At 47.7% G+C, this 116,992-nt stretch overlaps 4 protein-coding genes across 12 annotated transcripts; 3 read left to right on the top strand and 1 right to left on the bottom strand.

Annotated features, from left to right (window-relative positions):
• Positions 1-3,558: 3,558 nt before the first annotated feature.
• CUNH20orf202 (chromosome unknown C20orf202 homolog) lies at positions 3,559-8,951 on the top strand. Its single transcript, XM_013053159.2, has 2 exons — positions 3,559-3,720; positions 7,097-8,951. Exons 1-2 carry the CDS (start codon positions 3,658-3,660, stop codon positions 7,328-7,330), a joined length of 297 nt encoding a protein of 98 aa, XP_012908613.2. The 5' UTR covers positions 3,559-3,657; the 3' UTR covers positions 7,331-8,951.
• Positions 8,952-23,090: 14,139 nt separating this feature from the next.
• RAD21L1 (RAD21 cohesin complex component like 1) lies at positions 23,091-47,665 on the top strand. The gene is made up of 13 exons (XM_004746742.2): positions 23,091-23,260; positions 24,398-24,527; positions 25,958-26,051; positions 28,230-28,336; positions 32,043-32,213; positions 33,119-33,214; positions 33,649-33,756; positions 35,342-35,568; positions 35,805-35,904; positions 36,992-37,116; positions 39,485-39,580; positions 42,064-42,141; positions 46,831-47,665. Exons 1-13 carry the CDS (start codon positions 23,117-23,119, stop codon positions 47,017-47,019), a joined length of 1,665 nt encoding a protein of 554 aa, XP_004746799.1. The 5' UTR covers positions 23,091-23,116; the 3' UTR covers positions 47,020-47,665.
• An 8,187-nt stretch (positions 47,666-55,852) lies between these two features.
• On the top strand, positions 55,853-90,673 carry SNPH (syntaphilin). Of its 5 annotated transcripts, none has more exons than XM_013053442.2 (7): positions 55,853-55,989; positions 56,252-56,357; positions 78,676-78,703; positions 79,427-80,074; positions 80,774-80,881; positions 84,354-84,503; positions 87,549-90,673. In XM_013053442.2, the coding sequence occupies exons 4-7, from the start codon at positions 79,893-79,895 to the stop codon at positions 88,720-88,722; spliced, it is 1,614 nt and encodes a 537-aa protein (XP_012908896.1). In that variant the 5' UTR covers positions 55,853-55,989; positions 56,252-56,357; positions 78,676-78,703; positions 79,427-79,892; the 3' UTR covers positions 88,723-90,673. The 5 variants fall into 5 exon arrangements, with proteins under 5 accessions (XP_012908896.1, XP_044939935.1, XP_044939938.1 ...); XM_045084000.1 differs by having other exon boundaries at positions 80,675-80,881; XM_045084003.1 differs by lacking the exon at positions 78,676-78,703 and having other exon boundaries at positions 79,978-80,074.
• A 1,102-nt stretch (positions 90,674-91,775) lies between these two features.
• Positions 91,776-109,719, bottom strand: SDCBP2 (syndecan binding protein 2). Of its 5 annotated transcripts, XM_004746745.3 has the most exons (10): positions 109,379-109,719; positions 105,841-105,983; positions 101,880-101,951; positions 101,166-101,220; positions 100,345-100,445; positions 95,824-95,982; positions 95,106-95,281; positions 94,858-95,029; positions 93,126-93,217; positions 91,994-92,900 (listed from the first exon to the last, which is right to left on the bottom strand). In XM_004746745.3, exons 2-10 carry the CDS (start codon positions 105,907-105,909, stop codon positions 92,846-92,848), a joined length of 951 nt encoding a protein of 316 aa, XP_004746802.2. In that variant the 5' UTR covers positions 105,910-105,983; positions 109,379-109,719; the 3' UTR covers positions 91,994-92,845. The 5 variants fall into 5 exon arrangements, with proteins under 5 accessions (XP_044939940.1, XP_004746802.2, XP_004746803.2 ...); XM_045084005.1 differs by lacking the exons at positions 91,994-92,900; positions 105,841-105,983; positions 109,379-109,719 and adding exons at positions 91,776-91,857; positions 105,045-105,601; XM_004746746.3 differs by lacking the exon at positions 105,841-105,983 and having other exon boundaries at positions 109,379-109,718.
• Between the last annotated feature and the right edge of the window lie 7,273 nt (positions 109,720-116,992).

Below are 116,992 nucleotides of genomic sequence, written 5' to 3'. Positions count from 1 at the left end.
TAAGTTTTTCCCTTTATAGGCCTCCTGGATCCAGCACCCTTTGTCCCTGTGTGTCAACCCTTGCTGAGCCTGCGAAGTAAACTGTGCTGTGAGCCAGGATCTTGAAAGTGGGATTAAAAATAAATGAAAGTGCATCAAAACAAGTTAACCACAAGAAATGGCTTTCCAGGGTAATTGGGCATCAGTGCTAGAGGCGAAGGACAGAGTGTCAGACTCTAACTGCCAAATGGTCTTATCAACACCACTACTGTGTCAGGCAGAGAACCCACTGGGCCCAGCTTGAGACCTTCCATGACCCTCCACTCCTGGGAGACATGGAGCAAGACTGTCCCCGTCAGGGACAGGTCAGGGAGAACAGGTTCGAGTTCCAGCCCTGCTGCTCACCTGCTGGGTGGATCCTAGGAAAATCCACAATGTTTTGAGCCTCAGTCCCCTCAAAGGTTAATAGTAGAAGCTACCTATTATCAACTATCAAGCATGGAAAACAAGGTTACCTACCTCACAGCACCCTTAGCATCTCCATAATTTTTTCACAGCGTGCCAAGCTCAAAGAAATACCAGAGGCTTGTTTATTAAGCAGCTAGGTTCAAACAACTTAATTAATAGTAGTTCGGCCAGTAACTGGCAGATGTCATTGTATCTCCCTCAGAACTGTAAAATATCTTGCGGTGTCTCTGTGAGTTTTCTGCAGTGTCTCAGGGTGCTGGGGCACATGGTTTGGGAACTGCAGCCATACGGTTTTGAGGACAAAACAGAGTTATGCATATCAGGGGCTTAGCCTGATGCCTGGTCTAGAGTAGATCAAAGAATGCTGGTGGTCCTAAATCATCCTTCAACTGTCATTCTGAAATGACCATCTCTCTTGTTCTTTCTCTGTCTCCCAGCAATGCCATAGCAATTTTTTTCTGCCTCAGGCTCCTGCCATCTCCTCATTTCTGCTTGCCGCCTTCCCCCGGGCCCCTCCATACCCAGGGCCCCTCCTCACCTACCTTCCTTCCTGGTCTAGAATTGGGGTTCCCACTTCTCCACTCCTCCCTGACTCCACATGCTTGGCAGGATCTCTTTGCAGGTGGAGTGTGGGTCCCTGCCCTTTCACTTTGGGCTGCGCCATGTGATTCTCTGTCCAGTGGTGCACACCAAAGCGACAGTGTGGCATCTTGAGTCTAGGCCTTAAGTGTTGCATGATTCCACCTGCTCTCTTATCCTTTGTCACTGCCAAGAGAAAAGCATGGTCAGTGATTCCAGGGGGAGCAGAGGCCCACAGAGAAGGCTCAGAGCTGCTGATCTGCAGACCATCTCAGTCAAGCGCAAAAAGAAGTACTTGCTGTTTGAAGGTATGGAGTTTTGGAGAGCTTTGTCACACAGTGTTCTGTGACAGTCTGACCTCCTCATCTGTTGGCAAATTCCCCTTCTCTGAGAGGAGATCTGATTGAGTCATTTGGTCACCACCCAGGACACAGGTCCTTTCACACTGTTTCATACCCATAAACTGTCCTGTCAGATGGTTGCCTCAGACTGGGACACCACCTCTGACCCAGACAATTGTCCTATAATTATAGGGTCATGTGACACACAGCCTGGTGACTTGACTGCAAGGAATGGTTTCTGGCCCCTCTGGTTAGGAGGCATATGCAGGTGGCAGATGAGAGTTTCTCGGACCCTCTCTGATTCTAAAGAGTGACCTCGGAACCAGGAGAAATTGCACACAAAATTTTCTCTGCATGTGGCAGAATCCGTCCCTGGCTGTAAACCTCCCAGGGGCTCAAGAAATGTGACATTTCTTACAACTCAGTTTGGTAACTATTTTGAGTCTCATCCTACCTAAGACGGAAAGGATGAGGCCCAAGTTCACATAGAAAGGTTGGTAGAGCTGGAGTTAGATCCCAGGTGTCCTGGCTTCCTGTAGGGACCCCTTATCCTGCTTGGTGGATCACAGACTTGCCAAGAGCCCCAGCTCCCGTCTCCAAGCTGGTGGCTGTGCCTCCTCATTCCACTGAGTGCTTGCTGGGGAGAATTCTGTACAGCACTTTCCTCCCACCGAGTACTAGTCTGCCTCCCTAGGTCCTGTACCCACTGCCCTAGCTCTGGGACTACTCTAAAGGTACGCTCTTTTTTTCTTTAATTTATAGACATTTGTTTTCATTTTTACTTCTGTGAATTCGGTTTAGTTCTTTTTTGAATCTGCCTTTTTAGTAAACTTTTCTCTTCTATTTTTTAATTCTTTCTTTTATGAACTAAATTCTTTCCAAAACACTTTGTTGTTATCTTCATCTGAAGTTGTGGGGAAAAGAGGGGCCTAACCCTGCTGTTGATGGTGTCTGCTGACTCTCACTTATTGTGCATGATTCCCTTGTAATTCTGAATTCTGAATGCCTCTGTAGACGAGCTTTGTCTCTGGACCACTTGTGCAGCCTAGGTTGAGGGCAGGTCCCTCCAAAATGGGTTGAGTTGGTTTTACTGGTCCCCTCAGCTCTCTGTCTGGGATTACCGTGTTAATTCTTAGTTTGGGGTTCCTAGCTCATGTAGATAGAATAAATTATCTTAAAGCCTATGTGGGAATAGATCCTATTTATTTCCATCATAATATTAATTTGATTATTGTTTGTTTGTTTCCATCCACTCCAATGTCCTCCAGGAAAAAGGGACATGTGTCTCTCCGATTTGGGGCCATATCCGTGCCTAGAGCAGAACTTGGCACCTAATAGATACTCTATAACGGTTTATTGAAAGAGACAACTAAAATAATACCCGCTTCATAGTATGTTGTGAAGAATAAATGGTGTGTCTGTCGGCCTGTGTTTGCCCAATTAAAAATGAGGTTTTATTGTCTCACAAAACAGGCAGATGCTCTTGATTCTGTGACTCAGTTGTTCTAATGTCTCTGCAGGTTTTTTTGGCCCTTGTCTTAGGGTTGCAAGATGATTACTGTAGCTCCAGGCATCATGTTCACATTCCAGGCTGAGGGAAGGAGAAGGAAGTTAGAGTTTAGGAAGAGCTTCATTGACGTTTTTCCTTTTCTCAGGAAGGTGGGTTTCCCTGAAGTCTAACAACTAATTTCTGCTTTGATCTCCTTGTCTAGAAATGGGTCACAAGGACACCCCAGAAATTAGGGGACCTGGAAAGTGACTCTATGGTGAGGTGAGGAGGAGGGAGGGGATTAGGGACACAGATGCGGTATCTGCCCCAAATGGGGTCCCGTATAGGTAAAGCACTGGAAGAAAACTAAGCCTTCAGAAAGGGACACCTATTCTTGGAATTGTTAATTCACCATTAATATTTATATTATTGCTATATTAATTTTATTATTAATATACTAATTTTATTATTAATATTAACACTGAAAGCTTTGCAATCACTATGATCCTGTTGGCAGCAGACTTTGGATTCTGGAGCCGCTGGGCACTGAGATGCCCATACCCCAATGGTCTCCCTCCCTCTCTCCTTATTCTGTTCAAAGCACTGAAGCCCTTTTAAAAAAAAAAAAAAAACAAACCCACATTTTTCCACCGTAAGCCACATCCTGCTCTCATTAACTCCATCCTCAGTGACTTAGCCAGACCCCGCTCCCTCCCGGAAGCAGGTAGGAGACTGTATAAATCAAAGGTCCCTCGGGCCCATCAGCAGGTCAACGTCAACAGTTCCTCCAAGGACACTGAGATGAAAACAGAAGAGCCAACCGCAAGTCTTGGGCAGACCCTGGAGTGGCTGAGAAAGGAGCTGGTAAGGCTTTGCATTTCTTTTTACCTGATTGCTCCACCCCGTATCTTCCCAGGTTCCTTGGGACCCTCCCTTTTCGGACCCCCCGGCTGGGGCAGAGGCTGCAGCGAGGGTGTAGGTCCTGCGGCCCCCACCCTGCCACCCCGGGGATACCAGCCATAAGGCGCACAATGGCTGTCTTGGGGGCTGGGATAAGTAGGTCGTGGCCTACATAGGAGGCGGCTCTGGGTGCAGTGGCAGCCAGACTGGCCTTGGAATCACACCACGTCCTGGGAGTGCGCCCAGCTCTGCTGCTGTGTGGCCTCTGCCAGTGACCTTACCTCTGTGAGCCTCAGTTTCCTTACCATACAATGGGGATGACAACAGGACCAACACTGCAGACTAGTATGGGAAGGAGGCAGGTGTGATTCACTTCGTGTCCGCTTGGGGTATCACCACCATTGCCCAGGACGACATGGAGCACACCCACTGTCCTAGCCCAGACCCTCTAGAAAGCAGATGCCCACACAAGGATTGGGGTACTAATGATTTATTTGGAGGGGCAGCCCAGATGGTGAGAGGGGAGGAAACAGGGAGTGACAGCAAAAGGTGGTGCCATGTGAGGCCACGTACCATGCCACTAAGCAGGCCACCACTTTGCAAGGGGCCTCGAGAGACCCGGCGCTCTTTCAGCAGCTGGTTTTCCTGGCCACAGGCTTCTCTGCAGGGATGGAAGGGGAGCTGCACCCTGGGGAGAGGGAAGAAGAGGAACTCTGCCTGCCCAGATCACTCCTGTCTTCTGTTCCCTGTGGTAGAGACCCACCCCATAGGCCTTAACTTTCCTGAATTTCTGGGTTATGCTACTTGGTCCCTTGGGGACTGCTCAAGAAGCCTAGCCTTAAGCCCCTCTTTGTACCATTTTCTCCAAGTCCAAAAATAGAGGGATGCCCCCCAAAGTGCATGGGGATAGCAGCCAAAAGAGAGAAAGAAGTGGTTCAGGGAACCTCAAAAAACACCCAGGGTTTGGATCCCAATAGGCCAGCCTCTCAGTCAGGGGAGAGACCCATGGGATTATCCAAAGACAACCTTTCTCGGTTGCCAGGTGACCCAGCTGGGACCCAGTCCTATCCTCAACCTAGTGGGTAGGGCTGACCCAGTAGGGCTTCTCATGGGACCAGGGGACTCCCTCAGCAGGAGGGACAGCTTCTCACAGTCCACAGGGATTCAGAGGCTGGACAGGGGTGTCCCTCATGCTCCCCTAAACAATGGGCTCCCACGCTGAGTCTGCTTGGTGCCTGAACCCAAAGGGCCAATATCCACCTGATAAGTCTCTCTCTCTTTCACCACGTGAAGAGGGAAAACAAGGCAGTGCTGGGGGAAGCCCACATAGGGCATAGGCTCCCAGGCTCAAGCACCTCCCTCCACATGATGCCAAGAGATGGGAGTCTTGAGTTTCCACTTACGGATGCCAGCTTGTACACTGCCCAGAAGAGCCTGTTTTATCCTCGATCACATGGGATTTACTTGACTCCATAAGGGCACCTAAGCCCAGCCAAGAGGCTCCATTTGAATAACAGGGAAGGATCAATATTGGGCAGTGACTTTATGCAGGAGAAGGGACAAATCGGTAACACTGAACTACCATGGACCAAAATCCGATGTTCTCCCCTCCCTTATAAGATGGGGAACATAGAAGCCCAAAGACCTGGTGGGATCTAAAAGAGGGGAGAGAACTGCCACCATCTTGTGACAAGACAAACCAGTCTGATGGACTCAGTGGCACTCATTCAGAGGCAGGAAAGAACTTTCAGTACAGAACTTGAGCAAACTGAGCCAGAGCTCTCTCGCCCCGTGAGATGGGACACCGTGCCTCCTGGGGAAGCCAGTTTGCTCAGGGTTCACGGCCTTCAACTCCAAGGGCATGGAGTCTCCCACGTCCCTTACCACTGCTTCCCTGCTGGGTGCATTCTCACGAGCCTGGACCCAGAGCTGGCATTAAAGGTTGAAAGATAAAAATGTGTGGGAGGAAAACCCTAGAAGTGAGAAAACACAGACTTAATGTTTTCCCAAGAATTTGGGAAGGGGTGGCCCTGCTACCACACTCATTGCAGCCTGGGGAGCCCCCAGCATTCTCGGGAGGGGGGTTCTCCCTCCTTCCATCTACTCTGTTGGATGGCCAGCTTCTGCTGGCGTGTAGGAAATGGCCTTTATCTTCACACCTGTGAAGTAATTAGTTTGTCATGAAAATAAAACGCTATTCTAGTGGGAAAATAATGTTAATAATTACCTCTGGAAAGACGGGCAGACAGAAGGGACACTGTTCCCAGAGGAGCCCCTGAGAAGCAGACTGAGTTGCTGGAGGGAGTGGGGGAAACTTCCTCACAGGCCCTTTTGTAGCTTCTCAATATTGGATCATGTGTGAGAATTACTTAGTTGGAAAAAAAAAAAGATTTAACATCATATGATGTGAGTTATATCAACCAATGTGGACAGAAGGACACATTTTTAGTGTTTACTTAATGCACTTAAAAAGAACAACGGTAAACTCTTTATGATAGAAAACTGCTGGATTCTCCTACCTGCTTCTGCATGCCATCAGATACCACATTACACATCATGTAGCTTCTGGAAAATTCCACTGAGGGCTCGTAAAAGTATAAAGGGGCAGAGAATATCTTAGTATTGTCATGAAAGTCGTTTTGACCTCCCTGGACCCCTAAATCTTTCTGGGATCCAAGGGTTCCCTGGGCCTTATGTTGAGGCTCACATAACATATTAACATACGTTAATAATTTACAAAGGGCTCCTGCCTGCCAGTAGGGTGCACTCCACTTTATTTAAATATGAAGTCACTTTCACCTTATTCCTATAAAGCGATTTGTTTGTTGCAGTGAGAATTAAAGCATACAGTGAGGGTGTAAATAAGAATAACATTTGATGATGCTGATGATGCTGAAAATGATCACAGGGCTTGTAGTTGAGCATCTCATATTTTAAAGATTTATTTATTTGAGAGAGAGTGTGTGAGTATGGGGGCAGAGGGAGAGGGAAGGAGAGAGAGAATCTCAAGCAGACTGCATGCTGAGCATAGAGCAGGATACAGGGCTCAATCCCATGACCCTGAGATCATGACCTGAACCCAAATCAAGAGTCTGAGTCCCAGCGTACTGAGCCACCCAGGCGCCTGGAGCATCTCATATTTTAAAACATAGACTGGCTCATTCAGTCCTCCTAAGAGCCTTGAAAGGTAAGTAGTTTGCTTTCCACTTTGCAGATAAAGAAACTGAGGCTTGGGTGGACACGCCTTCTGTGAGGCTGTGGGTCTGTCTCCAATGAGACAGTGATGGGAATAAGCTTTCTGGGAAACGCCCAGCCCCCTCACGCTGATTCTCTCTCCTAGGCCGAGATGCAAGTTCAAGACCAGAGACTCCTGCTCACACTGAGGCATCTTCACAGTGTCCTGGAGGAGCTGCGCACTGAGAGTGCCCACTGGGAGGACTCCAGGTCCAGTGGAGGGACGTCCCCCGTCAGAGCTCGAGCAGGCTCTGAAGCCAGGGGTCATCCTCCCATCCCCACCAAGAGGCTCGCCCAGCTCCTCCAAGGGGTGGAAAGCAGACGAAGCTCCCTCCCTTAACTGGCCGGGCCTGACCCCCCCGGCTTGAACCTTCCCACCACTTGTCCAAACTTCGTGATGTTGCTGGGGGAGAGCACTGCAGTGGGAGTCAGGGAGCCAGGGCTCTGGGTTCTTCTCTGCGGTAATCCACGGTGTATTCCTAAACCTGTCACTCAACTCTTCTGTTGCTCCTCCGGGTTTTTGGTGAGGCACAAATAAGGTATCAGATGTTGACTTGCTTCTCAAACACTGGCCTCTGGCCAGCACCGGGACAGCGATCCCCTCAAGGTGATCATTAGAACAAAGAAAGAACTCAGTGTGTGCCCAGGATGTTTCCTGTTACTATGGTGAAAAACAGACCCCCGCCTCATTAGAGTGACTCCGCAATTGCTTTCTGTCTTCCCAGGAGGCCTCCCCTTTCCTCTGTCTGAAAGCCACAGACCCCATTACCAATCTGGCCCTACAGATGGGCATGTGACCAGGCCTGGCCAATAATAACTCGCGATCACCCTAACAACATGATTGGCCTAACCGGGAACCATGCGACTCAACAGAGCCAATCACAGCCCTTCTCTGGGATCCTTCTCTGGGATCCCGCTCTGTATGTTCTTGCCACTGGAGTTGCAAGGGCCACACGCACTTGCCGGGTGAAGAAGACCTGAGCGCAGTAGCAAGGAAAGAGAGGTGGAGGGAGGGCCATGGAGAGCTGGGCAGAGAGGAAGGTGCTGGTTTCAGGCCCTAGTTCTGTGAGTTACTTCTGTATTCTTTCCAGTGACAGAAACCAGTAAGTCCCATGACCGCCGTCCTCCGCCACACACACATTAGGTTTTGCTTAAGCTGACTTAGAGGGGTTTCCCTCCTGTGCAACCGAAAGAATCGGGAGGAACACAATCCGGATGTTCAAAGATGCAAAGAGAAATGCTGAAGAAAAGGGCATTTTGCTCACTCAGGATTGACAGCAACAGCTCTGCGACCGCAGACCCAGTCTGTTCTCAGTTGTGTGAGATGCTGGCCTCATCACTTTGACAGACTCTATCTGCCTAAGAGAGACTTTAAGTAAGACAGCCGAAAATTTAAAAAGCCTCATGTTAAGATGGTCCAGTTATTGGTAGGACTTTTGTTTTTGGAAAATCCACTTGCACGTTGTTAGAATATCATTTTTATGGCTTTGAAAAAGTAAACCCATTGTATACAGGGGCAAAGAGGGGGGAGGAGTGTTATATGTACAATGTTTATAGTCAGATTAACCTGGGATTTTAATACAATATTTGATAATATAAAAAATATTTGTCCATCAATAGCTGAGTGGATAGACAGAATATGGTATATACATGAAATGGAATGTCGGTTGTTGAAAAGGAAGGAAATTCTGACATGTGCTACAACATGGGTGACCCTTGAAGACATGATGCTAAGTGCCAGGAGCCAGTCACGGAAGGACATTGTACGATTCCATTTATATGAGGCACCTGGAGTAGTCAGATCCATAGAAACAGAGAGTAGAAGCATGGTGGCCAGGAGCTCAGGGAGGGGACAATGGGGGAGTTGGTGTCTAAAGGTAACATTGACCTTATGCTACGTTTTACCACAGCTAAAAATAAATACTTAAAAAAAAATACCTGTTCTGTGATGCTGGGACTGGGACCCCAAACACCACATTTCTGTGTTAACCAGCTGCTCTGGATTAGACTTTGTGAGTCTTTGCCAACAAGTAGGGTGAGGCTAGAGGGACACCGCAGGGCTAGAGCAGAGAGAAAGAACTTGCTTTTTCATCTCAGTTCTTGGCTGCTGCTGTGGGCCCCAGGTCCTGGGAGCACCAGCCAGGAGGGCTTCTTCTCACAGCAGCTCTTCCCTTCTCAAGGTTCTAGATCCCAGCCCCAAAGGGCCCTTCTTCCAAAGCCAGAGACACCAGCTCCAGATGGTCTGAGCCTCCATCCTTAAAGCCTGGTTTTTGCCACATCTGGACCTTCTCGGGCGGGCGAGACATGAGCCCCAATTGAGGAGAGTGCCCTTCTCAGATATCTGAAGTTTACTTCCCAGGGCTCCTCCACTGTTTCTAAGTGTTAATAATTTCAGTTGCTTTTCTTTTTATCCTCAGCCCTGGCGCTACCTTCATTCTATCTTCGAGTTCTTTTTATAACCCTTCAGTCACCTAGTTAACAACTTTATACCTAGTTAGCAATTTTTTTAAATTTTTATTTTATTTTATTTTATTTTATTGAGAGTGAGCGCACATATGAGCAAGAGCGGAGCTGTGTGTGGTGGGGTTGGGGGGAATGCAGACAATCTCAAGCAGACCCCTCTGAGTGTGGAGCTTGACACAGGGCTCAATCTCATCACCTTGAGATGGTGACCTGAGCCAAAACCAAGAGTTGGATGCTTAACTGACTGAGCCACCTAGGCACCCCAACAATTCTTTACGTTAAATTTTCTCCCTTAAATAACTGAAGTGGCTTCTGTCTCCTGCCTGTTTCTGACTGACACAGCTCTGGCTAGTCCTACCAGTGTTGTTGGAATCACTAATGTCTATGTCCCTTGGTGCACAGGAACATGAGTTTCTCTAGGGCGTGTAAAGGAGGGTTGAACTGGAGGTAGTTGAATGCTCAAGTTTACAAGAAACCTGTTGTCCAGAGTGGGACACTCCCACTCTCAAAAGCAGTGTCTCAGAGTCCCTGTTGCTCCACATTCTCACCAACACTTGGCGTTATCAATCTTCATTGTTGCCAAGAGAGTGGGTGTAAAATGGTATCACAGTGTGATCTTAACGTGCATGCTTCTTATTATAAACGTGGTTGTCACCCTGAATTCTCATTCCAGCTCCACCATTTATTTACCTTATTTTTGTTAAGATTTTATTGATTTATTTTTGAGAGAGCAACAGAGAGTGAGCACAAGCAGGGGGAGTGGCAGGCAGAGGAAGAGGCTCCCCATTGAGCAAGGAGTCCCATTAAAGACTTGATCCCAGAACCCCAAGATCATGACCTGAGCAAAAGGCAGACGCTTCACTGATTGAGCCACCAAGGCATCCCAATTTATTTTTTTCAATTAGTCCCTCAAACTCTCTGAGCCTCAGTTATCTCATTTGGGGGGGGGGAAGCTAATATCTGCCTCCTGAGATGATTGTACAAATTAAATGAAAAATGCATAGAAATCACTTGACCCAGCACTTGGCATTGGAAAGGCTAATAAATGGTAACTTGTCCTTACTGTTGTGTGATTATGTACTGATTTGCAAAACTGTGACTATTACAGACAGACAAGCTTGTTAGCAGCCATCGTGGAGTGAGATATCTGCCCGGCCATGTAAAGCAAAGGATACTGGTCTGCCATGCCCAAGCCCAATGTCAGCTACCAGCACCCACCACCCCTCCCAGCTTCCCACAGCTGGGCCCCCAGACCAAAAGCCCCTGCCAAGTGTCCCTCTACCAATCTAGGAAGATAGACCTGGGACCCCTGAGCCTGTCTCCTCTGCTAGGGTATTTGTTGTTCTCCAAGAACTCATATCTGGAACCAAGGTTCAGCTCCTGATGCTCAGTCAGAGCAAACTCAGCCCAAGCTTAGTGGGGCATGGAGGCTTGGAGTGGAAGTGGCACCTTCAGCATGGGTTCTTAGAGGGCTGGGCTGGAAATCACGTATGTTCAGAACAGACAGTAAGCACCAGAGGGAGCTTGGGGCCATGGTTTCGGAAAGGGAAATCCAGTATTTTCTCTGCTAAAGCAGCAGAACAAGACTATACACCCAAGCCTCACATCCAAGAGTGAGGAGAGGATGGGACAGAGATGTGGAAAAAAAAAAAAAAAGACGAAGTTGGAAGCTAAAAAATGAGGAGCAAAAGGAAGAACCATTCAGGATGTGATAGCCAGGGCAGGTTAGGACAGACGGCTCAGGACTTACGCCATGACTGATGAGAAATGATCAGAGGCTCACTTTTGTGTAGTGCCAGCTTCCAGACCTGGGATTGGTGTGACACCATGCAGGGCCCTGTGTTCTCGTGGGCCACAGACTGTCCCCAAGCTTAAAACAATGACAATCATTTTACTATTGCAAAAACCCATCCTTATTATAGTAGATCATATTGCCCACATTTCTGGGGATTGGCGGGGCTTGGCTGGTGGCCCTTGCCGCAGGTCCCCCAGGTGGATACAGTCAGATGGTGACTGTCCCTTATTCGTGTGCCTGGCAGTGGCTACTGGCTGTTGCCGGGGACCTCACATGCGGCTGTCAGCTGGAACATCTACATGGGCCGCCTCCACGTGGCCTCACAGAGTGGTGGCTGGTGCCAGGAGCAAGCATCCAAGCAGTCAGGAGGTAGCTCTATGGCCTTTATGACACAGCTTCAGAAGTCACACCGTGTGTCACCACTCTGCATTCCTTGCAGAAGTCAGGCACTAAGACTAGCTCATATTCAAGAGGAAGAGAATTCAACTCCGCCTCTTGAGCAGAGGGCATAAAGAGTTGGCAGTCATGATTTAAAACCAGCACACCAGAAGGGCCAGAGATCTTTCTAGAGGAGCATGGACTGCAAGGACCAGGCACTAACTGAGGCGGGGCTTGCAGTAAAGACAGGCAGCATGATAGGAGAGGGAGAATGTCCTTACCGTCCAGGAGCAAAAACTCTTGGCAGTGGAGGATATACCTGGGTCTACAAGAGTTCACTCTGTTGTCCCCAGCTTTCCAGTGCCATAACGTGGTACTGACAGGTGGGCTCAGCTCTGCTGCTATGATAGACCCTGGCATCTCAGTGTCCACTTCTTGCTCACACCACGTGTGCAGGCAGGTTGGGGAATGTGCTCTGGCTCAGGGACCCAGCCACCATCCAGGATGTCAAGGGATGTCACAGCAGGTGAGATACACCTGGAGAGTCAGTCACTGGCTCTTTGACGCATCAGCCAAGAAGGGATAGATGTCCCTTCTGCCCACAGCCCAGTGGCTAGACTTGGTCATGTGGTCTGTCCCAGCAAAAGGCTGGGACTGGTAGGGAGTATATGGGGATCGCCCCCTCGCCCCTCCACCCCAGACGCACGTCCATTCTCTCTCCACAGATCAGCTGTCCACCCTGTCAGAGCCAGTCCTCATTGGTCTCTCATCAGAAGCTCCTTGGGCACGGGTTCGAAATGCTGACACCTGGGTGCCCTCCTGGCCTGCTGAGTCTGAGCTGCTGAGTGGGGGCCTGGGGACGGAGTCTGCATGCCCCTACCTGCTGCTCCACCACCCAGCGCAAGTCTGAGAACCAAGGCTATATCCTGGTTCTACCTTGTGCCTTCCGCTTCCCGTGACTATGCCTCCTGGGGTTTACTTTCTGGTCTTCCTTCTGCATCATTTCAGTCTCCACTGTGACAGCGAAAAGATTTGCCCTCCTGCTACATCTCTACATCAAAGTCCTTACAGAGGGAATCTGATGGATCTGCTCAAATTTTGACACCTGGACATATTGTAGTTTGTTAGTGTAGGGTAGGTTTATTCTTCCCTACCCACCTTTCTCATTTATCATCTGTACACAGTGATATGATGTAGGGATTAAGAGCGAGGGCTTTGATACCAGGCTGCCTGGCTTTGAATCCCAGGTCTGCTACTTACTAGGTCTGTGACTTTAAGCAAATCACTTTTCTTGCCTCAGTTTACTCCTCGATCAAGTGGGGATAATAACATTTACCTGATGGGCTACTGAGCAAATGAAATGCATTAACATGACCTTGGCACATAAATTTCAGCTATTATAATTAATAACAGCTACCATTTGGAGCAGCCGGGTGGCTCCATCAGTTAAGCGTTCAACTCTTCATTTCAGCTCAGGTCATGATCTCTGGGTCGTGAGATTAAGCCCCACCTCAAGCTCTGTGCTGGGCATGAAGCCTGCTTGAGATTTCTCTCTCTCCCTAGGCCTCTCTCCCTGCCCCATGTACACACACACTCTCTTTCATAATTAAATAAACCTTAAAAAAAATAACAGCTACCATTTTTAAATGAGTCTGGAGCCTGGAGCCTCACTGCTTCTGTTCAAATCCCAGTCACTAATTATGTGCCCTTGGGCAAGTTGTTAGACTCTCTGTACCTCAGTTTCACCATCTGTAGAATGGGAATAATAGTATTTCCTACTTCCTGAGGTTGTAGTGAGGAACAAATGAGTTGGTAAAATCGAACTTTTACCATGGTGCCTGCTATCTAATAAGGGCTGTGTACATGCCACGTAAGCTACTCATTTTCATTGGTATTCACTCCCCCTAATACTGAAATACTATAAAGATCTTATTGCACTCAACCCACTCGATGGCTTGGCAAGAGTGATATTACATCTCCATTTTATGGATGAAGGAACTGAGGTTTAGTGGAGCGAAGTTGACCAGGACAACACAATGAGTCAAGGTCAGCATGTCTAGGTGGATGTATCTCTTGCCCGAGCAGAGCTTTTATGCATGGGGTGACGGGCTCTTCTGATCAACAGTTGAGGGAGGGCTGCCCTAGGAGAGAGGAGACAGAAACATCAGGCTCAGGTACTCCATCTTCCTGCCCTTGGACAAGAGGGACTGTGTGTGGGAGGGGAACTCAGACACCTAGGACAACCCCTGTGGAATCACCATGGTTAGGAAGCTGACCCAGAATCTGGTGTCCTCAGCCAGGTACCTGCTCTGTGTCCCCAGCATCTCTTGAGCCCCAGATCTTAGGTGGAGTCCTGCCCTTCCCCTGCCTGTCCTGCCTCAGACCCGCAGGCCCCAGTGCTGCTCCTGTGTCACTGAGCCCTTCAGTGTCAGTGGGCCAGAATCAAGGTGTCAACCAGACCTCTATTCCCTCCAGACACCCTAGAAAAGAGTGTGTTCCTGGCCTCTCTTAGCTTCTGGTGGCCACCAGCCCTCCTGGTGACCTGCTTGAAGCCACATCACTCCCATCTCTGCTCTGTCTTCCCGTGGTCCTCTCCTCTGTGTGAGAACTCTCCCTCTGCCTTCCTCTGACAGGAGGATATATGAGTGCCTCTAGAGCCCACCAGAATAATCCAGGATAATCTTATCTCAAGATCCTTAACTCTATCACATCTCTGAAGACATATGTCTCCCAACCCCCGCTTCTTTTACCCATGTAAAGTAACATTCACAAATGCCAGGGACGAAGGTGTGAGGGTCACTTTTCAGCTACCACTGTAGGTGATCAACGAAAGTGAATTTCCCTCCTATCCCTTCTGGAAATCATGTTCTGGCCAATATGTAGGGCTAAGAAGAACTCTGTATGGCTGGGGAGTGCCTTGGGCCCTGTCAGAAGGAGGACACATGCTTACTATCTACTATGCACAGACACCAAAACATATCACCTGGCTAGGGACCACATATTAATATTCCCATTTGACAGAGGAGAAAACGGAGGCTCTGTGAGATAATGGAAAATATGTATTGATCTGTGCCCCTGGTTCCTGGTAGAGAGCTTCTCAGTCCCTTGTAATCTCTTAAGGGATAAGAGCTCTAGGAGTATCTCTTATTCCAATATTTGTCTTTGACCCCATCCCTGACACAGAGCATCTAAAATCCCTTGTAAATTCCAATGTGATAAGAGCACTAGAGGCATCTTTGGCTCTAATGAGGCGACTCTGGTCGGCTCCTGGGTGACTGGCTCCTGGATGGGGGCCAGTCACCAAAAAGACAAAGCCATGAATACAAAGCTTGGAATTTTCAGTGCCCCACTCCCATCCTCCAGAGGGGACGGGGACTGGAAATGGAGCTTATAATTGATAGTGCCTATGTAAGGAAGCCTCCATGAAATCCCAATATTAGGGGGTTGAGGGAACTTCGAGATTGGTGAACACATCCATGCACCAGAGTGTGACATACTCCGGTGCCACAGGAACAGAAGCTTCTGTGCTGGGGACCCTCCCAGACCTCATCCTATGTATCTCTTCCTCTGGCTCATCATCTGCATCCTTTAATTAGCTGGTAAAGGTAAGTGAGCATTTCCTGACTTCTGTGAGCCATTCTTTGAAATTAACTGAACCAGGGAGGGGATCATGAGATTCTCCAATCTGTAGCCAAACCAGACAGAAGTTCTAAGGATATCTGAAATGGGGAGGAGAAGTCTGTGGGTCTGAGCCCTTCAGCGGTGGGATCTCCAGGTAGATAGTGTCAAAACTGAGTTAAATTCTAGGGCATCCAACTGGTATCACAGAGAATCGCTGGGAGCTGGAGGGAGAGGGGTGGGCAGAGAACCACAGCTTTCGTGACCATAAATGCCAGAAGTGTTCTATGTATAAATAAAGGAGAAACATATAGGAGGTGTGGAGAACTGAGGTTTCCCCCACTCAGGAGGAAAATATCAGGTTTTTCTACCAAGGACCAAAGAGCAATAACCAAGGAAGCAAATGCAGGACAGTCGAGAGCAAATTAAACCAGCGGTTCAAAGTTTGATTTTTGACACGTTTTGCACTCCTTCCCAGACTGGCAGACTGGGGTAACTACTCTGTGCACGGGCGCCACCTGGTGTTCATACAGAGTAATTCCTCCAGAACCTGCCTGTTCTGGGGTGTAGGACTGGTTTCTTCAATACTTGCTTTCCTGGTGTGGGACATCTTACTGGTAGCACCACGGAGGATAAAGTTTTCTGGTCCTCGAGCTCTGGGTTTGAATTTCAGCTCTGCCACGGACTGAGTGACCATGGGCAAGTAATCTCTCCTCTGATCCCCCATTTAACCTTAACTCTAAAATGAAAATGACACCTCTCCAAGCTGTGGAGAGGATCTTGAGAAAGTGCTTTGTAAACTGGGAATAATTGGAGGCAATGGAAATAAGCGTTATCTGCAGTTGAATAGGACTGGATTCAGTTTTTTAAATTTGAATTGTGCACTTGCTGTAAGCCAGGCAATATTCTGGATGTGGGAATGTAGTAATGAATCAAACAGACAAAATGTACATTTTCACATACTTAACATTCTAGCATTCCAGTTTCTGAGTCATTCATTCATCTACAGATATTTTTCTGATATTACTATGTGTCAGGCACTTTTCTAAGCGGTGGGCGCAGAGGGAATCCAATATGGCCAAGGACAGGAAGCAAGGGGAAGCATGTTGAACAGGGACAGGACCAGGTTTTATGGAGGCCTGAAGCTTTTAAAATCTAGGGTATTCTTTTCTTAAAGAAACAGAATACAAGTCCTAAATACAGAACTAGGCTAGAAAGGGAATATTTAAAAGAAGAAATAACAAATTACAGCTTATAAAATTGACCACTATCACAAACATCATACATTTTAGAGACATTGAATATTATTTTTAATAATCAGCTCCATCGTATAGTTCTATAATAATTTTTCTCTGCATTTTTTGCTGTGTATTCTTTGATTATTTAGTCATAAAACAATGATTTTGTTGTCTTTCTAGAAAAGGAAGATAATTAGGCCTTTACGAGATTAAATTTTTTGTGGCTAGTTTAAGCAATTTTCTTTAAGTTGTAAAGCTTAATGCCATGTAAAGTTTTCAGAATATTGTCAAATTTGGGAAAACTTCTAAATTTCTTTTATGTCTGAGCTGTGAGTCTTATGCACAGTAGGGACCAATGGTAAGTACTCTTTCTTGAGTTGACACCACCTTGACCAGATGGTCAGAATCAACCCCCAAAAGATGAACTTTTTATCCTGTCAGTATTTCATGTCAAATAAGGGAGAAATTTTATTTTATTTTTTTAAAGATTTTATTTATTTCACAGAGAGAGAAAGCACAAGTAGGCAGAGCAGCAGGCGGAGAGAAAGGGGGGAAGTAGTCTCCCCACAGAGCAGAGAGCCCCGATGAGGGACTCTATCCCAGGACCCTGAGATCATGACCCAAGCCAAAGGCAGAGGCTTAACCCACTGAGCCACCCAGGTGCCCCACGAGGGAGAAATTTTAATCTTTTCCCAATGAATTTTCTAATTCACTCCTTTAAATTAACTAGACTATTAATAATCCAGGTCTATGTTTTACTTTGATTTGAAATGTACCCATTCATCTTAACGAATCATTACTTTTGCTATGATCTGCAGGCCATTTTATCAGTAAGCACCAGACATTGCTAGGGCAGAAGCGCTAAGAAAGACATGACACAGTGCGATGAGGTCACGAAACATCCGACTTCCCACACAGATGTACTAACTGTTTGTAATCCTGCCACAAGTTTGCCGCATGGCCTATAAACCCAGGAGTCCTATATTTCTAGTTTGTGCAATTCCTATTAGAAAGGAGGAAAAAACATATAGTGCATTTTTAATTGCCTATACTGCCTGCCCAGTATATTTCTGACGGGCAAGGACGTTTGCTTTAACTAGGCTTTGCTCAGAACCAAATCCTCTGCTTATAGTTTAATATGTCTGATGACTGTGAGCATTATTCATAGAATAGCTTCTGGCTCTGTATGTTTCAAATCTTATTTTCCACCCACGATGTACTTACTCTTGATGCTGGGCCCCAAATATGACGTATGGCTTGCACCTTTGTGTCACAGTACGGGATGAGTCAACAGTGGCCAGTAGGAGTACTCCTGGAAGATTTCCCACACTGAGATGGATGGCAGTGACCTTACTATAGAGGAAAACAACTGTGAACAGTATAAATGGATCCCTCTTATCTTGGTCTTTTGGGGCTGCTGCTATAAGACTACCACTGACACTTCTAGAGGCTGGGAAGTCCAAGATTCAGGTGCTAACACATTCCACGACTGGTGAGACCCTGCTTCCTGGTTCCCAGACACCTCTTCTCTTTGTGTCCCCACTTAGTGGAAGGGGTGAGAGAGCTTGGCAGGGTCTCTTTTATAAGGACACTAATCTCATTCATGAGGACTCCACCCTCATGGCTTCATCACCTCCCAAAGCCCCACCACCTAATACCATCACATCCGGGGTTAGGAATTCAGCATATGAATTTTGGGGGGATGCAACCATTCAGTCCAAAACATCTATGAGCCAAAATTAAATGTATGCCTAACTCAACTCTGCCTTAGCTGTGTGAAAATTAATAACAGGGAACCTCACTAAAATGGAGTGGGGAAGTTTTGGCAGGGGAAGTTCTCACACCCCACTACTCAAGTCAGTTACAGTTCCAGCAGGAAGAGCCAGACTTGACCTTGGACATGGATACTACTCTACTCTTCCAGGTGGAGGAAGAGACATATTCCTTATCCCTCCAGCGACAGCTCAGCCAATAAAAAGCCACCATATCTCAAACTCCCAGTTTAGGTCATAACAGCCTTTCCAACTTACCCCCTTTCTCCTTAAAAAAGCATGCCCCTCAGTTGTTCCCAGGACATGCCTACAGTTCTTCCGCTGCTTATTCATTCTTTGGCGGGTAAAATAACTGGCTGTTTATATTTTTAAGGTTAACAGCTACATCCATCAGGTACCCTACTGCTACCAAGGTGCTGGGATGGGTGGAAAGCTGGTGGTGGAAGGAGACATCAACCTTAAAAAGATTGCAGTTAAATATCTTACTTCTGCAATGTTTACAAAAACATACACCCAGATGAACACATTGCTATGTTTTATCCAGGGCCCTGGAGGGACCCATGCAAGCACAAGGGCCCTAAACTTGAAAATTGACTATTGTCAAGATAAAACCACCTGCATGAAATGGAGAGAGAATAATAAGGGGAAAACTATGCAGGACCCTGCAGTTTTTAGGAGGGAGTTTGGATTTTATTCTAAGAGCAGCAGGAAAACATAGAGGGCTTTAAGGGAGGAAGACAGGGTATAATGTGATGTGATTTATATTGTTCAAAGCCTGCTCTGGCTTCAGTGTGGACAGTGGGCTTAAGGGAGGCAAGTAACATGAGGGACACTGCTGAGGAGGCTGGGGGACCTTCTCCAGGAGGGAGTGGCTTAGATGAGGGTGGGCTGGGTAGAGGTGGTGAGAAGTGGTAGTGTGAAGGTGAGGGGTGGGCTTGCTGATGGACTGACATTAAGTAGAGGTGAGGTGGGCACCAAGGTTGTCTCCCAGATATTCTTTTGAATGGTTGCTGTGACACCACCCTGAGGTAGGAAAATGGGAGCTAGACTTGAGTTAGAATCCTGTCTCTACCATTCCCAGCTCCGTGATCCAGGACAGGTCACATCTCATCTTTGGGTCATCTCCTTATTGCAGAATGGGGAAAACTAGCAGCTACCTTGTGAGGTTGAAGAGTACTGAAAACCACAGGGGCGCCTGGGTGGCTCAGTTGGGTGGGGGGTCTGCCTTCGGCTCAGGTCATGATCCCAGGACACTGGAATCGAGCCCTGCAACAGGCTCCCTGTTCCTAATGAAGAGTCTGCTTCTCCTTCTGACACTCCCCCTGTTTCTGCTCTCTCTTTCTCTCTGTCAAATAAATAAATCAAATTTAAAAAAAAATAGGGGCACCTTGGTGGCTCAGGTTATGATCTACAGGTCCTGGGATCAATCCCTGCATTGGGCTCCCTGCTCAGTAGGGATCCTGCTTCCTTGTCTCCCTCTGCCTTTCTTTCTGCTTGTACTCGCTCTGTCTCTCTCTCAAATAAATAAATAAATAAATAAATAAATAATAAAATAAAAAGGAAAACCCAGGCCCCAAATTATATCACTTAGGCTGAGTGCCTAAATTGGGACTAAATGAGCCAAGTGCAGTTTCAACCTCTCCAGGAAATGTAGTCTTAACTGGTCAGTCAGGAATTTTCTGATGGGTACACTTGAGGCGCCTCAGGAACCCTCTCCATCCCACCAGAAAAGATGAGTTAATCTGCACAGTAAGATCCCTTGCCCTTGCCCCTAAGTGAAAGCAATCTTGCCTGAAACAAACCTTGTCTTTTACTGACTCTCATGCCGCACTGCTCTTCCATAAAAACCTACTTTGTACTTTTCCTACTTCCTAGATGGGGTGCTGCCTGATTCATGAATCGTTTAATAAAGCCAATTAGACTTTTTTTTTTTTTTAGTGTACTTGGTTGCATAGGTGTTATTTAACATGAGTAAATGAGACAATCTATCAGGAGGAGCCTGGGACGTTATCAATAACCTATATATTGGATGCCCTTGTTTTTCCAGGGTTTATTAGTACTTACTATGAATCTCAAGGGAGGAAACCAGCCTTGGATCCTTATTCTGTGGAATGATTTTTTATTAGGTTCTAGGAATTGTCTTTGGCTATTGAAAGCTGTGATGTTCCCAGGCAGGAAAATAAATGCTGTCCCTAAAGGGTGGGTCAATGTGATTGATCTTTTTAATAATGACAGTAATAATAGCTGATGTTTCTTGAGCATTTATTATTGCCGGGTTCTTGACATGCTTCGTCTCATTTATCTCTGACAATACCTACGGCGCATGTACTTTTATTAGCATCACTTCCACTTCACAGATGAGAAAACCTGAGTTTTAAGTGATTAAATAATTTCTCCAGGGACCTCTCAGGGGAAGAGAGCAGGGTCCATCCTAGGGATCCAGAGCCCAGGCGTGGTCACACCACCTTTCACAATTGTTCTGTAGGGCCCGCCCCCTCGAGCTCGCATCATCCCTTCTTTAGCGCCCCGCCCCGCCCCCGCCGCCCCGCTTAAGGGGATCCCAGGTTAGAGCTCTGTCAGCTCAAACACCACGAAGGAGGCTCCCAGCCAGGACTGGAGCTCCCCGCCCCTGCCCTACTGCCCCGCCCCTCTCTCCGCCCCATATCTGCCACCCCGCCCCGCCCCTCGCCCTCTCATCCCTGGTCAAGTGCCCCGCCCCGTCCCTTGCAGCCCCGCCCCGTCCCTTGCAGCCCCGCCCATCGCACAGCCGCGCAGCCCTGACGCCTGGCAGCACTGGGAGCGAGGCGCTTCTGACTCGACGCCGGGACCCCGGCGACTCGTCCTCCAGCCCCTGCTCGGGCACGCCTCTCCTCACACCCGGCGCCGAAAGTAGGGCGCAGCCTGAGGGACTGGGCGGGAGCCGGGGACTGAAGGCGAGCTAAGTGATGGGGGCGGCGGCCACCCACATCCCCACACGCGCCCCGCCAGCTCCTCAGAGGCGCGAGACCGGCGGACCGCGCCTGAGGGAGGATCGCAGCCGCCCTCAGCTGGAGGCTCAGAGCTCAGCCTCTCAGGCTGGAGGCGCGACCCGCCGCTCCTAGCCCTTGCAGAGAGGAACGGGCGCCTGTGGGCACCTCTCTGGCCTCAGTTTCCCTCTCTGAACAGGCGGCCTTGAAGTCTGAGGAGTCGTTTGTGGAGGAAGCCCTTGGCGTCCTTGCCCTTGGCGCTCGCTGTCTTTCCCTCACAGCCGCGGACCCCCCCCCCCACCCCGCCTCCTGCACCTTGCCTCTTCGTCGCCCCTCACCCGGTTTTACCCCCCTGAAGGAACCCTCCGGCTCTCCCCACGCCTCTGCCCCAGAGCGGCCCGCCCGCTTGGCTGCGCGCCCCTCGTTCCCCCTCGCCGGCGGCCTCCCTCTTCCTCCTCCTCCTTCCCCCAAACCCCCTCCTTGCCCGGGACCCTCTCCCAGCAGCGGCCCCTCCTGGGCTCCCGGTTCCCGATTCTCGTCAGCTCCGCTTTGCTCGAAGCCGGTCCAATCTAGAAACACCCCGAGGGCTGTGCGGGGTGACGGGTGTTGGGGGCGGGGCGGGGAGGGTGGACATTCTCGGGACATTCTGTGTCTCCGGAAAATTAAATCATAGGGTTGTTTTTCCTTAAAATACATCAATAACCGTATACCTGGGAGTAATTTTGTGAGATAAATTGGAATTTATTCTAAGATACCAAACACAGAACGGAAAAGAAGAAAGTGGAACCAGGGCAGGCGCAGGCCATAATCATTAAAATCGCCTTCTCGCTCTCTGGGGAATGTGGTTTGGTAGATTGTCCAAGTTTTAATTTCAGGCACAGTGATTTGATTTTTGAGGTGGAAATGGGTATTGATCTAAGTTCACCTAAATTTTGAATTCTCTGACTGATTTTGTTTTTGTGTTCATTTGGCTTTTCTCTTTTGATCAGAACTTTAAGTAGAAAAGAAGCAAAAAAGCTTTTATGGTGGCAGCTTAAAATTGCTTATCTGTGAGCAATAACCTGATTCTTCTCTAGAAGTCAAAGTATTATAATATCCCTTTGCTTAAAGTGGGGCCTTATGATATACTTGAGGATAGTACAGTGGGTAGAAATGCGCATAAATTGTTTTTGTTCTGACTTAAGGTTGTTGGGTTTTTTTTTCACCATTCTTGTTTGGGAACATTTAAATTTGATTCTTGTTTCCTTTCTTGCTTTGTGATTCTCTTCCTGTAGTTTCTTGTTTTCTTCATTTTTTCCAGTTTATAATCCTCTACAGTTCCATTATTTTAACTTCAAAGGTTAATACATTATTGAATAAACCAGAGCATCTTGCAGAAAACAAAGAAATTCAAACCTGGTTATAAGTCAAGGATCCAACATTTCTCAAATTCCTGTTTTAGAAAAGAGGTGATATGTGTTCACTTTTCTTAGTTTTGTCCACCTTTTCCTGTTGCTTTTTTCCCTATTTCCATCGATTTTTCCCAAGCGTTCTCCTCTTTTTATTTGACTATATTAAAAAGAAAACTCAAATCCTTTGCAGGATAAATCGCAGTAGGATGTAAAAAACAAAGTAGGATGTAAGAAGCCATAAAAGATCAGAATACATTTAAACCGGGTGTGGTTCACAATCCAACAGAGCTCTTGTTAGTTTCTAATTTCACATTTTAAATAACAGTTTCTTCTTAAAAAAATATGAATTTGAATTATGCCTTGAATTGCAAGATAATCTGTTATTTTATAGAATTAATAAGTGTTTTTGCTATAAAGTAGCACTGAGATGTTTTTGTAATCAACATTTAAATATCTTTTAATGTTCCTCCTAGTTTGTTAAATACAGCTAAGGAATAGAGGCAACATGTTCTACACACATGTGCTTATGAGTAAGCGAGGGCCTTTGGCCAAAATCTGGCTTGCTGCTCACTGGGAGAAGAAACTCACAAAGGCTCATGTATTTGAATGTAATCTAGAGATAACCATTGAAAAAATTCTTTCACCTAAGGTATGTTATTGGTTAAAATTATAGATTAAAATTATAAACAAAATTTATTTATAAATAAAATTAAAATTATAAACTTCCAAGGAAATTTACTTCTGAAATGGTCTTCATTCTTTTAATTCGTATAACATTTTATTACCTGAGCTTAAACATACGTCAGTTTCTGTTGGTAAATACTATTTCATATGTTTATCATGAACAGATTGGACCCTGAAGTAGAGAGGTCATGTTTTATACATGTTTTGCAATCCTTCCTTATATCCTTAACAAAATACCATGTAAGTCATAGGAACCAAATAAGTACTACTTAGAAAAATAGTGAACAGATGAATACACAGAATAGAAAAAAAATTGAGTATAACTCAAAATATATATGAAAATACTTCATTATTAAGACACTATAATAAGATATTACAATTTGCATTAAAGTATTGTTTTTGTATGTTTTTAGGTTAAGTTTTTCTGCTTCAAAGATGGATGAATGATAATTAGAAAACCTTCCATGTATCAGGCACTGGGCTAGGCTTTATGTTCATTAGATTATTTAATCTTCACAGTAACTCTATGAAACGGGCTTCGTTTAGCCTCAGTGAAGTGTGGTAGTTAAGGGGATGAACTTTTGAGTTAGTCAAATTTAAGTTTAATTCCTACTCCATTAGTAGTTGTGTTGCTTTGGACATGCTACTTAACATTTCTGAGTCTGTTTTTTTTTTCTTTGGTAAAAAGAGGGTGTTGTTAAAAATTAAATAATATATGAAGAGCTCTTAAGAAAATGCCTGGCACAAAATAAATGTATAATAAGTTGTGGCCATTATTAATAAACTGAAGTTCAAGAAGTTTGAATGACAACCTCAGTAACTGAGCTAAGACTTGAACTCGAGTCTGCCTGACTGCAGAGTTTATATTATTCCCATGAAACCAATAATAACGCATTTCACTTAAATGGTACCTGAGATTATCTTCATTGGGTAAGAACAAAAGTTCACCATTTTACAAGATGAAGTAAAAGTAATTCACTTTAAATAAGAATAAGTAAAATTTCTCCTTTTTAAAGAGAAGAAATTCTATGATTTTGTAATTTTCAAATAGGGTTTATGGGTCTAGTTCTTAACATTCTAATACTTTAAAAATTATTGAAAGGTGAAAATTGCACTTCGAACTTCAGGACACCTTCTTTTGGGAGTTGTGCGAATCTATAATAGGAAGGCAAAATATCTTTTGGCAGATTGCAGTGAAGCATTGCTTAAAATGAAGATGACATTTCGCCCAGGTATACTTGCAATGTTGATTTGTCTCACTTTCTTGGTTCCCCTTGGCATTTTTATTTGGGGTGGGCTATTTTAATTGGTGGTGCTCTATAATTCCAGGGTGTATAATGAATATAAACTTTCTTTTCAATGATTCTAAGTTTCCATGGTTAAGGACAAATTATATTCTTTCCCTTGCTCTTTTCCTGTATTTTCAGGTAAAGGTTATACTTTCAAAAACTTGTAATTTTCCTGCATATTTACATAAAAAATATATGTAAAGCTACCACAATTATGTAAGAAATTCTGAGATCAGTTTTAACGGGTTGCTTAGTTTGCTGTATCTGTTTCTGCCTCTGTGAGATGAAGTGTAATTGACAAAAGCCAGATATTATAATTGTCATTATTTTCAGAATTCTTAGAACTCTAAGCAGCATGCTATTATGAAATATTATAGAAAATCTCTAGACATTCAAAAGTCTTAGAGGTTTACATGCATCATAAATATAATGCCTTTAAACTTAAAGACATTCATCATTTCTATCTCATATTATGGTTATTTAGGTACAGGCCTTGCCTCTTACACTAGTTTGCAAGCTCCTTGAAGGTCACATCTCTGTCATGTTAATTTTTCTGAATCTCTTATAGTACTTGTTTCAGTGCCTTGAACATACTATTCCCTCAATTAATATTTGTTGAATTGGGGCTGACAGGGTTTTTTTTTTTCTTTATTTAAAATATTTGTAGAATCTCTACATAAGTTTATACTCAATCAAATATGGTTCATTTGTTTATTATTTCATTTATATAATCCACAGGTATTTATTGATCCCATATTTTGTGCCAAACACTATTTTAGGTTCTGGGATGCAAGGGCAAACAAGGCAAACAAGGTGCCTTTCAGTTTGGTGAGGAAATCAAATAATGAAAAAGTTTTTTAAAATTATCACAATAATTTTAGATTGCAATTGCACTATGCAGGAATGTAAGCAGAGTATTACAACAAAAAATAACAGAAAACTTTACTTGAGTTAGGCTGATTGGGGAAAGCCTTTCAGAGAAGATTGAATTTAAGGTCAAACTTCAAGAATGAGAAGAAGTACCCAGCCATGTTAAAAAGTCCCTGAGGGAATAGCATTCTCGGCAGAGGGAACTGGGAGAGCAAAGGTCTGGAGGAACAAAAAGGCCAGTATGGTTGGAGTCTAGTGAATGAGGAAAAGATGATGCTGGTAGATTTGTAGGGATTAGATTAGAAATTTGGATTTTATTTAAATGCACTGGGGAAGTCACTAAATCATTTTAAGCACAAGAGTGAACTGATCTGATTGCTTTTTAAATATTTTTAATATCACTCTGGCTGTTCATAGAGAATGGACTAAAGAAGGTCAGGAGTTGGGATTTTCTACTTATATAACATTATTGCTCATTGAATGTGGTTTTTGATTCTTTTCAGGACTGGTTGACCTTCCAAAAGAGAATTTTGAAGCTGCTTACAATGCTATTACACTGCCGGAAGAATTTCATGATTTTGACACCCAGAATCTGAAGTAAATTTTTAAAATTTATTTTCCTTCAATTTGATTTTCTTGATATTTTGTTGTTTTCACCTACATATTTCATGAACACAAGTGAAATCTAGGTAACAACTGAAACACATGCAGTTGACATAACTTAAATTCGGTGTGAAATTTTGAAACACAGTGCCAAAAATATATCATTATATTTGCTGAAAGTAGTTCACACTATTGACAATATGTTCATCCACTCATTCAGTAAATATTTATTGGGTGCCTTCCATATGCCAGGCACTGATCTAAGCACAAAGGAGATAGCAGTAAACAATAGTTCCTGTCTGCAAGAATCTTACATTTTAGGCAAACAATAAACAAATAAGTACACAATATGCCAGGAAATGATCAGCAATATGAGAAGAAATAGAAAATAAAGTAAATAAATGAGGATGGTCAGGAAAGGCTTTTTTTTCTTTTTTTCTTTTCTTTTTTTTTTAAGGTTTAGAACTGAAACCTGAAGGAGGTGTAAGAACAAATCATTCAGTAACTTGGGGAAGAAGGTTCCAGGTAGAGCAAGTGGGAAGGCCCTAAGGCAGAACACATTGGACATTTTCAGGGAACAGCAGGGAAACAAGTGAGACCGGAGTGCTATAAATGAGCATTTGAGTGGTAGGAGATGAGGTCAGAGAGGTAGCAGAGGGTGCAAATGATGTAGGGTGTTGTAAGCTGCATTAAAGACTTTTATTTTACTCTGATAGGAAAAATAGGAGGGTTTTGAATAGGGGAGTGACTGGATCTGACTTGATTTCAACATGCTTCCTCAGGCTACTTACTATAAGGGGGAAAGGGAGGAAGCAAAGAGCCTATGAGAAGATTATTTCAGTAAGAAGTCCAGATGATCCCTCCAACCCAACACCTAGCCTGGGTCCCCTCCCCTTAGGGGCTGCAAGGGGAACTCCACCCCAGTTCTTACCAGGAACTGCTGGGGGAGAGCCCAGAGCTGAGAAGGTCTCCCTGCCCACGCCAGACCATATCCCCACCCTCCACTGATCTGAAAGTGAAAGCCCAGGGGACATGGGGGAAGGAGGGCATTGGTGGTTGAAAAGAGTTAGTGCCTTGGGTGGGGGATCCCAGGACTCATGACTGGGATGGACAGGAAGGGGACATGACAGCCCTGCCCTGTTTGTGGGAGCCTGAGGGCCTAATTGAGGACATGTGTCCCCACCAGCAGCCCACAGATGTGGGATCAGGATGCCTGGCCTCTGTGTCCTTGAAGAAAACTTCCTGTGGCCTTTGTCTTGTTCTTCCTTAATAAATGGTACTACCCCAGCCAAAAAAAAAAAAAACCACAACGAAAAACCAAGTCCAAGGGAGAAATGACAGTGTCCATGATCACTTCACTCTCAGTCTTCATGTTATCAAGGTGGTGACAGTCAAATTATGAATATATTTTGAAGACAAAGCCAACAGGATTTCCTGAAAATTTGGATATGGCTTTAAGGGAAAGAGAGATCATATGATTTGGGCACGAGAATGAAGTTAACCACCTAATGAAATGAGGATAACTAGGGAATGGCAGGTTTAAGAGGGGCAGGGTAAAGGCTAACTTAGGCTTTAGACATAAATTTTGAGATGATTGTTGCACACCCAAGGACAGTAGGCAGGTAGTTAAATATCTGGGTCTGAAATTCAGGAAAGAGGTCTGGATTGGTATATATAAATTTGGAAATTGTGAACATATTGTTGGAACTTCATCCATGAGTCATAAAAGACCCACAGGGAATGTGTGTAATTTTTTAAAAAGAGAGAGATCTGAGAACAGAGCGTTGGGTCAGTCCTAGTAGCTAATAGTCTGATGAGGAAGAACTATTAAAGGAGATGGAAAAAGAGCAGCCAGTGAGATACAGAAAAAATCAGAAGTAAGTAGGTCGAGAGAGACTGTTCCATGAGGAAGTGAACATCTGTTTCAAATGCGGTTGGTTAGGATAAGTAAGATAAGGACTGAGAATCGACTCCTGGATTTGGCAACCTGGAGATCATTTGTATATATGCATGTATAATAAACTAGTGTTTGTAAATAATACTATTGAGAAAATAAAAGTGGTTTTATGATAAAACCTGTTTTTTGTTTTAGGGGTTTGGGGTTTTTTCAGGATATTGCAAAATCCTTGGGTTCTATTCCCATGTTTTTGTCAATCTTCTGTTTCTCCATAGTGCTATTGATGTTTCAGAACACTTTGCTCAGAACCAAAGCAGACCAGAGGAAATCACACTTAGAGAAGATTATGGTAATGACCTACTTTTCCAAGCTGGAAGCTTTGGTGAGAATATTTGAGAAATTAAAATTATAAGCTTTAACCAATTGTACTTGCAGTTTTGTACTGAAACAATGTCAATAGAAAGAGCTATCCTTACACCATTAGGAATATCTTTAGAATGAATCTCTTGTTACGTAAACGCAACTCTCAGTAAGTTTGCCTTTACCTTTGTCAATGCCAAGACTCAGTCTTAGGCTGTAAACTTCCCTTCTTACTGTACAATCATTTTTGAATACTAAATACATGTAGGCGCTAATATAGGCACAGGCACTGCAAAGTTTGCAGAGGCATTTCCTGAAGGAGCTCCCGGGTGGGTTAGAGACATGCAAATAAACATTTGCTGTGGTAACATATACATAAGGTTTTACATGTGTGCTGCATATAGCATGACTTCAAAATATAATTCCTCCAGTATATGATGATATCAATTCTTAAAAAACAAAAACAAAAACAGATTTTAACATGGCTTGGGACTAAAGAGGAAATACCAGATGCCAAATACATACTCATGATTGTGAAACAGAAGATGTTGAGTGTATTCTAGAATTGAGGCCATATAGTATTTGTTCTTTTTATGGCACTTACCTCTGTCTTATACCATGATATTATGTATATCCTGTGTTAATCTGAAAACCCCAAGATGATAAGATCTGTGTCATATTCATCTTTGACTCACTTATAGTACCTGAAGCTCTGAGCATAGATAGATAGTCTAAATCTGTGTTTGGTGGGGATGGGTGGTCAAGGCAGTAATGCTTGAGCTACATCTCTAACCTCTTCTTCTTATCCTAACTCTCCCTCCATAACTCTTGCGATCCATAGCTGTGTTCTTAAATGAAGGACAAGTTTTATAATTTTTGTTAATTTTTGGTCTATCATGGAATGATATTTTTATAAAATATTTAAAAATTGATTACTAGAAAAATTAAAAGTTTAAAAATAAAATTATATGCTTCAATTTTGTTATTAAATTCAACATATATAAAACTACTCTGTAAAATTGCTCTAAGATGTTCTAAACTTTACCTTTAATTTGTGTATTTACTCTGTCATGGACAAGGACCAACCCACAAACCATACTTTGAGGTGCATGGATCTTTTACTGTCTGTAACCCTAAGACTTAGAATGTAATACATTGGCAAAAAGTTAATCATATTTCCTACTGCCCAAGACACTCTTTACACATTTCCCTGTAAATGCTACTACTCTTCTTTAGGACTGAAACTTTAGGATCACCTTTTTTCTTCAAGATTTTATTTATTTGAGAGAGAGAGATAGAGAGCTGGGGGATAGAGAGCTGGATAGAGAGAGTGGGAGGGAGAGGGAGGAGGAAAGAATCTCAGACAGACATGTCTGAGAAGAATGTCAGACAGACATGAAGACAACCCTGAGATCATGACCAAAACCAAAAGTCAGATGTTTAACTGAAGGAGCCACCCAGATACCCCACTAGGATCACTTTTAACTACACTTTCTGTAAGCTTCATACCAGTGTTGATTTACAACAATAAAAAATTGGAAATGCCTCTTAGGTCTTCTTTCTATTTCCCTAGTCACCCTAGTTTACCAGTAATGGGATACTTGCATGGCTCAGATGATGAAGTATCCAACTCTTGATCTCAGCTCAGGTTGATCTCAGGTTGTGAGTTCAAGTCCCACATTGAGTTCCATGCTAGGTGTGGAGTCTACTTTAAAAAAAATGTATATATACACATATATATACGTGTGTGTGTGTATATATATTACTTAGAATGTATTACATTACATACACACACGTGTATGTGTGTTTATATATATATATACATATATATATATTTCATAAGTACTAAAGGCCTGGAGTGCTATAATACCCTCCTACATATCTCCCAGTGTCTTCCCACATTTTATATATCTCTGCAAAAACAATTGTCCTTAAATTCATTTTTTTTTAAAATATCACATTCCTCTACTTAAGTATCTTGGATTCCTATGACTTACTTTAGACACCCCTGCCTATCCTCAAGGCCCTCCACAAGTATATCATCTTCTTTGTTTTATCAACTTTGTTTTACTCTCACTACAGTTTTTGCTCTAAATGTCTTACCAGTCAACAAATACAATTTAACTGTTCTCATTCTGTGTCTCCCACAATTCAAAAAAGGGGAAGAACATGTTCTTAGTATACCAATAGATCCAAGTTTGAATCAGCTTTGTCTCTTGCCCTGCTGTGTGATATTAGGCAAATCATCTAGCTTCTTTGAGCCTGACTACCCTTTTTGTAAACTGAGATACTACTAACAACATCAGAGAGTTACTTCCCTTATTCTCTCCTTCAGCTCTTTTCACCAATAAATGATTTTTCTCTCTTCCAAAAACTAGCTCAAACCTAATGTTTTCTGAGAAATGTTTAATATTAATCCATACTATTCTGAACTACAATATAAGATTGAAAGCAATGATTATTTTTAAAAAAATTTTTTTAGTAATCTTAGTATTGTGATGCTCAATGCTCAGAATACAATGTCTGTTGATAAATTTTATTATCTTATTGATCAAAGCTGGCTTTTCTTTTGGGAACTTTCAAGCTGCTTCTGGAAGATGTGAACATATTTTAGGTTTTTTGGGTGGGGGAGGGTTGTTTGTTTTTTTAAGTCAGTCTTCTATTGAACAAATCTTTAATCCAGTGCAATGAAGGCTCCCTTTTTCAAGTTTTCCTTTCCAGGAGATGTGGGCCTATAGAGAAATCTTAATATAAATGATTCTTCATTGTTTTCTTTACCAATACTAACATGGTTGTTAAAGAGAGGGAAGAGAAGACCAGCTCTGTCTGACCACTGGTTTCAGACTCCTGGACCTAGAGATTCAAACCCAAGAAAGGGAAAGAATATACATGTGCTGACAGCCGATCTGGAAGCAAGTCAGGGAGTTCACTTTAACTGCTGCTGTCAGTGTCTTAGGAGTTGCTCTCATAAGTTGCCATTTTGCAATATATTTTACCAGTGAAATTCTAACACTGATACTGTCACTGTCTCTGCTAGGTTCAGATCCTGGCTTTGTCATTTATTGGGGTATGACTGTGTGCAAATTATAAAACCTTTCTATGGACGTGTTTCCTTGTCTGTACAATAAGGATTATAATAGTATTTTCTGTTACATAATATAATGCACATAATAAGCACTCAGTTAATGTTAGCTGACTGTGTTTTTTCTTTTTAAGTGCTGTATGTCCAACACCTAGCAGATTGCTTAATACCCAGTCATTCAATAGGTATTTATTGAATGAATGTTAGAAGCCCATTCTTTAATATTTTATCTACTTTTCCATTCCTGAGAAGACAGACATGCCTCTTATTTTCCAAACTTCCATTATGGATAAACAACACAAGAAACTGAAATAATATGATATAATGCTTGATCAAGCAGACATGACCTTTCTAATGCAGAAGACATTATTCCACTACCAATAATAACCCTCTGGGAAATTATTAAATTGAATTACAACTAAAAACCCTATCCTAATGTTTTTTCGGAAAAAATGCTAGACTAAAAATCCAGTCTCCACTGATTAACTGAGTGACATTAGTTGAACAATTCAAATACGTTTTTAAGCTTATTGTTCTTATCTGTAAAATGGGAGGGGCTATACAAGAAGATATCTGAATTTCCATCTAACCCTAAAACTTTATGTTTCTATGGCCAACTCAGTATTAATGATATATATTCATTTAGGGGAAGAATCTGAAATTCTCAGAAGACATAGCTTCTTTGATGACAACATATTGCTGAATTCCAGTGGTCCTCTAGTTGAACATAGTTCTGGAAGCCTTGCTGGAGAAAAGTCTCTATTCTATGACAGTGGAGATGGATTTGGAGATGAAGGGGCTGCAGGAGAGATGATTGGTATGCTGTCTGATTATATAGAAATCAAATATTTATTTCAATAATACTAGAATGTATTAATCTGTTTATTAGATCAAACTAAAATTTCAGGTATGTCCCTGTGTCATATAAATCAATATATTTTTTACACAAGTTTTTAAAAATCTATGGTGTATTTAAACATTTAGGCTAGGTCTAAGTGAATAGCCATCTATTTAAACACATTTTTCATTTAGGTTATAAAATACTATTTGTTTTTATTTTTACAAATTCTTAATTTTTAAAGGGGAAGGAGTAGATTTAATATAGTCCTCACAAAATATATTAGATCATATATTAGAAAACAATATTTTCCTTAACAGAAATTGTGAAACAGCTAAAGGATCTGTCTGACATTTTATATTATAATTGTATATTTATATCATGGTGTTTTTATAAAATAATCATAGAAATAGGGTAGACAAAAACTGGGAAATCTAAATACACATGTTCTAAAGATATTGATGGTTAAGTAACAAATCTTTTTAAAATTCTCTAGTTTGCTTTAAAAGGCTGGTTATAGCAAACTTTCTGAAATTTTAAAATTATGAAAATACATGGTTTTACCTTAAATCTCTACTAAAGAATTTTGAAAGCTTTTACTTCTTGATTTGAAATCTAAAGATGGTCATGTAATAAGGTTACTATCTTGGTATTAGTTTAGTAAATATCTCCTGAAATTAAACATCTACTTAATAAAGGAAAGGAAATGATAAATATATAATTTAACATTATCCTGTTTGAAATACAAGAGTCTGTGTAACCATTCAAATCTACTTAAGTAGGGTTGTACCTTATCATTCTTGTATACAATAGTGTCAGTAAATGTTTAGTGAACAAATGACAGATTCAACTCTGTATGACAAAAGTATTTATTGTTTTTCAAGACAATCTACTGCAAGATGATCAGAATATCCTGTTAGAAGACATGCATTTGAGCAGAGAAATTTCTCTGCCTCCTGAGCCTTCTGATACTATAGTGGGTATGATGAAATTATCCTTTCTGTAGAAAGTGAACAGATACTAATATTCAGATTAAGCCCTATAACTGCACAGTTTAAGTAGCAATATAGTATAATGAAACATAGTAAAGAATGTTATCCCTCAAACTCTCCTCAGAGTCTGACCCTGGACAATATGAAATAGGAAACTAGGTTCCGAGAAAGTTACAGTGAACGTATTTAGCCAGAATTGGGTTTATTTGGTATGAGAGCACATTTAAACACTGCCCCAGACCACGTAATCTCTGTGTCTCTTCAACTCCATTAAGTACATGATTCTAAAAACCAGATTTGGTTCCAGTTAACAATATAAGTATTCAATTATCATTATCTTTTGCTTTTATTCTCATATAAGCATCTAAGTTATAACATAACCATTATTTTTTTAACAATTCCTTTTATGGTGGAATTATTAGTGGAACCAGATAATCCAGAGTATATATGTCTACCTGAAAATGGAAAAATGGATGACACATTATCAAATGAAGAACAAGGATTTACCCTTGACCCAATTGATGCTTCAGGTCAGACTAAATCATGTTTTTGTTTTTTGTTTTTAAAATTTTTTTTAAAGATTTATTTATCTGAGGGGGAGGGGCAGAAGGAGAGGGAGAGGAGAATCCACAACTAGACTCCCCACTGAGTGTGGAGCCCAACACAGGGCTCGATTTCATGACCCTGAGATCATGACCTGAGCAAAAATCAAGAGAGTTGGCTGTTTAACTGACTAAGCCACCCAGGCTTAGTTTTTATTTTTGATACACTATTATATTATTTACTGTGAGATAATCTGTGAAATATTATTGGAAGGAGTGAAACCAGTAATAACATTTGCAATATGATAGGGAAAGGGTATGGAGGAAATTTGAGGTGATCCTTTCATTATGGTCAATTGTGGTCAAGCCATATAACCAGTGTGGAAAACAGGAAAATCTAAAACTGAGTTCAATGCCAGTAGTTACTGAACCATTACTTTCTGTTGGGCACAGAAATGAAGAAGACATAGTACTGCTTTTAAGAAGCTTACAATCTGATTGAGAAGATAGATAAACATGCAAATGAATGGAAAATAAGACAAAATAAAAGGATCAAAAGAGAAGCCTATGAGCTCTAAAATTTAACCTCATGCATGTTTTAAGGAATAAAAGATAAATATGAATTGAATATAACTTGACCTTATAAGGACATCATAGTTTCAAGTAGTATAATTGATATGAATTTCAGTTATAAATTCAGGCATGCAAGGGATAAAGGATTCAAGCTTTTTTCTCTACTTTATACAACTCTGAGTTTTTATCTCCCTGGGTTGGTAAAAATTTCAATCTGTACATTTCCCCTATGTGGCCTAAGCTATGTAGTATCAAAATGTGGGAGAGGGGTGTGACAGGTAGAAAGGAAACTTTGGTCATCAGTCAAAACAGTTTGTGGTACCCACTGTCCCAGCCTATGTAACCTCTGGGGTCATCACACAGCAGCCCTTCTGGGATCTCGCCACATTCCCAGGATTTTACTAAGGCACATTAGCAGGCAGGTTACTGTTCCATTTGGCTCCATCTGATCTCAGATCTTCTTCCTTTCTGGGAAATCTCATCTTCCCTTTTTGCATCTTTACTAAGGAAAAGCTTGACTCCTGCTTTCTACCTGGTAAAATTATCTAAAAGGAGTGCAATCCCATGGACCTAGCTACTGACTTGGAATTTATGTATGAATTTCAAAGGAGGAGGGAAAAATATACTGGACAGATACAAATTAATGTTTCAAAATATCCTCTTATATAGATATTTTAGGGAACTTCAAGATTGAGTTACTTCCCTGATTATATCCTCTGCTCTGCATTTCCTCATTTGTCTGCCTGCTAGGTCAACAGAGTCCCTCCTAAGCACTTTGAACAAACACTTTACAAAATGCATCCACTGTTGGCTGCTCACATATTCTAGCTGTGCAAAAACCTTGTGAAGCATAATTTATTAGAAGAGAGAAAGGGATTTTCTTCCCATGGCAACTCTGTAGGTTCCATTGTGGTAGACGTTTCTTAGATATGCAGCGCCTAGAATATCACTTTACAAAGCTGTACAACCAATCACATTTGTGCCTTTTTCTTATATTTAGACATTGCTGAGAAGAGAAAAGGCAAAAAGAGAAAATTGCTCATAGATCCAATCAAGGAGATCAGTAGCAAAATTATGCATAAACAGCTTACTTCCTTTACGGACACACTCATGGTTTTGGAACTTGCACCTCCTACCCAAAGACTGATGATGTGGAAGAAGAAGGGAGGAGTGGACACACTTCTGTCAACTGCTGCCCAGGATTTGACTCATGCTGCACTGAAAATGGTAACAGTTTGCATCTTTTTAAGTAGGTACAGTGTTTGGTTATAAATAAGTAAATCCGTATTTACATTCATGTATACAACAGAATATAGACTTACAAAAAATACCTCCTTTTGAGTTCATTTGCTTGATGTGTGTGTGCATGAATTGTAGTTTTCACTTTTTGGCACATGTGCTTGTATTTTATTGAATCGTTTTACTTGTAGAAAAACAAGAAATAAAAATGTATATTTTTACAGTTGTTTACAAAATGCTTTCTGTCCTCTGGCTTTAAACTTGGAAGAAAATTGATACAGAAGGAATCAGTAAGGGAAGAAGTGGAAAGCAAAAACATAATAGGTGAGACATCCTAACTGTTGAGGGGAATGTTGTAGAAACAAAAATGTCATTTTTGCATTTCAAGTGAAAATGGGATCCAGTTCCATATTCCCAAGAATAAATGCTGTCTCTAGAAGAGTATTTCAGCTTAAAGAAATTGTTACATCAGCATTGCCTACAGGTTAATTTTCATTCAACAAACTACATTAAAAAAATGAGGTATATATATTATGCGGATTCTTCGTAATCTCTCTCCTCCTCCCTACCTCCTTAATCTCACTTCTCCCTATCTCCCTATTCCTAATCTCACTCCTCCCGATCTCCCCCATCCCTACTCCTAAACCTTCAACAGATAAAACTATTTTATCTAGGAGGATAATGTTTCACTTTAAGACAAGGAACATGATAAGTCACCTAGTGATAAGAATAGCATTTAAAGAATACAATTAACCTGAGACATAGACACTTCCATCTACTTAGAGGATACATGGAGTATTACAAATTACTGATTGTTATTGTGACAATTGTAAAGGAATAATAAAACCAGTTTTGGCAGTGAGCGAATCTCTGCTTCCTGATCACTTGTCCTGAAGACATTAAAATCTACTGAACCAGGCACCTGGGTGGCTCAGTGGGTTAAGTAAGCCTCTGCCTTCAGTCATGATCTGAGGGTCCAGGGATCGAACCCCCGCATCGGGCTCTCTGCTCAGCAGGGAGCCTGCTTCCCCCTCTTTCTCTTCCTGCCTCTCTGCTTACTTGTGATCTCTGTCTGTCAAATAAATACATAAAATCTTTTTTAAAAAATCTACTGAACCATACACCAAGATGGACTTGAACTCTCCATGTTATCTTGTGAATGCATGTGTTGAAGTGAGTGTGGAGGAGACAGTTGGTGGAGGATGGGGAGTGGAGGTGATGAGAACCAGACAAGGGGGAAGAGAAGATAAATACATGATACTTGGGAAACTATAAGAAAGTTTGTACATCCTTTGCTTAAATTCTCAGATTCCAAGTTTTCTGTCAGAAGATTTCTTTTGTAACAACCATACTCCAATTTAAGTTTGAAAGATATTTTGGTGAAATCTTCTTTACTTCCTTAATAATTCAGAGACCTCTGTGATGAAAGAACTAAATTCCCACCAAGACTTAAATCAATCCAAAATGTGGAAGGATGTGATTGATGGATCTAACTGTAGCTCTCATGAGGATATCAATAAAAATACTAGTTCTGAGGTAAGTTAATCAAAGAAAATTATAAAAATATTATTTTTCTGACACGGAGTGAAGGAACCTTGAAACTTTGATAAGTCTTCTTGCATTATAGTTTATATTCTGTATTATCTTATTCTGTAATTTGTTTAGTAAGTGGCAGTACTATGTAAAGCATGATTTTCATCTACAGAACAGTCTTTTCTAGAAGTTTCGGATAGTAAATTACAAGATAAGTAGTTTCATACTGAAACATTTTGCATGATACATCAAATAAGTGAGTGTACTTGAATCCAGTTATATCCCAAGAATCCTACTGGACCCCACATTCAATATATCATGGAATTTTTTAGGACTCTGGAAAGTACACCTGTGTTTTTTTCCTGATCATAAATTCACTCTTCTCATGTCTAAGACATAATCTTAGACCTATATTTATCTTGGTCTTGAATCCAAAAGACTATCTAAAAATCCATGACCAAACAAAATTTTTAAAAAAAATTTTTTTGAAGAAATAATTTCTATTCAAAAAACATAGTCCTTTATTTTTTTTTAAGATTTTATTTATTTATTTGACAGACAGAGATCACAAGTAGGCAGAGAGGCAGACAGAGAGAGAGAGAAGGAAGCAGGCTCCCCGCCGAGCAGAGAGCCGGATGCGGGACTCGATCCCAGGACCGTGAGATCATGACCTGAGCCGAAGGCAGCGGCTTAACCCACTGAGCCACCCAGGCGCCCCAACATAGTCCTTTAAAAGCATCATTGGATGGGGCGCCTGGGTGGCTCAGTGGGTTAAAGCCTCTGCCTTTGGTTCAGGTCATGATCCCGGGATCCTGGGATTGAGCCCTGCATCAGGTTCTCTGATCAGGAGGGAACCTGCTTCCCCCTCTCTCTCTGCCTGTCTCTCTGCCTACTTGTGATCTCTGTCTGTCAAATAAATAAATAAATAAATCCTTAAAAAAAAAAAGGCATCATTGGAAACAGTGTGCTTTAAAATATATTCCCCATTGTCACCTTAGTGGTTATACAAATGTAAGTATTATAACTAAACCATATAAAAATAAACTAGTGCTCTTCTGGTTTGTTCCTTCATCACTGTATTTTGATAGCCACTCAGAGAATTCAAAGTCAATCCACACTGGAACTGAATGGCCTTGGAAGGAAAAACAATTTCATAATGCATTAAAACAATGTATTTTACTGAATATTTGATAGTATACTAGATATTGAGATATTGGGTTGCCAGTACTACTGTCTTCCTTATTTTGGGCTCAAGCATTTCTTAGAATGCGTCTACTGAAACTTATGATCAGGCAAGCTTGTTTAGTTCACAATTTTTTAATACGTTAACAAAATAGATTTTCCCAAGTGCTTGAAGTAAAGAGATTGATATATGAGTTCTCTTGACCCTCTTAACTCCTTTACTCTATACTTAAATGCTTTAATTTTCAATTCCATTCTTATGGTGCTTCCAAAAATGGTGAACAGATATGAAATATAATCAGGAATGGGAAATATTGACAAGACAGAAAAATATTGATTCTGATTCATTGCTTTCAATTCTTCCTAAACCATTTTTTATGTAAAATAACTACAAAATGGAGAGTACCTAAAATATAGAATATTCATAGAAATTAGAAGAGAAAAAATAAGTCTCCACAAACATGTAGATTAAAGAATAAAATGCAACTCCTTACATTCACTAAAAATTTTAAGAGATAAAGTGAAAAATCAAATACCCTTTGTTGTAGTAGGTTCCTAACTTGAAGACTGTTAAAGATGAAAAAGGGGCCCATGACTTCTATAACAATGAAAAAAGGATATGATAAGGAATGGAGGATTTCTGGCTTTCTTTTTTTCTTCTTCCTTTATGCCTTTGCTCCCCTTCCAGAAGACACTGTTTTTCTTCCCTTTTGCCAGTGACAGCTCAAGCTGTGGTGGCAACAATCTTGCCATGGCCCTAGGTAGGGATATTAATATCCCTTCCTCCATTTTCAGCCCTCTGTTTATAGTTCTTCCTCCACCACCTGGTATTGGCATGAGGATAGAGGTAGGAGCTGGAGCTAGACAAAATGCTTCAAAGGAAAATGGTCTCAGCCACACAGCTATGAAGGTGCTTGATATGAGGTCAGCAGTGGTGAAGGAAGTAGGAGTGGAAAGGATGGGCAGCAAAAAGGGCAAGGATGTGCCAATTCTTCATTTGTGGAGGCATACGGAAAACAGGGCAGCCTATCTGGGATATTTCAGAAATAATATTTTGTGAGTGCAGGTAGTATTTTAAATCAGTTTTAGAAATTAGCCTTCATGTGATTAAAGCATTTAACAAAATAAAATTGTTCCTGCGATTACTACTACTGTGATGACTTACCTATTTTTCCCTAATTTGCTTTAGCAGGATATTGTTGAAATGGTATCTTTAGCTGCTGAGGAATCCTCTTTAATGAATGCCATCTTAGCACAAGAAAATGAGACTTGTACAGTGGCGTTGGTAAATATATGCATAGTCTTGAGAATGTTCTTACAAACTTTGTTCCTGGGGTGCTTGGGTGGCTCAGACAGTTAAGTGTCTGCTTTCAGCTAAGGTCATAATCCCAGGGTCCTGGATGGAGCCCTGCAGTGGGCTCCCTGCTTAGCAGGAAACCTGCTTCTCCCTCTTCTTCTGCCTGCTGCTCCCCTTGCTTGTGCACAGGCTCTCTGTCTAATGAATAAATAAAATCTTAAAAAACAAAAACAAAAAACTTTGTTCCTAAATAGTTACCACCTTACTTACCTAAAAATTGGTTTTAGAGCTGTCATGTTATTTTCTAGAATTATTAAATTAGTGATCTCAACAAAAAGGTATATAAGTAGTTTGATAAGACATACTCAGAATTGCTTTGACCTTTTTTCTTTCTTTAACTTATTTTGAAATTTCAAATAATTTTAAAGAAAATTGTGAAATTTTTATGTTATCAAAGGTAGTCATAGGTTAAAAATATTGTGAATCACTGTTTTAATGTATAACATCTTTAAAGAAGCAGAGCTATAATAGAGGTACATCCTAGGGTGTTTGAAATTTTACTTTATTTATAAATTAAAAAAAAACAAGAAACAAAAACAAAACACGGCATTTTTCCCCCAAAACATTATGTGGCTCAAGGCCTATATCAGACCACTAAAAAGAAAGTGGTCCTGCTGAAGGGCCACAATTTAATAGCAAAGCCAGAAGTAATATCTGACTCACCTGCCTCCATACATATCATGTTCTTATTTCTCCAGTCTTTGTACCACAGTGCTGAAGGCATTTTTAGGATTGTAATGAATTTTAGCTAAAGTTTCTTATCGAATAATATCAAAATAGCTATTAATGCCAGATGGTAAGTTTGTTCTTAAATAAATAATCTTTATACTGAGTTCCAAGACTACTAGATTGCTTTTTCAAATGTGATAAATAGACTGGATTCTGTAGATAGTCTAAGACAGAACAGATACCTGAACACCTTAGAGCCAGAAGTGGGGTGATTCATTTTCGCCTTTCTCTTTGCTCCAGTAGACACAGGTTGTTTTCCTACATGGCCAAGCAAACCACAACTCAGTACAAGTTCAGCTGCTTTAATAATCCACTGGGCTTTCCACACAATGGATTCAGCAGTAGGGTGTCGGAATAGATCAAGTAGACAGGCTTCAACAAAGCGCATAGACTATTTTTTCGGAGCATTTTCCTGGTTAGTTTAGTTGTGCAGTTATAGTTGAAGCTGTGGTCTCATGGATCTTGAACAAAGACTTGGGCCATTGCTTTTTCATATTTGAAAAACAGCATTTGTATACTTAACAATATAATAAGTACCAATTGGGTGAACTCATTTATCCCAGGGCAGACCAGAAAGAAATGAGTAAATTGTAGCTGAGGGGATTTGGAAAACTCTTCAGAATAAAGTGACCATATTTTCAGGTCATTCCCTTTGGAATGTTAAAACGAATGCTATACAGGCAGGACCAGGAAGCCAGTATAACTGGTAGGAATGAGGACTCCGCAGTCAGTCCCCTTAGCTTCAAGAATATGCTGGAACTCTCTGAAATCATTTTGGAGTCTGAAATTGAAAACAGGAAGCGTCTGGGCTCCAAAGGTACACGTGAAGTGACACTTGACAGTGTACCTGTGATAAGGATGATGGCAGGGTCAGAGCTAGCCTCAGAAAAATTATAAACTAGGTCAGTTCTGTGCCACCTTCCCCCCCGCCACACACAACCTCCCACCCCCTGCACTTTGTAGACTTGCTCTTTTGTCAGATTCATCAGCACCTTTCCTATGCCCAGTTCTGTTCTTAGCTCATAAAGTGTTAGTTGATAAGAACTTAGAATGAGTTCCTGTGAAGGGATTTCAGCTTGATGATTTTTAAATATTGAGAGTCTCTGAAGATGGCTAAATTTTAAAGACTGAAAAGAATGAACCTATTCAGAGACTATGACAGGAAGTGTGTTGATCTTTTTTGGACAAGTTACCCTTGAAGTCAAAAAGGTTCTAATCCAATTGTACACAGATGGCTAAACATCACGTATTAATTAGAGCTTCTGTATCACCAGCTAAGTTCAGATAAAGGCCTTTACAAGGCAGTTTTTCTATAGATTTATGTTTATTCCTGTCAACTCAGTTCAAATTGACTAGAGCTGGGATAGTCCTAACCAAAAGTCACTGCTTATTTTACTTTTGAGAGTAAAGACATAATGCTTTTGGATGCATTTCTAATAAAGACTGCAGAATCTCCTCTTCTGGAGACCCTCATTGCCTAGGTAACATTGATATAATCCTGCAAAGGATTGATATATGTTTTTTTGTTTCCTAGTCTCTCTATTATCAGACTGTAAGTTCTTTTTTTAGCAGGACCCAGTGTTATAGTTGGGGTTCTTGTAGCAGCTAACACTATGCTTGGCAAATAGTAAGCATTTAGTAAGATTTGTTTAAATGAAATATTTTATCAATCATTCAAACAGGAGTCATCAGAGAATGAACATAATACTGAGACAGAGAGATGGAGTCGAAGAATTCTTCAGATCTTAAATAGTTTGAGGGTAAGATGGTAGGATTTGTCAATCCTACTTTTGTTTTTAAAAATAAAATGCTGACATCAATCTTCTAGATGTTAATAAAAATGAAATAGTCTCCGTTATTTTTTTGTTGAGACCAAATTCCACTAGAATGAAATTAGTTTGAGCAGTATACCCAGGGCTCACTGTAGGAGTTTGCTTTCAGTGCCTGCATATTCTAATCAACTTCTTACCTATACTCATGCTCCTAGAAATCCAGTGTATGTCCCATTCTTGTGTTTAGTAGGCTATCAACTAATTCTCTATATGGAACTAAGTTTATAACAGTTTAAGAATAAAGCAGATTATTTTGAAATTTAACTTATATTTTGGGACACCTGGGTGGCTCAGTTAGTTAAGTATCTGACTTGATTTTGGCTCAGGTCATGATCTTAGGGGCATGAGATGGGGAGCCCTGAGTCAGGTTCTGTGTTGGGCATGGAGCCTGCTTGAAATTCTCTCTCTCCATCTGCCCCTCCCACCTCCTTCCCTGCTCTCACTCTCAAAAATAATTTACATATTTTTATCAATATAATACATGTATATAATTTTTGAAGTTCAGTAGTTCTATGCTATAAGGCTAAGAAGGAAACACAGGAATTTTTTGTCTTATCTTCCTTATTCCTAAGTCCTTCTCACCAAAGGCAACTATATTAAGCTGTTTCTTTTAGTATTTATATCTATACTTCTAATTTCATGTTCTTACTATTTTATCTGTTGACTTCTTTCAATGTAGAAAGAAAATTTAGTTTAGTTATAGCTTTCTCACCAGTCTGTTTTTAGCACAGTATTCAGTGTCTACAGTGTTACAATTGTAATAGTTATGATGTAGGTTTGACTTTGACAAAGAGCCAAAGTATCAATGGTTTCAAAAGGTAAAGTATAATCTGGTATAGTCCCTACTCTCAAAAGGTTGTCAGAGACCCAGGTTACCTTTATCTCATTTTCTTTATTCTCAGAATTAAAAAATGGCTAAGTACCCACCGCATCTGCATTCTGGTCAGCAGCAAAATTTCCTTTAAGGGTACAACCAGAAATTGTGTGTGTCACTTTTCACATTTCATTGCCCAGAACTTAGTCACCTTGCCACATCTAGCTGGGAAATGTAATCCTTATCTGGCAATCTTGGGCCCAGCTAATTTTTCTATTGCTATGAAAGAAGACAAGAATGAATATTAAGGGACAATCAGTAGTCACTGCTACAAAGACTGTGTAAAAATTAGTGTAATTACATTTCTTCTGAACTTCATAGTGGGTTTTTTTTTTTGGAGTTAATCATTGCCTCATTTTTCCCATTTGCTTAGTGTCTATATACTCATCCTTAATTCTTTTCCCAAACTCTCTGACAATATAATGAAACCTCTTTTAGTATGCTCAAATATGTCAATTGATTGACCAGTTCCAGTATGTTTTATTGAAGATATTCCTCCCAGAATTCATCATCTTCTTATTCTCATTGGACTAGCTGCTCTCTAGGTCTTTTCCATTGTTTTTGTCTTGGGACATTCCTTTATCATAACATGGGAATTCCTTTGTCTTTTTCCCATATTAGTTTCTCTATTTCTCAATGCTTTGATCTTCCTTTACTAAATTTTTTGGTAGTTAACATCTTTTAATAATTTTCTGAGATAAAGAGTACATAGGAGAAAGACACCTTATGTACAAGTCTGAAAATTTATTTATTTTACCTTTAACTTGATTAGGTGTCTCTGAACAGAGTTTGAAAATAATATCTTTCAGATGTTGAAGGCTTTGTAACATATCTAGGTTTCTTGTGTTGTTCCTGAAAATTTAGATGCTGCTTGGTTGGCAATCCTTTGTAGGTGACCTTTATTTTCTGTCTGGAAACTTCTAAGTCTTTTCTTTGCACCTGCTGGTGTGAAATTTCATGATGATGTGTTTTGATATGGGTCTTTTTTCATTTATTGTGCTGAGCAGGTAATGGGTTCTTTATTCTGGAAGCTCATGTCCTTGAATTTTAGGAAATTTTATAGTATTTCTTAGATTTCCTCCTTGCTGTTCATCTATTCTATCTTTCTGGATTGCCTACAGGTCAGATGTTGGATCCCTTGAATTCCCCCTTAATTTTTTAAAAAATCTTTTACTTCTTATATTAATTCCCTTTGTCTTTTTTTTCTACTCTCTAGAAAATGTCTTCAACTTTATCTTCCAGTTTTTATTGAATTATATTTCTACTTTCACCTCTTTTGTTTTCCAAAGTTTTTTCTTAGTTATTAATTATTCTTTTAGTTTTTAGCATCCTGATCTTCTCATTTATTTATTTATTTTTAATAGCTTTATTGATGTATTCTTAACATATAATAAACCACACCTATTTAAATTATACAGTAGATAAGTTTCAATATCATGTATATACCTGTGAAACCATCACTACAATCAAAGAGCGAAACATATGTATCTACAACCTCCCAAAATTTCCTTGTGCTTCTTGATAATCCTTTGTCCCGTCTCTCCCACTGGTCCCCCTCCCTCCTTCTCATCATGTTTTATGGATACAGAGTCTTCTCTTTCATTGGTTATAGTTTTCTTCTGGTCCCTACATTGTCTCTGTTTGCTTTGTGATTCTCTTAAATGTTAGTAATGCTCTTGAATGTTAGAAATTAAGCTCAAATGTCTGGTAGACCTTTGATTATCTGTTCTTATTTGAAAGTGAGACAGCAAAGGGATGTCTAGGTGGCAAAGTTGGTTGAGCACCCAACTTTCAGTTTGGGCTGAGGTCATGACCTCAGTGTTGTGAGATCAATCCCTACCTCTGCTTTGTGCTCAGTGAGAAGTTTGCTTGAGATTCTCTCTCCCTCTCTCTCTCTGCCTTCCCTGCTTGTGCTTTCTCTCTAAAATAAATAAATAAATAAATATATTTTTAAAAAGAGCAGACAGCAGATATCAGATTGGAAGTTATATAAGCAAGGGTGACACTTGTAGGCTTGTGGTCTTAACAGTGAGATAATTGGGCTGTGCCTCCCCCCGCCACACACACACTTGCATACATACAGGTGCCATTATCTGTCGTTCCCCTAATCCCCTGGCACCCATGGTCAGTTTTCCCAGCTAAATCTTCAAATCTACTGCCTAGGGAATGAAAAGCATGATGCCAGTGATTCAGGACCCAAGACGGGGAAGGGAAAACCTTGACTGTCTCATTGTTTAGCTTGTAGAATTTCACTTAACTCCCAGCTTGTGGTATGACAATTCTCCACTATCCACATTGCTTGGTGTCCCAACTCTGGAGCCTCAGTCATTAGAATCTCTGGAAAGGCAACTTCCTGCCTCATGGCAGGGTATTGGAGTTGTGATCTCCTGGTTCAGTGAACTGGTAGAGTGCACCTGAGGGTTTGACTGCTCCCAAGAAGATTTCTGAGGAATTCTTATCTCTATCTTCCAACATACTGTTGCCTGCAATTCTTGAGCTTTTCCAAGGTTCTATAGCTCACACTAACTAGCTTTCTGCTGGTTTTCCTTCCTGCTGGTACTTAGATTTTAACTTTCTCTATTCTACTAAGTCAGTCAGTCTTTCACTTTGTCTTTATCCCCTTCCTTTGTCACCTTGTCTTCTTTAACCTTCATTTTAGAGGGCTTTCTGGAGGGAACAGAAAAATAAGCATGAGTGCTCAGTCTTGCATATTGGGGTGTTTTTCAAAAAGATTCTTGAAATTGAAAAGGGTGTCCCTCTTCTCTTCCAGGGGAAAAAGCCAGTCAATCCACATCTTGTCTCCTCAAGAGGGAATAAGTGAAGGTTTGGCATATGCCACCTCTGAAAGGCTGCTGATACTGTCCTTTTCTTGTCCTTTTGTTTAGATAAAGTATGATAAAGTATTTAATTTATTAGTTTGTTAAGTGTTGTGGACTAGCAAAAAAACCTGTATATTGTATTTCTAAAAATACTTCACAGCTATCAAAGGCATATGAAGCTCAAGCCATACTGGCTAGTATTCATCACAGTATTTCTCACCAAAAAAACTATACTGTACTATCGACAGTCCTGTACTATACTGTTCCATTCTAGAACTCTGACTCCAGGTACTAGTCTTCATAAAAGGTGTTGTCTTTATCCATAATTACTTTACTGTATCTCAGTTTTTTTCCAGTAGGTTCATAGGTGCCCTGTGGTGAATCCAACATCTTTTTAATCTGTGCCAGGAAACTGGGAGATATTTATATAGTTATATTCCTCTGCCACTAAGATATAAATATAATTTTACATTTATCACCATAGTTGTTTATAGTGACCCCCACCTCCTAGTACCTTTAAAGAGAAGAAGCCTGATAGGGCTGATAATTTTCATTGTATTTGAAGCCTCCTAAAGTCCTGTGGCTTGTTTTCTGCCTGCGAGTCTAAACTCTAACTTCACTTTTCACAAAGCCACTTATGTTAACATCAAATTTTTAAAAGGCCTAACATTTGTATAACACATCAGAAATTTGTATAACACTTTAAGAGTTCTTTTCATACATTTTCTCAATGAACCAAGCTTATACTCAATGACCAATAATGTTTTCTAAGTTTACTAGTGAGTCTTTTGCATTTCTCCATTTTAGGACTTTACACTTACTTATCAAAAATATTAATATTTTATTCATTATGCATCCACAGCCTGCTGTACTTTTAATGATGTTGCTTGTCTTTTCTTTCTTCTTTTCTAATTATTTTCCCAGGAATCCAACAAGATGGGAATGCAGTACTTTAGTCTGATGAAACTCTGCAGAAATAGTGACCGAAAACAAGCTGCTGCCAAATTTTATAGCTTTCTTGTCCTAAAAAAACAGCAGGCTATTGAGCTGAGCCAGAGTACTCCCTATGCAGATATTATAGCTACAGTGGGACCAATGTTCCATAAAATGTGAAGGAAATCCAGAACATGCAGATTTATGTAATCATTGGAATTTCTGTGTAGACCATTTAGTTTAATGCAGAAGCTGTCTGGAAGTAGCTTAAAGTCTGATCCATTTCATATACAGGCTGACTCCTATTTCCCCTTTGTAAATTCAGAATCATCATAGCCAGAATTGGAAACCTCTGTGCTTACAGAATTATTTAATTGTAGCTGAGTAATATTTTTAACTAAGCTAACTTGAATGTATAGTATTTACCATTTCCCTGACTTGAATGTTGCATTTAGAATACATTTTTAAAATACTATGTGCCTTCAAGAAACATTTAAGGATAGGATATTTTTTTAAAGCCATTTTACATTGGATCATTTACATAAATTGTATAGGAAGAATTAATAATTAATACTCCCTTACTTCCCTGCAGACGATAATTTATTTGATTCTAATGCAGACCATCCTTGATTTGACCTAACACTGTAGTTTTTAATCTAATGTCTTAATTTAAAGGTTCTAAAATTCATCTTTGTTTTAAATTATCTGAGTGTATTTTAGTCTATTTATAGGTCATTTAGCATTTTTATTTATTATTTAATGATTATTATAACTACCATTCATGTATCAACAAAACTAAGTCTTCTTCTTACGTTAAAAAATTAGCGGACACTAATTCAGCATGTTGTCTAAAACTACAATTCAAGTAAAGGTCATTAAAATAAATGTTCTTTTACCTGGTGTTTACTGAGCATTTTTTACTTTAAAATCATTGTTTTTCTTTTTTTCTTAGTTGAAGTTTTAATTAGGAAATTTTCATATAATGCTCTGTGAACCCCATAGTATACTACAAAGTAAAACCTATAGTACTCTCTTCAATCCCCTTGTAAATCTGGAATTATGCTGCAAATGGAATTCTAAATGTCCTCTTTGAACATATTAATTATATAAGATTGAAATGTCAAAATTGTCTTTTTTAAAATGTCTTTTAATTTTTGAAAGATACATAATTTACAGTCACCCCAAAAAAGTCTTTTATTTTTTAAATTAACATACAGGAAAACTGACTTTTTCATTTTGGCACACAGTTCTGTGAATTTTAACACATGTCTAGATTCCTGTGACCACCACTACATTTGGGATACCAACAGTAATATCACCCAAAAACTCCCTTGTGTTATCATTTTGTAATCATTCCCTTCCCCATCCTAAGTCCTGGCAACTACTCTTCTACATGACTATAGTTTTGTCTTTTTAAGAATGTTATATATGTGGAATCAAATAATATGTAACCTTTTTTTTTTTAAAGATTTTATTTATTTGTTTGACAGAGAGAGATCACAAGTAGGTAGAGAGGCTGGCAGAGAGAGAGAGAGAGAGGGAAGCAGGCTCCCCGCCGAGCAGAGAGCCCGATGTGGGACTCGATCCCATGACCCTGAGATCATGACCTGAGCCAAAGGCAGAGGCTTAACCCACTGAGCCACCCAGGTGCCCCTAATATGTAACCTTTTTGAGACTGGCTTCTTTCACTCAGTATGCCTTTGAGATTTGTCCACTTGGCTGCACTTACCAGTGGTTTGATACTATTAATTGCTGAATAGTATTCTGTTGTCTGGATATACCACAGTTTATTTATTCATTTACCCTCTGGAGGACACTTGAAGCTGTACCCAGTTTTAGACAATTATAAATGGAGCTGCTAAATACACTCGTGCACAGTTTCTCTAGGGCAAATATCTAGGAGTGGGATTACTGGCATGTTTAACTCTATAAAGAAATTATCGGTTCATTTTCCAGAGTAGAAGTACTTTTTTGCACTCACATTAGAAGTATGAGAGTTACAACTGACCTTTTGTTACTTTTTATTTTGAGATAATTATAGGATTCCATGGCATTGTAAAAAATAACACAGAAAGATTCTGTATACCCTTTACCCGGTTCCCCCAGTGGTGACATTTTGCATAATTATAGTACAATATCATGGGAAATTGACCTTGATACGGTCTATTCACCTTATTCATATTTCACCAGTTTTATATGCACTCATTTGTATGTGTTTAGTTCTATGCAATTTTACTACATATGTAGCTCATGTGACCACCACCACAGTCAAAAAACAGAAGAGCTTCATTATGAGGATCCTTTGTCATACCTTTTTGAAGCCAGAACTGCTTCCCTCTGTACCCTTCTCCCTAGTTCCTGACAACCACTAATCTGTTTTCCATCTCTACAATTTTGTCATTCATGCAATTGACTTTTGCAGATTAATTTGTATTCTGTGACCTTGCTAAACTTAAAAATTAGTTCCAGGAGGGTTTTTTTGGTTTCTGTGTTTTTTCGTTTTTGTTTTTGTTTGGTAGATTCCTTGGGATTTTCTATATAGATAATCATGTTGTCTACAAAGAAGGACAGTTTTATTTCTTCCTTGTCAGTCTGTTCCCAATGTGAGAAGGAAAGCATTCACCTTCACCATTCTGTATGATATTAGCTATAATGGTTTGGGGAGAGGGATAATTTTTGTCAGGTTGAGGATATTCCTTTTATTTTTAGTTTGCTGAGAGTTGGGTATGTGTGTGTGTGTGTATGTGTGTGTGTGTGTGTGTGTGAATGGATGTTAATTTTGCCAAACACTTTCTGAATTGATTGTTTCATGAGTTTTTTCTTTACACTGAATATGGTGGATTTCACCAATTGATTTTTGAATATTTTAATCAGTTTAGCATATCCAGGATAAACTCTACTTGATCTCAGTTTGCTAATTTATTTTAACAGCTTTATTGAGACATAATTTACTTACCTTAAAATTCACCCCTTTTAAAGTGATCACTTCATGTTTTTAGTATATTCACATTGTTATGCAACTATTCCCATTATCTAATTTTAGACTGTTTCATCGCTCAAAAAGAAACCCCATACTTAGTACAATCACTCCTCACTCCCTCTTTCCCCACAGCTCCAGGCAACCGCTAATGCACCTTTTGACTCTCACAGAGTATATGTCTTGTGTCTGATTGTTTTCGCTTAGCATAACATTTTCAAGGTTTATCCACGTTGTAGAATGTACCTGTACTTCATTCTGTTTAGTGGCTAAATTATTACTCCATTATATGGATATACATTCTGTTTATCCATTCACCAGTTGGTAGACATGTGGTTCTTCCCACTTTTTGACTATTATGAACAATGTGGCTGTGAACATGAGTATTTACGTTTTTGTATATTCATGTTTTCATCTTGCTTGGATTTATACCTAGGAGTGGAATTGCGGGGTCATATGATAACTCCATGTTTAACTTTTTGAGGAACTGTCAAGCTGTCTTTCAAAGTAGATGTGCCATTTTACCTTTCTGTCAGCAATGTATCAGAGTTCCAATTTGTCAGTGCTTATTATTGTTCCTTTTAAAAATTATAGCTATCTTAGTGAATGTGAAATATCTCATAGTTTTGATTTGCATTTTCCCAATAACTAAAGATGTCGAACATATTTTCATATGGATTTGGTGTTTTGTTTTTGTTTAGGATTTTTGCCTATATACTCATGAGGGATATTAGTTCATAAGGGTATTTGTCTTTTCTTACTTATTTTCTTCTGGTTCTGGTGTCAGGATAATACTGGCTTCATAAAATAACTTGGGAAGGGTTTCCTCCTCTTATTTTTCTGGAAGAGACTACAGAGAATTTGTTTTATTTCTTATTTAAATGTTTGGTAGAATTCACACATGAAACAATCTGGATCTGAGAATTTATATTTGGGAAGGTCTTAAACTACGAATTCCATTTTTTAAAATAGTTGTAGGCCTATTCAGTTATCTTTTTCATTTTGAGTGACTTTTGGTAGTTTTCGAGGAATTGTTCCATTTCATCTAAATTGGTGATTATGTGTGTAGAGTTGTTTGGAGTATTCCCTTATTATCCTTTTAATGTCTGCAAGGTCGATGGTAATAATCCCTCTTTCATTCCAGATATTGTTAATCTGTGTCTTCTTTTTCTTTTCAGTCATACTAGAGACTTATTAAATTTATTGGTCTTTTCAAAGAACCAGCTTTTGGTTTCATTGATTTTCTCACTTTTTTTTCTTTTTTCAGTTTCATTAATTTTTGCTCTGATATTTAATATTTCTTTCCTTTGGCCTGTTTTGAGTTTGTTTTGCTAAAATGGAAGCTTACTTGATTTGAGACCTTTCTTCTTTTCTAATTCAAACTCTTAATGTTATGTATTTCCCTTCAAGTACTGCTTCAGCTGCATTGCCCATATGTTGATATGTTGTATTTTCATTTTTGTTCAGTTCAAAATATTTTCTAATTTCTTTTTTTTTTAAGATTTTACTTATTTATTTTTAAAAAAAGATTTTACTTATTTATTAGAGAGAGACAAAAAGAACATGACTTGGGGGAGAGGCAGAGAGAGGGAGAAGCAGACTCCCCACTGAGGAGGGAACCTGATGCAGGGCTTGATGCCAGGACCCCCAGAATCACAACCTGAGCCAAAGGCAGGTACTTAACCAACTGAGCTACTCAGGCATGCCTATCTTCTGATTTCTTTTGAGACTTCCTTTTTGACCTGTAGATTATTTAGAAGGATATTATTTAATTTTCAAGGGAGATTTTCCTGTTATCTTTCTGTAATTCATTTCTAGTTTAAATCATGGTCAAAGAACATACTTTAAATGAGTTAGATTCTTTTAAATTTGTTAAGGTTTGTTTTTGTTTTATGACCCAGTATTGGCAGATGTTCCATGGCACTTGAAAAGCATATATTTTGCGGTTGTTAGGTGAAGTGTTCTGTCAGTGTCGATTGGACCTAGTTGATTGACAGTGCTCTTCATTTCTCCTTATCCTTGCTTGTTTTCTGTCTACTCATTCTACTGATTACTGAGAAAAGAGAATTCATCTCTAAAGCTGTAATTGTGAATCTGTGTATTTCTCCTTTTAGTTCTGATGGCTTTTGCCTCATGTATTTTGAAGCTCTTGTATTAGGTGCATACACATTTACAATTATATCTTCCTGGAAAGTGACCCTTTTATTTTTGTATAATGATTCTCTTTAACCATGGTAATTTTCTTTGCTCCGAAGTCTACTTTTTCTCATCTTAAACCACTCCAGCTTTCATGATTGCATGGTATGTGTTTTTCTATGTCTTACTTTTAAACTACCTATATCATTATATTTAAAGTTAGTTTTTATAGACAGCATCTATTTAAGTCATTTTTTATCCATTCTGATTATCTCTTTTTAATTGATGTATCTAAACCATTTAGTTTGGGGGCGCCTGGGTGACTCAGTCATTAAGTATCTGCCTTTGGTTCAGGTCATGATTGCAGGGTCCTGGGATCAAGTGCTGCATTGGGCTCCCGGCTTAGCAGAAGGCTTGCTTCTCCCTCTCCCACTCCCCCTGCTTGTGTTCCCTCTCTTGCTGTGTCTCTCTCTGTCAAATAAAATCTTTAAAAAAAAATAAACCATTTATTTTTAATATAAATATTGGTATGTTTGGACATCGATCTGCCTTTTAATATGTGTTTACTATTTGTTCTCCCCATTTTTTGTTTCTCTGTTCCCCCTTTCTTGCCTTATTTTAAAATATTTGAACATATTTTTAGAATTCCATTTAATTTACCTGTTTTTTTTTAACTATATCTTTTGTTATAGGTATTTTTAAGGATCCCTGAGAATTACAATATATACACTTAACTTTTCACACCCTACTTAGAATCAGTATTTTACCACTTTAACTGGAGTGTAGAAACCTTACGTCATAAAAGTTCCCTTTACACTTCCTCCTTTATATTGTAATTGTCTTATCTATATATATTGAAACCCCATCAGACTGTGTTATGATTTCTGCTTTCAACTGTCAAACTTACTTCAAAGAACTCAAGAAACGAAAAAAGTTTCTTAAATTTACCCAGATATTTACCATTTTTATTGTTCTTTCCTTCCTTTTATTTCATGTTTCCTTATATCATCTATCTCCCTTCTGTCTGAAGAATTTTCTTCAGCAGTTCCTTCAGAGCAGGTCTGCTGACAATGAATTCTTTTAGTTTTTCTTTATCTGAGAATATCTTTATATACCTTTATTCCTGAAGGATAATTTTGCTGCATATGGAATCCTGGTTGTCTGATCTTTTCTTTCAGTGATTTAAAAATTTTGTTCCATTTTTTCTTGCCATCTATGGTTTTGGTTGAGAAATCCAGTTATTCAAATCCCTCTTCCTGTTTAATTAATGCATACTTTTTCTCTGATTGCTTTCAAGATTTTTTTCTTAAGTTTTCACTAGTAACTGAAAATTATTATCATTTTTAAATTATTATTATTTGGTTCCTTTCTTTGGGGTTCATCAGAAAGCTGGAGTGTGGATATTTATTTACTCTTCTCTTTTGTTGGCTTCTTCCCACACTTGCACCTGCATCTGGAGCCAAATGATGGGAAGACATAAGGAGACAAAAAATCAGAGGCTCACCCTCTCTCAGGACCACAGTTACTCTGATTGGAGAAGTCTCTCCTTCTCTCAGAGTTTGAGACATGTGGGTCCCTGTTGTCCTAGCCACCACTGCAGGATCACCTGGGGGCTGGGTCATGAGACAATGGAGAAAAGTTTAAAGAAGGAAAATTATTTTCCCCCACTCACACTGAACAGAAGAGGGTCTCCTTTTCCTGAACTTCAGGTCAGAACTAGAGAGCTACTTTGGGAGCTTTCTCTGTGTTGATTCTCCAAGTCCAGATTTGGGTTGCCTTGAGACTAGGCCAGGAGATTCCAGAGGAAACAAAAATGGTAAGTTTGCTAGTCACCAAGCCAGAAAATTCTGGCCTTCTTCCCCAATTTGCCTGCTAGTATTTTCTCTTCAGACTCCTCATGTAGCTGCTATTTGTTCAGGTTTTACTGCTGCATTCAGTTTATTCTGTTTATCCAGGGTAGGAATCAAAATTGCTTTTGAAATAAAGCTAATTTGAGTATCTCATAATTAGTATAAAACAAAACTACTAATTTTTTTAAAGATTTTATTTATTTATTTCAGAGAGAGAGCTTGAGTGTGCACTCATGAGTGGCAGGGAGGGACAGAGGGAGAAGCAGACTATCTGCAGGGGAGAGGGCGGCTGATCCCAGAAGCCTGAGATCATGAACTGAGCCAAAGGCAGCCACTTAACAAACTGAGCCACCCAGGTACCCCCAAATTACTAACTTCTTTAGAATAATTTGATTTATGCTTAAAATCCACATTTGTTGTAATTTACATTTTAACTAAATACTGGTTCTCTTCATCACATGCCTTATAATGCTGAGGAGAGAATTATTTACTAGCTAACACCATCACAGATGGAAGTAATATGGGTGCAGGTGCTCTCTTGATTGGGGGAAGTTGTTTGTGGAGATTTCTGGGAAATGTAGTCTTCTAAATACCAAGCCTAATTAATTAATTAATTAATTAAACCAAATCCAAAAACTCATGGGGACAGACAAAATTTATTTTAGTGAGGATCTTAGAAATTATCTCCTGATAAGAAAACAAATTGTATGGTTTCCTTTGGTTTTGCTTCGAGTGCAAAGAAGTCACACAATTTAAGTGGGCCTTATGGCAGATAGAACATATTATTAATTAACTTGCTAATACAGCATTAGGTTGTTTTTGCTTTTGTTTTTTGACAGCAGACCTTATTTCACATGGCTTTTTCAGCTACAATTTCCTATTCCTGCTACAATTGCCCTGCCATGTTATTCCACAAGGCATATTGTAATGATGGCCATCTGAAAGGAAAATTCAACTTAATAGACTAGAAGGAAGAATATAATCAACACCAAAAAAATTTATAGACATAAGTTTCAGAATTATAGGCATTGTTACAGAGTGGTGGATTATCACAAATTCCAGCCACAGGAAAAGATTTAACTTTGACAAATAACAGTAAATTTAAAGTAAAAATTTCCCCCCTGTACTTTATAAATACTGTTCTCGCCAGGCCAGTACTGCAGAATCATGATACAAAGAGGGCAAAATCACTTTACAAATTCTCTCTCAGCTTAGGTGGAGGGCAGAGGGTAACAAGTTCATCCCAAGAGTAGACAGACTTGACCTAAGAGTCTTAGGAGACAAGGATGGCATCTGGCCTAGTTTGTATGGAAGACTGGGCCTGGCACAAGGTGTGCTTGCTCTCTCATTCACTTAGTCAGTATTTACTGAGCTCCTGGTAAGTGTCAAGTACTACTCTAGGCACTGCGAGGATAGCAAGGGAAAGTACAAAGTTCCTTCCCTCATAGAACGGACATTCTAGTAAAGGTGACAATGACAGACAAATAGTATTTATACAACATTTCCGACAGAGGGAAAAGGTGCATAATGAACACTTAACCCAGGTTATGATGATCTCTCTGTGTTTTCAAAGATTAACCATCTCAATACTTCAAAGACAAACATTTTCATTTTCAGATATTTAAGATTCTTGCCTTCATTTTCCTTACTAGTCCAAATGCTGTTCACATTTAATAAGTGACCCCGGTACTCAGAAGCGAAAAGTGTTCCTCACGGAATTCAGATGACATAACTATTTAACATAAAACGTCAGCGTGCCAGGAAGTGAGATTGGTATCATCGACCCATGTTTCAGATGAGAAAGCTGAGGCCCAGGGAGGTGAAGGGACTGGCCCGGGATCCCACCACCTGTCCATGGACACTGCGCTTTCCTCAGTGCCCCACTGCCCAGCTCTGAGCACAGGGTGGCGTGTAGGTGCGAGAGGACCCCACCCCATGCGTGCTCGCGCCCCGGCTCCCACGCCCTCTGGAGCAAGATGCCAACTATCTCTTTAAGAAGGAAAGTGAAGACAGGCCGCTTACGCAGCTGCCATCGAGCCGCCCACTGGCTGGTCCCTTCCATCCACCTCACCCTCCCTTTCCCTCCCTCCCGGCAGCCCCAGCCCTGGCGAGCCGCCTCCAGCAGGGGCTCCGGAGAGCAGGTCGGCGGCCTGGGCAGGGCAGCCGAAGCCATGGAAGCCTCCGCAGGTGATGACAGGGACCCCGGGGACCTCCGGGCCCACCGCCCAGCTGCGCCCACTGCAGCGGCGAGTGCCGAGAGCGGGTGGGGGGAGGGGAGGCGCGGGCCGCGCCGGGAAGCAGACGGGACCAAGCGCCCGGCAGGCAAGCAACCTGCCCCCAGGCTTCTTGGCTGCTGCGGCCCAGCTGGCAGCTGCGCGGGGCTCGGCCGCCCGGTGTCCCCGCCCGCGTTCACCCGCCCCTGTCTGTGTGTTTTCCCCCGCCGCCGCAGGTTGCTGAACAGGGCCAGACAGCCGCAGCCGCGACTGCAGAGGCGCTGCGCCAAGCGGGGCCGGAGCGGTGCGAGCCGGCGGGCTGCGGAACGCCAGCGGACTCAGGTGAGGAGGCCGAAGCCGCGCCGAGAGGGGACCCTGCGCTGCACCCGGCCGGCGGGCGGGGGCCGCTGGGGACTGCCCGCTGCGGTAGAATCCCTCAGAGGGCACCGGCCGAGGAGGGGTTAACCGTGACTCATTCCTACCCTCCCTTCATTCCCCCCCACCCCCAAACCGTGAAAATCACTCATTACTGGATGCTGATTACTGCGGGGAAGATGCCCAAGGTGGGCGATTAGGAGAGGTTTGGGGACCACCCTGTTCCTAAATGTCTTCCTCTTATGGCGTTTAGCAAATATTTAAGCCCCTTTCCCTTTTTGAGGAAAAGCAAGGGTACCTAGGGGTGGAAGAAGGATGGAAGAAGGGTGGAACCCCCCCCTCCCAACCCAAGGTCAAGTGCCAGTGACTGCTTCTTTACCACATTCCCCCCTGCGAAGGGGCAGGGCTCTGCAGTAGATCTGGAAAACATACCCATGACCCCTACAGAGGGAGGTCTGAGCCCCAGTCTCCAGGAGCTCCTGCAGGATAGGATGCTTTCTCCCTCGGCTCCTCAGCAGAACACCTACTAGCCTGGGAAGCCCCATGTTCCCTTCCTCAACCCTGCAGACTGAGGAGAGGCCTGGTCACAAGGCTGCCTGTTTCCTCTGCCCATCTGGAGGTGTGGGATGGACTGGAGGAACTTCTCGGGGGGAAAAGGTGGTCTCTGCAGGCACGGTGGTGTAAAGGAGGTGCCAGAGAGTGGGGTTTGAGTCCCTTAGGCTGCTAGTAGGCCCCCAGTAGCCATCTTAAAATCCTTTAGGCGTGGGTGTCTGTCTGTTCATCTGTTAAATGCAGGAGTTGGATTCAATGGTCTGTATAGTTATGACATGTCATTCAAGTAGCTCTTACATGTCAGGGGCGCCCCTCGAAAGCAACCCAGAATTTAAGTCTGGGCTTATGAAATAATTGGGGTTTCCTCAGTTGGCCTTTTTCAACTCTGGACTTCTCTAGTGAAACATGACCTTGTGAGCCTCGTGAAACAGGAGGCACTAGGCAGTCCTAGAGTGGCATCCCTACTCCATTGCTGGGGTGACCTTCGTGGGGTTGCTTTCCATCCCCAAGCTTCAATTTCCTCATCTGTAAATCTGGGAAGAGGCAGCCCTCAGAGGGCTGAGTGATGATTAAATGAGAAATGTCAGGAAGCACCTAAAACAGTGCCTGTGCCTGGCACATAGTAGGTGTTCAAGGGTCACAGGACTTGAGAGACAGACTCGGGGAAGACAAGAGGGGCGGCTGCTTTTAGCCTCTTCTCCCTGCCCCCCACCCCACAGATCTCTTCCACGGCCCTGCGGATGGCATCCCTGCCAGGGGATAATGAATGCTGGAGTATGTTGGGCTGAGGGCCTAGGAAGCATCCAGGAGATACCAACATTTCCACTGCAAGGGCTGTGACATCATTCTAGCAAATGATGGTCCCAAGGAGGCATATACAGCCCAGCACTGGGTTTGGGAAATCTTGGCATCCGAGGGCAAAGTCCCTAAGGGAAGAGAAACATCAGAATCTTGTGTGCTGGCAGGGGTCAGGGACTGGGGCCTCCTGATCCCATAGGGAGCCCGCTGTTGCTCCCTTGCCCTCCCTGGAATCTCTCACTAGAATCTCCCTGAGACTGGCAGTTGAGTGTTTGGTGTCTGTATTTCCTATTCTTTATCTTCCCTCCTGCTGTCCTTCCAGCCCAGCACTCACCCTTTCTTGCTCCAATGTATTCCACAGATACACTCTGCCTCTTGACAGCATGATAGAGAAGCCTCCCCATAGGCTGGGGCAGGGCATATTGCTGCTGCATCATTTGGGCCAAATGAAGTTGTGTCCCCACCTGCCCTAAATCCCCATTAGATTGTGAGTGCCTCCTGACGGATGCCCTGTCTTCTTCCTATCTATGTCTCCAACCTCTAGCCCCTGGCTAGGCACAAAGTAGGTGCTCAGTATATGTTGAATGAGTTTGAGGAAGTTATGTCCCTAAGCCCACTAGGTTAGGGAGAAACTGCGGGAATAGGTTGTAGGAAAAGCACTCTTAAGCCCAGGGCACTGTGCAGGTTGCTAGTGGCCATTAATCACTAGTACTAATAGTGTCGTTAGTGTTAATGCCAGTAGCCAGCGGTTGGTTCATCTTCTCCTCGAGGCAGGCTGGAAGGGGCTCAGTGAGTCTGGGAGAGGGGTGACGTTGGCAAACAGATGGTGCCTGCTGGTTTAAGAGAGTGTGAAGGGAAGAGGGTTGGGAAGAACGTGATTCCAGCCGTCGCTGTGCTTGTGGGTATTGGGAGGGGGGCAGATGAAGAGAATCAAGTGGGCCAAAGTGCACACGCAGTAGAAAATCCGGAGACCTAGGCCCCAGGTCCCACTCCACCCCTGCCTCAGTGTGTGACCTTGGGCCAGTCAGGACCTCTGGGTCCTGATGACAAGTCCAGATGACAGGACTGGACGACTTGATCCTTAAAGCCCCTTCTGATCTGACATTTTGTCATGTGCATTTTGTTAAATGAAAATGGGACAAGTATTATTACTCTTAGTATCATCTGTGGACTATCAGGCCATGACTTACCTTGGGTGGTCCTTGTCACACATTATACCTGTTTGGAAGTTGGGGAGCCCGAGGCTGAGAGAGACTTACTCGGCTGTGGCGGTACAGATAGGAAGGACAGCATGTTACATGACACCAGTCTGTCTGACCAGGAAGCGCATGCTTTTCCAAAGGTTTCACTCCCCAACCCCATGCAGACTTTGTTGTCATCACCGTGAATTGTGTGTGCTCTTGTGCACGTGCCTTGGGGGTTGGAGAAGGGAAAGCAGTGAAGGGATCGTGACCGGAGATCAGGTGCTTCCCCAAAGTGATGACTTCAGGGAACTTGCTGGGTTGAAGAGCGTGTATGTCAGGGTGGGAAGCCTTCCTTTCACCATGAGCCCTGCTTTGCTGGTGGGTGGTGGGTGCCCTTTCACTGCTGGGCCTGAACAATAGTCACGAGAGACGCACAGTGTAAGTGCTCCCAATGGGTTGTGCTCTGTTTCATTTATTTCTACGACAATCCTGGTATGACTTTGACCCATTTCACCAGAGACAAAGCCAGGATGGAGAGAGGAAGAGCCTCGCCCAGAGTCACACAGCTGATGAGCTGGGGGCATACCATACTGGGAGTCAGAGTGGTGGTCTCTAGTCTGGTCCCTGGTGTTAACTGAGTAACTTTGTGTAAGCCGGTCTCCCTCTGAAAGCTGGCATTTCCATCCTGCAGATGGACAGAGACCTAACTGCCACCTTGTCCCAGAAAAGGGGTGGGGGTTCCTTGTCTACGCTGGTCAGCATTTGCTTATTCTTAGCCAGACCCTGGGCTAAGTGCTTGGGATACAGGACAGTAAGAGGTGACCCCTCGAGGGGCGCCTGGGTGGCTCAGTGGGTTAAAACCTCTGCCTTCAGTTCAGGTCATGATCCTAGGGTTCTGGGATCGAGCCCCACATCGGGCTCTCCGCTCGGCAGGGAGTCTGCTTCCCCCTCTCTCTCTGCCTGCCTCTCTGTCTACTTGTGATCTCTATCAAAAAATAAAAATAAAATCTAAAAAAAAAAAAAAAAAAAAAAAAAAAAAGAGGTAACCCCTCGCTTCAAGAAACTGATACCTGAGCAGGAGACAAACATCTAAACATGCAGGTCTGATAAACCATCTAGGAGCCGTGATGCATACTGATTAAGGTGTGTAATGGCAGGTCAGAGAGGGGTGAAGACCTTTCTTATTCCGAGGGCCAGGAGGGCTCAAAAGACATGGTACCATTGTCACGTCCTTGTTTTCAGAGTTGAGTTTATGAATCAGCATCATCCTCGTTATCCACCCAGCTTAGGACATTTCCAGACTGTTCTAAAGATTTGTTGGCTTTTGACTCCAGCCACACAAAAAAGTGGCCATGGAGTCTGAGGGACCATTCAAGCTCACCCTGGCACAGCTCTAGTGGAATAATCCATTTGTCCCAGGAGTCCGAGAACCTTTCCTGTCTTTAGAGGCTTCTGGAGGCAAGGCTCTCGAAATTCCTCTTGGCAAGCCTGTCTAGTGCTAGATTGCTAAACCAGTAGGCTCGGGGACTTCTTCATCTCTCTTCCCAGTGTGCCACCTGTCTGGAGTACCTGACACCTGGAGAGGTGAAGGCATTTACCCAAAATTACGCAGCAAGGCTGGAATCTTAACTCTGGCCTAATTGGGATTGTATTCCTGAGCCATATGGGGTCTTTCTGCATCCAGGTCACCAGGGGCTGGAGGGCCATTTCTTCACTGGATGGGCAGCTCATGCTGAGGGAAGGCTTGATGCCAGTGATACGGAGCTGGAGCAGAGGGCCTACAGAGAAGAGGAGGCCCATGTCCCTCAGGCTGCTCTGCCCACCCAAATGGACACATACTCATGCAGGATTTGTTTCATGCTCAGCAGTGTCCTCTGAACCAAGGTGCTGAGCCAACCAGAAGGGAGTGTCTGGGAAGCAGCCTAGGGAAGTAGAAAGAGCCAGCATCCAGGCATCGGGAGCCGTAGGTCCTCATCTCCGCTCTACTCTGCCCTCAACTCCCTGGATGACCTGGCCTTGGCTTTTTCACACCCACAAACCAACAGGCAGAGGCGGAGGTGTCTGAGGGTCCTTCAAGTGCTGACTGGCCAGCTCTTTCTTCTGTTCTATAAGCTCTTCAGGGGAACGAGTGTAGGTAGGATACAGGTAACCGTAACTTGAGGAGGATAGAGAGAAATATAACAACAGGCACGAGCAAAGGCTCTGTGGGTTTGCTGGAGGGAGGGGGCTTGGGGAAGGCTCGCTTCAAAAGCCACCACTTCAAAGGCAGGGTGAGGTGAAGATAGAGATGGTTTAGGACTGGTGGGTTGTTGAGGGTTTTTTGTAGTTGTTGTTTTTTTAGGTTTTTTTTTGAACCAGGAGAAAGAGGAAAAGCGTGCTGTCATTCTGGAACTGGAAGGCTATACAGGAGAGCAGTGCTTCTCAGACTTAGATTTCAAAGATCAGTACATTTGGGAATCTGGCCTAGCTTTGCCAACTTTGTATTTTGCCAGATGGACATTCAAATGACACTTAAACAGATTTCTGTTTACTACCATTGCCGTACAGTGAGAGAAAGAGCATTTTAACACCTCTACCCCCAAAGCAAGAAGACTATATAATATCAGTTAGAAAAAAAAAAAAAAGTACTCCAAATTAAATGCATTTTGCTTCATTAAAAACTCTGCTGTCCACATTTTGCTCTGTGCATCACAGACGTGTTCTTGTGTTCAGGAGTCACGCTGCTCTCTTTCCTATTCTGTGAAATGGGGACATGGGGCTGTCTACCTCCTAAGGTCATCAGGAGGTCTAGATGCCATCAAGATGCCAGAATAAAACATGGAGAGCAAGGAACCTCAAGTTCCGTTGTCTTGACTGTCGCCCCCTGCCAAGCACTTACTGGCAAGAGCTGGCCTCCTCCATCTCTCTCGCCATGCCAGTGTACTGGTCCTGTGTTCTGAGGATCCTCTGACTTACAAGAACAGGGGTGTTTGTGACATCTTTTGTTTCTAAAATGTGGCAAACCAGGCAACATTTGTCTATTAAAATGTGTCTGCGGCCGGCCCTCCATGGGCATCCTCCCGTGTGAATTCTAGATACAAGCCCCTAGGGCTCCATAATTGCCCAGCGAGAGTGAGGGCAGGGAAAGGTGATGAGGTTGGAACCGCAGACCTGGGCCAGGATGCCTGGCATCCACAAGGCTGAATGACTCTGGTACTTTGTGAGATCTCCTTCTGGGCCCACGGCTTCCAAGGCTCTCCCTGTGCCCTTACCAGCAACACTGTGAGGATTGTGTCTCCTCGTTGCCCCTCTTGAGGCTGGTGCTGGCCAGGCCTCCCTGCCACAGGGGCTCTGGAAGCTGGGTCGGCATCTTCCAAAGAGGGGGTTTGGCTGGCGGCTTGTGAGGCCTGGCACAGAAGCCACCCTTGAGAGACAGGCGTGAGGAGCTTGGTGCGGGAGATGGGGGGCAGGTCCCGTTCTTTGGAAGCCACGGTGGTCCTGCTGCCGAGGTCTGCTGCTGTCTGCTTGGATTGTGCTGAGGGCCGGCTCACGAGTGCCCTCTGCATGTACAGCCCAGCCACGTGGCCGGCACAGAGAGAAAGCTGGCCTTTGCTGGGGTGCAAAGCCTAGAGCAGAGAAGGACCTCAGATGGGGTGAAGGGAACCTGGCTTGTGTGTCTGAAGCATGCGACTCAGGGTCGAGGCCAAATTCTGGGGCAGCCGCACCATGGCTGGCAGAAGGAACTTCATCTCCGAAGCCCCAGGGCCCAGCTCGAGCCACACACACATGGGGGGTGGGGCGGGAGTCCTGGAAAAGTTATGAGCAAATGATAAGTAACTGGGTGTCCCTTTTGGCCAGAATCCTGGGTTGAGAGACCCTTAGAGGCCAAATGGCAGTTTTGTACTCAGTGTCTGTATGTGTGCGTCTGGGCGCACGCGTGCGTGTGTGCCTGGCTTCCTGAGAAACACTACTCCTTGCTGGGGTTGCTTCTCCTTCTCTTCCCCCACTCCTTCCCCTCTTTCTCCTTCTCCCAGCTTTATGGAAATGTAGTCAACAGGCAACAAGCTGCCCATATTTAAAGTGTATGGTTTGGTAAGTTTTGACACGGTGTGGATCGTCACCACAGTTAAGATAATGAACAAACCCATCATCTCCGAAAGTTTCCTCTTGCCCCTTTGTGTAAGTCCTCCCTCTCACACCTCCCCCATCCCCAGACAGCCACTGATGTGCTCTCTATTGCTGTCCATGACTGTGCATTTCCTAGAATTTTATATAAAATGGAATCCTGCAGTGTGTGCGTTTTTGGTTGTTTTTTGGGGGGTCTGGCTTCTTTCACTTAGCATAATTATTTTGGGATTCATGCGATTTTAATATATTCCTTTTTATTGCTGAGTAGTATTCCATTGTGTGGATGAAGAAAAAACACAGTTTATCCTTTCCGTTGCTGATGGATGGACAGTTGGGTCTCTTCCCAGTTTTTTTTTTTATCACAAATGCAGCTGCTGTGTGCGAGTCTGTATGTCTTTGTGTAGATAATACTTTCCCGTCCTCTTGGGCAAAACCTCCCAAGGATCTCCAGAGTGGCTGTATCATTCTATAATCTCATCTTCAGACCCGCCGCCTCGCCAGCCCTCAGTGTGGTCCATCTTCTCCCTGTTAACCATTCCGATAGGTGTGCAGTGGGATCTCTTTATGGCTTTAATTGGCATTTTCCTAATGACACATGCTGTTAAACATCTTCGTGTGCTTATTTGCCATCCATATAGCTTCTTTGAAATTTCAGTTCTAACATTTTGCCCACTTTTAATATTTAATCATTTGGTTGTTTGTCTTCTTCTTACTGAGCCGTGAGACTTCCTTATACATTCTGGATGCAAGTTCTTTGTCAAATATGTGTCTGTTGCCCTAGCAGGCCCAGTGGGAGTTACAGATTCAATGTGCACATTCGGGTGAGAGAGAAAGAGACAGAGACAGAGAGAAAGTTTCTGAGGGAGACTGGCTTCCTAAGGGACTCCTGCTTCTGGATTCATGTCTTCTCTGCCACATGCAGAATCCAGAAGGACAGCTCCTAGAGTTCTTAAAGGTCACACATCACAACAGCTTCTGGGTCCCTGAGATCCCATGGGGTGGGGCATCAGAGTCCACACAGACCTCTGATCTCGAGAGGAAGGGGTACCTTGTGCCTTTTGTTCCTTGACCCTAGTCATGTCAGGGAACTTTCCTGAGCCACCCTCACCTGGTCTGTAAGGTGGGCACAGCTCATGAGTGACAGGCCTGGAGCTCTCTATCTAGCCGTCCAGCTCCAAGGACATGGAATATGTGTGGGCGTGACCTATGGCCACCAAGCAGCCTTTGGGAGGCAGAGGAGGGAGAGCTGTGTATCCACTAAGGAAGGTCTGCTGGCTCCGCCCTGGGCCGAGTCTAGGGCTGTGCTGGCTGGAACAGCCCTGGGCAGCCTTTCCTGCTTTGCTCTGGGCTGGGCCGCGTCTTCTTGAAGGCCTCATCACCTCTTCTGCCAGGGCCTCCCACCACTAGCCATGAGCACGCCTGCTGCTTACACCAGATGCCTGTGTGTGTGTGTGTGTGTGTGTGTGTGTGTGTGTGCGCGCGCGCACGCGCTCATGCACAGGCTTAGAAACCCTCAGAAGGTGAAAGACTGTGGTCCGCAGGCGAGCCTGTGTGCAAACAGCCTACCTTCTGTGGTGTAAGAAGTGCTCTGCAGGGAGCGTGACCAAGGGGCTCCCCAAGAGCAGGGGGGATCTCCAGCTTCTGGGAAGCTACACGCAGGCATCCCTGCTCGAGATGAGCCTGGAAGATGAGGAGGATGAGGAGAGCTTGGAAGGGCTTTCTGGGCAGAGAGCACTGCATCGGCAAAAGTATGAGTTCACAGGGTGGGCTCAGATGTGATGAGAAGCAGGCTGGTGAGTTGGCAGTTGCCAACTTAGCACAGTGGTAAGTTGCCAACTTACCCACTCCATTGGGTAGAAAGTGTTTTCTCTATTTTACAGATGGGGAGACTGAGGTACCAAGAGGTCAAGGGAGCTGTGCCCTGAGGCTCATGAGTCAGTCATTGGCAGAGCTGAGGGTCCCAGCTGCTGACACTGTGTCAGGCTGTGTCCCAGGAGAGGTGGCCCCTCTCTGGGCTGCTTTCCCAGTACACGGTGAGCTCGTGGGGTTCTTAGGACTCCCGAATCATTCTGTTAGGTTGCCTGACTTCTGTCAGCAGGTGTCTGTTAGGCCTTGAATCGGAACCCACCATGTCCCTGGCTCCTAGGGAGATCCGAGCCGCCGGAAGTATGAGGCCCACTCCTCTTTGGGTCTTTGTGGGCTAAGAGACCTGTGGTCACGTTCTCGAGCCCAGGCTGGGTGCTGCGGCTCACTGGTACTGCCGAGGCTGCTCTGCGGGCTTTTGTGGGTCAGTTGTGCAGTCGCCACCCCTGACCCACACTAGGGTCCTGTGACCAGAGGGAGAGTGAACACTGGGCAAGTGGTGAGTGGTGTCTGCCCGCCTCCCCTGCCAAACCTACCCAGACACCTGGGCTCCACCACGTTTCTCCCCATGCCCTCATTCCCCACTGTCCCTCTCTTCTGTGCCCTCAGGAGCCTTCATCCTCAGTTTCTCGGGAAGTCATCTTTGCTGCTCTCATTCCCTCTCCTCTGCTCCCCTTTAGGGTCTCCTGGTGCCCCTCCCCTCCCTCTCCAGCCCGTCCCCAGCACAGCTGGGACAGCATCAGCTTCTATAAGATGAACCCAACCTTGTCATTCCTCTGCCCAGAACTCCTAGGCTCCAAAGACCCTCCGCCTGTGCCCAGCCTCCCCCTCCACTCCCCTGTGCCGCTGCCCTTGAGCTGTCCTCCTGCTGGCCCCACCCCCGCCCCCCTCATCGGCATCTGGAATGCAGCTCTGCACCCATCCTTCAGAGCCCCCCGCTCACTGCTCACAGGTCCCTCTCCTGAGTTCTGCAAAGGGACTCGCCCCCTCCCTCCAGTCATAGCCCCTCACTGGCAGGAACTGTGAAGTGGGAGTCCTGGGCCATTAGGGAGCACTCAGCACACAGCAGAGGCTGGGTGAACGTGGACTGAAGCCACCCGACACAGCTGCCACATGGGGAAGAAGCGCTGTCGTCAGCAGAGAGGAGAGGCTCCGGGGGACTGATTTCAGTCCTGCTTCGAGCCAGGCCGCTCCTGAACTTGTTGCCTCCTGAAGTTTCCCCCTTGCCCCATGTGGGTGAAGATACTTGGCCCAAAGTTGAAGAAACCCTGAAAGATCATCGCAGATAATTCCTGTGGGAGCTTGAACTTCTTGCCTTTTAAGAGGCAGAGCTGAGCGCCAGTGGTTTTGTCAAGTAGGAAACACAGCTGATGTGCATGTGCGACGAGGGAGAGAATCATCTGGTCACTCAGGCCTTTCGGAAAGCAGTTTGGCAGCATACTTGGTGAGGCTGTAAACCCACCCCCGGGGATCTATCCTGAAGAAGTAGGTCTGCATAGAGGAAAACAATTATGCACAAAGGTCTGTACGGTAGCATTGGGTTTTTTTTGGCTAGTGACAAAGTCTAAACAGTCAACAAGGGAGGCCGTTAACTTAGCCACGATGGGCCCATGAAATGGAAAACTGCGCAGCCCATAAAATACCTTATATAGGGGCGCCTGGCTGGCTCAGTCGGTGGAATGTGTGGCTCTTGATCTCAGGGTTGTAAGTTCGAGCCCCACGTTGGGTATGGAGGTTACTTTAAAAAAAAATCTTTAGGAAAAATATTTTTTATAAAGAACATGCCATGACATAGGCAATTCTTAAACCACGTTAAATTTTTAAAAGCTATAAAGGTGCATATATACCATGTTTATAACGACGTAAAAATAATTTCCCACCTCCCCTCAAAACCATGTTTTTCTGTGCTTAGAAAAAAACTGGAGGAAATGGCAATGAAATTAAACGGGAGTTTATCTTTGAGTAGCAAAACTGGAAGTTTTTTTTTTTTAATTGTGCTACTTTTATAACTATAATAAATACCTTCACAAATATAACTATGTTTAACCTTTTAAAATTATCCAGCGGGAGCTAAGGGAGTCCCTTTCAATTCCATGAACTTCTTGGAATGAATCATTCACTTGTCTCCAGGTCCTTGGTTTATAAAATAAGAGAAAGAAACTAGTGTTCACTGGGCTGTTACCTAATTAAATTCTGCCAACGGATATCCCATTTTTCAGATGAGGAAGGTAAAGCTCACAGTGGATTCTCTGCTAAGAACTAGGTTTTGCCCCAGGACTAAGCCCCTGCTGGGTATGCCAGCACCCCCTACCCTCCCTTATGATTCTGAAGATCTTTGCCTTCGAGGTGGGGGCGGGGAGGTGGGGAATGGGACAGGACAGGTGAGAGGGACACCTGAGAGCACTGTGTCAACAAAGCCTGTGCAGGAGTTTATTTTACAGGGTAGGGAAGGTCAGCTGGCCAGCAGGTGGGGAGAAGCGCCTTCTCCTGACAGCAGGCAGAGCAGGTGTTCTCTGCTTTAACTCTCTGGCCCCAGCAGCCTCTAGCTGAACGAAATCTCCCCCTCAGGCCACGTTCCCATTCTTCGGGTTCCCAGCCTCCTTATGCCTCTCAGCGCCCGGGATGCAAAGCTTCAGGCCTAGGGTTCGAGTCCTGGCTCCACCACTGATTGACCTGGGGCCTTGGACACACCCCCCACCCCCCACTTACCTATAAAGAGAGATTGGACTAGACCAGAGGTTCCAAAGTCCAATGCCAGGCAGCTAGCACAAGCAAAACAACCCAGGTGTGAGAGCAAGAGCACGGATAAGAACACTAGCCAAAAAGAACCGCCTCCCAGCCTCAGTGGGTCAGAGCCATGCAGGAATGCAGACAAGAGAGACAAGCCAGAAATCTAGATTTTTAAAAAATACAAAATGTCTCAATTTATTAATGTCAACTCAGATGAAAACGCATACATATGCAGGCCGAGGGAAAGCGGTCCACAGGCATGATGATATGGCCTGTTGGGCTACCCATCTCCGGCACCTTCTGGCTTTGGCTCTCTGGTTCCTGGACTCCTAGTCTACCAACGGAGAGGGGGCTAGGCAGAAGGAGGCCCACCCCTGTCAGAGGAGGAAGGCCAGTCTGCTAGGAAGAGGTGGACCTAAGGGGCTCTCCTGGGCCCTAGGCTGATACATGGGCTTTAAAAGGCTCGGCCCTGCTGCCTGCCAGAAACTGCCCCTGCTGTGGCTTGTGGGCTGGGTACAGAACTTGGCAGTTGTCCTACACAGCCTGGCTTCATCATCGTGACCATGATGAACCTCACATTCCCACAAGGAAGTTGGCCCTGTACGTGACCATCATGCCCTTGGAGGGGACCTGGCAGGGGCTAATGGGAATGTTGGGTACCTGGAGCTGAGCACACTCGGAGTGGGAGTACATGTGCACACTGTGTGTACACACAGCTGGGCCCAGGTGTGCCGACCTGTGTCTTGGAGAGCTGGGCTTAGTGTAGTCCATCCTTGTTCTTTGCTCTGGTATGTTCTGCGAAGCTGCTGCAGACCTGGAGCTAGTGACCACGGAACCCCCACTGCAGAGGAAGTACACAGGGCTGGCGAGCCTCTGCTCACACCGTTTCCGTCGACGGATCCATACATTGCCTTGTTTTAGGGTGTTTCTATCTAAAGACAAGTCTTTAATATAAACTGTTGATGTCATCCACGTGGAACTCATACGGACAGCTCGGTAATTTCTACTGAACGATGTCACCTGACATACGGATTTTCGCTGGAAGGCACATCACAGCTTCTCGTATGTGGAAACGCTAGCCCCTGAGCTATGCTGCGGGTCGTTTTATGTGGCAAACTCACCAACAAAAAGCACAAAAATGTAAAAAACAAAACAAAACAAAAAAAAAGTGGCACCAATTAAGGCTGTAGAAAGGACCTGTTTGCAGTATTAGAAGTGAAGCAAGGTCACTCCCATCCCATCTGGGAACGTACACATCAGGAGCTCACATTCTTCACCCGACGTGTGCGTCCCCCAGAACCTCAGGTATTGGTCTGGGGGATACAGATAATTTTTACCGAGTAGGTGAATTCGCAAATACAGAATCTGCAGATAATGAGGCTCCCTTAGAATCGTGTATCCTTCATCCTTCTCTGGGGGCTGCCACCAGGATTAGGAGTTGTTGGCACAACTAATTGGGCTTTCTGGTGCGGAGATGTAATTTGGAGGGGGAGCTGCACTGGTCCTGGGCACCTCCCTCCCAGCACTGCCACCTCATACCTATCAGTGGGTCCCCTGAGTCTGAGCTTCCTTGGTGGTAAAATGGAGAGGACACTCCCTAAGCTGTAGGGGGATATAAGTGTGAATTGTGAGCATAAATGTGGAGCCCCCAGGACTCCCCAGAGGGCCTGGCTGGGTGCTGAGTGACGGCTTTCATCCTTTCCCCTCAGGTGTGGTTATTAAGGGTTTTGCCCTCCAGTCCCTGCTACATCCTGACGATTCAGGTAACTTCCAGCTCATGGTCGAGCAGGAAAGACAAGCCCCCTTTGTGCACCACGTGTACAAAGAAATATAATATAATATAATATAATATAATATAATATAATAATATTAACCCAGGGCCATGGAGCTTCCCCCCCCCCACCCCGTTTTGATTTGCTAAGAAGCCTGCACATACTTGGATGATGACATCAACCCACTTATTCAGCAAATATTTATTGAGGGCCTCCGATGTTCCAGGCGCTGAGAATTATATAAAGAACAAAATGCATAGACTTCCTTACCTTCCTGGAGCTTATATTCTGGGAATAAAATAACATAGAACTATCTGTCGCTAAGAACTATGGAAAAAATGCATGAGCAGAAAGAAGTGCTGGGGAGGAAGGATTGTATTTTATTCGAACAAAGTGGTCGAGGCAGGTTCACTAAGAAGGTGGCCTTGGAGTAAAGACCCGCAGGGGGAGAGAGAATACACAGGCAGAGATTGGGGAGAAACTTCCAGGCAGGGAGAACAGCCTATGCAAAGGCCCTGAGAAGGAGTGTGGCTGGGGCAGCGTGCATGAGGGGAGCAGGAGGTGAAGGTCAGAGGGAGGAGGGGGAAGACTGCAGGGCTCAGCATGAGCCAGAGTGAGGACTTTGGCTTCTATTCCAACATGGGCCACTAGGAAAGGTTTTGGGCAGGGGAGCGGCAGGACCAGAGTCATACTACAAAAGGCCCTCTGGTACTGATGGGTGCATCCCCCAGAGGGAGCTGCTGGCTTGGGCCAGAGAGGGAGCAGGGAGGCCTCACATCCAGAGCAGGAGCTCATATTTTGGACATGTTCATTATTAAGACCGTCCATTAGATCAAAGCGGCGATGTCCTGAAATTCTGCAGTTTGGTAGACAAGGGTTGGTTTGTGACTTTTTTTTTCCTTATGCACTGGACTAAGTGTCTACAAATGATTCTGTGGTCAGGGACCCCTGAGATACTAGCTATTATAATATTTCAGATTAGATTCTGGACTGGAGTGAAGATGTAATGTGTCTGAATAACACCAGAATTAAGACTAGATCCAGGCTAGTAAATAATGACTCCTGTTTGTGGAATGCTGTGTACGCTGGGCTCCTGCTAGCCATGTCGTGGCCCTCTCACTGACCATGCGCAACAACTGGAAGTAGCCCCATTTTACTAAAGAAACTGAGGCTCAGAGAAGTCAAGTCCTACTGTCCCAGAGATGCTGATGGAGTTTGGAATTCAAATCCAGCTATATTGGAGGCCAAAGTCATGGTTCCTGCTTTTTAGACTAAGCCTCTTAACCTTTAACCATTCAAAGGACTTTCAAAGTCGAACAGATGGTCACAGAATCTCCCTTTTAAGGCATTTTTTTTTTTAAGATTTTATTTCTTTGACAGAGAGAAACACAGCAAGAGAGGGAACACAAGCAGGGGAAGTGGGAGAAGGAGAAGCAGGCTTCCTGCCAAGCAGGGAGCCCGATGCAGGGCTCGAACTGAGGACCCTGGGATCATGACCTGAGCCAAAGGCAGAAGCTTTACCCACTGAGCCACCCAGGTACCCCCTTTTAAGGCATTTTTAACTACTTGTTTTCAGTAAATGAAGGGGTGGGGCAGCTCCTCCAGAGAGGGAAGACTCATTGAGAGAAGTGTTTATAATTACCCACCCTCCGTTAGCAAGTGTGAGCCATACCCGGCCCCTCCCAAAGGCCCCCCACCTGAGCGACCATGAAAGAACTGGGCCTGACATGAGCAATGCCCACTGGAAATCAGCCAGACAGGGATCATCTGCTGAGGATGGCAGGGAAGCTAGCCGCTGGGAAGGAAAGGGGGCCTGGGAGGAGAGAGGATGCATGCTAACATGGCGGGGTGTGGCTCCTGGGCTCAAACAGGACCAGTTGGGCCAGACTAGTGTCCCCCTCCTTGGGCCAATAGGACTAGTGTCCCCCTGCGCAGCCCCCAGGAGCTTCACGGAGATGGATGAGACTTGGCTCCCAGCAGGAGCGGCACGCCCAGGATGGCTGGTGGGGTGGGAATCAGCTGGCCCACCTTGGTCTCGTGTCCCCTCTCCCACAGGTCACACTGTGGCCTTGGACAAATCTGTGGTTTTCTGCTTAGGAAAGAGTGGCAGTTGGACTAAATTGTGAAGCAATGCTGGGGAGAGTGAGAGAGGGAGGGAGGGAGAGCCAGAGACAGCTGGGGTTGATGTGGTTCCCAGGAAGATGGACACTGTGTAATCTCAGAGCAGGAGGGGCTGTCCATGGAAAGGGGCTGTGATCCCAAGCAGAGGAGATGACAGGCCCACATTCCTTCGGTCCTTGTGTCCCATATGTGTTTATGTGTCCTTCAGCCTCCCATCAGTGGAGCACCGGCACACACAGGGTGCCCCGGGTAGGCTCTGAGGGCTTGTCCCTCCTTGAACTTGCAGGTTTCCCAATGGGCAGTCCTTCCCCACTGCAAATCCCATGCAGAGGTGTCTCTTGTAGTATTCATTTCAAGATCTTTATGTCTCCTGAAGAACTGGTCTGCTTCTTGCTCTTCTTTAACCGTGAGAACGAGAAGACTGGGCATAATTTCTTGTTTTGCATTGGTGGCCAGGAAGCTCAGAGCTGCTTCTGAACCTCGTCCACAGTGCATTGTCATCAGGCTGTGTCACTCCCTTCTGCCCTCCCCGGTTTTGGTGTTTGTTTTACCATGTGCTATTGTGAGCTGCCCTGAACTGAGTGGGACGTACGTGGTCTTACCTCTTACCCTTCCATGACTTCTTTACGCAGAAAGCTACCCTTCGTTCTTATTTTCTAGAACTTCTGCCTGGATTCAAATGAGGGCAAGGGCTGGGGGTTCTCTCGCTGCACAATGATAGGTCGTGACAAAGTCTACCCCGGATCCCTCCCATTCTGGACTTCTGAGAGCAAGTTCACCCTGTTGGTACTTGGGGGTAAATGTGGGAGTGGGGAGGGGGCCAGGCGAAGACCTGGGCCAGCAGGACAGTCCCTAGACATGGAGGCTTCGCCATCTTCCCCTTCCTCTGGCGCTTTAGAGCTGGAGTTTCGGGAGGTGGGGTTGGGGAGAGGAGCCAGGCTCAGGCTTGACAGCTCTATCAGCCAGGAAGCCCAGAAGAGCATATGCTACAGCCAAAGTCGCTGAGGGCCTCCATCTGCCAGAGTCACTTGCCAAGTGGCCACCAAGTTAGGCCAGCACCAGAGCCCCTTGGCTCCCCTCCCTCCCTCCCGTGCGTGTCTGCAGACAGGCAGCCCTTGAGCAGCTGGGGGGTCGGGGACAGAAACTGGTGTGCCCCTGCTGCCTCCTGCCCACATGGGAGCCCACCCCAGGGTGGCTGGCGTGGGAGAGGGTGCCAGGAATTCCAGAGTCGCTCCTGAGGTGGTGGTAGAACAAAGACTGTCTGAAGAGGGGAAAAGAGAGATCTCCCTTTGGGAGGCTGTAGTAGGAAAAGCCAGAAAAGCTCCATCCCCCCATGGCCTAGGATGTCCCCAGCCCTCCATCTGTCTGTCCATCCACTCCCTGGGCTGGGTCCTAGACAGAAGGGTGGGGTCAGAAGGGTGACTCCCACCAAATGCACCATGGCTGAGATTCAAGGTCACCAAGAGGGACCAGACAAGGTGGCCGGAAGTAGCTGAGGGCCCCTCAGTGGAGGAGGGCTCATTCAGCAGCCTGGCAAAGGGGCAGGATGTCAGGGCTGCTGGGAGGGAAGAAAGGTGGTCTTCACATGAGGGCTTCTCCTTTACCCACAGTCAGGGTTCTGGGGGGTGCCAGGAGAGACACTGGTTACGGGGAGAGGCACATGAGAAATTTCTTTTTTAATGCTGTTCCTTCCTCTGCTTACCTCCTGTTCTGGTGGTGTCCAAGCTTGCAGAAGCACCTCGCACTCCCTCTCCTCCACAGGGTCTCAGAGTCTTCTGGGAGAGTATATTTCTCCTCTCTTGTGCAGCATAATTATATGTGTCCTAGTTGCGTTGTATTATGAGACCTTCTGATGCGGTAGAAATGCAGGTGCCGACGGCCTATAAATCCAAGGTGTGACCTTGGGCAGTCTTGCTACCTCTGCAGCTTCGGGTTTCCCACACGTCAGACAGACTGGTGTCCACCCGGCCTCCCTGCATGGGGGACAAGCAAGAATCAGATGGGCTGGTGGCGGCACTAAACTTCCAAAGGGCCGGACTCTGTCTCCTGTCTCCTCTGGGCTGACCCAGAGTCAGGAGCTCCAGGAAAGGGCCCGGGGCCAGCCCACTGATGTCAGGCAAAGGGCCGTGGGCTGCTTCTAGTTCCCACCCCATGGCATCTGGCTGAGTCACTGTATGCGAGTTCCCCTTTTTTTGGACCAGGCCTGTCTGTTCATTTAACATATATACACACATAATGTAGGTTTAAAAAATGTGTTTTTTTATTGTGATAAAAATTCATACACCATAAAATCTACCCTTTTAAAATGTACGGTTCAGACAATGAAATATTACTCAGACATCAAAAAAGAGAAATCTTGCCATTTGCAATGACCTGGATAGAACTAGAGGATATTATGCGAAGTGAAATAAGTCAATCAGAGAAAGACGATGATCGTATGATCTCACTCTTTGTGGAATCGAAGAAACCAAACAGAGGATCATAGGGGAAGGGAGGGAAAAGTAAAATAACATGATAGCAGAGAGGGAGACAAACCATAAGAGACTCTTAACTCTAGGGAGCAAACCGGGGGTTGCTGGAGGGGAGATCGGTAGGGGGATGGGGTAACTGGGTGACGGGCATTAAGGCGGGCAGGTGATGTAATGAGCACAAGGTATTATAAGCAACTGATGAATCACTAGATTCTCTGAAACTAATACACTATATGTTAATTAATTGAATATAAATTAATTTGAAAAGGAACACCTCCAAAAAATGTACAATTCAGGGGGGTTTTATATATTCACAGAGTTGTGATCCGTCACTACGATCTAGTTCCAGGACATTTTCATCTTCCCCAAAAGAGCCTCCTGCTATCCGTCAGGCCCTCTTTCTCCTTCTCCCAGCCCTTGGCAACCACTGATTCACTTCAGGTCTCCGCGGATTTGCCTGCTAGGGACATTTCATATCCATGGTTTCAGACAATGTGTGGCCTGTTGTGTCCGGCTTGTTTCATTTGGCATATTTCACAGTTCACCCATGTTGTGGCAGGTGTCCGTCCTGCCATTCGCCGTATGTACCATGTTCAGTTCATCCAGTCACTGGACACTGGCGGACTTCTGGGTTGGTTTCCTCCTTTCGGTCACTGTGAATAGTGCTGCTATTCCTAAACCAGTTGGTGTGTGAGTTCCTGTTTTCTGTTCTTCGGGGCATCTACCTACCAGGGAAATTGTTAGGTTCTGTGGTAACTCTACAGTTAATGTTTTGGGGAAATGCCCCCCCACACCAATTTTCCCACAGCTGCCCTGCATTCCCACCAGCAGGGCACAAGAGCTCTAGCTTCTCCCCTCCTGCCCCCATGCTGGTTATAGTCCTTCTTTTTGGTGATAGCATCCATTCTTCTAGACGTGAACTGGCTCCCTGTGGAAAATACACAGTACGTAGATTTTAAACTGTGAAACATTGTTAGCTAGAGCAGCAGTCTGACTGCAGACCTTGCACGTGTAGAGCAGATGCTGGGAGTGGGGGGAATTGCTGCAGGTGAAGCAGGGAAGGAGGCCTGAGCCCACCCCACACACCCCAGAGGCAAATTCTCCCGATGGTTTGCAAACCACGGGGCTTGATGCATGCCAAGGTCTGTAATCCAAGTCTAATCCCTGAAGGCCACTGTGGAGTGGCCATTGCAGCCCTCAGCGCCGTCCCTCTGGCCTTGGGTAGTGGCCAGGTCGTGGGTCTGTCTGTCCAGCTGCCATGCTGGGGTGGCCACAGTGAGAAGGAGCCCAGAGGCTCCCATCTCCAGGTCCAGTGCCAAGAGCAGCTGGCGCAGGGCACAGGCAGCGAGCTGGGGAAATGCCACCACTGCCCACTTCCCAAGTTCAGGGAGAAAGGTCCTCAGTTTCTCTGAGGGTGTGGACAACCGCAGGGGCTGGTGAGGTCCTCGGCCGTGGAGAGCCCTGGTATACACTAATCCTCTGAGGCAGACACAGAGCATGGCTGCTGGCACAGACCCGGGCCAGACTTCCACCTCCTGCTTCTCCTGGCTTTGGCATTCGAGGAGCACCAGGCGCTCTGCTGTTTGATGGGAGGAATGTTCCGCCTTCTCGTGTTGTCTTGGCAGAGAGAGGACCCCTCCCGAGTTCTGTTCTGTCGATTGCAAGGCTCTGCTTTCCGCAGCTGTCAGAGGCTTGAGTCATGAGACACAGGCTGTTCTGTTCCCTTGGATTTCAGGATAGCTTTCTTCTTCTATTGATGGCCGAGTCTTTGCAAAAAAAAAAAAAAAAAAAAAAAAAATCATTTCTAGTATGTACAGGGACTTTCAATTAGCTAGAATACGAGATTAATACAAGTGCCTGGTTTCTCGCCCATGACATTGAGTAAAAGGCCAATGTCTCTTTGAAGAGTGCAGCTTTCTCAGGTTGCAGGGGTGGAAGCTAAAACCCAGGAGCCCTAGTAATGGAAAGAGAAAAAAGCATTCATTGAAAGTGCATCATTTCCTTAACAGCCCAGAATCAGAGAAGGCTGGACCCAGAAGTGTCCTAGAGACCATCTAATCCAACTCTTGGCCTCCCAGATGTGCCTGCTTAAACCACTGTGTTACTAAGAGTTGTGTGTTGATTGTGTTTGTTTTTATGAACTCCCCAGAGGGCGCTGTTCCCTGAGATTCCCCCCAGGGCATGCATGCTGAGTGACCGTGAGTGAGGGCAGAGGTCCAGGGGCGAGGACAGCGAGGCACAGCCTTGCAGAAGGCACGTGATGTTTGCATGAGCACAGGGCAGGGAGCAGGCTGCAGGCTGGACTGACAGCCTGGGCAGAGCTGCAGGAGAGACTGACGGATACTTCCCAGAGGGTCGCTGAGAACACAGGGCAGGGGTATAGAGAAGCGGGCCTTAAATGCCAGAATGAAGAGTAGTGCCCAATTTTTACACAATCGGGGCCCCTGATGCACTTCGAGATTCCATGGCCTTATCTCTGTTGCTTCTGCTGCCGCCCTGACCATGGCTCTTCTCACTTCTCACCTGGGAGGGCTCGATAACCCACCTGGTCTCCCTGCCTATGTTCTGCCCAGCCACATTCCATAAAGGCCCCCACCTCAGGGACCTTCTAAACTTCAAGTCCGATCACGTCCCTCCCCCTTCCAAGGCCCTTCCTTGGCTTCCTGTTGCCCACGATCCTGGCTTAGGTGGTTCTGTGTGGCCTGGCACTGCCTCATCCTGCAGCCCCACCCTCACTGTGCCTCTGACCTCACCAGGCGCCCTGGTTTCCTCGGCTGCCATGCCATTGAACAACTCACTGCCTCTGCCCAGCCTTCTCCTTCCCTTCCATTTGCTTTCTCTGACTGACGAACTCATATTCATCCCTCAAGACCCAGTGTAAATTTCTTTTTGGAGACGCTTTCTCTGACCCTTGAGAGGCCACGTAATGCCTTGACTGTGTTTCTGTGTTGAAGCTGACATTGTGATGCAACGATCAACTTCCAAGATGCGGGCGAGTCCCACTTTTGAGTGTGTACAGTGCTGGGCCAAGCCCCAGCTACAGTAGGCCACGAGGTGCCTTCTGTCACAGATGAGGAAGCTGAGATGCAGAGAAGGGGTATGACTTGCCCAAGGCAGGCACCTAGGGGACGGAGCTGGGATTTGAGCCCAGATCTGTTTGGCTCTATTTCTGCATCCTTTTGTCTCCTGTTCCCTGGATCCTGCTGTGTCCCTTGGACCCCCACTGTAGGCCTTTGGGGACCTGCTGGGTGGGTGTTGTCATGGTGCAGGCAGGATGGGGAAGTGGAGGAGGTTGGAGGGAAGGCCTGCCTTTACTCTGGTGTTGAAAGGATGAAAGAGACTCTCAACTCAGCCCCCGCAGTGAGGGGTTCCCTCGCACCTTCCCTTCCGAGCAGCCGGCTCTGGCTGCCTGGGCGCAGGGCTGGGGGACTCTGGGAGCAGGCAGGCGGCACGGGCAACACATGCACCATGGCAACCTGCCTCCTCTCTGGGGCCCGGAAGGGGAGGAGGGAGAACTGGAGAAAGCACACCAACTTCTGAGTAGGATCCTGGAGAGGCGGCTCCCTTTGGGCCTGGGTGGCTTCTGCCCTCCCACAAGGGAGCCCGCCTACAAGGTCCCATCTCAGCAGGGGAAATGCCACTTCCGCCTCTGTCCCAGAGGAATGGCCGGCTCTGGGCTCCCCAGAGACCACTGGGTCCATCCAGGTACAAACGCTGTCCCCTTCCCAGCACCCCTGGCCAGGGAGGAAAGAAGAGGGAGCGCAAGAGGAGGGAGGTGAGGTAGGAGCAGGGACAGCTGAGACAAAGCCCTCATTGTACTGAGGCCAACTCAGCTCCAAAGCAAACCAGGCATGTGGCCTGCCTCCCTGGACAGAGGCCTGGGCCTCCACCTGGAGTTTCTGAGCTCCGTAGCAACCCTGGCCCAAGCTGGCTTGGAAGAGTGAGGCCTGTCCTCCGACCCGAGTCTTGCCTTTGCCAGGAAGTCCTCCTGAAGGCACTGCCCCCTCAGTGCATCATCCCAAAATCAAGAAGGGAAGGGGTGAGGCTCCAGGGAAGCCAGGCTGCCCGGGATTAGAAGCCAGGGTCTGTCTGGTCATGCAGGTGGGCCATGTCGGGCCCAAATCTGATAACACATGACCCCTCTGGCCCCGTAGGCTGTGCCTTGATGGTCTTCCTGACAAGTGTGGGGAGCACTAAGGTCCCATGGTTCCTTCTCGGGGGGCTGGCCCGACGGTGCCAGGAGGCCTTGTCCACGTGACCAGGGCACGATGGTTGGGACACCTCCCTGAGCTGGGATGAGCAGCTCAGGTCACAGGCCTGCGCCGGGCACCCGACACCTCTGGGTAGACAATGCTGCCTGTGTCTGGGCCCTCCAGGGGAACAGGCTCCGTTCTGTGCCACAGCCAGGAAACAGGCCACCTGAGCGGTGTCTTTGTCCCCTTAGGAGGCAGCCCCGCCACGGGACAGGCCGAACGGACTCCCCAGAGGCCCTGACGTGAGAAGGGGTGATGCCCGGCCAGGGGACTCCGGAGTCTGACTCCGGCTCAGTCTGAGCCTCTGCAGCTGGTGCCGGCCTGCCCCCTGTTGGCTCTGCCCCACGCTGGGAGTGTGAGCGGGGTGCGTCCCTCCCTCTTGGAGGCTCAGCTTCCTCATCTGTACGGGGACTAATCACAGCGCTTCCTCATAGGGTTTTTGGGAGGAGCCCATGGCGCACTGTACGTAATGAGCTTGGCCCGGGGTCTGCGCGCAGTGGGGCTCGGTGAACGCTTCTCTCCAGCATGGGGGAAGGTCGGGGCACGGTGTCCTTGGCCATGTATCCAGTAACCCAGGCTCCTGTCCTTAGTCCCTGCTCTGAGCATGGAAGGAGGGAACAGGGCTGTCTGGAGCCAGCACAGGACTCGGGGTGGCCCAGAGTCCAGGTCCCTCCATCTCGGGCTCCCGGAGCTCTGCGATGACGCCCAGTGCAGGACTCCTTCCTACAATAGCCAACGCCCCAAGGGGGCTTCCCACTTCCTTAAACCCCTGTAGGGCTGCCCTTGGGGCCTAAGCCTTTGCCCACTTGTCAAGAGAGCCAAGGATGGGTCTCTGCAGGCCTGGTTGCTTCCTACTGCCCACCAAGAACCAGCCCCCGCCCCCAGGAGGGCTTCTGTAACCATTTGCCCTCTTCCTCATCTGCTTCGAGCTTGTGCTCTATCCTGACGCATGCCAGTGAGCATGCATGTTTGCATGGAGGGGTACAGCATGCCCATGTGCCCCACACATGTGGGGGGGTGGGCAGTTGCACGTCCCACTGCATGGGCAGGCCCCAAGCATGCTCCCGGAGATGTGTGCAGCCTGTCTCGGAATGGCAGGGATGTGGTACCTTTTCACATTCGTGTGTGTCCATATGTCTTTCTACACGTGTGCCGGTCTGTTGGTCTGTCTTGTCTCCCCTATAGACAGGAAGCCCTAAGCCACACGCCAGCGGGCACTCTGGGAAGGTGACGTCGAGACTAGCCCAGCCTAACTTGGGGTTCCTGGTCCTGCTCCAGGAGTGCTCCGGCCTTCAGCCCCCGCCGAGGAGGGAGGATTGTCCAGCACAGGGTGGGGTCCGAGTCAGGGATCGGGTGGCCTGGCTGGTAGCGTTGAGGACGCAGTGCTGCGCTGGTGGTCAGGTGGCCCTGCCCCGATGCCCGTGTGACCTTGGGCAAGGCCTTCAAGCTTGCTGTCCACGCTCAGTCATCTGGAGAACTCAGGGTTGGATCTATGATTTCTGGCTGCTCCTGAGGCCCTGACGACCGAGACTTTCAGTCAGGGCGCAGGAGTGTGGTAACATCGCTGGTGAAGGCCGCCGTGGCTAGCGCCTGGCCCACCAGGCCCTCACTCGGTCCTGGGGTGTCCTGCTGAAGGGTAAGAGGAGGAGCCATGCCAGGCAGCGGCCCCAGCGAGAGGATGACGTGGCCTGGTCCGGCCCTCCCCGCGGCACCCCCAACGCGCCCTCTCTCCTCAGCCCCGGGGACACCGCCTCCCCCGCCCCTCACCCGGACCCGCAGCCTCATGGCCATGTCCCTGCCGGGCAGTAGACGGGCCTCTGCTGGATCCCGCAGGTGAGTGTCCCCTTGGCTTTGGAGGGTGGGAGGAGGGAGGGTCTCTGCCTACCCCCGACTGCCACCAGCTTACAGTGTGTTGCTGAGCAAGTCATCTCCCCAGTTTTCCCAGCCTTAGAGCAGGCTTGCTAACACTCACCTCCCCCAGGAGCTGTTGAAGGGCTCAAGTGACACAATAGGTATAAAGTTCTCTGACGTGTGCAACCCCTGGGTCCCTCCACCTCAGTATTGCTGTTGAGCTTCCCAGTGACCAGAGGGGCCTCGTGCTGTCCTCCACCCTGTCCCGCTTGGCCTTCCTTTTGGCCTGTGTGTGCCCCTCGTCCAGTCCCTACCTCTGCATGGCCCCTCTGCCCCACCCGTGTCAGCCCCTGCAGGGCTCTCCCTGGGGCTCAGGGGACCCTGGAAGTTGAGAACCCCTAGCGAGGGCAAATGGGACCCCACTTTTGGCCCTGCCCAGCCTCCTTTCCTGTCCTGGGGAGCCAGGAGGAGCGGCCTCCACCTGGTTTTCCATCTTGATTTGCGCTGTCTGTTCTGTCACCCATGTCTGTGCGTCCCCCTCTCTCCTGTGCTTCTCTCCCTCCCCGGCCCGTGACCCCGCAGCGGGGGCCCTTTGGGCCGCAGCGGCCTGGCGGTGTTTGCCCAGTGCCCGCAGCTGCCCGCCAGCCAGAACGAGCACCTGCCTCTTCTTCCTGCCTCCAGGCGCACCTCTCCCCCCGTGAGCGTGCGGGACGCCTACGGCACCTCCTCTCTCAGCAGCAGCAGCAACTCAGGCTCCTACAAGGGCAGCGACAGCAGCCCCACGCCCAGGTAAGCCCCCTTGCCCCCATGCCTGGCCAGCTGCGCCCCTGCACATGTGCCCCATGTGGCTGGGCAGGCACTGGCTGACTCCAGCATTCACAGGCCTCCAGCAGCTCTTTTCCCCAGAGTCTCAGTTCCTGCCCGAGAAAAAGAAGGGGAACTACCGTCTGTATGCTTTGGGACTCCCTGTCCTGAAGACTGGGGCTTACACGAGCCAGGGGTGATGTTCTCCAGAACCAGGGCCCAGCAGCAGGCAGCTCCCTAAAGTGTCGGGGACCCCATCCCATCTTCCTGCTTCACCATCCTTGGGGTACAGCTTTTGTCCTCACCCTCACCAGAGGCTCCTACACCCCTAGGCATCAGGTCAGCATCGGGGCCAGGAAGGAAGAAGGTAGAAAGTTCATGTTTTCTGAGAGTTCATGTTTTGGATAGTATCCACACCTTGTCGGCTGGCACTGGGGGATGGCACTGGCTGTGGCTGCCGGCCAGGTGGCATGGGGGCCACCAGCATTGTCCCTGGCACCCCACCTCTGTGCATAGAATTGGGGTGCTCCTGGGGGAAAGGCAAGAATGGAGAGGGGCAGGCCACTCGGGTGGGGGCCACCTGCATGGCAGCAGGGATGCAGCTGGCTTGGGAGGCTGAGTGTAGTAGGATGTGGCATAGGCTATGCTGTGCACTCAGGAATGGCAGAATGGGGGCGCCTGGGTGGCTCAGTGGGTTAAGCCGCTGCCTTTGGCTCGGGTCATGATCTCAGGGTCCTGGGATTGGGTCCGGAATCGTGCTCTCTGCTCAGCAGGGAGTCTGCTTCCCTCTCTCTCTCTCTGCCTGCCTCTCTGCCTACTTGTGATCTCTGTCAAATAAACAAATAAAATCTTTAAAAAAAAAAAAAAAAAAGGAATGGCAGAATGGAACCAGAAAAGCAGGCTGGGGAGGCAGGTGAAGTAATGCTAAGCGTTCCATCCTGATCCCCCAGCGGAGCCCGGAGCTCAGGGAGCGCAGACTGGGAGTTCACATTTCCTGTCCCTGAACATGCATTCCCTTACCTCTCAAGTGGGGCTAACATCCCGCAGTCTTCGTTGCATCGATGTCTGCAGGTGGCCCATAAAGGGGAGCAATCACCATGAGGATTTGGGTCCCACGTGGTGGGAATTGAGACTCAGATTGCGCCGAGGCAGCCATTCTCAGAGTTTTCCACCTTGATGCATGTAATGGGTGATGCACGTGTGCAGGACCCATGCCCCAGCCTCCTGGCCAGGACCCCACCCCAAGCACAAGGAGCGTGAATGCAATGATGTGCTCACGTTTTGGATAGTATCCAGTTGGCAACTTGAACACTTTCTCATTAGCAGCAGATTTTTGCAGTGCCCATCGTAACTGCAGTGCACGGGGATGATCCCAGCCCTGAGGCTGTGCACCGCCCCATGGGAGGGTCTTCTTGCCCATGTGGACAGTGGCGGCTATGGGCGAGCAGGGGGACCTTGGCTGTGGCCTCAGTGCACACAGGCACCCTGAGGTGGGAACAGCGGACACCTACGGGTTACAGTATCCTCTTCTTCTCCGTTATTTATTTATTTATTTTTAAAGTTCAATTTCTCTTTCCAATATGATAAGATTTTATTTATTTATTTGACAGAGAGCACAAGTAGACAGAGGCTGGCAGAGAGAGAGAGGAGGAAGCAGGCTCCCTGCTGAGCAGAGAGCCCGATGTGGGGCTTGATCCCAGGACCCTGGGATCATGCCCTGAGCCAAAGGCAGAGGCTTTAACCCACAGCCATCCAGTCACCCCCTTCTTGGTTATTTATATATATTTTCTGCAAAGATAGAGCTAATGACTAAAAATGTATGAGCATGAAATACTATATTAGAAAAAAACACTTGGCAAATGGGAAGAGTGAAAAGTGCTTCTTCTCCCAATTCTTAACTGTCCTAGTTTAACTCGTGTGCCCGGGGTCGGGGAAGGAGCCCCTTCCCATTCATCGCCGCTCTGCGCCCTCTAGCCCAAGTCCTGGCACTGTGCCCCGCAGAGGGGACATCCCCAGCTCCAACCCATGACACGTGCCCCTTGTCATGCCAAAAACAGGCCGGCATGTGATAGGACTTGAGTCATACCCAGGGAGGACAAGGTGAGTCAGCAGGAGAGAATCGTTCCCGTTTCTCTGTACCTCTAGCCACGTGTTCTCGCTAGTGGCGGACAGTCTGCGCTACTTTTTCTCAGTAAACGTTAGATGGCTCCCCCGGAACCTTCCAAACTGCTTCTGGTGTGGCCGCTTCAGCAAACCTGGGCCCATCTTCTTCTGTGGATGTCACTGCCCCTCCCTAAACCTGGTGTCCCTGTCCCCTGAAGGAGCAGCGTGGGATGGCCGCGGGACTCTGCCAGGCTGCCTGACAGCCTGCACCGGGCTGTTAGCCACGGTCCAAGGAGGTTTCCCAGAGCCAGCAGCAGGCCAGAGGCTGTGGGTGGAGGCAGCTGGGCCACGGGTTGTTGGGACTGGGTGCTATCCTTCATGGGCACAAGGTCTGGCCTTCCCTCCTCCTCCACTGGGTGGGAATTCCTCCACTTTGCAGTGCTGAGGCCAGGGAGTGCTGAACACACACACACACACACGCACACACACGTCTGTGCCACCCAGGCTGGGCGGCCTGTGCCCCTGGCTTGCTACCACCTCAGGGCACAGCTGTGAGCAAGTAGCTGCCCAGAACGTGGGTGTTCACACATGTGGAAGGAGGTGGGGGGTGGAAAGCATCTGCATGTGTGTGACCCCATGTGTGGCTGCTGAGTTAGTCCCTGTGGGTGTCCCTGAAGGGTGGCCGCAGGGTGGTGGGAGGCACGGGTGTGCAAACACAGAGGTGGGTGTGCAGGCATGCGTGGACCGGGGTCATCGTACTCAGCTATGCACACCGAGTACATGCATGTGCATAGTTGTGCAAGCCCATGTGTACATGAGGACAGCAAGGAGGGCACCCGGGCATGGGTTTGGAGATGGTTGTGCTTGCTCCTAGTCCCCCCTCGGGGTCCTGCAGGCCCAGCGGTGAAGGCTCTCAGCTCTGGGGGTGCGTCCTTCTACCCTGGGGTGAGTCCTTACCACCCCCCCCCACAGGCCCTGGGAGAATTACATGGGGGGGGTGCACCCCTGCCAGCCTCTGGCCCCCACCTCGTTCTCTGGGTTCAGAGACCACACACTGGAGTTCTGGGATTACCCCCTAGGACTGAGATGGCAGCATCAGCAGAGCGCCCCACATGGTGCCAGGCCATGCACCTGCTCCGTCCTGTGTCCTCACCCCTGACTAGGAGAGCCCCGGGCTCTCTATTGGGGTCTTCATTCAGAAGAGCTTTAACAAATCCTACCTTCAGAAGACCTGCGTGTTCTCACAGCCACACGGGCCACTGGGGGAGACCTAGCCCGGAGCTATCTGGTGGCCATGGGACCAGGACAGTGAGGGCATCCTCCCCACTCTCCGCTGACACGTGTCCCCTTGCAGGCGCTCCATGAAATACATGCTGTGCAGCGACAACCATGGTGTCAAGCCGCCCACCCCGGAGCAGTACCTGACACCCCTGCAGCAGAAGGAGGTGTGCATCCGGCACCTGAAGGCACGGCTGAAGGACACCCAGGACCGGCTGCAGGACCGGTGAGCCGTTGGCCAGGGGCAGCCCTGGAGACACGCTGCCCTCACCACATGGAGAGGGCGCAGGGCCCCAGGGCACTTCTGGGAGGAAGGAGCGGCTGAGGGTTTTCCAGCACCCGCCTGCCCTTTCCCTTCCAGCGAAGCCCTGTAGGAGCCCCTTTCTGGAGCCCCCAGCCATCCCCCTCCTCCCCTCGGCTGCTCTCCCGGCCAGCCTCCTGGTCCTCCCCACACCCATGGAGGTGCTCTCCCAATCTAAGCCTGGCAGCCCCTTTGGGCCACTTCTTGGTCCCTGGCTCCTTTCCACCTGGGGAGCAGGGAGCGCAGGGCATATTCCTGGCTTACCTTCTCTGCCAGGGAGAAACAGCCCTTGGGCCCCCTTGGCTTCTGCTCAGGGGGTCACCGGGGGCTCTGGACCCACCCGTTCAGGCCCCGGAGTTCTTTCTGGCTCATCTGCTTATGGAGGATAGGAGATCATGAGAAACCTTTCTTGCGCTCCTACTCAGCCCAGGGGTCCCTGGGAGCCCCCATGGTGCCCTCTGAGCTCAATCTCCAGACCTGAGGGCCAATCCGGACCCTCTCGGCTGCTACCGTCCTGGGCCACCGGCTTCACTGGCTTCACCTTTACCATTGCAGCTTCAGCGCCGCCCTCTGACTCTCCGTCATCTTCATCATCCCCTCTGGACGGTGTCTGTTTGAACACACAGCTGACTCTGGGCCACCCCAGGATCTGGGGGCAGGGCAGGCCAACATAACCATGGCTTCTTCCTTCTTTTCTCTTTTTGTAAAACTGCTGTTTTAGGGACATGTCATTCACGTCCGGTACAGGCCCCCTCTCTCAGGTGTACCATTAAGCGATGTTTAGTGTAGGCTCAGAATCGTGCAACCCTCACTGGGATCCAGTCCCAGAACATTCTCATCATCCCGCGCCGTTCCTGGTTAGCAGTCATGGCCCAGGCCACTGGTAGCCTCTCGTCCCTCTGTCTTTATGGATTCATCTGTTCTGGACATCGCATATAAAGGAGTGAGCGCATCTTCCATGACCAGAGCTCTGCCTGAGAGCTGATGCGGTTTGGATCTGCTGTGGTTTTGTATTACAGAAACTTACAGGTGGCATTCTGTGGCCTCCTTCTCTTTCGAGTTGGGATTTCTATTTTTATTTCCCATCGTCTTCTCGGTGGTGGCCTGGGTCTGCCTGGCCGCTTGCACTCCTGTGCTCAGGAAGCAGACAACCCATCTCCTGGCTTCCTTTCTAGGGTTGGCCCAGCGGCTTGGGCAGCCCATCTGCCCTGTGTGGTTTGGGCACGATGCCCTGGCGTGGACATGCCTCCACCTCAAATCCCTGGCCACTCTCTACCTGTTAGTCCTGCGGGGACCTGTGGCAGCCCTTTGCCGCACACGCTACCCATGTTCACTTTGATACCCATCCCTGCAGTAACCCTGCCTTCTCTGTAAAGAAGCATCTATGCCCTGTGCTTTTGTTTGCTGTGTTCCCACTTCCTGAGATGGCCTTGCCCCCGTCTTGCTTCCTTGGCAAACTCATCCTTCAAGGCTTAGTTCAAATGCAATGTCCTGGACAGGGTGCGGATGGCAGAGCTCCCTGGCTGGGGTCCCACCAGCTCCAAGGAGAGAGGGGAAGGGCCCCACCCCACTGAGCTTGCCCCATCCCTTCCCTCAAGCTCGCTTTCCCTCCTGGCACTCGGCGTTAGTGTAGTGGGTTTCCCTACAATGAACTGCAATAAGGGTCTCCCATGTCTGGTGGTCCGTCTGCCATTTCCACTCTGAGCAGCTCTGGTTCACTGGCTGCCATCACAGGTCTGTGTCCTGCTGGGCGCTCCAGTCTGCCCCTTTCCAGATAATTCCATTGCTGACCTTTCTGGCCACCGCAGCGCCTCAGCCCAGACCCCTCGACATAGCACAGCACACGCTTCCTGGTCTCATTTCCTGATCTGACTCTCCTGACTCTGCTAAGCGCATGGTGCTTGATCGGGCGTGGTCCCTCTGCTGGGCTCATCACCCTCAGAGTGATGGTCACACCCTCTGTGGATTGCATTCCCGTGAACGTGGGGCACATGGCCCATACTGGTGCAGGGGTGGATGTGTCCCCCCGCCCCCCAACCCTGCAGGATCTGCCGGCTCGGGAGTGGCTTTCCTCTACCCTCACGGCCTTCACTGTATCCTGCCCTGTCTCGTGCTGCCTTTTCCACCAAACTTGAACAGGAAGGGCTTCTAACTCGCCTCCCTCCCCTGCACCCCACATTCAGCTGTGACTTGGGGTGCCTTGTCTGGTTTGCCAGCTGCTGGCCTCTTCTCTCAGGAGTGGCCTCTGCCTTCTTGTCCATCGTTCTGGCCCATCCCCCTCACAGTAGATACAAAGCAGGGATGACCAGTGTGGATAAAAGCCACCTGTGGTCACCGTTTTCCTCTGTCGCACCCACCACGTTTCGTCCCCGGAACTGAGGGGAGGTATGAGGCCGGCTGCCCCCCACCCCCGCACACACACACACACAGTGGCAGTAAGTTCTATCAGTAAAGCAGGGCAGCCTGCTGCCTCTCCCCCAGGGAGCGAGGGGGGTGACTCTGGTCAGGACCCCCCGTGGATAGTCCTCACTACCGGCTTTCGTAGGAGGCCATGTCCCTTCCCACGGAGGAGAAATTTTTTGTTTCGTTCTTACTGTCTTATGTTAAGATTTTTTAAATGGGTGTGTTTGGTTTCTATAGCAGTAGGCATCTGTTTATATGCTGGGCATCTTTCTTGTCTAATCTCTCCTGTAGGTAATGGATTTAAGTGGGGGCAGTCATCTGCATTTTGGCCTCCAGGGCTGGGGATGCAGAGGGGCCTGGACATTCCTTCCTCCCCACCCCGGCCCCGGGTGGCCCTTGGCCACCTCCCACCCCTCTGGAGCGAGAAGGAGGCACTGTCAGGCCTTCTGTGTCTAACTCTGGGCCGGGAGGCACAGGCCCTCTGTCCTTGGTGACAGCTCTTTCCTGCTTGTCCTTGGCGGCAGTGACAGGCCAGGCAGTGAGCATGTGTGTCCTCTCCGCTCCCAGGGACACGGAGATTGATGACCTGAAGACGCAGCTGTCGCGCATGCAGGAGGACTGGATCGAGGAGGAGTGCCACCGTGTGGAGGCGCAGCTGGCCCTGAAGGAGGCGCGCAAGGAGATCAAGCAGCTCAAGCAGGTCATCGACACCGTCAAGAACAACCTGATCGACAAGGACAAGGGGCTGCAGAAGTACTTCGTGGACATCAACATTCAGAACAAGAAGCTGGAGACGCTGCTGCACAGCATGGAAGTGGCCCAGAACGGCACGGCCAAGGACGACGGCGCTGGGGAGTCGGCCGGCGGGTCCCCCGCCCGCTCCCTCACCCGCAGCTCCACCTACACCAAGCTGAGTGACCCTGCTGTCTGCGGTGACCGGCCCCCCGGCGACCACCCTGGGGCCTCTGCAGAGGATGGGGCTGACAGCGGCTTCGCGGGGACCGAGGACACACTGAGCCGGACGGACGCGCTGGAGGCCAGCAGCCTGCTGTCATCCGGGGTGGACTGCGGCCCCGAGGAGGGCTCGTTGCACAGCAGCTTCGGCCTGGGCCCCCGCTTCCCTGCCAGCAACACCTACGAGAAGCTTCTGTGTGGCCTGGAGGCCGGCGTGCAGGTCAGCTGCATGCAGGAGCGCGCCATCCAGACGGACTTCGTGCAGTACCAGCCAGACCTGGACGCCATCCTGGAGAAAGTGACCCAGGCCCAGGTCTGCGGAGCAGTCCCTGAATCAGGGGACAGGGGCCCAGAGCTGGAGCCCCAACCCCCAGGGCCCAAAGACTGCAACTCCGCCGTGGTGGTGATGGTGGGGGACGAGCTAGAGGCCCCAGAGCCCATCACCCGGGGGCCGAGCCCACACCGGCCCGGTGCCAACCCCAGCCCAGGCCCATCGGTGAGTGTGGCATGCCCCGTGGAAGAGGAGGAGGAGGCGGCTGCTGAGAAGGAACCCAAGAGCTACTGGAGTCGCCACTACATCGTGGATCTGCTGGCCGTGGTAGTACCGGCCGTGCCCACGGTGGCCTGGCTGTGCCGCTCCCAGCGCCGCCAGGGCCAGCCCATTTACAACATCAGCTCCCTGCTGCGGGGCTGCTGCACTGTGGCCTTGCACTCCATCCGCAGGATCAGCTGCCGCTCGCTGGGCCAGCAGGGTCCAAGCCAGGCGGCCAGCAGCTCCCAGCTGTGAGCGTGTGCGGCCCTGGCCAGCGGCTCTGACGGCCTGACCAATGATCGTAGGGGTGCCGCTCTCCTCCTGCTCACGCCCTGGGGGCCTCAGCTGCTTGATTTAGTTTTGGGTAGGGGATGTGAACAGTGTCAGGGCTGGGAGTCAGGGTTGGGGGAAGGCACCCCAAACTGTGATAGGAGACAAGGGAAGAAAGACCAAAGGCAGAGAGGCACACGGAAGGGACACGTTGCAGAGAGAGGAGGTGGGGAGGTCCCCCAACCCAGCCCTGTCCACCTGGACCTTCACACAGGGCCGCCCGCCCCTGCCCAGAAGTCTCTGGGGTGTTGATGTGGGGAGGCTGGGCCTGAGGTGCCCAGGGGAGCCTCCCCACCCCTACCCCGGGTCCCATCCCATTGCTGCCCATCCAAGCCTCCTCCCCAGCCACCCCCTGCCCTCAGTCCAGCCTTCTGGGCCAGTATTACCTCCTTCTGTGGAGGCAGCTGCTGCCCAGAGTACACGCTACCTGCCCAGGACTCTCAGCAGGGTCTGCAACCCCTGGGCCCCAGCTGCAGTTCTAGCATCTTCCAGCTGCTCCCCGCTCTGGGATTCGGAAGTGTAGTCGGGCCACAGGCATGGGCCGGTGGAAAGACGGTGATGGGCAAGAGGTGGCAGAGTGCAGTGTGGCTTCTGTGTCTGTCTGTCCGAGCCCTTCCCCAGGCTCTGTTTCCCTCTCCACGCTCCTGGCTATGTCAGATCGTTCTTCCTGTGAGAGCTGAGCCAGACAGGCTAGTGCTGGGGCTGGAGCCTCTGCCGGCCCGAGAGGAGGAGGCAGGGGCTGGCAGTTCAGGGGCACTCCTCCAGCCTTCTGAGACAAGGTCCTACAGTCTGGCAGGTGGGCTGGACTCGGCAATCCTCCGCTGGTTTGAGAAGCCAGAGGCCATGATGGCCCCTGAAGCTCAGCCTGAGTTTCACAGGGGGCCTCAGGCCCAGCTTACACTTTGCACTATGTTCACTTTGGGGCTTGGCTCTCATGCGCCCCAGCATCTCCACTGAGGGGCTGCTTGCATTCTAGTGAGGGCTCCTAAACTTAGACCTAGCTGCCTCTGGAGAAAAGCCAGCATGATGGACGGCAGGACGGGATATGGAAGCCATGATGTCTGTCCAGGCCAAAGCAGGGCACCCGGGTCATCTCCCAGGCAAGGACGGAACAGGGCAGGCCGGAGCCCTGTGGCCTCCCTGCTCACAGCCTGAGGCCACTTGGCCTGGGAAGCTTCACTGTCCCCCCTCCTTCCCTGTCCCCCAGCAAAGCTGCTGACCTTTTGGGTCCCCCAGCAAAGCTGCTGACCTTTTACCACCACTATTATTTGATAAAGTGAACCTGCTCCTTCTCCCCTGTGGGGCCTATACCCGTCCGGTGGCCCCTCCCACTCTTCAGAGATTAGGCCCCACGTGGGGGGCGGGGGGCGCTGGCGGGACCCTGTATCTTACTCATTCCTCTGGCCCTGGGACCACTGTGGTTCTCTGCCAAGGTTGCTCACCCGTCTCCGCTGCTCCCACAGCCACCGCCTGAGTTGGGGGCTCTGCCTTTCTTCTCTGCACCCTCCAATCAAAGGGGGGGCCCTGCATGCACTGGGAGTGGGCAGCCAGCTCAGCCATGGGGCCCGCAGCCCCCTCTGCCACACGCTTTGTGCCTCCAAAGCCTCCTTCCCCTGGCTGGGGCCTCAGACCACCTGTCCTTTGCAGAGCACCACCACCCCAGCCGAAGCGCACCTGAAGTCCTGGGGCCTGGCTGGGGCTGCCCCACAGACGCTGGGGTTGTGCCATGGAGGGGCCGTGGACACACCCAATCTAAAGCCAAGCCGGGCCTGGCCGTGGACCCTGCCTCTCGTGCTGTGCACTCACGGAGCTGCGTAGCGTCTCCTTAGAAATAGTCCAAGCTTTGCCGAGAAAATAAATGTCTGACTATATTTGACAACATGAAATCTATATATTTTTCACACTGGAATTCAGTCAAGCCACATAGCCCCTCTGCTCCTGTCTGTGTCTTGCTCTCTGTGGCCTTCCTGTCGTGTCTCGTGTTTCAGTGGTCGGGGCCGTAGTCCACTGGGTCCCACCGGAGGTCCCAGTGAAGGGCCGCGCCAGAAGTGAGTGGCGCCGCCGCTCAGGGTTGCGGAGCCCTCGCCCACAACGTCAAGGCTCTTCTCTCTTGGGGCCCTCAACGGGCATTTCTTTCTCGTGTCAGTGGAGGCGGTGGCTCTGCACCCAGCCCCAGGATGGACCCCGAGAGCATGCCGGCTGGCGGCCCTGGTCCAGCCCTCCATGTGCCCATGCGTGTGCTCAGTGTCTGCATCTATGCAAAGGGGGCAGGGCGGCGCCCAAGGCTCAGAGCAAACGGGGAAGCACAGCGGCCTGCTGGCTCGGGCTCCGGCCCCAGCACCGCGGGGCACTGAGTGTGGGGCAGGAGTGCAAGGCCAAGGCCGGGGGACTGCCCCCCTCCGGTGCTCCTCCTCCAAAGCTCCCCTTTTTCCTTCTTGCTTCATATCTCCTCCTGCTGAGCTCTGGCCTTGCCCTCCTGCCCTCGGCTCCTGGAGCAGAAATTGTCGGGGGGGCGGGGGCCTCCCTCCACCGTCTGGCCTTGGGCTGGGGCTGATTCCCTCCCACAGGACATTTCCCCAGGAAGCACCTGCTGAACTGCTGGTCCCTTGGAGCCCAGGGGGCCGGAAGTGGCTTCTGCTCAGTCATAGGGCCTGGGTCTGGGCCTTCCTGCTGCTCCTCTGGCTCTGGGCTCAGGCAGGAATCAAAGCATGGGCTAGGACTCTGCACACAGAGCTGGCCTCCTGCGGAGTTTATTCTGAGCATCTCCCAAGGGGAGAACTTAGCTTTTCACTGACCAGGCTTCCCAGGCACTGTTAGCAATGGGGCATCTGACAGCGCCTGGGGAGGAGCAGCCCCGCCGATGTTCTGGGGCCTACCAGAGGCCTGAGCCCGGGGAACTCCTGACCCCATTCTCTAGCCCAGGGGGACAGTACCAACAAGTCACAGCACACTCCCCCATTCAGCCATCCCCTCGATGGAGAAGTCGGGGGGGTATGGGAAAGGGGGAAGTGGCGAGGGTCTTCATTTTGTCTCCTTTGTCCTGTTCAGACAGAGTTGTACCTGCAGCAGACAGCTCTGAATTAAAGCATGAAAACACAGCAAGCCCCTTGGCCTGTTTTCTTTACACGGTGTTTCCCTGCCCGCACCCCCGAGGAGGGATGCAAGGGGCTCAAACCATCCCTACCAAGTTGGGAGGCACAGTGGACACACAGGGAAGGGCTGAGGGGAAAGAGCTCCCTTCTGAGGTAGAGGGAACCAGAGAGCCGCGTGCTGGCTCAGCACCGCCGTGTGCCTATCGCAGCATGGGATGGTCACTCCCGTCCTGGGTCCCACAAAGGATCTAGGATCTAGAAGGGCCTCCCCTGCACCCTCCCAACCCCCCGGCAAGGGTCAGCCTTCCAGTGCACCGCAGGCCCTCCTGCACCCCTGAAGTGGGCCTCCTGTCCACCCCACAGATGTGGAAGGAGGCCGACATGGCTCCCCCTCTCCAGTCACTGCCACCTCAGGACTGGCCAAATCTCTGCTCTCAGAGACCATTTTTCACCTCTGCTTAGAAGAAAACCAGGCCTGGCATGTCATGGGACCAAGGATTCTGGAATTTTCAATTACTTTTGAAGAGGGCTTGTATTTAAAATCCCATCTATTCAAAAGCAGTGGTACTATGTACAGTTTGTGACACACAGCAAGCCAAGAGGGAAAAAAAAAAGTAACAAAGAATGAAGTTGTGTTCTCTCAAAATGTGAAACTGTTTTGCTGGTAGAGGCAGCAAAAATCTTACAAGGGACCCAGTGGCAACTTTAACAAGTGTTTGGCCAGCCTGCCTACGTGCCCCGCATTTCAACCGGCACAGGGAGTCACTGCCTATGGGACCTTGTGCAGCTCCCAGCCGGAGGCCCTGAGGGGGCCTGTGCCTCAGTGGCTGCCCACCCGGAAGGTGCCCCCTCAGGACAGCCCTGGCGTGGCAGCCGGCCTCCCCCCGGCATCTAGGACTCGCCCTTTCCTGCAGGAGGGTGGGAGGCTAGGACGGCTGAGCTTCTCTCTCCCGGCTTCAGACGGCGGGGATCGAGTGGTCCATGGTGTGGTGCAGCAGGGTGGGGGACAACCTAGATACAGCAACAGGGACAGTCGCCAAAAACCGGCAGGAGGTGCCCCTCCTCCCAGCCAGCCAGGGCATCCCCCACAGGGCCTTCATTTCCATTTCTAAGACACTTAGGGCTCACACTGGGAGCCATCAGCCACCAGGAAGGGAGGACACTGAGCCCAGTGTGCGCTCTCCTGGCTTTGTTGGTGGGGGGGTGAGGGGGAAAGCAGGAGGGGGACAGCCTTACTTTTTGACCATGTGCTCGTAGATCACGGTGGGGATGACGGTCAAGGTGACAACATTCCCGGCCATGGCCAGAATCTCTGTGACCTCTTTGTCCTGGAGAGGAGGTGAGTGACCAGTCACCCTGCAGCCAGGGGTGACTCTGAGGTCCCTCTGCAGTGGGGGGGGGGTGACTCTGAGGCCCCTCTGCACTGGGGGGGGCAGGAGGGGGGGTCAGCAAGGCCCTAGCTAAAGGACCCTGCTGCCATCAGGTGAGGGTCCCAGGCAAACACCAGGCGAAGACTTGTTTGAGCAAGAATGCAAGGCCCCGGACCAGGTCTCTGCGGTAAAGATGAGTACGCTCCCCACCCCCAAAGGCCAGTGTGTGGGAGTCAGTCACACACAGGCTCTGGTCCCAAAGCACAAGAAAATTACCCTTCCGTGGGGGCCGTCAGGTGCATGACCCAGCCACTGGGCTCCTGTTGGCCGGCCAGCCGAGCAGACCCTTCACGGGCCTTCATCTTATACCTTGTTGCCCAGTAACACAAGGAAGGTCTGTGGATGCCATTCAGACCATGGAGAGAACAAGAAAGGACAAAGCTCTAAAAGTGGGCCAAGCGGACCAAACTCTGAAGCATGGCCACAGAAGAGCTTCCGGCCCTTCCTCAGAGACAGAGCGACTGATCACAGACATCTAACTTGGTCACGCGCTCAGCCATTGTGGGATGAGAGGCGAGGATGTGCTAGTGGGACTAGTGACAGCCACAGGGTGGAAACGGATCTGCTTTCAGGAGACAAAACCATCTCAAAAAGCACAGCTACATGGAGCCATCCAGGAAAGGGAGAACCCGAGTCTTCAGAGCCTCTGAGCACCACGGTTTGCCAGGGTAACTGGCAAGTTCCTCACGAAGCCGCGAGCCTTTGGGGAGGGAGGGTCTGCCACACATGGTAGTGGAGACTGTCCAGCACAGGAAGCAGAGATGGGACAGGAATGGCTTGGTGACGGCCCTTGAGAGGGTGGGGTACTGGCTTAGATCCATGCCACCTGCAGAGCGGGAGGCCACTGCCCAGGCCGCTTCAGCCAGGGGAGACCCACAGTTCGGAAGGCAGGAGGGGACAGCATCCTCCCTCTCAGTCACAGCCGCGATGGAGGACCACTCACGGTCCGGGTGGCAGCAAGTCAGCATCAAGCCCTTTTCACTTGTTCAGGAACAAAAAGCCACATGACTCATCATCCCCGGTCCCTGAAGGTGCCCACCCCTCGGGCAGCATCCACTAGACCCTGGACCCCTTGCTCCTTCTTGCTTTTTAAAGATAAAACTCACCACACACACACCCCCTCCAAAGATGAACAGAGGCCAGAAGTGTGTTTCTGAGCAGCAATTTTCAAAAATCTTCTTATTACGGGGAATGTGAGCCAGTATCACGGGAGAGGGAGGAGGGAGGAGGGAGGTATCTGCGCAGCCAGCAGCCCCCTCCCCAGGCGCCCCGTCCTGGCAGCACTCCCCCTCACCCCCACCCCACCGCTCCTCTGACCCCACAGATCCTCTGGCTGCCAGGCAATAGCTTGTATTTACTGAGCACTTCCCATGGGCTTGGCCCTGTGCTCAGAGCTCTACCTCCCTCATCTCAGAGAACCCTCTCAGCAACTGGAGGAGGAGGGCCTCGGGCTTAGAGAGGGACAGCAGCCCGCCCGCAGGCACGAACCTGCCCTCCGTGCAGCCAGCTCTCAGCCCCTGCAGCTCCCGCCGGCCTACCTTCAGCCCGACGACGTTCTGCCCGTTCACCTCACACACGGCGTGGTTGGTGAGGAGCCCGTTGTGGGCCGCAGAACTCCCTTTGACCACAGAGACCACCTTTTCCTTCTTGAGGACAAAGCCAATGTGGCCCACGCTGTCCTTGTGCATGGTGACCGTCCGCTGGAAGGGCCTGGTGGGGAGAGACAGTGAGCTGGGCCAGGACGTGGCTGGAGGCAGAGAGGGAGGCTGGGGGCCTGGCTACCCACCTGTCCCGAACGACCATGATGATTTTCTCGGCCGACGCCCTCTTCAGCACCCGGTGGGCTCTATCCGTGCTCCACCCGGCACAGTCACGCCCGTCAACCTGCAGGATCTGATCCCCGAAGCGCAGCCCCACAAGAGACGCAGGGCTGTGGGCCTTCACCAGCTGCACAAAGAGCCCCTGGAGGAGGAAGGACCCTGACGTCAGCTGCGCAGCCCACTCTGAACCCAGGTCCCTCCTGCCGCTGTTCTCCTGATGGTCTAGGAGCTACAGCTCTGTGCAGACAGGACAGGGGTTACCCCATTTGCCTGGGGAGGAAACGCTCCAGGCCACATAGCCAGGGAGCAGCTGAGTCAGGCTCTCAACACTAGCTGGCGGCTACATCCCCAGCCCCTGGACTGCCTAGCTTCTTACGATGGCATTAGCACCCCTGGCTTCCCCTGTCTACAGACAGCTGCCTGGAGCCCAGAACCCTCTGGAGCAGTAGGAACCCAGAGGGGGTAGGTGGAGGGTCCCTGCTGCTAAAACCCAGCACCAGCCCTGAGGCCTTGGGGGACAGAGGTGGAGAGGAGGAAACTGAGCCCGAGGTTTGGTAGGCCTCAGCTCCCCTGCCTGGTCTGCACCTTCCTTACTGTGGACAAGGCCCACTTTGCCCCCTCCCAGACTGTGGCGGATGCGTGGGGGGGATGCCCCCACCTCTCCTGCCCAGCCCCCAGCCTTACCTGGTCAATAGCCTTCAGCCGCAGCCCTGTCTTGCCATGCTCGTCCTTGCACAGGTGGATCTCACGTACCCCAGGCTTGATCTCCGCACGCCGTGTGCCAAGGCTGTTCCCAGATAGTGGTGCCACCAACTGGCCTGGTGAGGGGCCAGAGCTCACTGTCTGCAGACACCAGGGTGGGGTCAGGTGGCCTCTGGGGCCTCATCAGGATGGAAAAAGAAGAATGTAGTCCCTGGGCCCTATCCCATCCCCAAACTAACCTCTTCTCTGCAGGGGCTGCTAGGGGACATGGCTCCATGAAGCCACTAGGAGGCATCAAAGTCTGTGCCCCTGAAAATCAGCAGGAAAATGAGGACAGAGAGAGGATGGGTATACAGAAAAGCGACCCTCATTTTGCAAGGCACACTGGGATCAGGAGAAGACCATTTTAAAACCCAACTAAAAATACAACAAAAATTTTCAGCAAATGAGGAGCAATCAGGGGGAGAAAGGACTTGATTTTTGCCTTGAAAAAAAAATGTTAGCAAGAAGTATAAAAATAATGCTTTCCCCCGGACTAAAGCCCAGAACAAGTCAGGATATCACTCTCACCACTACTATTAAATACAGTACTGGAATAACTAGCCAGAGCAATATGGCACGAAAAGGAAATAAAAGGCGTACGGATTGGAAAAGAAATATTTGCAGATGATGTGATAATCTAACAGGAAATTCTGAGGAATCTATAAACTCCTAAAACTAATAAGCGAGTTCAGCAAGGTCACAGGACACAAGATCAACACACAAAAACCAACTACACTTTTTATACACGAACAGCATGCACATGGAAACTGAAATTAAAAGTACACTACCAACTATAATCACTCAAAAATAAAAAATAGGAGTAAGTCTAAAAACCCATATGTAGGAATTGTATACTGAAAACAAAAACCAAAAAATGACTGATAAAAGATATCAAAGAAGATCTAAATAAATGGAAAGGTATTTTCTATTCATGGATTAGAAAAACATAGTGAAGCCCTCAATTGTCCTCAAACTGATATAAAGATTAAAGGTAGGGGCACCTGGGTGGCTCCGTGGGTTAAGCCTCTGCCTTCAGCTCAGGTCATGATCTCAGGGTCCTGGGATGGAGCCCCACGTCAGGCTCCCTGCTCAGCAGGGAACCTGCTTTCCCCTCTCCCTCTGCCTGCCTCTCTGCCACTTGTGATCGCTGTCTGTCAAATAAATAAATAAAATCTTCAAAAAATAATAAAAAATAAAATGAAATAAAAGATTAAATGTAATTTCTATCAAAATCTTCACAAGATTTTTGCAGATGTAGGCAAGGTTAATCTAAACTTTATATGAAAAGACAAAGAAACTAGACTAACTAAAGCTATTTTTTGACAAAAGAATAAAGCAGGAGGAATCATTCCACCAAATTTAAAGACTTATTATTTAGCTACAGTTTAGTAACAGTGGCGAGACAGACACATGGATCAATGGAATAGGACAAAGACTCCAAAAGTAGCCTCACAAAAGTAGGGCCAACTGCTTTTTAATAGAAGTGCCAGAGCAGTTCGATGGAAAAGAAATAGTCTTTTTGACTAAGGGCATGGGAGCAGTTGAACATCCACAGATAAAAATATGAAACTTGACCTAAGCTTCACCCTATACAAAAATTAACTCAAACTTCATCACAAATTTTTTTTCAAATTTTATTTATTTACTTGACAGAGCAAGAGAGAGAGCAGAAGCAGGGGGAGCAGCAGGCAGAAGGAGAAGCAAGTTCCCCACTGAGCAGGGAGCCCAATGCGGGACTCAATCCCAGAACCCTGGGATCATGACCTGAGCCAAAGGCAGAGGCTTAACTGAGCCACCCAGGTGCCCCTCATCATAAATGTACATGTAAAACCTGGGGTGCCTGCATGGCTCAGTCAGTTAAACATGTGACTCAGTTTTGACTCAGGTCATGATCTCAGGGTCCTGGAATCAAGACTTGCAACGGGGTTGGCTGGAGATTCTCTCCCTCTCCCTCTGTTCTCCCCCTGCTTGCTCTGTCTCTCTCTAAAACAAATAAAATCTTTCAAAAAATGTAAAACATAGAACTATAATGGTTTTAGATGAAGATAAGGGAGAAAATCTTCAGTATCTGGTGCTTGGTGTAAATGTCTTTAGACAGGACAGCAAAGCCCCATCCACAAAAGAAAAAGATCCATGAATTGAACCTCATCACAACTAAAAATTTTGCTCACACTTGGGAGAAAATTTTTACAAGCAACCTATCTAAGGACTCTAGAATAAAGAACTCTAAAAATTTGACTTAAGGGGCTCTGGGTGGCTCAGTCATTAAGCATCTGCCTTCAGCTCAGGTTATGATCCCAGGGTCCTAGGATCAAGTCCCGCATCAGGCTCCCTGCTCAACGGGAAGCCTGTTTCTCCTTCTCTAGTTCCCCCTGCTTGTATTCCCTCTCTCTGTCATAAATAAATAAAATCTTAAAAAAAAAAACTTGACTTAAAAAAAATATATCCATTGAGAAGATGAACAAAACGTATGAAGAGCATTTTACTGAGGAGAATTTACAGCTGGCAAACAGCACATGACAAGACACTGAGCATCACCAGCCACTGGGGAAATGCAGACTCAGCCCGTGAAGACACGTCACTCCACACCCATCACAATGGCAAACATTAAAGAGAAGCTGGCAAGGATGGGGAGGAACTGGAGCTGCAGGTGTCACCGGCAGGAAAATAACATGGTAGAGCCACTCTTAAAAGAGTTTGCCAGTATCTTTTTAAAATTCAAAATATGCATTTCTCTTACAACCTAGCAACTGCACTCTTGGACATTTATCCCGGAGAAATGAAAACTTACGTCCGTACAAAAAAACGGTACACAAATACCCATAATAACTCAGTTTGTAATAGCCCCAAACTGGAAACAACTAAAATGACCCTCAATGGGTTAAACAGAACTCTGCACATCCATACCATGGACTATTAATAACACAATGGGATGAGCCAGGGGAGGGGGCGGGAGGTGGGGAGAACAGGTGAGGGGGACTAAGCACACACGTGCCTCGACAGGCTCCGGGTGATGTATGCAAGTGCGGATCACTGCACTGTACTGAACTAACATAACACTGTAGTTAACTATACTGCAATTAAAATAAAATGAAACAAAAATAAACAAATAACAAATAAATATAGAAAATGGGATGAGCTACTAATATAGTGAACAACCTGGAAAAAATTCAAGGGCATTATGCTGAGTGGAGAAAGCCCATCTGAAAACACTATATGATCCCAGGAAGGTAACATTCGGAAACACAAGAGTGGAGGCAGAAGACAGGCTAGTGGTGGCCAGGGGGTTAGGGAAGGTGAGGGGAAGAGGGTGCACATGATCACAAGGGACCAGCCCGAGGGAGACCTCTGTGGTGACGAAATTGCACTGGTACCTATGTGGGTCTATCTCTGCAGGTGACAAAGTGACACACAACTACAGACACTCACTGGACCAATGCAAAATGCCCGCTTTCTTTATCCTACAGTTACGCCACCGCTTCCCCATTAGCCCTGGGAAAGCTGGGTGAGGGCAGTCTTCTGCACTCTTCTCTGTACTATCTTTGTGACTTCCCATGAATCTGATTATTTAAAAATAAAAAGTTAAGCATAACATTTTTAATTATAAAAATGAATTCATCTGTCATGTTTTTATCAATATTTAGGTGAAAGGCACTCACGTCCTCATTATTGGAACAAGGAAGGATTCAGTCAAAGGCTTCCGAGTGAGGTATATACCACATGACTTTCTTGGCTTCTTGTCTGTATTTCACAGCATGACTATGGTGGGGGGGATCACTGTGGAGCAGCACTCCAGGGCCCCACACGTCCCTATCCTGGTTGACTTTCTCCTGTGAGCCCCTCATTGGCCCACGGCTGAGGCAGTTCTCATACTCACCCGCCTCACTTCATAAGACCATTGGTGGCTGGGTTCTGCCACCAATGTCCCACGTGGGGACAGGATGGCCAACCAGCCCACTGACCAACGGCCCAAGGAGATGCTGGAGGCAGGGGGTTTGAGTGGGGATGGGGGCTCTAAACAAACATCTTTTCAGGAGGGAACATTTCTTTCACTCCCCTGAGCTCTGGAGAGCTGGAGTCAAGCAAGCACAGTCATTTCACCCGGCGATCAGAGCTGGGTGGCAAGTTGCTCCCTGCCTCAGCTCTGCCGTCCATGCAACAGTTGTCAAGGCATGGGCAGCTCCTTCATTTGAAGTCTCCAAGCTTAGGTCGGGTTTAACGCCTTCCCTTTGCATCCAGCTGCCTAAAGCCAGAGGCCAAAGAGCAGGCAGGGGTCCTCTGTGCCCAAGTCTGCAGGAAACCCCAGCCCTTTTAATGATGGCTCAAAATGAAAAGTGCCATCAAGAAACAGCCCAGACATGCTGGGGAAGAGGAGAGTCTAGTCTGTTCATATGGCAACACCAAGAGGGAGGGAGAGTTGGCACATTCTGTGCCCACATTAGGCAAGAGACAAATACCTACGGTAGCACCTTCTGGAATCTGAAGCAGTTTCTGCTGGACTTCTTGGCTGGAGAGGGAAAGACCCATGTAATTTTCCAATTCTTCCAGGCTTGGGTACAAAACTGACAGGAAGGGAATGGAAGGGAGAGGAAAGGTGTTATTCAGGGGTGTGACCTTGGCCACACCTGCCTGGCTCCCATGTGCTCACTCATCTGTATCAGGAAACAGGGCCTAGGGATGTTGTTTACTCCTGAGAATGCAAGGGAACCCTTGCTGGTGATGGGGGTTCTCTCTTCAGAAGGGCTGAGGGGCAGGGTTCTCCCCAGAAGCAGCCTGGGACACAGAATCCCTCCTGTGCTGCTGTGGTGTTCAACACCACAGACTATTTGGCACCAGGGAGACATCTGACACCAAGCCCAGGGCCGGTGCTGGGGTCATGAGGCCCTAGCTCCTAGGAAATCCAGGGGCTGGGGGGCTGCAGGGGCTGTAGGAGGCCAGTGTCTGACCCCAGGGCGGCTCCCAGGAGACTGCATGGCAAGGAGGGAAAGAGTGGGTCTGAGGTCAAATTAGCTGCCACAGGACCTGAATCCAGACTGCCACCAGCAACTCAAGGGACCACCACAAACATCTTTGGTTTCCTCACTTGGCCTCAGAAGGTAGCTCCAAAGGGGACTTAGTGCTCTTACTCAGCCACAGTTTTCTCAGGCTCCCTCTCAAAGTGTTCTGCTGAGGGTAAAATGTTCAGGAAGCCCACAGCACAGGGGCAGGCAAGAGACTGCTTGGAAGTGGCCACAAGAGGTCACTGTCGGTCAGGAGCACCCCACCCCCGCTGGCTCACTCACCTGAAGACTGGGAGACTGGCAGGGCAGGCATCCTGGATGCAGCTCTGGCCTGGGCCTGGGGAGAGGTGGGAAGCGCTGGTCATCTGTGCCCAGGACCCCCAGAACTCTTGGAGCCCGGGGCTCCCTGAGGCTGGGAGTCAGGGCCTTAGTTATGCTGGCAGCCTAAGGTGGGGTATACATGAAACTTGGGGGTGTAAATGTGGTCTCTGTACATGTCCACGTTTCTGGGGAAGGTTCTCCCCATAGCCTACAACCCACCATTGTCATGACCCACTTACTACCTGAGGCAGCCAGAGCACTGAGGCCTACCTCCCAGTGAAATTCTCGATCAAAAAGTCCCAAATTCTCAAAACCCACTGGAACCACAGGTGGATGGAAGGAAGAAGGAGCTTCTGGGGATGAGCAGGCCAAAAGCCATCCCCATCGGACTTACTCTGGAAGCCTGTCTACAGTGGAGTCTACCTGAACTGGGATGGAGGAAGCGCTAGGAAGCACAAAAGGCCTGTCTGCAGCTGTTTGGGCTTCTCCATTCCTGCTCTAACTCCACTGCCTTAGCCTCTGGACGTCTGTCCACCAGCAGGTCCTGCAGAGGTGACCTGCATGGCCAGGGACCCAGCACCCAGCACCTTCCAAGACAAGCCTCCCTTACCTATCCTGGGGCAATCACAAAGTCCCCACGAGGGGACCTAGGCTCACACATGCCTAGTGGCTTACCTGAATAGCTTGGTCCATCTTCAGGTCCTCCAGAGATGGGTACAGGGTGGACATGGCACCTCCTTGGAACACCTACAGGGCACAGAGGGTGAGGAGTGGTGAGGGGTGAGAGGAAGTGTGGATGTCTGCCTCCCCCCACCATGTGTGCCACTCAGGATTCTCGGGATGAGAAATAAATCAGGAAGGTATCCTCTGCATTTTGGAGATGGGGGAGTGGAGTTTGAACCCAAGTCTGATTTATTCCCAAGCCCACCCTTGCAAAATTCCATCCCATCTGTTCAGCTGATTCTGGGCTTTAGACCATGGACCCAGGGGACCACCCAGGACATGCTGGCTGGGAGGAGCAGGGCTAGGGATCAAGTCCTTCCCTGCCATGTTTCAAAGGCCAGATGGAGGGATGCCTGGGTGGCTCAGCTGATTAAGTATCTGCCTTTGGCTCAGATCATGATCCCAGGGTCCTGGGACTGAGTCCCTCATCAGGCTCCCTGCTCAGCCATGAGGGGTGGGGGGAGGGGTGCTGCTTCTCCCTCTGCCTGCTGCTCCCCGTACTTGTGCTCTCTCTCAAATAAGTAAAGTCCTTTAAAAAAATTTTTTTTCGAAGTTCAAACAGGCTTAAAAGTTCTGGTCACTCGAGACCCAAATCCAGCAGGTTCATAGTGAGCACCTGCTGCATACCTGGCCTTTGTTAGGGGTGTGTCCAGCATCAGCCCCCAACTACACAGAAGTCAGTCCGGTGTTAAGTAGGTGGGGTCTTCATTACAACAGAGAGGCAGCAGGACATTTAGAACCCCTCCCCCAGCTCCCACACCCCTGCTCACTTCTGGGTATTTGAGCTCCTACTGTATACCGCCCATTTCTAGCCTTGATCTTAGCCTAGGCTTCCACTCTTCTTGCAAAGCTCTGATCTTGTCAAATTCCTTGTCTTTGGTTTTGCATGTAGTCCACTAATTTGAAAGTATGAAGTATTCTGCAAGGTCAAATAAAACCTGTCTGCATCTGGCCTGTGAGCCACCAGCTCCAATCTCTGGAGGAATCAGAAGTCTGTGCAGGCCACCTTAGGGAAAGTGAGCTAGACACCGAGAGCAGAGGGGAGCCCCTGGGGACTCTAAGGGTGGGTGAGACATTGCAGGCTCCTGCAGAAGGGCTTACTGGCTGCCATCTGGAGAACGAGAGGAGGCAAGACCCTTTGGAGGATGTTGTAGTGCCTGGGGAGGGGTGGGAAGATGATGGAGGTCTGCACACAGCGTGGCAGCTAGGGGTGAGATGTGAGTGAGGAGGAACTTGATAGCAAGTTAGAAGGAATGGTGTACATGGGTAGAGGGGTGGTATCAAGGCAGCAGGTGAAGAGGAAAGAGAAGGAACAATGATGGATAAGGATGACCTTAGCCCCTGTGGGCCACTCAGGGGGGATACCCAGAGGATCTGGACCAGAGCAGGGCTGGAGTCCCATCTCCCCTGGTGCAGTCCGGTCAGTTCCCTGTGACCACCCTAGGGACCCCTTTCTTGTGTACACCTGCTCTGATGTCTTTCCACCTTCCCAGGATGGAAACAAGGACCAGAGGTCCCAAATGCATTTCATTCACCTCTCAAGTCTTGTTTTTTGGGGTTTTCCCAAATTTGAATTAGTGCCAGTATTTTAAAGCCTGCTAATAAAAAAAAATTCTTCACTTCTAACTTGTATTGAAAAAAAAAAAAGTCAAATTATTTGGCAGTGCAAGAGCAGGAATCATGCACAGCGACACCCAGTCCAGGCTGAGCTGCAGCCAGTCTCTTAGATGGGGCTGCCTGTGCTTTCCTGATTCCCAAAGTACCTGGCCAGAAATTTACATCACCTGCTTGGCTCCCGGAAGCAGGCAGCTCCAGATCCTTGTCCTAGTCTGGTCTTTACTGCAGAAATGATCACCTCAAGAGGGCAGAGGTTGTCGCAGAGGGAGAGGAAGACTGGCTCTGACTTCCTTTAGACCAGCAGGGAGAGTAAACCTCTTTCTTTGCCTCTGAATTTCCCCACTGTGCACACATTCTGGGAGAATTTTCTCTTGCGACAGTCCTCAGCAGGTACCACCCGCCAAAAATAAGCCTTGTTACGAGGATGATGTATGAGGAGTATATGTGAAAATGAGAGGTCAGCTCTGCCCCACTTTTTCTACCACTGAAGCAGCACAGCAGTTGTATTTTTAGTGGTTACCCTCTAGGAGAACAAAACCAGAGATCCACTTCCTAGAAATCACTCCCAGGCCAGGACCACACAACACTTTCTCTGTATCTGGGATCTTCACCACCTTCACCTTCTGTGAGTCTCCACTCAGTTTCAGGCTCTGGGCAGCATTAGGAAATAGGCATTCACCTGCCTTTTAACATTTATGATTTAGTGGGGAATGGCTCCCAGTTAACAAATATGCTTAGTGCCTCGTTCAATCATCCATCTGTGCACTCACGTCATTTGAGTATCTACTGTGCACCAAGGACTAGTCACCTGGGTCATCTGCTTCTGGCACACCACCCCTCCGTGTGGGGTACTCTTTGAAGGTTTAGCTCAAATGCTATTTCTTGGGTTGCCTTTTTCAGGCTGTGGGACACCCCCCTGCTAGTTGGTCGGGTCTTCTTGTGTTCCTAACCCTGACTTGTGCTTTCTACTGTCTAGCTATTTATCATATCACATTATTGACATCTGGGTATTTTGTCATACCAGATCCCTCACCTCACAAGGGCAGGCAGGGGCTGTGTCCTGTTCACCACATTCTACGCCTCCTCACAATGGCAAACATGCATGGTGACAAAAAAGTTATTTGAGTAAAACAGTAATTTTCCAAGAACAGACTAGAAATTTCTGTGGGCATTTTTGGGTATCACGAGACTGAGGGGACATCAGTAACATTTAGGAAAGAGCAAACAGAGATCTGGACTTCCTGGAACGTGCAGAGCAGTCACTGCAACAAACTATCCTCCCAAACCTTTATGTGGGCATAAAGCCTGCTTGTACCGTTTCATATACAACTACAGTACTAACCTAGTTTTAATATGCCGTATGTTATCCAGACATGCAAATACCAGGTTAACCAAGGGAGGTTATGCTTTGTTTTGTTGGCCATTTTGGGAAATCAGTGTCAACACTTCTCTGTATCAGAATACACCCACGTGTGCCTGACTGTCATATTAATTCCACACCTGTACACAAACACTTATCCTTGGAGACGTCAAATACAAACTGTGGCAGAGTTCAGTTGAATGCTGTCTTCTCTTACATCCAAACATACTCATTTTGAGTTAGGTACAAACACGATCTGGTGTAATCCTGTTTCGGCTTTTGCAAAGTTAAGAGCGTGTTCTCCTACTATAAATTACTTTCATTGCTCGTGTTCCGTGTTCATAATAACCACTCGGCATCAGGCTGGTTCACCCACCGGGAACCACCATTCAGGACGAACCCGCTTTCTCCCTGCCAGCCTCAATCTTCTCGCTTTACGCAAGCAGGCACCAAGTCCATGCATGGGGAGCTGAGGAAAGCCCCACGAGTCGCTAGAGCCTGTTCTTCACCCCAGGCCTCAGTTTCCAAATCCGTCGCACTGCTGAAACTCTCCAAACTTCTCCCACTCTGACACACCCTCAGCTCCTAAACCGGGCGGAAGCGACGTCTACCAGTTGCTCGGGGCTACGACGCCTGCGCAGAGTCCCCACTGGGGCGCTAGGACGCGCTGCGGCATCTAGAACGCATGCGTCCTACCCACCCAGGCCAGCGCGCCGCTACGGGTGGCTCCCAGCTTGCCCCGCGGCCGCGGGATGAAAAATGGCGACTTCCTCGCTGGCTGGGTTGGTTACTGAATTGCTAGAATCCCCCCGGCCTCTCGCATTCTCCAGGTGGCCGTGGCTGGCGCCGGCACCCCCACAAACACAAAAAAGGGTCAGGTAAAGCAGCAGAGTAAGGGATGGGAAGGATCGATCGGGCCCCTTGTCCCCTCTTTACCCGACTGGAGGCCGCGCGCAGCTTTAAAGGAGCGAGTGTCCCCCCACGTCCCTGACTCCAGAGGACCATTTACGGCTTCCAGAGGAGGGAGGGTGCAGGTGATCCGTTCCCTGATGGCTGGTAAGATTCAGTTTCTAAGGCAGCTGTGGGAGGAAAGGAGAGTATAGACATGTCTGCTCTTCCCGCAGCCTGTTGCTGGAATAGAAGCCCCCTCACCCGCTAAGGCTTAAGCGCTTTCAGTTCCCGAGTAATTTCCCGCCCGTTGGGACATCACTGACCCTCCCACCAGGTATTTTTGCCTGGCCCCGACTTCTGACCAGGTGCTTAGCTGCAAGTGCCCCGCCCCCACTCTACGCAGGTTCACCCCGGGATCCCACCCAGAGTAGCTGAGTGATTGAGCCCTGCCACCCAGAGTAGGGGTTTTGTGCTTGGCCAGGCAGATCACTTCCCACATTAGAATCAGACCCACTGCTCTTATAAGGAATTCAGGCAGTTTGGCTTAGGGGGTGCAGGCTAAAGCAAAAGGCAACAAAAGGCTTAGGCAACCAGGAAAGGCTTTTGTAGGAGGGAAGGAGGAGGGTTCAAGGGAGTGGGTGCGGAATGTGCTACTGCAGGGATAGGGAGGCCCAGACCCAAGGGTCCAGCTGCCCTCCAGATCTTTACTACCTCCCAGGTTATTCAAACTGAGCTCATTTTTTCCTAGCATTGCTGCCCCTCTTCATCTGTCCTACCAAGTCCACCTCCTGGTCTGAGCCAGAAATCTGGGAGTTAACCTCAGCTCCTGCTCTTGAAGCCCTACGGAGCTCTTGTTCTCAGGATAAATCTCTAAAACTTCAACTTGGCATTCAGATGTCCATGACCTGACTCCTACTACCATCTGGAGTCACACCTCCTCACTTTTCCACACTTCATCCTGCATTTCATTCATTCCAGCCTGCCTGCTGACACTAGAACTCACACTCCTAGTTCATGCCTCCCTGTATTTTCAGGTTCCTGTCCCTCTGTCTTGAATGCCATTCACGCCTTCTCCTTCCCCTTTGTTCATCTGGTGAACTCCTGTTCCTTCAGTTCTAAGCTTTCCCCCCAAATCCCCACACCCCCACACACGGAATTAATCAAACCTCCCTTCTCTAGACCCCAGAACTGCATATTCACCTATTCATCATTCATTCTGCTAATGTTTACTAAGCACCTCTGTGAGCAAGGTCTTCTACATTCTCTGGGATTGGATTTCCTCTGTGCTGTTTTTGTTTGCCTGTTTCCCTCCCCAGTACTGAGCCCAGTGTCTGGCACACGGCAGGAGTCCAGTTACTCTTTCTTAAAGGAATGGGAAAGCAAGACACAGAGGGAAGAGAAAGCCCCCAAAAAAGTCCTTTGAAGAGAAACTCTGGGCCTAGAAAGGAGGGGGGGGGGAACCCCGCTGCTCTAATGAGGTGGATTAAAAGGCTTTTTCCTACAGTCTGACAATGAAAGAGTTCCTCAGCTCAGTGCTGGCTTCCTGCAATTAATTGGCTCCTGTGAAAGGAAAGTAACCCATCTCTCTCAAAGGAATTTTCCTTTCCCTGCACTTTACAGAATTTCCAACTCTGAACTTCTGTATTTTTTGATAACAGCAGTAATACCACCCACAACAATCCAGCAGTCGGGTCCTCGGAGATCAGCAGGGCTGAAAAGGGTCGTCCGCTCCCACCTTTGGGTTTTGGAATGAGAACACTCTCTTGGAACACCTTGTTCTAAATAGCTGAAACTATGGGACTCCTACTTGTTCCTGTGGACAACTCATCCATCCTTCAGAAGACAGTGTGTGGGGGAGGGAAGCGTGGGTTAGAGTGTCAGAGGAACAGCTCCTGGAAGGCCAGATTAGCCCAGGGATGTGGTGAGTTAGAAAGGAAGAGGCTGTTGCTAGGCAACCAGCATGTACCCCCCCCCTCCTCCTCAGGGCTGTACTGCCTGCTGGAGGAAAGCTGTGAACATCTTCGGGGGATGCAGATGCTCCCCAGTACAGGGCCCTAAGAGGCAAAGCAGGAGCAAGACCTGGGAGGCAGGCAGGACTGGGTTCAGGCTGCTGCCTCTAATTTGTGAGAGCAAGCATGGATGAGTCCCTTTTGGGTGTCATATCTCCCTTTGTGAGATGGGTAACAGTACTTGTATCACAGTTATCGTGAAGATTTAAAGATCCTTAAAAAGAGAGAAGATAAATACAGAAGGCACTTAGCACAGTATCAAGCACATAAAGGGTGTGCAGTCATCGTTAGCTATTCATTCAGGACATTTACTGAACACCTAGGTCCCTGTGCTGTTCTAGGTACTGAGGCAGTGAGCAAGAGGAAAATCCGTCTTTGAGGGTTTCTTTCTAGCTGGACAGGGAAGTGTGTCACAAGTCACAGAGAGAAAGATAAAGCAAGATGGAGGGTAGGGTGTCCAGATGTCCGCAAGGGCCTCACTGTGGGTGGGGAGTGACAAGGGACTTATGTAAAAGCCTAGAGGGGTAGGGCAGAGCATCAAAGCTGAGGGCATGGCCACTGCGGTGGCCCTGAGTTGGGGGTTCCTCTTGTTCAGAGACCATCTGGCTGGTGAGACTGGAGTCTTGTTCAGAGGGGGGGCCAGTGGTGAGGAAGTAGGAGAGGATGGGAGTGGGCCAGGTCTCCAGGGGGCTGTGGCCAGCATTTGGCATTTACTCTGCTGAGAGGGGAGCCCCTGGAGAACATTGAGCCACAGAGTGACCTGTTCCAACTTACATTTTAACAGGGCCACTTTGGCTAATATTGGAAGAACAGACCAGCAGGGCAAGGGTGGACACAGGGAGCCCCAGGGAGTATTGATGGTGGTGTGAGAATTGTTATTAGTTTGGAAATCAAGGCTGTAAAACAAAGAAAAACTCTAAAAACACAAACAGTTGTTTCCGTCAGTTCCAACTGCCCTGTGCAACGACCCAGTGCGTCTCCCCCGCGCACAGCTGCCTCGTCTGAAGCACCATTTCCTGAGGCCCCGTGGTGTGCGGGGCACAGACTGTCCCCCTTACTTCCATTAGTTTGTCCAGTGCCCCTGAATGTGTGGGGATGTGTCCAGTGTCCACACAAGGAAACCATTCCGAGTGAGGCCAAGCCACTGGCCCCATTCCCCAGCAGATTTCTTCTCGCCTACTTAGGGTAGTAGGCAGAAACCGTTGCAGGTGGAGACATAAGTAACAGAAATTGAGGAATATACTCTCCGCTCCCTGTGGAAGTCCACTCTGCCTGGCCTTCCAAAGGCCCCCCCTTCGATAAGCAGGATGTGGGCCGCATGTCCCGAGCCCTATCACAGGAGGTCCCAAGGAGCCTGCAGCCCCCATAATATCTGGATAAAGATCACTCAGCCCTCAAACCTGACCCAGGGCAGGCGTCAGAGAAGGAGACCCCTGTCCACACTGTTCCCCCCAGAGGGAGGCACCTTGAAAGAAAACTGCCTGGGAGCCTCCACAGGGATCAGGACCAGCCAATGGGCGTAAGAACAAACCTCACAGACCTCAGTCGTGGTCAGTACGGGCCCCAGCTCTTACCTGCCACCTGGGTGCTGCCTGGCGTCCTTTGTCAGCCACTGCCAAGAGTCTGTTCCCCTCCCTGGGAGCGGGTGCCCTTGTCCCAGCCAGGTTCCTGCTCTGGGAAGGGTGGTGCCCGCCCCCCAGTCAGCTGACTAACCCGGATGGATTTAGGTAAAGGCCCTGTGCGTGTATAAACAAAGCAAGTCACCGGGCCCAGAGGAGGGTTCGGGCCTTAGTCAAGATGTGGAGGTGGGGGTAGGGGCCCGCTGCCACTGGTGGGAGGGGTAGGAACCAAGACTTCTTGACCTTGAGGAAGTCCGATTTGGATTGGACATCAGTCCCGCTGAACGTGAGGACAGTTTGAGGGGGCATCCAGGGCCTTAAAAAAATGGCCATAACTTGTGACCCAGCATTCCCCCCTTTTATTTTTTTAATATGGAATGCCTTACGAATTCACATGTCATCTTTGTGCAGCGGCATTCTCCTGGTAATTTATTCCAGTAAACAAGTAGGCATTGAGGTCCTGGAGCCCATCACCGTGTTGCTTATAATAAGGAAATCTAGAAAGCACAAGCCCCAAGTCACTGGGGTCTGGCTAAACAAATCCTTATTTGTGGAAGATCACAAAGCTATTTGTGTCATTTCAGGAAAAACCGTGAGGAAAGGTTCCCAAGACGGTGAGCAAGATACTGAAAAGTCAGTATTGTGATTCTGCTCTTCTGTTTGGTTTTCATCTCTTGAAAAGTGGATATGTGTTGCAACCAGTTTGGGAGGATGTATACTGAAGTGTTGGAAGTCTGGGGGCACCTGGTGGCTTAGTCAGCTAAGTGTCCGACTTGCTTTCTGCCCAGGTTGTCATCTCAGGGTCATAGATCGAGCCCCCACGTTGGTTTCCACGCCTGGCATGGAGCCTCCTTAAGATTCTCCCTCTGCCTTGCCCTGCCTCAAAAAAATAAAATAAAATAAAATGCTGAAATTCTGGATGTGTGTTCCAAGGTAGTGGGGGGCGAGTTGGGTTGGGTTTGAAGTTAGTTTTTGCTTTTAGTGCTTATAATTTTTTCTAAGGGGGGAGCAAATTAAGCTTGTTTTAAAAAGGAGTTTAGATTGGTTTTCTCCAGGAAGAGGAATAAGGGGCTGTGTTCTGGGCCAGGAGGGGATTTGGTTATAGTACACTTTTTGATACGTCTTAAATTTTGAAGAATTTGAATGTATTACCTACCTCCCCAAATAAATACAAGTAAACAAAAAAGGGAGAAGAATTTAGTTTAGGTCCTGGTGAGCTTGGTTGGACAGGGGTGCCTGTCCCTCTTGGTGCCTGGGGAGGAACTGGGGACCTGTGTGCTGGGCAGTCCCTGTGGAGTGACACAGGGCACCGACACAGGACACCCACCCAGGGCGGGGTGAGTATCGGGACTGCTCACCGGCCAGGCAGGTCCGAGTCACAATCCCCGTGACAAGCCTGGGCAGAGTTGCACCAGCCCGGGGCATCCCAGCCTGTGTGGGGGACCAGCTGGTGTGCAGCGCCACAGAGGAGACACCGCCAGCCTCCCAGGAGCTTACAGCCAGGAATCCTACCCAGGAAAGCTCACAGGAACAACAGCAAGGAAGGCAGTGGCCACTAATCATGCTTTAAAGCCCTCATCTCAACGTCCCATATCCTCTCTACTAAGTAGGCGAGAGAGGCAAAGGACTGCTCAAGTTACACAGCTGGAAAGTGGCTCCCAGGCCATGTTTTCTCCTCGGTGAGACAAATGCCACTGGAAATTGAGGCATAGATACATCTGAGGGCTGAGCCATATGGGCCCGAAGGAGGAGTTAAGCCATGGGTGATGGACCCATCTTAGGCCAAGTCTTTATAAAAGGCCCAAGAAAACTAGAAAATAATGATGCCAGTGGAATCACACGAGTCCCCCCACCCCCAATACACAATCTGCACACACTTCAGTTTACTCCAGTCATGGTCTGAAAGGGCCTTGGAGAGGAGATGGAGAAGGAAGCGGACCCAGAAGGGTGAGGGACTTGCCTGTGGTCACATGGTAGGTGAGCCCAGAGCTGGGGCTCAAACTGGGCCCCAAACCACCCCCCCACACACACACAGGCAGGGGTTTCTTTCCACTCTGTAGTGTTCCAGCACGTCCCGTCTCTCACTCTTACCCTGCTTCCCGACCACCCAGGTGGAGCTTTGTGGGCATGCCCCTGCTCATAGTCTTCAGGGGCTCCCTATGGAAGGGTCAGGACTAAGCTCTGTCCCCATCACTGCCTTTTCAGTCCGAGTCTCCACCCTTACCTCACGCCCGCATCACATTTCCATCCCCGTGCCTGCCTGTTACTTCTGGAATGCCTCCCTTGTCCCCACCAGACCCCTGAGCTCCTTTTCCAGGAAGGCCCCCAGTCATCCCCATCCATCTGGCCTCCCCAGCCTCTGACCTCCAGATTGGACTGTCCTGCGTGGGTCAGGCTGCCAGTTAGACCTGAAGCTCCATGAGGACAGGGCCTAGTTATGAGATCAACAGCAGCTGTTTTCAAAATAAAAACGGAAACTTATGCTTCAACTGGGTTATGTATCTGCTGCATTCCATATTCGTATGAACAACCTTCAGAAGTCTTAAGACACCGATGTCCACTAGGCCGTGCATGCACACACACAAACTCCCTAGGAGCACTCTGGGGGCGCTGTGTGACCAGCCACTACCACCCTTGCTACTGAGCCCACAGGTGGTCCAGGTCCTCTCACAGTAATGTCACGGACGTCTACTGCCACCTGGATTTGGCCCTTGGGGGGACACCTCTGTGCCATCTGGAATGGGAATTCCCTGAGGGTAAGGTCTTGGCTGTGGGGTCCTTGTCGCTAGGGCCTAGCACCATGGCTGGCCCACACTAGGCTCTCTTAAGTGTTTGCTGAATGAATGAATGCCCTCCTGGCACACTGATCAGTTACGAAAGCACAGGCTCACTCTTATTTAAAAGGTGGGCTGCTTCGGGCACCCAAGATGGATAAGCATCTGCCTTCTGCTCAGATCACAGGGCCCTGGGTTCAAGACCTGTGTGGGGCTCCCTGCTCAGTGGGGAGCCTGCTTCTCCCTCTCCCACTTCCCCCACTTGTGTGCTCTCTAAGTAAATAAAATCTTAAAAAAGAAAGAAAGATGGGCCCCTCTGGGGCTTCAGATCCGAGGCCCAGTTCTGTGACATAGCACCCGTTGTCCACCTCTCTGAGCTTCCATTTCCACATCTACAGTGGGAGTCGTGGTACCAGCTTTGCAGGCTGGTCCTGCGGGTGAGTGGAATGAAGCATGGGCAGAGCCTGAGATGCCACTCACACGCAACAAATGCCAGTTTCTGACTTCCTCGTGCGGTCAGTCTGGCTGCAAGTTATAGAAACACAAGTCATCTGGTTCAAGTGGAAACACAAGCACTCTTTCTGGAAGAAGGGGGGACAGTTGCCAGGCAGAGAGAAGCACCAGCTGTGTGCTCAGACTCAGCGTGGACCCCAGGGCCATGGCTGCACTGGTACTGTCACTGTGTGAGGACAGCGGGCTATTCAAGTGCCCTCTGCGTGCTGCGCATGGGACATAACCTAATCTCATAGTCTTCCCAGCGGGCCCTAGGTTTAGAGCACGGAGCACCTTGCCCAAGGCCACACAGTCTGAGTGGTAAGGCCAGGCCTTGGCCGCGAACTGAATAAAGCTGCCTGGGCTCAGAGTCATTCCCATCCCTGAGCAGCTGAGTCAGAGACCTTCCAGGTGGTGGCCCCAGCCCTTGTGAGTCACAGGTCTGGGGGTCTGAAGCCCCGCACTCCCTCCCACTCCCCACTTAGTCCCAACAAATACTTGAGCCCCATTTCTGGAAGCATAGCCCCTGCCTGTGGCCCCAGCCTCTAAGTCCCTCACTGTACCCCACCGTGATAACTTGAAGGGGCACAGCTTCTTGTATGGTTGTGGAATCCTGGCCTGCTGCCCTCACATCCCTACCCGGGCCATGTGGACTCCTGCAAGTGATTTTCCCTCTCTGGGCCTCAGTTTCCCACCTGAGCTGGGGGGAGAATAATCTCACTTCGCCTTTATTAGCACAGGCAAAAGTACTTGCAATAATGCCTGGCTTCCCAGGAAGGGCTAACTAAACTTGGACTTAGAATATCCACGTTATTGGATTACTGCCTTATCCAAGTGTGAAGAAATGTATCCACTACTGTTGTAATGAGGTCAAAGATCAAACATTCAGAAATTAGCTGCATTCTTTCTGGAACATAAATCCAGATTGGACTGTCCCTGACATGGTTATTGTAGAAGCTTCTAGTGAGAGTGAAGCTAATGTCAGGGACCACACACCCCACCACTATGTTGGCCCAACCTCCTGGGCCCTCACCACCTCCATTCTGCTCCCCACTGGATCCTGTATTTTTCTGAGAGCAGTGGCCCCAACCATCTTCAACACACACCTCTAGTGGGCATGCCTTTTAAAAATATAGATCAGAGGGTCACCCGTGTGGCTCAGTCGGTGGAGGGGGCAACTCTTAATCTTGGGGTCGTTAGAGTCCCATGTTGGGTATAAAGATTACTTTAAAAAAATAAAATATTAGGAGCATCTGGGTGGCTCAGTGGGTTGGCTCAGGATCTCAAGGTCCTGGGATCTCTGCTCAGCGGGAGCCTGCCTCTCCCCCTACTTGTGATCTCTCTCTCTGTGTCAAATAAATAAATAAAATCTTTTAAAAAATGAAAAATAAAATATTTTTAAAATACAGATCCCAGGACCCCTCAGCCTTGGTACATCCGACTTTAGGAGTGGGGTCCGGGGATCTGCATCTCTCATGCATCTCAGGCGATTCTGACATAAACCGCAAGAGCATGACTGCTTTGTTCCTTCTTCCCGACCCAGTTTCTTCTTACTTAATCCAATGCCAACAACGTGCTGGGTATGGGGCACGCAGACTGGCACTTCCCATCCCTGATCTCCTTGAAACGCCAAAACATCAAAAAACAACTGCTGGGGTGTTGTAATAGAAAAGGAAACTGAGGCACAGAGGGATGGTTGTGGGCCTGAGGTCATGCAGTAAGTCCTAGGACAGGGATTTGAACCCAGAACCTGCTTGCTTTCCCCTTGCAAATGTGTCCTACCCTAAATGTACCGCCCTACTTCTGGGCCTGGGTCTCATTCTGTAATTTCCTGGCAAAAGCAGGTCGATCACTCCAGCCAGGCTTCTTGGCCAAAGGCACAGAAAAAGCAATTAACCCACAAGCAACTGGGAGTAGGGGAAGGTCAGCAGTTCAGAGAACAGCCTGAAAGGGAGGATCAGCATTTGGGGCTGGGGAGGGGGTCAGCTGGGGCTTGTGGTTGCGGTCAACAGAAACTAGCTGCGGGTTATGGAAGCAGGAAAGGAACTCACTGAACACCCAGGGGAGCCAAAGGGCTCTATGAGTCAGAGAACCCAGCTGGGAGTTCTCCTGGCTTCAACCCCTGCATGGGACCCCGACATGGCAGCCTGTGCTGCTGACACCCAGACTTGGTCAGTCCCTGAAGACTTCTGTCCCTGATGACTCCCGACAAATGGGTCTGGGCACCCCCGTCTCCTTGGGTCACAGGTTCCTTCAGAGGTCTGTGCAGAGGGGTGTGCCTGGGACAGCCTCACTGCAAAGCACGCTGGTACATTGGGGCTCCTCTATTGGGAGCATCATTAGGTGAGAGGGGGTTCACCTGACATGGGAAAGGGGTTTGAACCCAGGGCAGGCAATTAAAATGGCCGAGGTCCACGCAGACCAGGGGCGGGGAAGCCCCCTGCGTTCTTGAGGGCACAGCATTAAGTGCTTCACAGCCTTCAGTTTCAATCCTTATCTACACCTGACAAATGAGAAAGCTCAGCTCCTGTGAGTGGGGGGCTGCGCTATGGAACCCAAGTCCATCAGACCCATGAAGCAGGGCTCGCAATCGCCAGGACCTATGTCATTGCTTTGTGCTTCCAGTAACTGAGACTAGCGCACAAAGCCAGACTGCAAGTTGGCCTGTCCCCTGCCTCCGCAGGCCTCCTTGCTCAGAGGAGGATACTCCCTCGGTGCCGGTCTGGCTCACAGTAAAGCCAGGGGGTCTCTCCCCACTGGGCTTCTCTCCCTCTCCACCCCACATCCTGGCCGCCCTTTCGAAGGCTTCATGGAAAGCCAGGTGGGAAAACCCCTCCCTCTAATTACATTTGCCTGGCAGAGAGGTAGCCCTGGAGAAGGCTGGAGGGTGGGGGTACATGGGTTCGGGTGGGACTAGGGCAGAATGAAGGTGAAGGAGGTTCTAGAATGTATGTCCAGAGCCCCACTTCCCCACTTGTCTAGTTGCTCCCCTTCATGGCTGGAGAAAATGTCCCCAGTCCCTTCAACCTACCCAGAGACACCGTTTTTCAGGGTCCCTGCCGTTTACTTGATACGGCAAGGTTTCTCTGGCTGGGCACAAAAGCACATGAGACTCATGGCACATCCTCATGTGGAGTCCATTTATTATAGGCTATTGGATGAGGCATTTATTATATGCGACATCTTCCCACTGCACACTCCCTACACCACCCGAGATGGTTGTCGGTGCTGCACACATGACGGCTACCATCCAGGCAGCAGGAAAGAGCACAAACCCTATCTCCCGCTGAGTCAGCCTCCTACAGGAAGCCCAGCTACTTAGGTGACAAGGATTTTGTTGTACAGCCACACAGCTGCATGGGGATCTGGGAAATGCTGTCTGTTGGCTGGGCATGCTGCCAGGTAATATTGGGGTTCTGTTAGGAAGGAACCAGAGGAATGTAGAGATTGGGCGGGCAGCAAGCACTCTTAGTTGCTCAGATCAAATGGGCTAAGTTCCAACAAAAGGCCAAACCTAGCATCACCTGGGACTCTACTTGTCCCAAGGTACCCCATATAGTTGGCTTGGGCTTTTGGTATTCTAGATCAGGAGCCAGACCTCCCCTATCAGACCCGTGAGCCCCAGGAAGCAATATTCCTCTCTTTAATCATCCCCGGGCCAGCTATCAGGCAACTAGAGGCCACCCACAGAGCCCAGAGCCCACAGGAATCATTCAAACTAGCCAGTCCTAAACTCACCCTGCCCTGTCTTGCCTTTCCATGGAAACTCCAGTAAGGACCATGCCCCAAGCACCACCCCCATTGTCTGCCTCCCAACTACCCCAGTGTTCTTCCATGAGGAAAGGGTCTCTGGGTCCCTTGAGTATAAGAAACTCTCCTCTGGGCTTCTGGCTGGCTCCATCAGTAGACCATGCCATCTTGACATCAGGCGGTGACTTCGAGCCCCACCCTGGGTGTGCAGAGGACTGCAACCATCGCTCCCGTGTGGCCCCACCAGACTGAGCATCTCAGGAAAGAGCACGAACAGGTCTTCAGAGACAGAACGTCCTCCACGCCATCTCTTCTTTCCAGCCCGGTTTTGCTTTCTGGAGGCACATGTGTGCTAGTCAAGGGAAGCTTGGTCACACCGGGACAACAAACGACCCCAATCCTGGCAGCTCCTGACATGAAGTCCTTTCTCCTGTGCGTGGCATGCCGTGCAGGGCTGGAGGGCTCTCCATTGCTTCTCAGTCCGGGACCCAGAGCCACGGAGCAGCCTCCCTCTCATGGCAGAGGGAGAGGGTCTCTACTTGGTAATAGAGTT

The sequence above is a fragment of the Mustela putorius genome, unplaced genomic scaffold (genome assembly GCF_011764305.1).
Source record: "Mustela putorius furo isolate JIRA1106 unplaced genomic scaffold, ASM1176430v1.1 tig00000743_pilon_pilon_pilon, whole genome shotgun sequence".
NCBI lineage: Eukaryota > Metazoa > Chordata > Mammalia > Carnivora > Mustelidae > Mustela > Mustela putorius.
The sequence above is the reverse complement of the archived record's forward strand: the minus strand, read 5'-3'. Positions and strand labels throughout refer to the sequence as shown.

Coding starts and splice junctions, on each gene's coding strand:
- CUNH20orf202 (XM_013053159.2), top strand. CDS start 3,658: ATGAAAACAGAAGAGCCAACCGCAAGTCTTGGGCAGACCCTGGAGTGG. Junction 3,721..7,096: donor AGTGGCTGAGAAAGGAGCTG/GTAAGGCTTTGC, acceptor TCTCTCTCCTAG/GCCGAGATGCAAGTTCAAGA.
- RAD21L1 (XM_004746742.2), top strand. CDS start 23,117: ATGTTCTACACACATGTGCTTATGAGTAAGCGAGGGCCTTTGGCCAAA. Junction 35,905..36,991: donor GGAAAGCAAAAACATAATAG/GTGAGACATCCT, acceptor TTAATAATTCAG/AGACCTCTGTGATGAAAGAA. Junction 39,581..42,063: donor AGACTTGTACAGTGGCGTTG/GTAAATATATGC, acceptor TCATTCAAACAG/GAGTCATCAGAGAATGAACA.
- SNPH (XM_045084000.1), top strand. CDS start 79,893: ATGCCAGGCAGCGGCCCCAGCGAGAGGATGACGTGGCCTGGTCCGGCC. Junction 80,075..80,674: donor GCCTCTGCTGGATCCCGCAG/GTGAGTGTCCCC, acceptor GTGACCCCGCAG/CGGGGGCCCTTTGGGCCGCA. Junction 84,504..87,548: donor CAGGACCGGCTGCAGGACCG/GTGAGCCGTTGG, acceptor CTCCGCTCCCAG/GGACACGGAGATTGATGACC.
- SDCBP2 (XM_013053445.2), bottom strand. CDS start 105,137: ATGAGTATGTTTGGATGTAAGAGAAGACAGCATTCAACTGAACTCTGC. Junction 101,221..101,879: donor AGATGGACCAAGCTATTCAG/GTAAGCCACTAG, acceptor ACCTCTCCCCAG/GCCCAGGCCAGAGCTGCATC. Junction 95,030..95,105: donor ATCATGGTCGTTCGGGACAG/GTGGGTAGCCAG, acceptor TCTCCCCACCAG/GCCCTTCCAGCGGACGGTCA.